This window comes from Tachypleus tridentatus, chromosome 2 (assembly GCF_004210375.1).
Source record: "Tachypleus tridentatus isolate NWPU-2018 chromosome 2, ASM421037v1, whole genome shotgun sequence".
Lineage (NCBI taxonomy): Eukaryota > Metazoa > Arthropoda > Merostomata > Xiphosura > Limulidae > Tachypleus > Tachypleus tridentatus.
This window is the reverse complement of record NC_134826.1, coordinates 106339083-106448879: the sequence shown is the minus strand read 5'-3', so window position 1 is coordinate 106448879 and position 109797 is coordinate 106339083. Positions and strand designations below refer to the sequence as shown.

At 31.5% G+C, this 109797-nt stretch overlaps 2 protein-coding genes and 1 long non-coding RNA gene across 7 annotated transcripts; all 3 read left to right on the top strand.

The window, feature by feature from the left end:
- The first annotated feature begins 705 nt into the window (after window positions 1–705).
- Window positions 706–107343, top strand: Spt6 (transcription elongation factor Spt6). 5 transcript variants are annotated; one of them, XM_076490082.1, is made up of 40 exons: window positions 821–861; window positions 3843–3871; window positions 6437–6571; window positions 7099–7221; window positions 7513–7586; window positions 15648–15782; window positions 20079–20154; window positions 20620–20701; window positions 23551–23653; window positions 24767–24853; window positions 29459–29545; window positions 32881–33096; window positions 36185–36274; window positions 36385–36527; window positions 36898–37133; window positions 40046–40175; window positions 46195–46345; window positions 49397–49492; window positions 50612–50719; window positions 53281–53424; window positions 59233–59363; window positions 60574–60691; window positions 67691–67767; window positions 68979–69114; window positions 70230–70367; window positions 71060–71227; window positions 74784–74911; window positions 75319–75484; window positions 80668–80857; window positions 81665–81813; window positions 81933–82073; window positions 82250–82356; window positions 85447–85535; window positions 95144–95259; window positions 96581–96703; window positions 102620–102853; window positions 103945–104146; window positions 104579–104727; window positions 105389–105561; window positions 105675–107343. In XM_076490082.1, the coding sequence occupies exons 3-40, from the start codon at window positions 6460–6462 to the stop codon at window positions 105862–105864; spliced, it is 5118 nt and encodes a 1705-aa protein (XP_076346197.1). In that variant the 5' UTR covers window positions 821–861; window positions 3843–3871; window positions 6437–6459; the 3' UTR covers window positions 105865–107343. The 5 variants fall into 5 exon arrangements, 4 of the variants coding, with proteins under 4 accessions (XP_076346194.1, XP_076346197.1, XP_076346196.1 ...); XM_076490079.1 differs by lacking the exon at window positions 3843–3871 and having other exon boundaries at window positions 707–861; XM_076490081.1 differs by lacking the exon at window positions 3843–3871 and having other exon boundaries at window positions 821–884.
- LOC143244783 (uncharacterized) lies at window positions 55356–59147 on the top strand. Its single transcript, XR_013025322.1, has 2 exons — window positions 55356–55688; window positions 55901–59147. It is a non-coding gene; the product is annotated as an uncharacterized LOC143244783 (long non-coding RNA).
- Window positions 71234–74776, top strand: LOC143244781 (uncharacterized). Its single transcript, XM_076490092.1, has 2 exons — window positions 71234–73629; window positions 73838–74776. The coding sequence occupies exons 1-2, from the start codon at window positions 73527–73529 to the stop codon at window positions 74065–74067; spliced, it is 333 nt and encodes a 110-aa protein (XP_076346207.1). The 5' UTR covers window positions 71234–73526; the 3' UTR covers window positions 74068–74776.
- Window positions 107344–109797: the final 2454 nt, after the last annotated feature.

Sequence of the window (109797 nt, the reverse complement as noted above, 5' to 3'; positions counted from 1 at the left end):
GTTAGTGAATATTCCTTTTGTGTACATCAGAGAAAGAAATGTTGAGTTGTATATATAAGTGACTCTGTTTATTCAAGTTGAACTTATAGAAAATCGTATAGAAATTTCGGAAAAATTACATAACTAATGAAAGAGCTAATCCATGATACAGTCTAGTAGTACACAAAGTTATAGAGTAGTTTATTTTGTGATATTATCTAACGATTTTTATTCACTAATGTGTTTAGGAATAGAATATATAATAGAAGTTATCTGAATGTGCAGTAATTCCTTAAGACAAATATGGAGACTTAAAGAACATAGAAAATTCTCTGAAATCTCGCTTCCGGGAGAGCATGGCTATCCGTTAAATTTTATTACATCATTCTAAATTTGGGATGAGTATTTCCGATAGCTTTGAAATTTGAGTTTAAAGTTTATTCAGAATATTATGTACATTAAAGTTTCAGTGCGTATTCTATTTTTAAATTGGAATATTTCACAGACGTTAAAAGTTATTTTGGCCATTTCGTTTACTTCATTTTAAACCAATAGCAAAGTATTATAGGTCTATATTATCTTAGGAATATATAATTTCTAAATTATTCACCATAAATTTTAAATACTACTTGTGAGATGTATTTCAGAATTTTAGCATAATAGTGAAGGTTTTGAATATCATTCGTTATTTAAGAGCACCTAAAACCGCGAGAAGTCAGAGTGAGAAATAACGTTTATTTTCCTTTCACCAAGCAAAGCCTTATAAAATTGTCTCACTATTTTTCAACAAATTTAACTCAGCCACCACGAAACGAAAGCTTACAATGACGTCACCCTTTGTGTTAGGGTTGTTGTTCTTTCTACGCAGTTTTTAAGAGTGTGGTATGTATATAAATTTGTTTTCGGTATGGAAGTTTCTCATATTAAGTTTTATTTTGTTTAATATTTCTGAGAAAAAATAGTGTTTTGTATTTTGTTAGCTTGCATTTGGTGTACTGTTTTAACAAATATTAATTTGTGTATTTTTACGATTAATGAGTTATTGTATTAGTGTTAACCGTAATATTATGTGTGACTTCAGCTTTTGTAATTTTTATTATTTAAATTGGCTTTTGTTTTTGTTTATGGAAGGAAATTAATTATTTCGTTCTACTAACAGTTTAAAGCAAGATATAACTCTAAAACTTTCTAATTCAAAGTTTTACCTCGCTAGTCAAGTAATAAGTTTTACAAATCACAATTATTATAGTATGGTATTACTTCCAGACATTAATTTAAGGAATTTAAGTACATCGCTTTGACTTTGTTGAATTGAAGTCAGAAGAACTTTTTATGACTGAAAGCAAAGTTTTCTAATATTAAAACCAGTTTTATTTTATTAATTTAAACAAGTTTTATTAATAAATATGTCTAATATTGTTATCTCAAAAATTTAAACTTGTATTTGTATACAAATATTTGTGTTGGTTAATTAAAAGTTTTATTGACTTGCACTGTATACTTTGACTGATCTAGAATAAATTATTTTAGTGGAGTAAATTTTTAAGAACTGGTTTTTATATATTCTTTTGCTTTCTTGAGTTTGATTCTATTTTTGTACTTGGACAAGAAAAGGTATGTAACTCGATAAAACTTTTCTTGTTTTCTTTTACTGTCTGTCTGTTTTCTTTATTCTCTTATAAACTGTAATAGTAAGTGTGACTGAATCATTTTCAAGGACATGTTCTATATGTTATTTTTGAGTTAAGTAGATATTTGGCAGGTTATTTAATTTTAATAAATGTAAGGTAATGCATACTTGAGTAAAGTAACATTATTATAATAAAATACTAGGTAGGTAAACTAATAATTTATAAGAATAAAGAGTTATTGACAGTAGGACATGTTAAGTGTCTACTTAGCATACAGAACATTGATATGTCTTCTTCAGGTATGAACTGTGCAAAGGAATATTATAGTCTTTGTGTTATAAATCATTCTCTGCCTACCTGTTATTAAGGTAATGCATATGTGTTATTGTGATTTAAATACTACTTTTTATGGAAATAATCTTAAGTATTGTGGAAAACAAGCAGGTTGATATTATGGTTAATCTGTTGTTGTTAGTAGTGTTAATGCAAATGGATTTTGGATTCAATTTGCAAAAATATTATAAGTGTAAAGAAGTTATAAGTTTATTGCATAGTGCATTGCTTAATCTTTATGTGGAGTTCTTTGTTCATTCTTGAGTTTTACCTTGAAAAGAACATTGAATTTTTGAAAATGGTTCAGAGGAGTGCTGTTGTTATGATACCTGGGGAAAAACAGATTGTCATATAAGGACAGGTTAGGATTTCTGATATTGTCTCTTTCTCTCACTCTCAGAAAAAATGAGGTAGGATTTGATTGAGGTGTTCAAGATTATTAAGGGAGTTGATAGTATTGATACATCACTTTTTTCTTAAGAAAAGATGCAAATGGTAGGATAAGGGGATAAGGATAAATTTGTCATCTTCGACTTTGACAGTTTTACTCTTGTGACAGCATGGGTGGCTTTCATGTGTGGTAAATGCAGTAAGTATAAAGAAGTTCAAGGGAATACTTGATAAATGTTTTAGTAATCATTGATGGAATTAATTTTTTAAGTGGGTGGAACAGCTTCATTGGGTTAACATGCATCTTGTTCATAAATACTATGCTAGATTAATCAAATGAGCTGAAACAGGTAGTTAGCATTTTTTCTGTTCAAAGATGAGTTTGTGATTCTGAGCAAAGTGATGATGAAACAGTCCAAAATTTATTTCTAGGGATACTTTATTCCATATTTTTTAAGTGATTAGAATAATTATGTGATCAGTCCCGTTGCAGACAAATTCAGAAAGTCATTTTCAAATATATTTTGTGTTGTGATAAAATATTTTAAGAACTTGCTGCATTTATGTTTCCTCTACTATCTTGGTGCTGTAACTCCCTTTTTACACCATCCTTTTTTGAGAATAATTAGGAGAAACTGGAATTCTGTTCCAAGTTGCTTCATTACTATACTGAAAGTTTTGCACATTAATGATGAATCAAACATGAACACGAAGGTTATAAACTGAAAATGGCATGCTGTACAGTTAGAGTATTGCTGGTTCCTCACATAAAAAAAAAGGTAGTATAGTAATACTTTAACTTCTTAAAGGGTTTCAACAAAAAATATGAAAGCAAGGAAGAAACATTATCCAGAACATACTAACAAGACAGTTGGAAGAAAATATAGCTTTACACTAGACAATATTTAAGGAGTTTTACTTAGTAACTTCCTACTTTATTAAATACTGGCACTCCTTTACTGGCTCCTCCACATTTACAATGTGGAATTCTAGCTTTGGATGAGAGGAGATGGTGCTGTTTCAGAAGTTAACACTTTCTTACACTAATATTGCATTTTTGATAGATACCTTTCTCTTCTTACCCACTTTCCACCCTTCCTTTCCACTGCTATGCCAGTATTTTTGGTTTGTACCTGCTAATACTCAAAAGTGAGGATTGTGTTAGAATAGCATAAGGAGCTAACTGCACTAGCACAGTTAGCACAGTATGGTAACTTTAAGTATAATAAATGGTGAAATGTAATGTAATCAGTTTATACTGGTTCTTTAGTATTAGTTTTGTACTTGGTATTACGAATTAAAAGTCCTGTTTAGTCTTTAAGTTTATGAATGCGAGACACCAAGCAGAAAGCTTATTTTACAACATTTACACACAATTCAGGAAGTTCTATTCTTTATAATTTTCTTATCCATCATTAATGAAATGTTGAAAATTAACTGAGTTGAAAAACATACATGTGAAAGAAGAATGTTAACCTCACTCTATCTGCCATATTCATTGCTGAAAAGTACTACCATCAAATACCAAGACTCATCAGGTTGGCTGGAATATGAGTAATAGCAGAGACACATTTTTATCTTTGTATTGGTAGTATGATAGCTATTATGAAGTGAACTAAATAAATAATAAAATCCAATTGGAAAAACTATGTATGTAGAGTGAAACTTTAAAATCAGCTTGGCAATAAGTATAACTAATTAGATATACATTTTCTAATCAACTTGACAGTCAGTGTAACTTATGAGAGATATTTTCTCTATGTATGTTTGTATGAAGATTAGAATGGATTGTTTCAGTAATTGGGTACCATTACTGTTGATGATACTTTTGGCAATAATTCCAGTAATATTGCACAAGGTTTGGCCGGCTCAGGAGATCTAGTTTAGTCCTTGAATACATATATATTATGCTGACAGTGCAAAACTGTCTATATAATTAAGGTATCATAATAAACAATAAGTCAAAATAAAATGTATACAAAGTAACATTACCAATACTGTTAGTAAAAGTTACAATAAATAGTATATTTTGTTTAAAGAGCACAGACACACAAGCTGCTGGCCAGAACTACTGTTGTTGAGCTGGGTAAACATATCATAAAATGTATTTATTTAATTTTGAGGCTTATTTATTTAATATAAAAATTGACTGCTACAGTCAGATATACTGTGCAGTTTTCATAATAAAATTTAGGCAGCATGAATTAAAATAAGGAACTTGTGTGAGGTGACTCAGTTTTCAAAGGTTTTGTCTTAAGCAGGTGTATTCCTGCTTACATACATGAGACCTCTCAGAATTCCAGTTTATTTTTACCAGTTTTATAGCCATATAAAATATAACCATAAAGCACAGATTAGCCTACACTTACAACACGAACAAACTTGCTTGAACTGGTTATTGACATGAATGATTATTAACCAGTAAATGCTCTTTTCCTAGTTTTATCAAATATGATTAGCAGGTTACAATGAAACAATCTTGTGAAAACACTTAAATTTTTAAATCTGGTTTCCATCATTTGTTAATAAGTGTAGAAAGTTGAACAAGAAGGCTAACTCTATCAGTCAGTATGGTTGAATATGTGAGCTGTAAATGTGTCAGTGTCAGTCTCTCAAAAATAATCAACTAATTGAAGTTAAGAGTTTCTTTTACTGCTTTTGATTATTGTCCAAGTAATAAAAAATATTATAATTTCTTGTTATTATTTTTGATTAATTGTAGGTTGTTGAGTTTTAACCATACCCATTCAGGTGCTGTGACCTTTTATGGTGTTAAAGGTTACATTTAAATTTTAATTAACCAACTTGATTATCATTGTTTATCTTTAAATTTGGTATGGCAATGTATATTATTTAAGAATTTGTGTTATCTAAGTTTAAATTTATAATTTTGAATTGAAGTATTGATAAGGTCTTCATACTGTGTCACATCATGTACGTGTTCCAAATTCTGTCGTGTAGGTGATATATGTACAGTGATATGGCTTTTGAAGTGTCTAAGCAAATGGACACAAACTACATATGGAGTATAAAATGGAAACCTCTTTCCTTAATTTGCTGAGATATCAATATATTTGTCAAACCCACACCATCTGTTTGTTTTCATAATAATTATGTAATTATCTCTGTACGTTGCTGATGAACCTATAATGAATAGAAAGATTGTACACTATTGTACAGGAATTTTATGATTGTTTATATTTGTGGGTTAATGAAAATAATTTTCAAGGAAAGCTTTATGGGTTTTGTGAAGTCATTGCTTTTAGAAGTAATGGGACATTTTTAACCAGCTTGTAGTGTAGTTAGAAAGCTGGATACATTTCAGTAGTTATGGGACAGTTTTATAGTGCCTCATATATTTTTTATTTTAAAATGCATATTTGAAAGTTACATGAATCATTTCTTTGAACAACCAACATCAAAATGGCTTCACTAATGTGTTTTTTATGCATTTTTTTATTTTTATACATTTTTAATAAGACTAACTTAAAATGTGATTTTAGATAATTGCCCTGCAAAATATGGTTAAGATGGGAGTGGAACTAGTGGATTTGACAAATTTATTGATATCTCAAGAAATCAAGAAGGTTAAGGATTAGATTTTATATTCTTGCTTTTAATTACTTATAATTTGTTTCTAATTGTTGTAACTCTCAACAGTGTTTTTTTAATACTAGAAATTTCTGAAAGGGAAATCAGTGGAGGTGTGATGAGAAGAGTAGAGGTGGCAAATATTTATTTTCATTTTCTTTTTAAAATTAAGAAATTAAAATTTAAATATGAGTAATAAACAGTTTGATGTTAAGTTTATTGATATACATTAATAATAAAGTTGTTTAAATAAAGTTTGAATGAAATTAAAAGTTTATTACATATATTTTGATCCCAACTATAAAGGAGGAGTTTAAAACTTGCTGGTTAGTTACACTATTGTTTTAAAGTTAATCGATAAATAAGCAAACCCACAAAGGTTGAAAAGCTCCTATTTTGGAAATTGCTTAGGTCTAAGTGGGGTCCTAGGAAGTTTCCATGTACACATTTTGACATAACGTATTTTTATCAAAACAATTGATGAAAAATGTTTATAAGTTCTCCTCTTGTAGATTAGCAAAGTTAAGAGGTCAAAATGGCAGATTTCTTAGATAGTGAAGCTGAAGAGTCAGAAGATGAAGAACTGGAATCAAACTTAAAGAAAAGATTAGTTGATGAGGATGATGAAGAGGAGGAGGAGGAGGATGGTAAGCTTAACCATATGCAATAGATGTAGCAGTTCTATGAAGGTAGTTTTATTGACTAATTAATTGTGCTTCATGGATAATAAATAACACCTTATTTAAGTTTGTTCCAGTACACAACTGCACAATTATGTAATACTGGCACAACTAATATTGATTGTTTTCATTGTACTTGAATGTTTAACCCCATTCTCTCATTAAGAGAGACTGTTCTTTCAAAATAGTGACATGTAGTTAATTTTTACTTGTATAATTCTTTTTTTGTTCAATTTAATGTAATATGTTTGTTTGATATTTTGTATTAAATTTTGTAGCAATCCCTTGTGTATTTTGGAAAACTAACAGTAGTTTGGTTTTGCATGTTTAGGTTTGTTCTCTGTAGTTAATTTAGGCCATTCTTTCCTTTTATTAAAATGGATATGAAATTTTCGTGTATTATGAAGATTATGGTTATAACTCATGAAGTGGAAGCTGGTTCTGTTAGAACTAGTTTTTCCTTTTTTAAACAATTTTGTGTAACTTTTTGTCAGATGAAGAAAAGCTTCGGGATGAAATGAAAGACCTCATAAATGATGAAGAGGAAGAGCAGATAGAAGATGAAGGTGAAGGAGATTCAGAGGATGATGGTATTAGGAAAAAGAAAAGAAGGCATGGTATGAAATTAACTTTTTAAAACCAGATCTTTCTTGTTAATAATTTATAGTTCTCATTTTTTTATTTTTCTGTGATATGGGTATCAGCTAGAGTTTATTAGAAGTCAAGCAGATACCAAAGTCAAATGTTTGTTGGTTTCTTGTAGTTTACAAAGCATTTGTATGATTGACACCACATGATAATAGGTTAATGTCATTGTAACTCATTCTGGAAGTTTTATGATAAAGACTTTTAGAATTACTTAAAGTAAAATGAAGCTTAACAAAATCAAGGAAATTTTGAAATTTTAGAGGATTATGATGACAACCTGGATGATGAAGATTATGAACTTCTGGAGACAAATTTGGGAGTTAAAATGCCAAGAGTAAGTTTTCTTTCAATAGGAATTCTATTTCTTTTCTCATTTTTTTAAATTCTAGGACATACACATGTAGAAACAAAAACATCTAGTTTTCTTTCTTGCCAAACTAGATCACTGTGAAAGTTCTGTAAACACTGTGTGCTTTTACATTTTGACATGGAATGATTTTATAGAATTTATTTGAACAATTAAAATTATATATTTTTAGAAACAGCTTGTATGGGTAGAGAAAGCACTAATAGAGTGAATAATGTTTTGACCTTCTTCGTTCATTGTCAGGCTCATAAAGAAAGAAAGAGGTAGCTGAAGGCAGTTGTGTAATTGAGTGTAGGAATGTAGAGGGTGTACTTAGATATTGGATATATTTATTAATATAGGTATAAAGGTGTTCCTTTGTATAGGTTTATTTTGGGCTTAAGTTGTTTTATAAGTAAGGCTTCTTTAATTTTGTATTTGTTTATGTTTGTTTCTCTCTTTAGTATTTGGGTGTTTTCCATGGTTATGTTATTTGATTTGCAGTGATCGAAAACGTGTGAAGGTGACTTTGTGTGTTCTGGCTTCCATTTTTCTACTTGTTTCTTCAATATAAAAGTCATGGAAATTATCACATTGTATTTTATAAATAATGTTGGAGTTGTGTTTGTCAGTGTTGTTTTTACATAGTATAGACCTTAGTTTTGTGCCTGCCTTTTGAATAAATTTGTTATTAACTGGAATATTATATTTTGTTGCTAGTTTTTGCCAAATGTTGGTTATTTTTCTGCTGCCCCTCAGTGTCGATTTCTCTACGTGGTTAAGGGACCTCCCAGGGAAGGTTCTGTTCTTTCAGTTTACCTCCTTTGGGATCTAAACATCCACCCATGTGTTTGCCATGCATGGAAACCTGTAAAGAGGAGCAGAGAATACTGGTGGTTGAGGGACCAACCCTAACACACCACTTTGGCCTTGAATTCCTGTAAACGGGCAGCCTTGGGGTGGCCCCACTTTGGTCAGTCAGCTGGTCAACTTGGGCTAGGGTCAACCAAGTACCAGTGTTGGATATTCTCAACCAGTGTTGTGGACATTATATCTGAGGCTGGTATTTGGGTAGAGTAGTGCTCACGAAACCCTGGCATTGCTGCAGTGTCCTTGTTTGACATTGTAGTGTGTCTCTTCTCAGGGTTCCATGGTGGGTGGGGTCAGTGGGCACCGAAATTTCCCTTTCTTTATTAAGGGTACTCCAATTAAAAATCTTGATAAAATAGTGAAAAACAGTCTATAGGTAAACGACCATGTCTTGAAGATTCTGAGCAGCAATCCTCACCATCCATACCACCTGTTGTACCTCATTTTCTTATATCGCACTCACTTTCAGACAAACCTTTAGAACAAATGTCTCCCTTTTTTATTCAGAAAGGACTAGAGGGACTTGCTGGCTCTCCAAAGTCAGTAAAAAAGCTTCGATCTGGTGACATTGGTGGAAACATTCACATCTCAACATAGTGAACTCCTCTTGCATTCAAAGGCAATTGGGATACACCTGTTGAGGTTACACCTCATGCTACTTTGAATTAATCTTGAGGAGTTGAGAGGGATTTGAAGAACATCCCAGAGTTGGAGATTCTTGCTGGTTTCTGCACCCAGAGAGTTTCTCCAGGGAGGCATATATCCTCTCGCAAAGATGGAATTATGATGTCCTCATTTTCACATTTACATCACCATGTCCACCTGCCACCATCAAGGCAGGTTATCTCAATTGCAGAGTACGACCATAAATTCCAAACCCTCTCCTATGTTTCCAGTGTCTGTGGTTCAATCAATTGAAGATGCCATGTTGTGGTTTCTTGACGTCTGCTCAATGAGGTGGCAAGAACCATGATGACAAGTGTGACAAGGACCCTTGTTGCATCAATTGCAATGGCTCTCATCCATCCTACTTTTGTTCTTGCCCTAAGTGGTTGGAAGAAAAAGAGGTGCAGCATTTGAAAACGATTCATAACATTACTTATCCTGAGGCTTGAAAATTGCTGTCCACCATCTCATCTTGGACATATGCTGCTGCACTTCATTCCATAGCTACTGTGGGAGTGCAGACAGATCTTTGTGCCTTCTAAATAATCATTCTTCAAACAAATGAAAAGTCTTTTGACCTCTGTAGTTAAAAAGTTTGATGAATCAACTTTAACACTTATCTCTGTCCCTTACATACATTCCAACAAATCCCAAGATCCACATCCTTTGGTTCCGGGTGCAGGCACTTCCTCGGATCCATCTTCCTCTCTCATCTCAAGATGCAAAACAATCATTTGTTCATGTTCTCAGTGTCTGGAATCCCCTTCCAACAGCAAAGACCTGTCCAATCGACCCATGGCATGATCTATGGACGTCGATAGACCTCTCTCAAATAAGGAAAGTAAGGAAAAAAAATGTGGTTGTAAACAGAAGGGTTCTCCACCCAATTCACCTACATGTAATTAAAAATGCCCACCTTGATACAGTGGAACTGTCGAGGTTTACATTCTAATATAGATGACATTGAAACACTGATTGCTTCCTACCATCCTGTATGTCTTTTTTTACAGGAAGCATTTATGAACCTGCTGATACAGTTATCTTTTGGCAGTTTTCTTTGTACAGAAATGACAGGCTGTGTGATGGACAAGTGCATGGAGGGGTGGCACTGTTGGTTGATCAGCATGTGCCCACTCTATCTTTGTCACTCAACACACCCTTGGATGCCGTGGCCATCTGTGTTTCCTTGGGTCATACCATCACTGTTTGTTCTCTCTATCTGTCACCTGGAGAGACGTACGATCAGTCAGACCTAGATGCTCTCATTGAACAGTTGACTCCCTTTTTCATCCTGGGGGACTTTAATGGACATCATCCCCTCTGGGGAAGTGCCGATATTGATAGGAGGGGTTGCTCCATAGAGCACATGCTCTCTGATCACAACCTTTCTTTTTTGAATACTGGTTCTTCAAGTTATTTCCATGCACCTATTCAGTTCTTAACTACTATTAATCTCTCAGTTTGCTCCCTTTCATTATTTTCCCATTTTTCGTGGAGGGTTGACAATAATCCACGAGGCAGTGATCATTTCCCTATAATCTTGAGAGAGACTGATTCATGTCCTGGTGGAAGCTGGATCAGGCAGACTGGTTCACTTTCACTTCTCTTGCAGAACTTGGTCCTGCCATTGTCTGTCAGCCATGAATAGATGACTGTGTGGTAGCAGTAGCTGACAGTATTATACAAGCAGCTGCTCAATTTATTCATTAACCCTCAACACATTTTCCACTATATCCTCGTCCATGGGGAACGGATCAATGTTCCATGCTGAAAATATCGTGCTCTTATTCATTTGAGACTCGACTATGGATCGCTGGTCTATGGGTCTGCTCGGACTTCAGCCATAAAGATGCTGGACCCCATTCATCATCAAGGACTTTGGCCCTGCACTGGGGCTTTCTGCACTTCCCCAGTTCAGAGCTTATACATAGAGTCTCGTGAACCTTTGCTCCTCTGCCATTTGCAACTGTCTTTACCATATGCTTCGAAACTTCATTCATAACAAAAGCATCCAACCTGAGGTTGTGTTTTCATTCCTCGGTGGACCATACTTTTTCAGAATAGACGATCCGCCATTGCTCCTTTTGGCCTCGTATCCAGGTGCAGTTGGATGAATTGGATCTGTCTTTAGATAACATTGCTGTATTCGCTGGTCAGCCTATTTCACCATGACTTCTTACAGTCCCCCTATGTGACCTATCTTTAAGTAATCTGAGAAAAGCAGACACTCCTGATTGGAAATACTGTGTTATTTGCTGAACATCTTTTGAATTGTCCTTCCACTCCTACTTATACAGATGGTTCTAAATCATGTAACTGTGTAAGCTCTGCCATGGTTTGTTGTGGTTCGGTGGTTGTGCACAGAATCCCCTCTACAGCTTTTGTGTTCAGCAAAAAATGTTGAAATTTGTGGGAATGAGCTTGCCGACTCTGCAGCAAAAGCTATCTGTTCTGGCACTATCACTGCTGTACCTGTTTCATACATGGACTATGGTCCTGTATTCAAGGCTCAGCTTCGTGCCAGTTGGCAGTTCACTTGGAATGAGCAATATGACAACAGGCTTTTCCAAATAAAACCCTATATTGAACTTTGGCTGTCTTCCTTCCGTAAGGATCAGAAAGAAGAAGTTGTTCTAACTAGACTATGCATTGGTCACAGTTTAAGTCATCGTTTTCTTTTATCTGGAATTAATGCACCATTGTGTAGTCTGTGTGATACTCAGGTCACAGTAAACCACATTTTACTTTCTTGCCGTCGTTATGACTCAATGACAGCACCATTTTCACCATGTTCTTTCCAAAGGTTTGTCCATAACGCTAGACAGTGTTATTGGTGGTGTCCACCTTGGAAATGTTGTTAGTTCTTCAAAGGCCATCAATCTTTTTAATGCTATTTGAGATTTTTTAGTTATACATTAGACCTTGTTTTAATGAGATTCCTTTTTAAGAATCACAGTTCATCTAGTTCGATTTGAAATTAGAAAATGACTATAAAGTCAGATAACTCAACCAGGACTGGGTAGGTCAACTTCAGGTGACTAACACTGCAGTTCGAACTACCTGTTAGTCATCCTGGCAAGTCATTGTTAAATTTCCATAACGTCAAATAACTTGGAATTAGGACTGGAAAGGCCAACTTCAGATGACAGATGGTGGCTTTTGAACTTACCTGTTAGTCTTCCTGGCAAGTTGAGATAATTACAGTTATGTGACAGAAAGTTCTCTACCACTTGTATTACTGTAGTTTTTCTCTCAGTGCTGTAGATTAGATGTAAACATAGATTTCATGCTTTTTTTTTTTACTTTGTTATATTTTATCTTAAATTCCTTTTATAAATTTCCTAATTTTACTTTAATTTTAACTTTTTACTTTTTTTACAAACTGTAGAAAACATGTACACACACCTAGACAAAAAGCAGAATCAACTAACAAAAGTAAATAAATCCCCGAATTAAAAAAAAAATCACGAAACCATATACTTCTGCATACCATATATTCTCAACATCAGCAGAAAAATAACCAACATTTCGCAAAATCTAGTAACAAAATATGACATTACAGTTAATACCAAATTTATTCAAAAACCAGGCACAAAACTAAAGTCTATATTGTGTAAAAACTAAACTGACAAACACCACACCACTATATTGGAGAAACAAGTAGAAAAATGGAAACCAGATTCAAAGAACACAAAAAAAAAACACCTTCACATGTTTTCAAACACTGCAAATCAAATAAACACAGCATAACTATAGAAAACACCCAAATACTAAATAAAGAAACAAACATAAACAAATGTAAAATTAAAGAAGCCTTACTTATACAACAACTCAAGCCCAAAATAGACCAATACAAAGGAACATCTTTATACCTCTATTAATAAATATAATCCAACATCTAAACATGCCCTCTACATTCCTACACTCAGTTACACAACCCTGTTCAAACATGTGGTCAGCTATCAGTTAGTTACCTCTTTCTTTCTTTGTGACCCTGACGATGACCGAAGAAGGTTGAAACGTTGTTTGCTTCTCTACATAAAAATGTATCTACCCAAACCAGCCGTTTTTACATATATATTTCTCTCATACATGCATGTTACATTTACCTATAAGCTACATAACAACATGAACATGATTGGTTGTCTTATGGGCAGCAGATTTCTACTTCAGTTGCTAGCAGTGTAATACATGGGAAAGAAATGTGAAAAGTTAGAAAGAGAAACTCTAGATAAGTATGTTTAAACTTTGTCAACAATGAAAAAGAAAAGAGTACTACAATGATGTTAATTCATGTTTTTCAACTTCTCATGGTATTTTGATTATTTGTCTACAGCCTGAAGAATTTAGTGTAATGTTAATAACAACAGTTTTATTGAAAAATAATTTTGGGATTGATTTGGGGTGTTATTCTAGAGATTTTTGGAATAAAATGTGAAAATTAACAGAGAGAGGTGTTTTAATATTAGCATGAAAATCATCTCTCAATCAAACTGACTCAGTAAAAATATCATGAATTTACAGGCAAATATTTGTAAAAATACTTTTTTTTTAATTGTGTGTGTGTGTGTGTACAAGATGTGTGTAATATTTGCTACAAGCTTGCCATATTTCATGAAAATACAAAAACTTCAAAAGTATTTAATGTATGTGTATCTTAATGAAATCATAGTGGTTGTGAGATTGTGTAAAATACTGAAGTCCATTGTGATAGGGCTAAGCTACTTAATGTATTTTAACAAAATTAGCATTATCGTGTACATTATAATTTGAAGTTTTATATTTAAGTTTTTATTTCCTGTATTTAAAAAAACACATCTAAAAATACTTGTGCTAAAAATATCTTAAATTTTGATTTATGTCACTTAAAACAATATCTTGTACATGTTTGTCTAGACATAAAACTGTATAAAGGCAGTTTACCCATCATTTGTTTTACATTCTTTCTCTTAGTTGGGAAAAAAATAAATAAATAATTATTCCCTGACCGTAACCGTGCTCACTTTTTATACTAGAAATACAGATTATAAGCCATCTACTACTTCTTTGAAGTACACGTTTCAAACTAATACAAAGAACTTTTTTTTAAAAAAAAACTATAGTCTATCACTAGTTATTTTAGCAACTTCAGCATTGTTGGAGATTCATCCTAACACTTGGTTTGTTTTTCTCACCTTGTACATATCCATTTAATAAACAGTCAAATTGTATTTAGGTTTTTCTTTGATATTTTGGTTAATTATACATTATTCATGTTCTAAAAATCTTGTTTGAAAGATCAATAATCCAAATTTCACTTCATTCTGCAAGAGCATAAAAATTATGCTGTTGATATTGTTATATTGCCTGCAGGCACTTGTTGAGATGAATAATAAATGGTAAAATACAGGCAAGAAAAATGAAACATCAAAAATAAGCTATAAATGAATATGTAAAGATATGAAATTACTCATCTAAGTCAGATAAAGTATATTAAGAATATTTGACAAGTTAAAAGGATGTACATTCTTTTTGTTTCGTAATTCATTGCACTCTTATGTTAATGGTAATATTTACAGTTAATAATATACTTGAGTAAATGAAAAAATCTAAACATATATCTTAAAAAATATTTATTCATTTCGTGCATTCTATAGGTTATGCAAATGAAAGTTAAACTTTAAGATAAAAGTATTTTTTACTTAACACGAACATTACCCTGCACTTTAACTATTCAGAACCTCAGTGCAAAATAAAATTACAGAAAATAAATTTTTAGTAGGAAAAAAAATATCATTTGTGAAACTACATATCTTTAAGAATGTTAGTGTCAAATTTAAAAGTTTTATCCACAAATTTTATTTTTAAAACAAAACATCATGAGAGGTGTATTATAATGTAGGGGCCTAGTAGCCTAAGGGTTAACATTACCTCACACGATTGAACCATTGAATAACACTGCAGTTTTAAACTCATCAAAAATTGGTATATTGATTACTGTATCAAATATAATTACATTTTATTTTATTTTGTCCATATATATTGAACTTCAATTATAAAAAGTGATTTGCAATGCTATCTTATAATTTATGTTCAGTGCTAACTTAAATCTCCAAAGATGGCCAATTTCCATGAGATGTATTATTAGGTTTATGGCCAAAAACACTGTTGAAGTGAAAGTACTCAACCAATAAAAGAATGCATTTTAATCTTTATAAGTAGGTAAGTAAGCAGAGTATGTCTATTTAACTGTGCTGATGGTCATGTTAATTTTTAATTTCATTCTGAGTATGAAGCTGATTGGAAGTTATTACCAATATGAATCTAGTAAATATTGTTGTAAGTTTTCAGTTTTATCATTTTTGTTCATGAAAATGGATTGTATTTTTACTCTTAATGTACTATTTAGTAGCATATTGTTTTATATTGCATACTGTATTATTATGCTTTCAGAAGTTACAACAGTGTAGATTATGGTTACACTTATAGTTTTTAATAAAGTTTTTGAACATCAATATTTTTTGTTCTTTGCAGAAGAAAAAATTCAAACGGCTCCGGAGAATTGAAGATGATGAGAGTGATGCTGAAGAGACTCAGGATTCAGCTAACAGAGAAGTAGTTGATGAAAGGGAAGCAATAGCAAATGAACTTTTTGAAGGTTCAGATGCAGTAAGTTCAGGATAAAGTTTTGTTTATTTATTTACATTTTTCTTTTTGTAACTTTTGAGGAAAAATGTTTAACTCTCCTCATGAAAGTGCTTATTCTCAAGAATGTTAGGTGTGTTTTGGGTGGATGAATGAAATGCAAAAATTCTCGGGAGTAAGTTGAATCTATGCATTGTGTATATGAAGTCCTAAATTATTGAAATAGCTTCTGTTTTTTTGGTGTTTATTTTTAACTATTTCATAATTTTTAGAAATATTCAAATCAGTATTTGTTTTGGGAGGGGGCTTAATTTTAGTTTGTTGTTAACTTAATTTTTTTTCCAGAGATTTTGCTTTTAATACTGCAATGAATGTGCTAGCATACCACATGTTTGAATACTAATTTCTCTTATGGGAGTAATAATAGGTACAAAATATAGTTCTATTGTAACAAAGCTTTGTAAGAGCAGTTGATATTTAATATGAAGTTATAAATTGCTAGTGTCTTAGGGAAAATGTTACTGTCATGTAAATTGAAAACTATTTATTTGAAAAACATTAAATTTTCTTTCTTTTTTTTATATTTGGTAACTTATTTGTGTTTATCAGTGAAAACCAAAAATTAAAAGCATTAATTAAATTGATTTAGATGATTAATTGAAAATTATAAAATGTTTAACTTCAGTGTTAAATTTTAGCATGAACTATATAAATCATTGTGTGCTGCAAATAAGCAAAACTTTCTTCAATATAAGCTGTATTGTTTGAATGTTGAGAAAGTAAATTATAGGCAATGACCAAAGTTTCCACAAAACTGTATCACCATGCAGTAATATTTATAAAGACTACAGGTCAGTTACATATTATTGGATATGGTAGCATGAATGCACATGCACAATGTCAATGCAAGTTGTGTAATATTAGCCATGTGCAACTGGAAGGTCAATATAATAAATGTGTATAACATTATGAGGCTTAAACTACTTAGACTAAACATTTGTATTTACTTGTCATAATTTTCTGTCATTATAGCACCAAAAAAACCTAATTTATATTTATTTTCTGATTTTTTAGTGATTGTTACAAGGTTAGTTAAATCACCAGACCCAACTCTTTTATATTATACTGAGCCTGTTGTGAAATAGTTAAAACACAAAAATGTTATGATAATTAAATATGAATAGTAGTAATTAAAAATCCTATGGTGATTTTTATTTAAGTGTGACTTATTCTCTAAAATTAATGTTTTTTTTCCACTTTCTGTCTAAAAAAAACTAACTCATATTTCATTAGTATAGTAAAATGTTTTATGTGTGCTTTAAATCCAACAATTTTGTCTGTGTCCTTTCAATTTCACAACATACAACAAATAATCTTAAAACAGTTTGGACTTCAAGTGAAATCCATCTTAATTGGCAGTTTTGTGTTTTGTAATTTTTTGTATAATTGAAGAAAAACAGTTTAAATCAGCAAATATCTTGTTTGACCTGATAAAACTTTAAGTATACAAACACTGCCTAGGCTCATTGGACCTGATTCGTAACCATTTGTATTCATTGCAGTTTATGTATTAGTAACTTCTAATGTACTTGGTGTATCTTCACAAAATGTGGTAGACTTAGTAAATGATATAAGGCTTTTACACATAAAATCAGAAATTTTAATAAATCATTTTTGTTAGTAATTGTTTGTGAAATTGTTGATTCTTTTTTTTAACTAGTAGGAGAGCAAAGTAATTTTCATTTTCAGATTAAAAATACTTTTCTTTGTCTCAAAAATCTCATATTTCACTTGTATGACCTGGAACCTCTTAAATGAACATACAATGTTTTTTTTTCAGTAAAATTTTTATTTTTTCTATTATTACATCTACTACTTGATTATTCAGCTTGTAGAAAACTTGTCAAATGTAATGAAAAGAAAAATTATAAAATCAAAAATAAAATGAGCAACTGCATTCTTTTGTTGTCCTTATTAATCAAGAGGTTTCAAAGTATGTACCCTGAGAGTTTCAGCTCTTACATATATCCCATAAATTTTCTGTTTTACTTTCAATATCTAAGGTTAACCTGCTGTAAATAAATCTCAAATCACCGACTGTCTGAGCTTGTCTTTGCACAGCATGTCGTAATATGTATGACACCCTAGAGAACAAGAACCCACGTGCAAAACAGAAAAGTGTCATTCATACATGCCCTTGCTAGAAGAATACAGTATTGGACTAAGTGGCTTATGTTTCCTACAACATTTACAAAAAAAATTTCCAAGGGTGATAAAACTGCAATTGTAATATGTGAAAACATTTTTTATTTAGTTCAAAGTTGGACAGATCAGATAAAATTGTAGGTTCTGAGCCTTGCCGATCTATTTATCTCACAGGTGTTTCAGTACTACTACTCATCTATTTGATGTCTGTCTAATTTTGCAGCATATGTGTATGGTGTTACTTGGGCACATGCTTAAATTTACTACCCTCTTGTTTTAAAGTTGTCAAGTGTTGAATGTGGTTTTAAGTTTTACCTCAGTTTAGACAATTAGAATAACACAAATGCAGTAGGCATAACTATGTATTGGCTTACAGAAGTATACTATTTTGGCTACCATACATTAGATACATGTATAAATATAATTATTTACTCATTAATGTTTAAGTTTCAGTTACATTACTTAAAACATAGAAAGTAAATGAGAAATACATTGAAAAACACTGATTTTGAGTACATACCCATGTTATGAAATTCTGCAGTCATACATATGTACTATCACTAAGTTTTGTCTAGACTTGTGGGTCGGGTGTGTTGAGAATAATTTTGGAAAAAAAACAACCCATCAAATTACAGTATTAATATACTGAAAATCCCTGTAATTTAGTTTCTTATAAGTAAAGTATGTATGGGTTTAAAAAAATTCCATTCCTAATTTAGAAAAATGACTTATTGATCACATGCCTACAGTTTAGGCAAAATTCTTTCTTTTGCCTCCACGTCACTTAAACAATTGCCAGAATTACATAGAGGGGAAGATTCTCTTTGTTGGTTATAACTTAAGCTACTTAGCAGTAGATGGTACTAGTTAAGAACTTTCAAATGACTGATTTGAAGGGTGGAGCCACTCTAGTAGATTTGCTAAGTATATTGATATTGCAGCAAATCATAAAGGTGGAAGGTTTATATTTTATATTTAGCTTGTCTGAATCTCAAATTTGAGTTTCTAATTTGTTAGATACTTCTACATGTTTTATGGTGGGCATAATAAAATAGAAACTGAGCAATAAGACAACTGGATGTGTTATGACACACAAAAGCCGATACTTAACATTTTTTCTTTACATTTCCTTTTCAATGAAAAAATTAAAACATCCATAATTTTAAATTTAAATTATAAACTATGTTTTGATGCCAATCTTATTGATGTAAGTAGTGAAATTGTTATTCAATAAAAATTTTGAAAGTAACATTTCAAACATGCACTTGAACCTCCAGGGGAAGCAGGGGTGAAAGAGTTAATGGCAAAATATTAATTTAAATAAAACCTGTCATGTTTTCTTGAGTAATTGGTTTTGTTTTATTTACTTTTTAATAATGAATATTCTAGTTTACACTACAAGCTTTATACTTTCACAATTTTAAAGTATGTTTTTCTGTGTTTTACATTTCTGATAATGGAAATTAAAAGATAAAACATCAGAAGAACATTCAGTGGCAAAACATTGGCTGAAATGTTTTTATAATCATCATCATACGGAGAACAATGGCTATTTGTTGCTGTAATTTCATTACTAAAATGTCTAAATTCCTCCAGTGTGCACTCCAAGCTCTGTGGTTTTTATTAGCAGGAGTAAATTAAATACTGTTTTAGTGCTTTTGAGACTATATGCAAAATACACATGTAGTTTTTCTTTTTTGTTATATGTTAAAAAATAGTTATACTGCTGTCTGTTTACCTTTGCATTTGTACAATTATAGCAATACAGCAGCGACACAGTTCAATGTAAGAAGATACTTAAGTATAAACTCGGTAAAAAATAAATAAAGGTCAGTGATAGGTGAAGTTTTTGATCTGGTGTATTGAAAAAAAGAAAAGATTGAGGGAACATTGGCAATGCCTTCCTCATATTCAAAACATAAATTCAAACAGCCATTTTTCTTTTGAGAGGGCTTGCTTTAGTGTACTGTAGCTAATACTTTTTCCCAGAATATTAATGATTTTGTGTTGTACCTTGTAAGGCTATTTCTTTTGAGTTTTGTAGCTAATATCTCTCTTTATTTTTGTAAAGAGGAAGAAAGTTTTATTATAGCTCTGGTTTTCTTTTTTTTATAGGAGGGAGAAGTCCCTGAACCCCAGGTAGAGGAAGATGATCAGTATAGAGACTTGTCTGGTTCAGAAGGAGAGTCAGGTAAAAAGCTGATCTAAAATGTTGTAAATAATTGTGTATAAAATTTTGCACAATGTATATTTCATTAAGTGTAGTATTTTTTAAAAATTATAATTCATCTTCACTATTGCAATAAATCCATTTTCTACAGTTGACAGAAGTTAAACACCAACAAATAGTGTTATTAGTATGTATGCTTTTCCAATGACCATTAATAATTAATTTAAGAATTGGTAAAAAAAAAAAAATTATTTTACCACACAGTGATTGATTGCTGATTTTATTTTTGAAATTGAAGTACAGTATTGTTTCATATTTAAAGGATGGTGCCAGTTACAATCTTAAAATGAAGAAATGGTTTCTGAAAAATATACTTATTAGCTGTATTGTCATGAAGAACAGTAAAAGAGGTTGTTTGTTTCATATAGTTGATGTATGGTGGTTATTATTTTTGTAAGACATTTGAAACCAGTGATTTCTTTTTAGATCCTGATGATTTTATTGTGGATGATGATGGTCAGCCTATCAGTAAAGGAAAGAGACGTCGCCACGTAAAATACACAGATGCGTAAGCATTATATTAAACTTCATGCTATATGTATTTTTGTGATATGAAGAAAGAAGAGCTAGCTAATTTGTTGATGTTACAGAGAACTGTAGAAATTTGTAACAGTTCAGTACCCTTCTCTTTCTTAACTTCTGTCCAGTTTTATCCACCACTGTATCATATTGTTTTCTCATTACATTTTTAACATTATTTTATTGGTTTCAAATACATAACTCTTATTACTTATGTTATGGGCACTTCTAATGGTAAGTGCACATTTGTGCATCAGATTTCAAAATTTACCATTGTAGCAATGTCGCCATTTTAGACATTTTTACCGTGGGTTTATCCCTGATGTGGGACAGTGTCATTGGTGATGGTGACGCTGTCCACCTCAGTTGTGTATTTAAATTTTTAAGAGCCATTGGTTTTTTTTTAATTCTATTTAAATATTTCTTCAGTGTTGAGCCACTATTTTTAATTTAATTTCTTGAGGTCTAGTACGACCAGGTGGTTAAGGCACTTGACTCATAATCTGTGGGCTTGAATCCTTATCACACCACACATGGTCATCCTTTCAGCTGTGGAGATGTGTTAAGGTGACAGTTCATCCCACTACTTTTTGGCAAGAGAGTAGCCCAAGAGCTGGTAGTAGGTGGTGGTGATTAGCTAGCTGCCTTTCCTCTAGTCTTACACTGCTAAATTAGGGATGGTTAGTATAGATAGCCTTCGTGTAGCTTTGCACAAAATCCAGAAAACAAAAAAGCTTAGATTTTCTTTACACTTTATAGTACTTTCACTGTTATGTTTTTTACCAGTTTGATGTAGATTGCCTAGTTGCTTCACTACATAAAATGCCAACTAACAACAACCTTTCATCCTTACCTGGTTAACATTATAGGAGTTACAAAGAATTAATGCACACCTGTTACTGTATTCAAGAATACAAAACTAGTCTTTATAAAGTGACCTGTTAAGGCTGTGTTTTAGTGGACTAGTATTTTGTAAAATGTGGTTACATTTCATATGCTCATATTACTATTTCCAAGAAATATTTAAAGCTGTTTTTCTTAAAACGTAGAAAAGAGTGAATAAAGAAGTTTAGCAAACGAGTATTTCTTCTGGTTATGAACTTTGTACTCACTTGCTGCTTGCCATAGGTTTCTAAGCCTTATCTAGTTTCACGTGTGGCGGATGTGAAACAAAATTCTTTTTATATATGCATTTTTAATAAACAAAAAATCATAAATTACTTTACAAATACAATAAATTCCACTAATTTATCAAACTTAGTAGCTAAACTGGATTTGAGCTGAAAAAAAAATGAGCTCACGAATCTTACAACTTGGAATGCAGGATAAAAAGAAAGTTTGTCACCCAGTTGCTTTGCAGATCTGAAGACACCACTAGGAGGACATTTTGAGCTTTTAATTGGTTATACACGTCTTGGGCAAAAATAGAGAAGATAAGAGGTTTTTATTTTACATTTTAACTTTGTTATCTGAATATCTAATTCATAAGAAACTATTGATTTTATATATGGACATTACAGATGTCTAATTTGAACCAGTGCTGCATGCAAAATACCAGGTGACACACCGAAATTTATATTTATGATTTCATTTTTAATATTTACTTTTAAATAAAGAATTTTAGTAATATATGATCTACAGTTTGATACCAAACTTGTTGAATACATTCATAATATTGTAGTTGAACAAAATTTTGAATGTGAATCAAAAAACACCATATCTTTATGGTTAAACAATGCATTTGTTGATCCTTTTAGATTTTTTTTGTTTTGCTCATCCAAAAAAAAGGTTTGCCTTTACTAAGAAATAATCAACCTTGGACACACAGTGATTCTTGTTTTCATATATTTTTTCTGTTTCCAGCTTTATTACTGCAGCCCCTTGTTACAACTCATTTATGTGATGTGGTCTGCACAAATGTTAGTGAAGATCAGCTTTGAAAATGGCTTATGAATATTAAAAAGAGATTTTCTAGTATATCTGCACAAAAATAAATTAAATAAAACTTTTAGCAGTAATTTGTAAATTAGTTATTTCTGAAAAGGTGTAAAATTTACAAAGCTTAGTAGTAATCCACAAATCTGGAAAATTTTTATAGTTTCTTATGATGTGCTTTTCATTCTTTTTTGTGTTTTTGATGAGAGAAGTTTTATTATTGGTTGAAAGTACTGTATCCTCTGGAGTAGAGAATCTGTGTTTCTAAGGCTGTTAGAAGTTCATAATCAAGCTCTTCTCATCAAAAGTATAGTTGGCAAAATTCATAAAAAGACATTAATATAACTAACAATGCTAGTGATATCATTTATTAGTAATCCGTCTTTATCAGTTTTCTGCATTATGAGTGCTTTACAAGTGACAGATTTTTCAGTTGGCAGAGTATCTGTAGTTGATAAATAAAGTGAAACTTTGTGATCAGTAATAAAAACAATTTTATTCTAAGACAGAAACAGTGTCTTGCAACAAAATGTGGTAAAAATTTAAAACTATACAAAATTCTTTAAGCAAAAACTATTCACGTGATATTTATCGAGTTTCATGCAATTTTGTTAAGTATGTTTACTGTGAGCTACCCCCACAGGTTTGGTGGTAAGTCTCAAATTTCATATTATGAATGGGTTTTGATACCTTTAATTGTCACAGCAAAGGTAACCCATTTTATAGCTTTCTGCTTGACTACAAACAAACAGACAATTCATTATGACAATGGAAAAGTAATGGTCCGGAGGAAGAATTAATGATAATTTTTACTTGTCTTAATGAATGTTGAAATATAAAATTTTAGGTTAGTTAAAATGCTATTTTATTTTTACTTATTGATATTTATTGTTGATATTTCAGGGCCCTCCAAGAAGCTCAAGACATCTTTGGTGGAGATTTTGATTTTGATGAGTTTGAGCAATATGGTGATGAATATGAAGAGGAAGAAATGGAAGAAGATGAAGTAAGAGATATTAGATAGATAGATTGTTACAAATATAATTTCTGTATCTGTACTATTATGGTTTTATAGTTTTTGTTTAGCTATGATATTGAAATTAAGGATGTACTGATACCAGTTTTTATCTTGTAACATATTACTCGGAACTTACTATGGCAGTAGAAAGACAGATATGACGAGTAATTAATTTAAGAATGAGGGATACAAGTTTGTTGTCTATAGCAATTACGTTTACTGGAATACATCAGGCTTATGTAACTGAAAAATATATTTTATCTTTATTGCCTAATGTGTCTGTGCCCATCTAGGAACATAGAAAAAATATATAGGAATATATGTAACTTTAATTAGATATTTGCTCTATGCTATCTTAAGCTCAAACAATAAATTTCTAAAAAAATAAATTATGCTTGATGTAATTTTTAAAGGCTTTAAAAATTCTTGATGTGATTCTTTGTTTTAGAATCTTAATAAAAAGATACAATGAGCTTTATTAAAACAATCTCTATATTGCAATTATATCATAACTTTACGTAATTAATGAAATAAAAAGAAGCTTCTTTTGTACAAACTACTTTGTCTGCTTTTCCAGATAAAACAGTAATTCGGTAGGTCATTCCTTTTGTACTAGAGAAGAAATGACATCTCAAAAATTTTGGCTTGTTTCTTTGTACTAAACTGAATTTTTTTAGCACTTTCTAAGTTCTGTTGGACGAACAAAAATATTTTATTGTTAAAAAAGGTTTTTTTCACCTGAAATAGCAATTCATGAGAAGGTGATGAAGTATTATCTCTATGGACTTATGCCAATAAATTGGTATATCATTAAACTAAACTTTTGATGATATACTGCCACAAAGTTTCTATTATTGTAATTGTTTTGTAATAATTATTTGTGTATACACAATATTGAATTCCTGATGTAGTAATGCCAATTCAGTTGTCTTTTTTACAGTTCTAAAAAACGTTTTTAAAATCAGTGACTAATGATATAAAAAAATAGTATTTTAATAATATTAGTTTGAAGAGGATATAAATCATATTCTAATATAAAAGAGCAGAATGACAAGTGTTTTAAAATGAGTATTTCTGATTGATTACTGTTTTTAAATTTAGTATGCAGAAGAAGATGAAGAAGGAGGAACAAAGCAAAGACCTAAGAAAAGTACTAAGAAAAGGCAAACTAAGAAGAGCATTTTTGATGTAATGAATTTTTATTCTGTTTGGAGAAGAAATATTATTTTGTCACTGATTTTATTGAATATATTTATTGTTATACTTTATTGTATAATTATCAAATGGTGATGTTCTTGTACAAATATAAGAGGTTTAGGAGTTACACTAATTGAAAGTACAATGCAAGAATAATTTATGAAAAACTTGTGATGACGAGAAAATCAACTTGTAGAGAAAAATATGTAAAAATAGCTGATATAGGTTGAGAATTTTTTTTTTAATTTAGAGGAGCGAACAACGTTTATACCTTTTTCAGTCATCGTCAGGTTCCTCTACATTAAAAAAAAAATTCTCTACCTATATCAGCCATTTTTACATGTGAGTTTATGAAAAATCTTTACAACGAATTAGCCATAGAAAAGGTAAAACTTCTGTTGAGGAAGATTAAAGGATTTTATGTACATTAAACCTCCATGGTGAGTGGGGTTAGTGGGCACTAAAATTTATTTTATGTATTATAGATTCTCCTATTTATGAAATAAAAACTGAAAAACAACAGGTAATTTGAATATGACTGTGTGAGGACAACTGTTGCATAGTCACCATCACAGTTGGATTCTGTATCTCAATTTCTCATTCTGCACTCCTTATTTGAGAAGTCCTTAGTGCAGGTGTTACTCTTTTTCATTCAGAAGAGGCTTGCTGGCTCCCCCAAGTCAGTAATGATATTTCACTCTGGAGACATTCATGGTGGAAACATCTACATCACAATACACTAAACACCTCAGTTGAAAGACCATTGGTGATATACTCTTCAAGGCTACTCCTCAAGAAGAGTTATTGTTGAAAAGGATTTGAAGAACATTCCCAAATTGGAGATCTTCACTGGTTTCTCAAGCCAAGGCGTTTCTGCAGCGCTTTATATCTACACTTATAAGTGTGGAATAATGTTGCCCACAAATGTTTTTTTGCTGATATTTACATTGCCATGTTCTGCCATTATCAAGGCAGGTTACTTGAACTGTAAGGTACAGCCATATATTCCAAACCCTCTTTGATGTTTTCAGTGTCAGTTGTCTGGCCATTCAAAAACTTCTTGTCATGGTTCTTTGATGGGTGCTCGTTGTGGTGGCAAAGACCACAGTACCTACGAATGCAAATACGGACCTCACTGTGTTAACTTTAACTATACACACCCCTCTTTACTTTTATTCTTGATCTAAGTGGGTGGAGAAGGAGGTCCAACATTTAAAAACAGTGAAAAATATTTCCTATCTAGAGGCTCAGATTTTACTGTCCCCCATTCCATCTTAGACATATGTTGCTATACTACATTTTACTGCCAAAGTGGGAGTGCAGACAGATATCTCCATACCACTGACAAAGTTGTTCACCAACCACATGAAGAGTCTTGTGCCATCCATGGTTAATAGAGTTGAGGATTCAATGTCTATGTATATTTCTGTCTCGACCATTCCTTCCAGTGATTTTACTTCCTTTGGCTCTATCTTTTTTGGCATTGAGATGCAGAAAGATTGTTTCTTCATGCCTTTAGTTGTGAAATCTTTGTCCACTGACAGGACCCTCCCCACTTGACCCAGGACAGGGTCCACAGAGGTCAAAAGACCTCCTTCTACTAAAGAAAAACAATGTGGTTGAGACAAGCCCATGCTCACCCTGTCTTTTCTGCTCAATACTTCCTTGGAGGTCATAACTATCAGTGTTTTCTTGGGTCATACCATCACCATTAGTTCTTTCTACCTGTCTCCTGGAGAGACCTGTGATCAATCAGACCTTGATGTTCTTATTGAACAATTGCCATCTCCCTTCTTAATCCTGGAGGACTTTAATGGACACAATCCCGTCTGGGATGGTGCTGATGTTAATGGGAGGGGTCGTTCCGCAGTGTGTGCCTTCAGATCACAACATTTCTTTCTTCAGTACTGGGTCTTATTTTCATGCATGTAGTCAGACTTTTATTGCTATTGATCTTTCTATCTGCTCCCTTTCACATTTCTTTCACTTTTTTTTTGGAAGGTTGACAGTGGCCTACAGGGCAGTGATCATCTTCCTACCATTTTGAGGAAGGCTGGCAGTAGTTGATGCCACCTAACTTGCATGCTTTTGTTGGCAGCTGGACCAGGCCAACTGACTTTCTTTTACTGCTTTCTCAGAGCTTGATCCTGCTGTTTTTTGTAAGGCACTGATAGATGACTGCATGGCAGCAGTGTCTGACTGTATTGTCCAGGCAGCTGTTCAATCTATTCCACCTTTTCCATGGTATTTTCATCCTTGTTAGAGTCTTGAGTGCCAAATGGCATAGAAGGCTCAAAAACAGGCTTGGGATACCTTTTATAGGTATGCCACACTTTAAAACTGCATTGATTTTCAGTGGGTTTGTGCCCCTGCTCACCAGGTAAGACATCAACTTCAGAAAAAATATTAAATTAAGTTCAGAAATAATATTTCTTTTACTGTCATTTCCAAAATCACATGGGATAAATTTCAGAAGGTTGGTTGACAGTATAATTTTGTTCCCCTTTCGATCTTGCTCTAGGATGCCCAGAGTTTTTCATCCCCCTTCTTTGTAGTCATCAAGTCTCAGGCAGAGCGATTGCCTCTTTCCTTTTAAGCTGATTGTCTCTGTGGCTGTAGTCATCCCTTTACATTAGTGGAAATCAAGTTTGCTCTTCATCAGTCTGGCAGTACATCGGTTGTACATGATGATATTTTTCTGCTTCTTTTGCTGATGTTCTGGTTGTTTTGAATTGGATCTGTCAGAAGAATGTTTTTTCTGATGCTTGGTACTTGGGTATTGTCCTCCCTTTATCAAAGTCTGGGAAGGATCCCAAGGTTCCTTCTAACTGTTGTCCAGTTGCTTTGATGAACTGTCTCTGTAAGGTCTTGAAGAGAATGGTCAGTGCTTGTCTTGTGTTCTCAAGATGCCTTGTATGGGTATTAGAATTTTAATTGAAGCACAGAACAATGTTTTGACCTTCATATGTCATCTTCAGATTAACCTGAAGAGAACTTGAAGTTGAAACATTCTTCTGTACTTTATTTTCATTAAAAATTCTAATACCCATACCAGCCTTCTTGAGAATACATTTTTACTTCAAATGGATTTCTCATTATCATGCAATGCTTGTCTTGTTTGGTTCCGTGAATGAAACAACCTCTCCCATTCAGTGTGGGTTCTGAAAACAGATCTTCACCAGGGTCCACCTGATTTCACTTGAAATGTTGACCATAGAAGCCTTGTTTTGGAGACAACATCTTGATTCTGTATTCTTTGACCTGAGAAGGCTTATGATGCTATGTGAAGGTATGGAATTTTGCAAGACCTCCACTCATATTTATTGTGTGACCATTTACCCACTTTTGTGCAGAACATTTTAATGGAATGGCAATTCCAAGTATGTGTGGACTTGATACTTTCCTGTTCTTTTCCACAGGAACTTGGAATTTCTCAGGTCTATCTGTCTTGAATGTCACACTTCATTGTGAAGACTAATGCTATCACTGTACTTCTTCCTACCATTGCAAATAGGTTCTATGTTAATGATTTCCACATTTCACGTCAGTATTTGAGCATGAAGTTTATTGAGCAGTAGCTTCAGACTGCTCTCAATCATTTGTTGAAATGAACCATGACAAAGGTTTTACATTCTTTTTTTTCCTATAAAACTGCTTGCATAACTTTTGCTACCAGTGGGGTATTTACCCTGAACCTGAGCTCCATCTTGTTGATGTTGTTCTTTCCATGGTCCCTGTGGCATAGTTCTTGGTACTTATCTTTGTCTGTAAACTGATTTTTATTCTACATATCAAGTGTACAAGGGCATTGTACATCCTTTGTGCCCTTTTTTCCTCCTCTTGGAAAGCAGCTTGATGTTCTGTGCTAAAGATTTATTACGCTCTTATTTGATACAAACTGGACTAAGGGTCTCTGGTCTGTGGTTCTGCTAGGACCTCAGCCTAGAAGATGGGTGGATCCTGTTCACCATCCGAGATTTTGGCTCTGTCTGTCCCACATATGGACTACAGTCCTGTATTCAAGGCTCAGCTTTGCACCAGTTATGAGTTGACTTGAACATGTCACAATAGCCCACATTTTACTGCTGACCCATCATTACAAATCTGAATAACTGAACCATTATAGTCATGCTTTTCCACTGGTTTACTCCTGAAGCTAGTAAGTGGCATTGGCAGTAGTGATACTACCCAACTTAATTGTGTTTTCCATTGATTTTTTTTTAATTCTATAAAAGTTTTTATCTGTATTTAAGCCATTGTTTTATTTTATTGTGATTAATTTTTATGTTTTACAAGAATATTAGTTTAATTTTTTTTTTATACTGATTGTTTGGTGTAGATAGCTGCTGTGCACTAATAAATGTTAAACAACCAAAAACGCAGAGTGCAGGTAGCTCTCGTAGCTTTGTGTGAAATTCAAAATGAACTACAGACATTTAACATTGTTATATTTTATGTAACATATATTAGTCACCACAAATATTAGACATTTTTGTTCCCCTTTTGTAGTAACTATATTGAAACTATTTTTATAACACTCATTTCTTGTGTATCTTTTACAAGGAAATTTCTGAATGATTGTTTATCTTGTTTTAGGTGTTTGAGCCAAGTGAACTGGAGCATGGACATTTCACAGATCTTGACAATGAAATCAGAACAACTGATATTCCTGAAAGATTTCAGGTACCTTGCAACATCTCTAAGTAAAATAAAAATTTTAAAACTCAGTTCATAATTTTTTATTGTACTTTATCACTTTTTTATCAAAGAATCATGACATTTTATCCAGGCCTGTGCAGTCAACATCATTTGGCAGGGCATTGACTATATATGGGCTTGAATACGTGTTAATAATGGATTTGTAAGCATATTTGCATCTAGATTTCTAGGCAACAAGTAAGATCAAAGTATAGTGTGAGAAGTAAAGGTGATGCTGTTTGGTTTATGTTCAAATATGAGGACATATCTTGTATATACACAAGCAGTCTTAGTGTGTGGAGTATTTTTCTATTTGCTGCATTCCCCAAGATGTTGAAAATTTTGGCAGTATTTCTAATGTCACAGTCTTGCAAATAATGGTAAGGAATGGCTGACTGATTATATAAAGTATAATTTCTGTGAGCCCACAAGTGATAGATGATGTGAGTGCAATGCATTTTAGAGTTTCTGTCTTCAAATTTGAAATAATTATATTTACAACATGTTAGTTTTAACTTAATTTGTGGGTAAACTTTATTATTCAAAATTGTTTTAATCTGTTTTTCTTCATTTCTATAACATTTTTGCCAGTAAAAGATAGAACTCCAGTAATACAGGGTGTTTGGAAAGTCATTGTGCACTTATATATTTATTAACAGACAAAACTGCACAGTGACTTTCCAAACTCCCTGTAGTTTATTGAATTTTAACATGTTTAATAATTTTAGAAATGTACAAAGCTTTTTAATAGTTATTGTGATAAAACATTCATAATTTGTATGTCTTTGTGGAATCTAGAAAAGGAGGTAACTATATTATAGACACAATGAATTCAGTTATAAATTAAATTATTTTTCTATTGAAAAGGTAAGAAACTGTCTAAATGAAAACAGTGGCCAATAAATGGTAGTTTATGATAACACTTAGTCTCAAAACTTTTTCCTAACTTAAATATTGTGATTTCTAAAACAGTATAAAGTGTCTACAGCTTGTTTACCAATTATAAATTTAATATTGTTATGGTGACTATTCAAATAACTTTGAAATTAAAGAACATCAAATTTATTTTTAAAACTTGAGTGTACCTTCAACATATTTTCTGAGGTATAAAGGTTTGAACTGTCATATGACAATTTTTCTAACCATCTTTCCAGGATGAAAACACTCCCCAGTAACACAGCAATTTGTTTGTGGACTCACACTGCTAAAAACAAGATTTTTATACTCATGGTGGGCAAAGCACAGATAGCCTATTGTGTAGCTTTGTGCTTAATTCCAAATAAATAAACATGATAAAAACAAATTAGCAAAACATGGTACAACATTTTGAACCCATAGATGCTCTGTCAAGTTGTTCATTATGACAATTATTAAAACAAAAAATAAATTATTTGGTAACAAATTCTAATAAATCAATAAAACAGGTTTTGTTAAACCTATAGTAACATCAGAATTTTGAAAAATCAGATAACTATTTTGTACTTCCCTTAACAGTAAATCTGTGTAATAAGATTCAATGACTGGCTGCACGCACTTCTAAATGGCACCAAACAAACTGTTTCAGTTCTGAGGTTTGCCCAAAGGAAAAACTTTTCACTTGACTTCTCTGGTATTTCCTTTTTACGGGGATTCTCCAAAACCAGGCCCTAAATTTGTCATTGATTTATATTAAGCAAGTAGGTCTACTAAGTGCATTTCATAACATATAGAAATTAATTTTGTATTATATCAACAGTGATCATGAAACTGAAAAAGTGCAAAATAGTGGTTTAAAATTGTATCGCATAACTCCTGCTGTTCATACTGACTTCTAGGTAATACCAATTTAAATGAGTTCTCAAGTTTGTATAAAGGGAAAATATTTCACTTCACCTCTTGGGTAACCCAGGGTTTTTCCCCCAGAAAAAATTGCTGTTTTCACAAACTTTAAATGATGCAAAAAAATCATATCACCCCTGAGGTTTGCAAAAAATAAAACATTTCACCCAACCTCTTTGGGAATCAAGGTATTTCACAAAAACTTTTACAGGAATTTTCCAAATTTGGAGTGATTTACGTTAGAGCACGTAAACACGTAGGCTTATTAATTACCGTTCGTAACTTGGTTAAAGAAGTTAAATTTGCAATATATAGCAGCAATGATCATTAAATGAAAAAGTGCAAAATTTGCATTACAAGTGTTCTGTAAGTTTCTGTTTTTTCTGTTTTTAAAATGACTAAATTATTTTGTGAACTAAGATATTTTATAGCCAAAAAGTCTTTTGATAAATGCTTGAAATTTTAGGTTAAAAACTATAATATTCTGAAAAACCTACACCTGAAATTCCAGTGACTATATTATCAAATGAAAACATTTTATGTGCTTATCAGATTCTATGTAAGTTCTAATTTTAGAAACTTATTTTGTAAGAACCTACAGTATTTAGTCAATCTTAAGTTGCAGTTAGCCAATTTTTTAATCTAAACATTCAGGAACTAATGTATAATGTACAGATTCATTTAAGTGATTAACATGTAGTCTAGTTTTCTATAGTTTGAAATAAAGTCTATCAATAGTCCCAAATTTTTCAACACATTTTCACTGTATCTCTCCCAAATAATATGAACTAATGAAAAATTTGTAGAAATAGTCTTGAGATGAATATTATAATTATTGAAATTATGTACATAATTTCTCCATGAAACTAGATTTGTTTTTAGTTCTTGCAAGTTTTTGCAGCTGTGTTTTTAATGGGTAGGGTGATATGAAATCAATAAGTTGATTACTTCTTTTTAAGCCTTTTTTTTAATAATAGCAAATAACTCCTATGATGGCATCTTTTTGATGTCAACTGAAACGTGAAAGTATTGTGCATGTGAAGGTTGAGTGGGAAATCCAGATAAAGTTGATTTATTATATTGAGCAAAATTTATGAATTTTTTATTAGGGAAAGAAATTACGTTTAATTCACTTTATGTCGTTACAACCTACTAGTTTTACTGGGTTTTATGTCTATTACTGTTATCTTTGCTGGTTTCATTGGATTATTTTGTCATAATTTCCGGTTGCACTGGAATGTTGTTAAAAGGTGTTAATGAACTGCATCTTTCTGGAAAGTTTTGAATAAAATGCTAAGCAGCTAGAAACTTAAAAAAAGAGCACAAAATTTCCTAGGAAGACCCAGCCCATCAATGCCTTTCAAATTTATCATACTTTCATGTCTTTAAACCTATTGTTGCCAACTTAATTGTGATCTCAAAGGGTTGGATTGATGTTATGTTACCATAAAACTTAATTGTATCAGAGAAACATTCAAATGTTTTAACTTCTTTATTTTCAGCTTCGTTCAGTTCCTGTGACACAAGCAGAAGATGCAGAAATTGAAGAAGAAGCAAAGTGGATCTACAAAATGGCTTTTAACACAGCTGCCATTTCTATTCAGGAAACTGCCGATCAAGGAGATGGAGGGCATCAACCAATGGCTGGAAGGAAAGGCCCAACAGCTGTGTACAAGATCAGGGATGCCCTTAAGTTCATGAGAAACCAGCAGTTTGAGGCTAGTTTTACAAAAAATGGGTCTAATGTTTTGTGTCTCAATCTTATATTTACTATGATCCAGAAATTTGAAGATATTTTCATAAGAACATTGTGTGTGAAATAAATTTTGAACAGATCCTTGAAGTTTTGGAAACCCATTAGTTTGATGTCAATTTTATATTATTATTCTAATGTTTTCTGTTTGAGATAAATTTACAGGAAATCATTTTCTTTATTTTTTGAGTATGCTGCAGGAATAATGTAGAATTGGTAAAAACCAAAGAATTTGAGAATGTTTTTTTTTTTTAGAACTTAGGTACAACATTATATACAGGTAGGAAAGTTGAGGTAAACTGAACAATTTGGAGTGGGTTTGTAGACAACTAGTACAGTAGTTACAGGTCTGTAACAAAATGCAGAATAGTCAACATTTAATACTTTCTATTTATCACAAGAATCCTAAATTTACAAATTAACAAAAATGTGAGGTCTTTTAAGTCAAGTCCAGTAGAACTTCAATATTACGGGTATCCTTCTGACTTCATCGAAATGCCCTGTATTTATAACAAGTGCTCTTAATATAAAAGAATGAGCTATGCAAAATTGGATTTCCTATTGGCTGTATTAAATTTCTGACTTTTAAGGCCTACTATTTTGAGAATGGATTAATTCTGCCCTTTTTTCTGCATTATTGGTCGCATAGTTTTAAAGTACATGCTTCAGAACTTACACTGCTGAATATTTCAGTTATTTTCTGTGTTTTAATTTGTCAATGACTGAAGTGGAAATTGCTGAAAATAAAGCAGAATTTTACCTCTTCTATCATACGAATATTTATGTGATGCAGTGATACAACACTTTCAATAGAACAAAGCATGCACACAGAAATAAATGAACTTAACATTTACTCCAAGAACATGATGTAAAATTAATCAACTTCTGTATTCTGCAGTGTTTATAACAGGAATTCCCCAAGAGTTATAAGATTGCATTATGAATCTGTGAAAATGTTTTTTACGGTATATAGTTTGGAGCCAATCCATTAAATAGTGTTTGAATATTAGGCATTTTACTAAGGTAATCCAAGGATCACAGGTTCGAATCCCTGCCACATTAGATGTGATCACCCTTTCTTGCGTGTGGGTATTATAAGGTGATGATCAGTCCCACGATTCATTGGTAAAAGAGTAGCTCAAGAGTTGGTTGTGGGTAGTGATGACTAGTTGCATTCCCTCTAATCTTACACTGCTAAATTAGGAATGGCTAGTGCAGATAGCCCTCATGTAGCTTTGCACAAAAACCAAACAAACTTTGTATTTTAATATAAAGCAATATTTGTTTATTCTAACTGTTTCTATGTTTGTTACAGTAAACATCTATTTATAGTTAAATTTTACTGGTTTCATGCTCTTTGAACTATAACTACTGTCTACACTATGGTAAGCTGTAAATTGCTTTGAGAACGTGCTATTCATGTTATGCTATGGATTATGTTACCCATGAGCTACTACAACTAGTATAAGTAGCTTGCATGCATGCTTTGTTAAATATATTTATCTTACTTAATCTAATCTTAACCATTCTAAAATTATCTTTATTTTTATGTTTCAGTTGCTTTTATAATTATACATAAAAATAAACATGAAAAACAAGAAATAAAGTACTTATTTTTTTTTCTTGCTTTCAGTTGTGAAAGAGAGTTAGCACTAATTTTTTTATTCTACTCACAGTATTGCAATTAATAATTTTTACTTAATTGAATAATGCTCCAAACAGTATAAACAACTTACAGAAAAGTAAACAAATTCCCTTACCTCTCAAAAAGTTTGTGGTTTTCAAACTCTGCAACGACAGTTTTCACAAATGTATCCAAGCTAGCTGTTAATTTTCTCATGAGGACACTGTTTGTACTTTGAGTGAAACTGACATTTAACTGTTCAGAACATAATGTTATACAATACACAATTTGAGAAATGAATACCTTTAGTTTCTGTTGGTTATAGGTAATATATAATTAAATGTAAGAGTTAACTATTAACGAATTATGAAAGAAAGGGTGTGACAGTTGGATGTGGCAGAAAGGGTCTCATTCTGTATTAGATAACTGTAACCAAATAAGTAGTGAAGATTAATAAAAGTATTAATGATTTTATAGAGGGTAATTTGCATTTAATTTCATGCCTTTTGTAGGGATTGATGACGTATTAACAGAATGTGTCACTTGTGTCACACTAGAGAATTTCAGAGTTTTTTAAAATATTGCCTTGTAGAATTAGGAACTTAAATCTTGTATACTATTAAAATATGGATTATTAGGTAAGAGTTCATGCCCTTCAATTTGGAATAACATAAACAGAAAGAAGTAATAAAATTTTGAATGTAAGACACTGAAACTTTGTTTCATGCAGTAAAAAATACCAGAGTGGATAAGGTTAATCAGCAGTTTAGAGGTGCCCATGATTACAAATAATTTAAAAGAGAAAGAGACTGCAAAGGTCTGTCCTTATTGTCACAGTGCCTATTAATCTAGGATCTACTGTACTGCCTTTTTATATACTTAAAATTGCAGTTTGGTGTGATTAATTAACTTTCTATTATACAACATTCTCAAGAAAGTAAGTATTAGTATGATTGTTTGTTTTTTGATTTATTATAATGATAAATGACATTTTGATAATGAATATTTGTATTGGATATGAAGATAGAACAATTTTTAAAGATGTTTGTAAAATGCTCTCTTTATGAAAATTATTGTTATTTTTTACTACATGTAACTAAAGAGATATTGCAAATTTCAGTTTAGTAACTGTTTTTTCCCTTGGTCCAAGTCTGATCATTAGAAATACTAAATTGTTATATAAAAAACAGAATTAAGTATGGCTGTCACCAGTCTGTTAAAGATATTTAATATTTAATAACTGAATCTATAGCAACAAAGAGTCTACATGAAATTTTTAATGAATTTATTTAAGAAGTGTAATAAAAGAAGCAGATTTGGTATTAAAAGTAAGATTATATTAAGCAACTAGATCTTTTGTTTATTCATTGTATGAGTGCCTTTTGTAGCCTTCTGTAGATACCTTACAATGTTGTTTGTTTGTATGCAGGTGCCTTTCATAGCCTTCTACAAGAAGGAGTATGTAGAACCAGATCTGAACATAAATGATTTGTGGACAGTATACAAATGGGATGAGAAAGTGAGTTATGTTTTTTTATATTCATATGAAAGCCTTGATTTTTGTGAAAATTTGTTTTATGGTTGTCTTGAGACTGGTGTAACTGTACTTCAGAAATAACCTTATTACAGTGGTGTCAGTTGAAAACACGCAAGAACAACTTGAAACGTCTCTTCCACAAAATGCAACAATACCAGTGTGATGAAGTGATGAAAGACCCAGAGAAACCACTAGCTGAGAGTCTTAGGCCTCTTGATGATTCAGATTTTGATAGGTGTGCATTCTATCTGATTTTATGATTAGTAATACTAGATAGTTAACTGAGAGTTATTAATAATTACCTGAAACATGAGTGATATTGAAGAAAATAACTATCCATACAATTATATGTTTGACATGAAATGATTTATGAAGATTTAAGTAAGTCTTAAAATAATAATGGTTAAAAATGCTTTTGATACAAATAATTTAACAAAGCACAATCTTCTTTCTTGTTGCATTTCTGATATGGCTACAGTTTACTGATATTTGAAACTTATTGGTAGCAGTGTGTATTATATGTTTTATTTTATTTTGGTTACAATACAGTGCCAAGGTTTAATTTTTGGTGTATATCAAAGTGACAACACAATCTAATTTTCTAGATTGGAGGAAGTTCAGACGACTGAAGAACTGAGAGATATGCATCTAAATTTTATGTTGTATTATAACCAAGATGTACCTGCCATGCAAGAAGCATTTCGTAAACAGAAGCAAAAAGTAGCAGGTGATGAGAAAGAAGAGGAAGCACAGAAGGATGAAGATGATGTAGGTGATGATGCTACAGTGAAGCATGCAAGAAGGAAGGATGCTTATGCTGTTTGCAGACAAGCTGGATTAGGTAAATTTGCATGATAATAGTGTTAACTATTCATTTAGAAAACTAGATTCAAAAGAAAAGAATTTCCATTTTTCTTTAACTGTTTTGTTGTTAAAGTTTAAATGAATATTGACATACCATACAGGAAGATTTTTCTTTTATGAATTGTTTATAAAGAACCAAATTATATGTTACTTATTCCATATCAGTTGAAGTCAGTGTTGTTTACCTTCCAATTATATTCTGGGAAATTATTCAAAACATTTGTCAGTAACAGTAACCAAATTTAAGACTTGGTTGTATACAATTTAGTTTAACTTATTGGGAATGTGGAAAATATTTTTAAACCTAATTATATATAGATTTGTAACAATCACGCACAAAATAAAATACAAAAATTAACTATTTAAAAGTGAAAAAAAATATTCATTACTCTCAATATTGTCCTAAACTACCAAAATTAGTCACATCTCTATAAATACTAATTGAACTTATTTCCTATAACACCATCATAAACATTACTGAAAAACCACTCAAGTACCACCAAAAACTGATTTGTTACCTGTTATATCACCATAAATAGTACCAAAATTGTTTCATTACTTGTAACACCACCCTAAACAATACCAAAACCAATCTTCTGCTTGTAGCACCATCATAAGTACCACAAAATTTCTGCAAATGTTTAAAAATTTTAGATATTTGAATGTCGTTTCTGAGATTGGAAGCATGGAGAATTCTGAAAGGCTTTGAAAAAGTTTTCAAATTTAAATGATGAGCTGACTCAAATTTTAATGGAGTTAAAAGATAAGTAAACAGATTGAAAACTTTATCATCTTAAGGAAATGTTTTATCATTGATCATATACATGCTATCATCTGACATGCATTACTAGTCTGAAAGGATAATCACACTATTTAAATGTAATTTAATCTGGTAAAAACTGTTTTTAAAGTACTTTAATATTGGAAGTGTGGTTATAAGATAGAATTATTAATTTGTTAAGAGGTTACAATTTTGAATAATATATTTTATAGGGCTTCTAGACACTTAGATTACATCTAATGCCATTCTTGCAAATCAGAAGCTAACATGACTAACATTACAGTTTAAAATGTATAATATTAGTATCTAGACTTAATATGGTATCTAAGTTTAGATTTAATCTCTAGATCTAGATTTATAAAATTTACGATGATTTGAAGTGGGTGTAAAGCAGTTAACGGAAAATTTAAAGAAACTCTGGCACATTTCTACTAATTTTTCAAAGATTTGAAAAAGCTGACAACTTCACATTTGATACTGGGTGCTTGGTCCTTCCAGTAAAGGTTTGCAAATACCGACAGCTAGTGAACAGTGTTGTGGAAGAATGCAAGTTCTTGCTATCTCATCTTAAAACATGTGGGTCTGCAGAAAAACTTGCCTGAAGTAAATGCATATGACAATATTTTTAAAGCTGTTAATTGTCCTCTTTTCATCCCACAGCACAGTTTTCTCTCAGTTGCTAGAGAAATTAAACCTTTTCTCTGTGAATTTCAGGATCATAAACAGTTTTTGCCTTTTATGGCTGCAGATTTCTCTAGTCTTGTCAGTCTTGGCATGGAAAGATTTGTCATTTAAAGATGACTAGGAAATGTAACTGGACCACAACATGTTGAAAGCCTGGATTTGAGACAGAAATATTTTAAAGGAGCATAAGAAAATTGATACTGGTTTTGTTAAAAAAAAAAAAAAAAAAGTCCATAATGATTTAAAAATGGCCTCTAACATTAGTTGTAAAAACTTAATGAGTTTTAGACTGAAATTTAGGCAATTCCTCAGGGCTGTTTTTAAAATTATTCAGAAAGCCTTTTAACTTGAAGCTTGTTAAGGAACATGAGTTACTTGAATCCTGATGTGATGTTGTTAAATACATCATTAAGTACTACTGAATTTTATTTTTCTAAAAAGATATGACAAATGCAGGCAGGGTGGAAGAAAGGGACTGTGACACTGTTCTCAGGCAGTACAGCTATTTATGATGTGTACAATTGCTTATTTGAAGAGTTCATGTGTTTCAGAAAGGACAGGACAGAGTGGAGAGTCTGCAAACCCTCACTTTGTCATGAGCATTCCAGTGTCAATTTTTTTATGTAAATAGAGAATCTGTTAAAGAAAACCAACAAAGTATGTCAGTTTATGCTTGGAGAGTTATAATTCACCAAATTAGACATGCTGGATACACCCCATTATACCCTTGGAAATACAGGACAAGGGAATAGGATGTACTTAAAGTTCAGAAAACAGAAGCCACAGGAAGGTAACAAGAGAAATGTTCGAGAAACTGAATTTGAACTGAAAAGCCTCCCATTGGTACTGTGATAAGTCTTAAGGATTTATAATGCTAAAATTAGGTGTTGGACTTGGCCAGATAGCCTGATGTGGCTTTGCTTTTAGTAAGCACACATTCAAACTGAAAGATTTCAAATGTAACATCTGTCATCAAGCAACTCCTTTTATCATCTGATAAGCTTTGAGCTACTTGAAGGAAACAGCCTTCCCACAGTGCCCAAATCCCTGAGGAAGACTCATGAAAGAAGGAAGAATCTTTAAAGGCTCTTACAGTGAAAATTGAACAGATACTATAAAAACAAAAAGTACCACAGAGAACTTTAACATTTTTATTTTAATTCTCTTCCATTGCTAGATAAATGATAAAAATATTTCACTGTATAAAACATTAATATTCATGTAATATTTATATTTGAAAACATGTATGTTCAGTTGAAGTTTCTTGTGTAAACAACACAATTAATTTTGAAATTTTGAATATGATCATTGAAAAGTCATGAAATTTCATACTTCCACAAGTATAGGAATCCTGGTGCTAAAACTGATTTATTTTCTTGTAAATTGTTTGTGTATTGCTACATATAACTTGATGATTTGGACAGATGGATTGGCTAAGAAATTTGGGCTGACACCAGAACAATTCGGAGAGAACTTAAGAGATAATTATCAACGTCATGAAGTGGATCAGTACCCCATATCACCTCTTGAAGTAGCAGGAGAATATGTCTGCAGGTTAGTGGATATAGGTGAATTGTGAGTTAACTTTCAGGAACTTTTATTAATAAATTTATTAATTTTCTATTATGTTATAATATTTAATTTTGTTGGAATTACAGTAGTAAAGAATGTTTTGCACTGCTTGTTTAATATGCTAGATGGTGATACATAATACGGTTTAGTGCTTATAGATAGATTAGTGTACCAGATAACCTTCTTTTATTATAGCTATAAATTATTTTATATTTAATTTGTGCACTCAACTTCTGGTAGGAAATATTCTGTAGTTGTAAAACAGAATGATTTAATGCTATAATTGTTGTAACAGTTTTTGTTATGATGGTTAATATATTGTAATACCTGATTAGTTTATTTTACTCATTTACTAATTACTAGCATACAATACACTTTTGTAGAATTGTCTGCCTTTTCATTAATAAATGGAGTGCCAAAATGAGCTTACAAACTATTTCTGGACTTTTAGTCTTTACATTAATTGGTAGGGTATCTAACCATTTCATTAGTCATTTCTGCTTGTACACCAATTGATGATGAGTGTCTAGTGTGGTTTAGAGAGAATTTTGTCAGTCTTGTTAGTGTTTACACCAACTGATGAAGTGTTAGTTTAGTTTACAAGCTGCTTTGTAAACTTTCTCTTTATACTCTAAAAGAAACTGTTATCTTTTTTTTTTTTAACTAACCCTGACTTATGGAATGTCTTGCTGAGTTTACAACTCGTTTCTATCAGACTTGTCTATATTTACACCAACTGCTAAGAGTTTTTAGCTTAGTTGTAAAGTATTTCATATGTTTTATTTATCTTTACATTAGGTGGTATACATTATATTTGTTTCCAAACCACATTGTTATACTTCTGTGTCTGTATACTGACTGCTGGTGTGTCTAGTTTATTTTGATTTCACATGTTTTGTGTGAAAAGTATGTCATGAAAAGCATTATAGGTACTGAGAAAGTCTTGTCTTGGATATGGAAATGTGTAATAGACAATAATGAATACAACAAGAATTTTATATGGGGGAGGGCAAGGCAATAAAAAATACAGGAGTTCATTCAAATTTAGTATTGAGCATGCATTTTGAATGTCAGTTTTTGCTAACACTTTAGAATTTCATGATGATCAGTGTTGGTTGGTGTACTGTGTACTGGTAGTTATCTATGAATAATCAAGCTTTCACATGATTTTAGACAATAAGTCTGCACTAACAAAGCACACTGCACATTAAGATGCAGAAGTCCACATTGGTAAGTTTTGAAAATTTATGAAGAGCAAGTGGGTAATCCATTCTGAAAGTTTTGCATGTTTTTGCAAAGCTCAGTAAATGTTTTTTACTATAAACTTTTACTAAATAAAATCTGTCTTCCCTTAATGTACGATTTAACACTAGTATAGTGTGCAGTAACTACATCTTCTGTTTGTTCAAGTTGCACAACTCATTGTCTGTCATGGGAAAATATGATACGTCAAAATGACGTCAGCATATCTGTCTCAGGAAAATTCTGACTTAAGTTGTGAACAAAAGCTTCAATAAAAGCACTGCTCACTTTGCAAAAGATGCTCTAATTTGCTGGACTGGTTTAGTTTAATACTAGTGTTTGTAAATGTTTCTTGTTTGATGAATTCTTGTTCCCATGCTGCTGAAAATAATTTCTATCAAGTTTCTTTAAGCTGGAAATGGCACCAGTAACTTGAGGTTAAATGTTTGAAAAATTAATGCCATCTTTCTGAAAATATTGCACTAGTCTGTTTGTGATAGGCAAGATGTTCAAAAATTTTTTTATGGCCACAAAGAAAGGTTTTCACTTGTCTGAGAAAACCGTTGGCAGTTTTGATTATTATAAACATCCTGTCACCCAGAGCCAAAACTGCCAGATTAACATTAATGCTTTATGTCACTTGGATTAGTCACAACACAATTCATGGAAGTATTGTTAATATCCATATAAGAATCAAGCCCATCAGATTTTTAAGATTCAGAAGCTAATAAGTTTGGTTAGTGTGCAGTGCATTCTAAATGTATAACATACTCTGAACAAGCTTTTCAGGATTACATCATCACATTATATTGCCAAGCTAGCAGTTATCCTCAGTGCTCACAAAGCACTGTATAAGCTTGCTTTAGATGATCTCTTTATTTTTTCTTATTTCCATGAAAAACTGTTTAACATGTTCATTTTTATGTGATGAAAGAATATACTTAGTTTTTTGTGAATTTAGATTTAGTTTCATTGTTCAAAGTGGGCTTTCCCAAACCTTTTAGAATTTTGACCACTTGATGAATTTATAAGAAGCATAAAATAGAAGAAGTAATGAAATTGAAATTTGTTTTTTAAAATTTGTATTTGTCATTATTATTCCAACTTGTGCACTGTGGAACATTTAAGAAAAGAAACTGATATCTTTTGCTCATTGTTGCTACTTGTGCAGTTGCTGATAAGCATAGGGCAGTTAGTTGCAGTAACCTGACAGCTTCTCCTAAGATAACTTTCCCTTGCAGCCATATCTTATTATATTAATATAACTGACTAAGTTAGGAAAAAACAACACATTTCTTGTATTTAATAGAAGAATGAATTATCTAAAACTGTTATACGTAGGAGAAAATACCATAGGTTTTATGTTATTTTATTTGTTTTAATAAAACAAAAATATTGAATTATGTAAAGTTATATGAGTACACCAGAACTGTAAGTTATGATCTATTCCTCTCAAAAAGTCCAAATTGCAGTTTTGAAAATCTTCTGCAATGTGTGTTGTGGTAGTTGATTCTTTAGGTAATTTGTTCTGTAAAATATACGAAACATTATTCTTCCTATTTTAGTCAGTTATATTAATATAAGAAGATTTGGCTGCAGGGGGCAGTTGTCCTACAATCATTACTTCCATAAGCCAACATTATCCAAGTCTTTTACATATGCAAAATCTTATTTTTTTATTGAAAAAATTTAAATTAAAAGATTTTTTCATTAATATATTGAGTATTTGTTTACAGTAGTCCACATGCAAATTAATTTTCATGTTAACATTAAAAGTACTTTTCCTCATTTCAAAAATTTCAAATATCCTTTGTGTAATACTTGAAACCTCCTTAAATACTCTTCTAAACATTTTTCTCAATTACACTTTATATTTCATCTATTATTTTCCTTACCTTAACTCACAACAGGATTGGTCAATTTGTTTGACCTTGTAACAGTAACAACAACAACAAAAAAAAAAAAAAATCTAAATTACCTTTCTTTCTTTCTAGGTTAGCATTCAAATTGTAATATGAAACTACATTACTTAATTCTAAGTAGCTTTAAGCTCATAACAGTATCCATCTCTATAATTAAGTTTTGTACTTTTTGTGCATTTGAATCATTTCTATTATCAGTGTCTCAAGTTGTAAAACACTCAGGGCATGTGTCGCTCTCATTGAGCTCACTTAACAGTATCCACTTATTTATAATTAAAATCTGTGCTTTTTATTATGCTTTGAACCATTTCTGTTATCAGTGCCTTAAGTTGTAAAACACTTGGCATGTGCAGTTCTCATTAAGCTGTTGAATTACAGTTACGACAGTAAGTGTTCGTACCCCTGCATCCTGAGTAGTTTTTTGCTCATAACTTAAAAAGTATCATGATTAGGCTAATAGACATGTGATATATTGTAAATATTACACTAACACACATCTACATAAATTTTTATGTAAGTTAAATGACAAATAAACTGTTTATAAACAAATAATGAAAAATAGGAGGAGCAGAAAGTGTTTGTACATTTCAGAATGTGTGAAATAACTGATATTCCCGTAAAATTTTGTTTAGTTTGGCGAATAAACTACATTATACCATTCCAGAACTAGACATTGGGTTCATAATTTTGGAATTTAGCCAGCAAAAAATGTACTTCTGGCAATTTAGCGCAGTGTCCGTTATTATCTGCTTGGTCATCATGGGGAACAGGAAACAACTGTCCAGTGATTTAAAACCGAAATATTATAAAATACAAGTCTCGTGTGTCTCTTTCTGGTATTGCAACACAACTTAATGTGCCTAAATCTACTGTTCAAAACATAATTGCCAAGTGTAAGTTCACAGGATCAACTGCTAACCTTTCTCGTTCCAGACGCCCCACCTAAATTCTTGAGAGAACTAAGAGGAAGGTTCTCAGAGAAGTTAGTAGGAACCCTCGTTTAACACATAATGACATACAGAAACTGGGGTTGAAGTAAGCACCTCTACAGTTACAAACATGTTATGCTCTTATTTAAAGCCTGTTCATTCAGAAGCACGATTGAGGTATGCAAGAAAGCATGTAGATAAAGCCTTTACCTATTGGAAGAGTATTCTTTGGTCATACAAGACTAAAATAGAGTTTTTCAGCCACAATGATGTTTGCTGTATTTTCCATAAGAAGGGGGAACGAAATCTTCCTAAGAACACCATTCATACAGTTAAACATGGAGGTGACTCGATCATGCTATTGGGTTCCTTCAGCTCTACTGGTATAGGCAGCCTTCACCGGGTCAACGAAATCATGAAAAAAAGAAGAGTACGTTGATGTATTAGGCACTTATATCAAGAATAATGCTTGGAACTTGCGGCTTGGGCGTCGTTGGATCTTCCAGCACGACAATGACCCTAAGCACACATCGAAATATGTGCAATCCTGGTTGCAAAGGAACCATATAAGCATTCTAGAGTGGCCATCGCAGTCACCCGATCTCAACCCAATTGAAAACGTTTGGCATGACTTGAAGACCAGGGTTCATCAGTGTCATCCGAAAAACATGCACGAGTTGTAGGCCTTCTGTAAAGAAGAATGGAAGAAAATACCAGTCGAGTACTGTCAAACGATCATGGAGGGCTATGAGGAGGGATTGTGCTAAGTAATTCACCTGAAAGGCAACACAACTGACTATTAAAGTAGATGCACTATCACTTTCTGCCCCTTCTATGTTTGGTTATTTGTTTATAAACAGTTTATTTGTCATTCAATTTACATAAAAATTTATGTAGATGTGTGTTAGTATAATATTTATAATATACTGTACTTTCATTATCCTAATCATGATACTTTTTAAGTTATGAGGAGAAAACTACTCACGACACAGGTACGAACACTTTCTCTCGTAACTGTACATTACCTAGTGCTGCTTGCTTACGTGCCTAATGAAACATTATTATTTATTTTACCCAATCTAATGTTAATGGAACTAAAGAAATTCCTATTTTTACATATGAATTACTTTTATAGTAATAATTAAACAATATACATGAAAAACAAGAAATAAGTTATTTTCTCGGTTTTTCTTGGTGTTGTTGATGATTTTATGCTTTCATACTTCACACTATTCATAGTATTGCAATTCATAATTTTTATTTAATTAAATATTGCTCTAAACAACATAGACTAATAACATACAAAAAGCAGATAAACTCCCTTACCTCTCGAAGACTTTCTGGCTTTCTAACTGACAATAGTAGATACAAATTCATCCAAGCTAGTTTTTAATTTTCTCATGAGAACGATGTTTGTACTCTGAGTGAAATTGACATTTAGTGTTCCTGAACATAATGTGATTGGATAAATGAAAACATTTAGTTTCTATTGGTTATAGATAGTATATAATGAAATGCAAGAGTGAACTATTAACAAATTACAAAAAAAAGATGTGATGGGAGGGCTCTAATTTTCTATTGGATAGTTCTGTAACCAAACAGAGTTGAAGATTATAATAAATGTGATTTATCTAAGCAATGATGATTTTATAGACAATAATTTACATTTAATTTCATACTTTTTTTGAGGGGTGGTGGATAAAATAGAGATGAATATGCTAAGAGAAAAAGTATCACACTAGGAGAAATACAGGATTTAGAAAAATATTTCCTTATAGAATTAAGAACTTAAAACTTTATATACTTTTGAAATATGGCTTATTATCTAAGTATTTATGCCATATTAATTGGTAATTTTCTCAGAAGTATCTGCTGTTTTTGCATTGTGATGATGTAATTTTATTCCAGACGATTTCCAACTGCTGAAGAAGCACTGAAAGCAGCAAAGTTCATGGTGGCAATGCAGATTTCGAGAGATCCTCTTGTTAGAAAGTGTACAAGACAAATGTTTTTCGAACGAGCCAAAATTTGTGTGAAGCCAATTAAAAAGGGTGTCAAGGTATGTTATCTATAATTGTTTATGAAGTTTATTTATGTGATGTCAGATTTAGTAGATGTTTTTTAACTTTTAATATTGGAAATGGAGTCTTTATATTTATTTCAGTCATGTGTTATAATTGTGATGTGAGCAGAATTGATGTTGGGAAAAGGGATGTTCTTGTGTTTTCATTTGGTAATTCTGTACTTTTAAGAAAGGAATATAAGCTGAATTATTTTGGATTAAAGTTGTTTTGTGTAAAAGATTGTTCTCTCTACAGTGATTGATATTCAGATTACAGATTGTTCTTTTGATACTGGTCATCAGATTACAGCTTGACTTATTAGTTATGATCTTCAGATTATAAATTTACCTGTTAATTATGATCTTGTGAGTTTGAACTGAAATATTAGATAGAAATTGGGTTTCCAGTTGTAATCTGTATTTTATTTATCAAGTATGGTTTGTAGATTTTAAATTGAAATTAAGTTATGATCTTATTATAAATTTACATTTTTGGTTGTGATATTCATATTAAAAATTGACTTTTTAATTTTCTGATTATATATTGGCCTGTTGGTTATGCATCATTTATAAATTCTGTAAGTTGTCTTATCAACTGTTATTTTCTTTCTTTAGGTTTTGGCCTAGTCTTGTTTTATTTTGGTATTTAACTCAAATGATAAATTGCCAAAATGTTGCAAATTAAAATTAATTTTGATTTGCATTAAGTCTATGACTTATATAGGATTTCTAAAAGTAATAGTTTTGTACTTTGTGCTTTTTGTTTCCCTTTTATTTATGCTGACAGTAATACCACAGACCTAGATTAACAGCTGTTTTTAGAAAGGTACATTCAAAATGTAATTAAACTACTTTGTTACTGTGTTATATAGATAAACTTAATATAAGCATAGGAATAAATCAAGTATTAGTGTCATATAAACTTTATTAATTTTATAAGAAACTATATAAAAAAAATCCCTCACTTTAGTATGAGAATTGACAATTGCTTTCTAGGTATTTCTTTAATTTATTTACCACCCCCCCAAGAAGTATGAAATTTGATATAAATTACTTATGCTCCACCTGAGTGATAGCAATAATATAATTAAGTCTTCAAATCTATTTGGTTTCAGAGCCATAAAACAGAAAATAAGACCCCTGTTGCCATGCTTACCTTGCATCCTATTTTGACAAATTATTAACAGTTCTCTCTGACATTTAAGACTTTATTATTTATAACCAATATAAACCCAAAATTTTAACCTGTCAAATGACATATGACATTGTTTTGCCTACAGAAAAATAAAATATTTGTTTTGCTTCCATTTAAAACATTATTCTCATGGGAAACACATCAAGATTAGTTGAATTTTACAGAGTTTGTTACATGGCTAGAAAGCCAGAAAAAATAGTGATGGTTATTGGAATTTGTTTATTTTTTATATGTTGTTATTCTGTGTTCTTAGGAGCATAATTTAAGTAAATAAAAAAATGATTTAATGTAGTAGTTGTACCATTAGTAGTTGCAACAGTTGACAGAAAAAAAATCCACAAAGTATTTTATTTATTGTAAAATAACTACAATTTAAAAATGAGAAATTTATTATTGTTAGATAAGGTTAGTTTAGGTAATATAAAGAAAAAATAAAAATTTTCATGAGTTATAGTGAGTATCCCATGTCTTACATAATTCCATAGGGTAATGTGAGTTATAAGTGATTTGTAACTTGTGTGGCAAGGATATGACTTAGACAAGGTTCAAAAGGCAATAAAATATAAGTAGAAACACGTACACTGTTACAGGATTTCAGCTATTTAGAATAAACAAATGTAGCTTGATGTTATAAGTTTGTTGTAATTCCAGAAAGAATAAACAGTGTAATTTAGATTTGTTTCATAATATATATGGTTGTTAGAAGATCATTTAAATTGGCCAACTTTGTGTAGAGTTAAGGTGTAGAAAATAAGACAAAGCTAGAGTTTTATTGAAGAAAGACTTTGAAATTTATTTTAGAGGCTTTAGAGATTATTCAAATAAAATTTGACAAGTACTTTTCACTTGGAGCAGTTAGCAGTTTGGCTCCATGTATTCATAGAGAAATGTTTAATGAAAATACTTCCTTAAAGAAAATTTTTTTTGTCTAAACAAGACTAAGCTTACTGAAAGCTTGCAAAATCTTGTGAAGATAAAATAATGTATTAGAAGTTATGGTGTCAAAACCATAAAAAATTAATTTGACCGAGCCTGTAAAGACAGAGCTTGAAAGCTAGCCACTTGGTTTTGACTGGTGGAAGAAACTACATGTCTAGTTGTTGCATATTTAAAAACTGATTATGAGAAAACATAGTAACAAATCTAAACTGATGAGTTACATTAATATGGATTACACAGAATTAAAGTAAATTCAGAACATTGATCTATTGCATTTGTGGTTTATTATTACAGTAGATTTATATTTTATATCCCTCACAGTGTTTGTGTGTTTATAGATTTTGTTTCTCCAAGTGGTATTACATGTGGTTTAGTTTTAATAGTACTTGTAATTTGATTTCTTATGTTAATACTTGTGATGTTGTTTTGTTTCAGTATATTGTGTTGATAAGTTGTGTTAGTATTTTCTATAGGTTAGTTTTGCATATAAGAGCAATTTATGCTTTAATCTTGCATGTCACTACTAGCTCTTATTTAGTTTTCATGCATATCAGTATTATAAAAGTTAATTTCAGTTGTCAGTATTATTGACTAGTTTTGTTGGTGTGTATTAACTGTTTTAGTTTAATATATCAGAATTATTTGTGTATTAGTTTCTTATGTCAGTATTATGTATGGGTCAGTGTAATTTGTTAGTTTCATTTGTCATTATTACCGTAGTACTACACATTGAGGTTCATATGTTACTGTTAACTCTAGCTTAGTTTTGTATGTCAGTACAAGCATGTGTTAGTTTTATTTGTCACTAGAATCTTTTGAATAGTTTACCAGTGTGATATGTTGGTTATTATCATATGCAAGATTCACATTGATTATAATGTTCAGTATTATAAAGTTATTATTTTATCTTCCAGGAAATTGATGAAAACCACCCTTGTTACAGCTTCAAGTACCTCAAGAATAAACCAGTCAAAGATTTGGAAGCTGATCAGTTTCTTCATATTGTCATTGTGTGTATTTTCATTACAATATATTTTCATATCCTTGTCATTAGGGCACTTGACACTTGCAATCTGTGGGTTATGGGAGTGAAACCCAGTGCCAGACATTTTACTCATTCTCTGCTTGGGCATTGTAATGTGACAGTCAGTTCCATCATTTGTCTGTAAAGAGTAGTTCAACAGTTGGTTGTGGGTGATGCCAGTCAGTAACTTTCTTTGTTTGACATTTCAAATGTTAATGAAAATACTTCCTTAAAGAAATTTTTTTGTCTAAACAAGACTAAGCTTACTGAAAGCTTGCAAAATCTTGTGAAGATAAAATAATGTATTAGAAGTTATGGTGTCAAAACCATAAAAAATTAATTTGACCGAGCCTGTAAAGACAGGCATGAGTAGCATTGACATTTAAATTTATCTTAGTTTATCATGAAACTTTGTTTAGCAATTTTGAGCATTGTTATTTTTTGGCTTTGTTAATAGTAATTTTAAAAAAAACAAGATAGTAATTAAAATAATTTAAAATTGAACACTGTTTTTGTGTTTCTGAGTAATGTGTAATCATCATATTGTACATAATACAAATTGTATTTAACTGCTTTTATTTTTCCCTCATATTTGTCTGAAATATGCCCTTTACTCTCAAACACAATTTTCAGTTGTACTTGTTAGATCTAAAAAATCCTCACTTCAGTATTTTATGCCACTATATCATAAAGCTTACTGGAACAAAATTATTTACATGAAAATTCATACATTGTTTTTTACCCAAAGACAAGATGGTTAATCACAAACTCTTAAGAAATGTAGAGTTTTAAAGTTGTATTTAGAATTTGCCAAAATAAATCTTAATTCTGTTTGAAGAAGTTTGAATTACTCCAGATTATTAACAAGTCAATGTTAAAATAGGTAAACAACTTGGTCAAGTTACATGTCACATTATGCATGAGCTATATATATAAAAAAATAAAATAAAAAAAAATCAACAGTTAGTGTTTAATGTGCAGTAATGGACAAGTTATTGGGTTTCAGGAATTCTTAATAATAATAATGTTTTATAGAGCTTACTGTAGGATATAAGGTAGTGGTGATTTAAACACATTTTCTTTCAATCATTAATGGTTTTTGCAGGCTGAATTGGAAAACCTCCTTACTATGAAGATAATCATGGACAAGGAAGGAGGGGGTGGTAGTGCACCACAAACTTACCTTGATGAAATCAAACAGCTTTACTATCGGGTGAGAATTTGTTTTTTGTTGATGTTGGAAGAAAAGTGATTGTACTTTGAAATTTGCTCTATTAATAAGTTTGTCAAGCTAGGAAGGAAGATGTTACATATTTAGATATTTTATGTACTACTTGTATTGATTATTTCCTAACAATCTTGCCATGGGCATCTTTTATTGTGTATTTCATGAGGTTCTTGGTGAGTTATGTTCAAAAGATTACCCTTTGGATGCTATAATCTGATTTATTTGACTTTTATAGTCATTTGGTGTGATAATTCACATATTCCTGAATTTCCTAGGTAATTTTGACATTGAAAAAGTAAAAGTACTAAAGGACAAATTCTACATTTCATATGTTAGTGGATAATTGACACTTTAATTTTATTTGCGTACTGAAAGGATAAAACTACTTTTTGTTCCTGTGAAACCAATTAGTATAGTATAAAATTATAACTAATAATCCATATGTTAATAGTATACAAATTTGAAGTTCTGAATTTTGTAAGATAATATTTTAAAAAGTCCTGAATATCCTATAACTTACTTACCAGTCCTCCAAAAATTACAAAATTTAGGTTAAATTATCATTAAGACAAATCACAATTTTCATAGCCTCTAATCTTTATTGGTTACAGAGCCATTAAACAGAAAATCAGATCCCTCTTGCCACATCAACCTGTCAGATCCTCTTATTCAAGATTTGCCAGTAGTTCTGCCTTATAGTTAATGCTATATAATTGCTAGAAAGCCAGAGTTTTAATCTTTCAAATGATGTATCACACTGTATTTTGTACAGAAAACTGTTTTGTTGCCAGTTCTAGCTTCATTTCCATTGGAAACACTTAACTAGCATGGATGGAATGTGTATTGGCACTTGTAAAATAGTTAGAAAGCCATAAACATTTTGATGGTTATAGGACATTGTCTGCTTTTTGCATGTTAGTATTCTGTTTTCTTTGGTATATTATTTAATGAAACGAAAACTGCTTAGTGTATGATTACTGGTAATATAAAACTGGGCTTAAGTGTCATTGACAGTCAGGTAAGTATATTTTTTCTTGGTTTTCACATGTATTTACTTATTTATTATTGTAAAATCACTAATATAGGTAACTTGTTTGTTTAGTTAAGGTTAAATAATTTAAATAATTAAATAATAAATAAAAACAAATTCACCAAGCACACATGTGAGCTGAGGGATTCCTCAAGTGATTCACAACTCATAATGAAGCATATAGTAGGTAGACATGTTTCAAAGGCAATAAAACAAAAGTTAAGTATAAATAAATCTATGCTGTTACGACTTCGAAGCTACTTTGGATAATCAAATGTAGATTTATTTTACAACATGAAATCATTCTAGAAAGAAAAGGTTAATATAGATTTATTTTGGTAGTTATAAGATTGGTCAAATTGCCCAATTGTATACATAAATAAGGTAGAGAAAATAATACATAAAATATAAAGTTTTGGTAAAATAATTGAAAGGTATGTTGGAGGTTTTATAGAAAACACAAAATTTGAAATTTTTAAGATGAAGTATTTTAATCTCAACATGTAAATCATTTTGCATGTGGACTAGTCAAGAACAAGAGTAGGTTCTTGGAGAAATCTGTAGTAAAAATACTTTGCCAAAAATTCTGATTTTTTTGTATTTGAAAGATTTGTAGTGTTTACTGAGAGATTGTCAAATTTTGTAAATATACACTTATTGTATTAAAAGTTTGTACAAAGTGGCCATGGGGTTGTTCTGTTTGACTGAATCTATATTAAAAGGGTTAATTTTGGCACTGTTTTAATTTTCTTGGGTTTTGTGTAAATGTAAATGTGAATATTTGTACTTTAACTAAAAACCACGTATATGCTGATGTAAAAAGTGGATCAACAGTTACGAAGTTTGTAGACCTATTGCCATACATTTTGACAGCAGCTCCCCCATTTTCAATGGCTTTGTATGTCTCTCTGTCTGTAGAATTACAGTTGAGTCTTCTAAGCACTCATTTCTGTTGTATTTTTGAATATTTTCTGTTCACTAATTAAATTTATATAATGGTAGTTAATACATCCTTCAAAATATATAGTTACTGAAATGGATATTGTTTTTTTAAGCTCATAAAAGTACAAGAAGTTGCTCTGATCTGCAAGTATTTTCAGAGAGGTTTCATCATTAACTTCTGGAGAAAAAAAATTTTTTTTTGAGACATTACTGTGCTTTTATAGTTTTATTTTTGTGATCCACATTGGTAACTTCAAAATATTGTCTCTGTAGTGAAACACAGCAATTTCCCTTCCCCACATATTTCGTGTAATTGATCCACTGTGATATTTAATCTCAAAATATTCCTTGTAAGTTATCCACACTATGTTTCACCTCTAAATAGTCCTTTTGTAGTGATCCATGGTGATGCCTCGCCTCATAATAGTCCTTTCTGTAGTGTACCATAGTGACTTCTCACCTCAAAATAATTTTTGAACACAGGGCACATGAAAGTACTGATTGACTACAGTATGACTTAAGTCTTGTTTCTTATGTGTAACACTTGTTTATAGGTGATAATTATTTTGTGTAGGATGAATTTAGCAGAAATGTACAAGAGTGGAATGAGCAGAGAAGTCAGGCTCTAGAACTAGCACTCAACAAGTTTCTTTACCCTAGTTTTGAAAAAGAACTTAGAGCAAGACTAGTACAAGAAGCAAAGGATGGAATTGTGAAGGTAAATTATCAGTAATTTGAAATTTTAAACTTATAGTGCAAGCTCAACTATTTGAAGAAGAATAGATTATCTTAAAATGTAGTAGCCCAATGGTAAGCCTTACAACTTACATTGCTAAAATTTGGGTTTTGATATTCACGGTGGGAGAGCACAGGTAATCCATTGTATAGCTTTGTGCTTAATAACAAAGAAACAAATATTAAAATATAAAGCATTTTGTTTTGTTGTAGTGATTCTGTCGCACGTTTAAGTAGCATTATCTAAGCTTCTTAACCGTATGAGAATGATACCATTTTCAAACTCCTTTTTGTGCATGCTACAGAGTTGCATTGAAATTTAATTACACCACTTTACTATCAGGGTATTTTAATGAAATTGTCATCAAGTATGTTGTACTTCAGAGTTATATATTATCTTGGTTTTTATGCTTTTATTTCAAAAGACATTGAAAGCAATAATGAAATTGCTCAGATTTGTGTTGTTATGCATGAACATAAACATTGTCAAAATTTGGCTAAGTATGACTGAAAACATAAGATGATAGTCAAGTACATGCAAGTCTATACTAGAAATTAGCTTACTTGTCTTTTTACTGCATATCATTCAAATTACTTTGCTGAATTCAATTGAAACAAGAAATATTGCCAATCCCTGACAGGTGACACACTTATCTTTTATAGTTTACCATTGAGCTGCAGAAGTTGTGTAATCTCAACATGTTTATCATTATTAGAAAGAGCTCACATTAAGCTATTATCCATTAGGAACTTATTCTAAATTTGGCATCAAGTTGTTGTCATTAGGTAGATATGACTGTTTGTACCATTATTGGCTGCTTTTTTCACAACAACACTTCAGTTGTTTCATATGTAAATGTGTTATAGGTAGAGACAGTTGAACTGAATTTGGTTTTACTCTTATATTTGAGTTAATTATGCTTGTGTTATAAAATTCATTTTTGAAAGGTTTAATAATTTTTATAAAATAGCCAAGCACATAAAGATTTTGTCCAATGCTAAGGTTTCTCTACTAATCTTACTGTTTTTACACCTATGGATATCAACTGATGTGTGTTGACATAAATAGTTCATGGTAAAGAGAAAAAGAAATAAATATTAAAATTTAAAATAAACTATAAATGAAAAGACGATTATGCAAAATTACACATATGACCCAAAGAAAATATTTTAAGATTATTCAACAGAGTTAAAAAAAAGTATCTACATATTTTAACTTCTTAATCCTGTTACCACAGAAATCCTTTTCTCCACATGGCACAAAGTTTTAATGTCCTACATTGAAAATCATATTGATCTACTATTTCTTTACATTATACCAATTGATGTAGCATGAAATTGTAGCCAATAATCCATAGTTTAATAGTATACAAGTTCTTAATTTTGTAAGGCAGTATTTTTAAAAGATCCTGAACTTTTCCTTGTGTGACATGACACTTTTTTTTTTCTAGGCATCTCTTTCTATTTATTTTATCAACTAACTCCTCATTAAGTACAAAATTCAGTGTAAAGTGGTCAGTATAAAAATCTTCATTGCTCAGACAAACCATAATTTTTATAGTTTTCAATTTTGTTTCCTCACAGAATGATGAAATAGAAAATACACCTGTTTTGCTACACCAACATGTCACATTTTGTCTTTCAGGGTTTCTTAATAGCATCTGTTTTAAATCTTATTCTATATTGTCTATAACACTATGTAACAAAATTTTACTTTTTCTTTTTCCTGGGCAAAAATTGTTATTTCCCTATTGCTTATGCCTAAAGTAAATGGAAAAGACCTATTTTTCTCTTCAAACTTTGCTTTTGTGACCTGGGTAATGAAATTTTCAAATTTACCCATTTTGTAGAACATTCCAGGTAGATTCAGTACTTGTAACTGATAGAGAATTTTCTTGAACTTACAAAAACTTACAAGAAATTTCAAGAACCTTTTAGAATTATCTAGAACTTTCCATAGTAATACATATATACTGGGCTCACCACTTCAGTTTAGTTCTAGCTGCCCAAGTGAACACAGACCTATCTGATTTTATCAAAGATGGCATCAAGAAGCTGCAAGCATTCTTCAGATGCATTCTGCTATGTAGGTGGCCAATTTATCAAGACGAGCAAAAAGGTACTCTGTGACAGCATCTGCTAAAATGTGTGACGCCTACAACACATATTTCGACATGACTGTTGGGGATCAAGACAAACCCTGGGCACCTCATTTTACCTGCGAGCACTGCAAAAGAACTCTAGAAGGTAAGACGGACAATTTTTGCTTGCTTGAAGAGTAAGATTTTATATTATACAAATTTTAGACCTTTTTAAATATCTTTTATTAATTTTTAATATTTCCAATAGTGTAGAAAAAATATTACATATAAAATATTTTGCATGAACCTCTTGCACATTAGTTTTAAATGAAATAAATTTATTTTTCATAATAACAATTTTATTTTGCTCTTTTGCAGGATGGTACAGAGGGAGGGAAAGAGAACCATCAAGTTTACTATTCCAAGAATTTGGTGTGAAGCCACTGACCGCTCAAGTAATTGCTACTTCTGCATAATGGACCCTACAAAATGTCGGGCTGGCAATAATGCATTTGCTATCATGTATCTGGACCTTCCATCGCCCCAGTGCCACACTGCCCTGAGCTCCCTGTACCCACTCTGCCAGAAAGAAAGCGGCCATCCTCGGAAGAGAGCAGCAAATCAGAAGAGAAGGTAGACATTGAAGATCCAGATCACAATTTCAGAGGTGCAGCTGGTGAGAGAAACCCATACTACCCCAACCAAAGAGACTTCAATGACTTGACCAGAGATTTTGGTCTAACAAAGCGAAATGCTGAGACTATATTTGGGAGCTGATACATGAATTGATTTACATTACAGTCGCAAATTCTCAAAAACTACTCACTTCTAAATATTTTTGTATAACTTTAGTGTAAATACATGTACATCTTGATTCATATATTGTTTTATTCAGACCTTATATAAATGAAAATGTGCAAATTTGCCTTTTTTACATAGAAAATAGGTTAATTTCTAAATTTCATTATCCAGGTCACAAAAGCAAAGTTTGAAGGGAATAATGGCCATTTTCTGTAATTTTACAGCATAAGCAATTAAGAAATAACATACTATCCAGGAACAAAATTTGTGTTACATTGTGTAATCAACAGAAAGCCAAGGTTTTCATACATCACATTACATATGTGGTTTCTGAATATATAATTATCAATTCCAATGATCCACTTATCATTCCCAAGCAAAAAACTACAACTAGATTGGATGATTTTATGATAGTTCTTGTTGCATATTTAGAAAGCCAGAACAACTTTGATAGTTAAGAAAAATTGACTACCTTTCAAATGCAGCTGCTGCTGTTGTCATTGAATGTTCTTTGGCACATTATTTAATTAAATAAAAATTTAGTGCATTAATACCATTAGTATAAAAAAAAAGTAGTTTAGTGTCATGAGTAACTGACAATAATAAAAGAGAAGATTCACGTTAGTTTATTTTGCATTTTTCATGTTTATTTTTTATTGGTATAAAAGTAAATGAAATGTCAAAGTAAGTTAATTAAGAAAAGATTAAAATAAATAATACAGTAAAGCTGTTTTGAGCTGCATATGTGAGCAGCATGTAGGTAATGTAATTAAATAGCATAATGTAAGCTACACATGCTCCGAGTGATTTACAATTTGCTGCGGCATTGATAGTAGTTAGACGTGGTTCATGTGGCAATAAGATAATAAAATTTAATTATAAGTGTATGCTTTTACATGCTTAATGTTACGTATGATAAACTAATGTAGTTTCATGTTACACTTTGAAAGCATTCAAGAAAGATAAAAGGGTAAATAATTTTTTTATGGTGGTTATGAGGTTGGTAAAATTGACCAACTTTGTATGGAGTTAGGGTAGAGAAAATTGCAGATAAAATACAAAGTTTTATGGAAAACAAACATTTGAAGTGTATTTAGGATGTTTTAAAAATCGTACAAATGAAACCTAAGATATTTGAGATGATGAAAAGTATTTTTAATCTTGACATGAAAATCACTTTGCACATAGGCTATTCAAAACAAATACTCAATATATTAATGGACACAGCTTTTTTTAGTTTATTTAAAATACTTGATAAAATGTTTTTTTTATGTGAAAGAAACAACAAACTGTAAAATCTTACACTGTTGCATACCATATATTCCCAATAATAGTGTAAAAAATAACTAACATTTGGAAAAATCTGGCAACAAAATATAAGATTACACTAAATTTATTGAAAAACTAGGTATAAAACTAAAATTAATAATATGTAAAAACTACTGTGGCAAACATAGCACCAGTACTATTTATAAAATGCAATGCAACAAATACCACAACTTCTATATCAGAGAAACAAGCAGAAAAATAGAAATCAGATTTAAAGAACACAAGAAAACACCTTTGCACATTTTTGAACACTGCAAGCCAAATATGTACAACATAACCCTAGAAAACACTAACATGCTAAGTAGGGGAGACAAATACAAACTCAAAATGAAAGAAGCCTTATTTATACAAGATCTCAAGTCAAAATTGAACTAATACAAAGGAACACCTTCATATGTATATTAATTAATAACCTAAAGTATAATTGCTATGTGTGCCCACCCATGCCAGTTGCAAGCTCTCTTTGTTAACCTGAAGATGACCTAAGAAGGTTGAAATGCTTTCTGTACTTTATTTTGATTGAAGTTTTAAAACTCATACTCCCTCTGACATCTGAGAGCAAAAAAAGATTGGATATTGGTATTTTATTTCTTATTTAATTTCACATATAATTACAGAAGTAAATAAAACTTAAAAATAAGGATATTTGTAGCTTAGTTAAGATTAGAGGAAGTAAAATAATATTTTGCAAGGCATGCATTGGAGCTGTGTGTAGTAGATCACTAATAATGTAATTCGATATCATAATTTGAGCTGCATGTGTCCTGGGTGATTTACAACTGATAATGGTGAGGACAGCAGTCAGTCTCAGTTCTAAGGGCAGTGAAATTGAATTATAAATAGACATATGCTGTTATGAGTTTAAAGCTGCTTTAGGATAAATGAATGTGGTTTCATATTATAGTATGAAGTCATTCTAGAAAGAAAAAAGGGTAATTTTTTTGAGGTTGGTCAAATTAACCAATCCTGGTTTTAGATAGGGTAGAGAAAATAATGGATAAAGTATAAAGTTTTATTGAAAGAAAGTTTGAAATGTATTTTGAGAAGAGGAAAAGTATTTTATTTTTAACATTAAAATCATTCTGCAGACAGACTATTCAAAAACCAATTCTCAATATATTAATAACAAGTTTATTTCAGTTTAATAAAAATACTTCATTAAAAATTGATTTTTTTGTATGTGAAAGACTTGTAATGGTAAGTAAGTAACTGCCAGGTTTTGTGAAAATTTACATCATATTGAATGTTAAAAGTATTAAGTCTATAAATACCTTAAACAAGTACAAATATCTCATGTGGTTGGTCAATCTGACCAAGCTCATGTTAAAAGAGTTAACATGTAACCCTTGGGTATTTATAGTAATAACTGGTAACACTTTTAACAAGTTATATTTACTAAATATGAATAAAAAATTTCAATCAATACTTAAAACTAATGTTAATGGAATAAACAATCGTAGTATAAAACTCAGTAATATTTTAAAATAAACATAAAGGGGAAAAAAGTAAACTGTTTAAATGAGCAATCCACATAATGTTAAAAAAAAGTGAGGAATATAATTAGTGTTTAATCTGAATAGGCATGCTGCAAGAAGCTGTATAACTGGCTGAAAGTTGCTCCTTATCAGGTAGACCAACAGATCGAAGAAGATGAAGATTTTGATACTCGTGATGGAGTCAGAGTAATGGGTATTGCATATGTCCCTGATCGGTGAGAGTTCAGTTACCAACAGTTTTTTTGTTGTTGTTGTTTTCACAGATATTGTATTGTATATTTGTAGATGAGCTTAACAAAGTTTGATAGAATGAACCAGTTGATTACAAACATGAGTACATTATGTATCCAGATTTTGTATTAGGGTGCATTGATTACAAACATGAGTACATTATGTATCCAGATTTTGTATTAGGGTGCATTGATTACAAACATGAGTACATTATGTATCCAGATTTTGTATTAGGGTGCATTGATTACAAACATGAGTACATTATGTATCCAGATTTTGTATTAGGGTGCATGAGTACATTATGTATCCAGATTTTGTATTAGGGTGCATTGATTACAAACATGAGTACATTATGTATCCACATTTTGTATTAGGGTGCATTGATTACAAACATGAGTACATTATGTATCCACATTTTGTATTAGGGTGCATTGATTACAAACATGAGTACATTATGTATCCACATTTTGTATTAGGGTGCATTGATTACAAACATGAGTACATTATGTATCCACATTTTGTATTAGGGTGCATTGATTACAAACATGAGTACATTATGTATCCACATTTTGTATTAGGGTGCATTGATTACAAACATGAGTACATTATGTATCCAGATTTTGTATTAGGGTGTATTTGCTTTATTAATGTTGTTAAAGTTTATTTCAGTTTGTATTTTTCTTTCTTTACAAAGATTCATTATTTAAAAACAATCTTGTTGGTTGATGTTTGATAATTTGGTTTATATTAGTGTTTCATTATATGTAGAAGTTAGTGTTGATATCATAAGAACTAAATGTTTCATATTTTTTAATTAAAAGAATTATGAACTTCTTATCAATTTTTTCTCTTAGGAAGGGGAGTTATTGAGAATGTTACTTTGTATTTATCTGTTTCAGTTAATAAGCTGTAATGTTGCATAATATCTTTTTTTTAATTCTGTGTATTTAACTCATTTGCTTTGTAATTCATGTTTAAAACTTTGCTTGACAATATTAAGTTTATTTATACAAGTTTCCTTTTATTGATAAAATATTACTTTTCCAGTTTTTAGATTGTCAAGGTTTTATCAGTTTTTTCTTCTGAGTTATGAATGTTAGCATGATTAAAAATATGCACTTAAACCACACTTTTGTATTGATGTTGATATTAAAACACACTTTAGACTAGCTGACTAAAGTGTTTTTCTTGCAGAGAAATACCTGCATTTTGTGCCTTAATAGATGGAGATGGTGAGGTAACGGACTATCTTAGGCTTCCTCACATTTTGTACCGAAAGAACTCTTGGAGAGATAGTGAGCGTGCCAGGAAGGTAATGTTACACTTTATCAGTTATTTAGAATAAAAGAAATGGAACTAATGTTTGAGATGCACTGATATTTTACAGTCTTTCTGCAGTGAACCAATCTACTGGAAATGTAAAAAATTTCTTTATGTACTACTGATTTTCTTGAACACTGGATATTTGTATATTAGGTCACAGTGCAGTGCCTGTAGACGATTACAGAAGTTATTTTAAAATCTTTAGTTTTGTGTTTTGAATGTGTTTTTCATAATTTGAAAAAAGATAAATTAAAAATTTAACTGGTTAGTATATAAAAAGCACGATACAAGTTTTTTTTTTCCTCCTGTTCAAAATAGTAAAAGGCAGTCTGATTAATCCAGATGTAGAAAAATGTGTGATTCTGTTTCAGTTATTCTAATAGTTAAACTTTCAAGAAAGTTCAATTTAAAATATTTTAAAAAGTTATATCCATATTTACTTTATTTTTAATGAATTAATAAGTATATTTCACAAAGAGAAATGAAAATAAATGCTTAAAATACCATTTCTGTATTGCTTTGAAGATTGTTTTTTTTTGGGTTTTTTTTAAGAATGTTTCTCTTCATCCAGAAGTATAGGCTTATGTTTCTTGAGGAATTATCATACCTTGAAATTATAATTATTAGTGTTTTTGTTTTGCATATGAATTTCTTTCTCTGTTAATGGATGTATTGATACAGCTCTGTGATGTCCATAGCATGTAGCCTGAGGAATTACTGATGAATCTCAGTTTTTGAAGGAAAAAAAACGTGTACCAAAGGTCTTAAAATGATTGGATATGAGAGATTCTAATTTATCAAGTTCAGTATAGAGTAAATGAATTTATTTTAACAGTAATTTGTGATTTATCAAAATACTAGTTATCCAGAGCTCTTTTTTTTTTAGGAGTAAGGAAAGGCTTCTAATACAGAATTTATAACACTTAGAAACAAATATTAGATAATTATTTGTATAGTTCACAAAATTTGTAATTTCATTCCTATTAATGTTTGTGTTAAATTTTTATACTATATCTGTTTCAAAGATACAAAAGTATTATTTATGAAAAACCATGAAGGATGTTTTAATTAGTATGGTAAATAACAACATACTGTTTGAATAACATAAATGTTATTAAGTATGTCTTATTCAAACAACAGAAATAGAAACTTGTTTATTGAAAAAAAATTTACTAGACATAAATAGATCTCAACCAAGAATGTTGTTAACAAAAATCATGGTAGTGTCTGACAAAGATAACAGTATTGCAGTTTTGATTACCGATAGACCTTTGCCAGAGATACATTTTGTGTTTTTTTTGCCAGAAATGGTGACTGCTTCAGTCTGGCAAAGTGAACTATCAAATAAAATTTATCAAATGAGTAGTAGACAAATTGAAACTGATAAAATATATAAAATGGAACTTTCTGGTCAAACAACTTAAAGTTTAATTGAGACAAAAGGAATATTCAAAATCTTTTTAATGGTGAAAATTTTGTAACCTAAAAAATTATAAAGTAATGAATCGAGAAGTAAATATTATTTAAAAGATCTGCAGTAAGTGTCATGCAATTTTGTCTAGTATTTCTTCTGTGAGTATGAACGAACTTGGCGTATTTGGGACATCCTTTTTGTTTGCAAAGGGTTTATAATTTGTTATTTGTAAATTGATAAAGCTGGCTCAGTATGCAGCATTTTATTTTGATGCATAGAATTATAGACCTTGTCCAAATGCATGAGCTTTCTAAAATATCTTTTAATTTGTTTTACTTGAACTCTTGGTGCATTACACCTGGCCTGTAACCACTGAAGTAACTATAAGAGTATTCATATTATAACTTTTGATAATATACATGCATCTTCATGAAACTTCACAGAATACACTATGTAACAAAATTTATACTTTTTCTTGTTCGTGGGAAGAAAGTGTTATTTCCCAATTGCTTATGCCTAAAGTAAATGGAAAAGATCTATTTTTCTCTTCAAACTTTGCTTTTGTGATCTGGAAGCATACAACGAAAACATGATGGGAGACTGTATTTAGAGGCTGATACATGAAAGTGATTTACATTACAGTTGCAAATCTTGAAAAACTACTCACTTTTAAACATTTTTGTTCATTTTTGTGTAACTTTAGGATAAACACATGTACATTTTGATTCATATGCTGTTTTGTTCAGACCTTATGTAAATTAAAATGAGCAAATTTGTCCATCTTTACATAGAAAATAGGTTAATTTCTATACTTCATTATCCAGGTCACAAAAGCAAAGTTTGAAGGGAATAATGGCCATTTTCTGTACTTTTACAATATAAGCAATTAGAAAATAACACATACTATCCAGGAACAAATTTGTGTTACATAGTGTTATCAGTAAATGTTGCAAGGTTTTTTTGTACCCATAATATCAGGAATGTTGATTCTGCAGTGTGCAAAGTAATTTTACTTTTTAGATTAAAAATACTTTTCTTTATCTGAAAATTGTTATTTATTTTGCATAATCTGTATAACTTTCTAAATATCTATCACTGTTTTTTTTTGTTGTTTTTTTAAACATTACACTTTATCTACCTTAACTTATGTGGGGGTTAATTTGGCTGACATGGTACTACCATAAAATAAAAAAAAGAAAAAAGAAAATAACTCTTAAGTTACCCCTTTTTCATTCGAGATTGACTGGAAATTGTAAATAGTATACATCTGTTTCTATATATTATTTTTTGGTTTTATTGACCTTTGACCCATGTCACTAATAATACCACTATGCAAGTTATAACTCGCAGGGGCCCCATGAACAACTAATGTTACTGTATTGAATAGCATAAAACTGGTCAACACAAAGGACAGATGTCTTAATGCAGTATTTATAAAATACAATCACATTTTGGTCACCATAGACACACGCACGCACGCGCATGTGTTAATGATAAAGAACTCGTATGTTTTGGGTAATAAAAAAAATCCAATTAATAATATGTAAGAAATTGTGAATAAGTAAATAATATTCAAACATTTGATTTTACCATTCTGTACACCACAATTCCATTAAGTTTTATTTTTTGTCATAAATTCATTAATAGAACAGTTCAGAAAAAAAGTACCTCCAGAAACATAAAAGATGTATTAAGTTTCTGCATTTACACTAATTATATTTTTCAATAACCAGTTTTAAACAATAAGAGTTTCAGTGGGAGCTATCTGTTCTAGTTGTACTGCAAATATATATCTTTATTTTTATAAGAACAAGTTTATTGGAAATTACATTAACCTAGATATTTTTGCTTTAACTTGAATATAAATGATGTATATAGTAAAGATAAGCCTGAAATAAATAGTGTTCAATATCTAATGTAAATGCATGTTATTTAGATTTAAAAATTAAAATAATTGATAATGATATCAATCTAAATATTTTTCATAAATGAAAATATTTTGCTTTTCCAATATATGGTTTACCCTCTTTTAATAGAGGTGTACCCACACTCTTCTCTTGTAAGCATTATAACTTTATTGTTAATTTTGAAATATTGATATAAAAATTAATAATTTATGGATGTAATAAACAAACTTAAAATTAACATATTCTGTGATAAATATAACAGTGTATTAAATAAACAAAGTAAAAATTAAAGAAATTTTACTAAAAGTTTGATAACTATTTTTAATTGTTAATAAGTTCGTTTAAATAACTTGGCAAAACTTTATTGTATATAAAGGCTTGTTTAAAGTCTGTAAATTAGTAGTTACAGTAGACTTAATGGGTGATGGTTGAGGGTTATACTAGTTAATTTAAATAACTGGTTGGGATTCTTTATATTAGTACAATTCATCTAGTGAGCTACTAATTAGTGCCTCAGTACCATAATGGGGACTGGAATGGTAACTTCAGTAGGTACATTTTTTTAACTTCCTTACTCTGAAGTGGTATACATTATTATTATATATTTATTTTTTCTTTATTTTTTATTTCTATTATTTTTATTCTTTACTCTGCTGAGCAGTCACCTTTTCACAACTGTCTGCAGGCAGTAAAGTGTGATATAGATGTGAGATGTTGTAGGTTTGAGCACCCACATCTTGCTCTCCTGATTTCAGTTTCTGTTATTTTTATTATTTTGTTATTTAATTATTCTTCATGGGAGACTGATAGACTAGTTAAGACTGATAGATGGTGTATTCCCACTGCAGTGTAGGTCCTGCTTCTATAGTTGCTTTCAAAACTGAAGGTATATTTTATTTCCCACAGTATAGCCTGTACTGTGGGATCCTTTCACTTGGTGCAGCATTTTATTTTTGTTTGGGCTTGTTTCTGTTTATAACAAACTACCATTAGTCATAGGTTTGGATTTACTATTCTTTGATGGATTGTTTAGGCAGAACATTAATGATGAAACTTTGTAGAATGGACGGCAACTGCCTGCTACGGAGACACTAGTATAGAGGATGACGTTTCGAAAGTCTTCCACTTTTCATCTTCAAGTCACTGTGTGTGAAGGTGTTGTCAGTCATTTATAGTGGATTGTGGAGAGCATGATATGATTGGTTGGATTATCACTGTTTCTGATTGGAGGAGAGAATGGCAGCCTCAGGATGCTTGTCTCTAATCCAGAATCTGTTTAGTGAAGGTTTATTAATGTTAATATAAAATGATTATTTGATTTTTCTTGTGTTCCAGAATTTGTCTGTGTCAATAATTCTAGTTTTCTGCCAGTTTATTCTGTGTCCAGTTGATGTGGCATGCTCTGCAGTGGCTGAATTTTGTGTTTTCATGAGTCTTGTACCATCTTTATGTTCTTTTCTTCTCGTATCTCCAATGTATGTATCGTTGCAGGAACACAAAATTTCATAGATGTTTTTGTGATTCTCTTTGGTAGGTCGCTGTTTGTTTTTTTACCAGAATGGACCTTAAGGTACTGTAGGATTTCCACCAGACTTCTATTGTGAATTTTTTGGCTATGCATTTGAGTTTTTCAGTGCAATGATGGCAGTCATAGTTACTTTCTGATGTTTTCTTTCTGTCATGGTCGTCTTCAAGAAGTTTTTGATGAAGAAGGAGGTGTAACCGTTCTGTTTAAAACTCCCTACGACCTTTTGGCATTCTGCTTCAATGGGTATGTTATCACACGTTTTCTGCTCTCTTGTTTAGGCATTGGATCATACCATGTTTTATGGAGATTGGATGATAGGACTGGAAATGTAGTTATCTGTTCATGTGGATGGATTTTTTGTGTACAGTTGTTATTTGTCTTGTTTGTTTGCTGATGAGTATGTCAAGGAACAGTATACTGTTTTGTTCCTCTATTTCCATAGTGAAGTGGATTCTTTTCTCTACAGAATTGAGATACTCTAAGAAGACTGGTAAGTTTTCACGAAAGTGGGGCCAAATAACGAAGATATTGTTGACATAACATCTGTAAAAACTTGGTTTTATAGGTGTGGATGAAAGGGCTCTTTCTTCAAAGTCTTCTATGAAAATGTCTGCTAGGATTGGAGAGAGTGGTGATCCCATGGCTAGATAGACCATCTGTTTGTTTGTATAATTCCTCGTTGTATTGGAAATAGGTTGTTAGTTTCATTATGGCATCTATTTTCATATCTGTTCGGTGTGGTAGAAAGTTGTCATACAGCAGTCATTTTCTAGTGATATGAAGAGTTTCTGAGGTTGGTAAATTGGTCTGTGAAGTCAAAATTTACCATAATTTCCTGAGATTTGATGTGTAGCTTTCTGAGTTGTCCTATGAAATCTGTTGAGTTTTGTATGTGATGTTCAGTGTTTCCTCATAGTGGAGATAAGATAGGTACTTTTCAGAGAACTATAAATGTTTGATATGGTTGTTTTCGGTTCATACTTCAGTTGATAAGGGAGTCTCACTGCATGAGATGTACCTGTGTGACTGATTGCACGTGAAGTCAGTGCACGCATGATTAATTCTTGGTATGCTGGCTGGTTACTTGCACATGTCATGACATTTTAGTTACATTCAAAATTTAATTAAACTACTTAATTATCATTATTCAAAAAATTTGATATTAAACCATAGATAATAAATGAAATATTAATGGTATGCAATTTTTAAGTTTTTAATTGTGTAAGAAATATTTAAAAACATTCTTAAAATCCCCTTCATGTAAGAATTTGGATATTTGTTTTTGAACAGTCTCCAGTTCTGAAATTTTTTTGTCCTAGAAAACTGCAGTGTAATGTAAAATATTCTCTTTTTTGTTGGCATTGACACTCTTAAGCTATATTTATACATTTTTTCAGTATTGTGGGGCTAAAGAGCAATCAATAAAAATTCATATTCTACTTTCTATAATGATCTCTGATATGTTCTTATTTATGATTTGCTAATAGATATTTCTTAAGCTGACTCTTATTAAATTTATAACCAATAAAAAGCCTAAATTTAAACTGCTTTATTGCCATGGCTGCCATATGATGTGGGATTATAGAAAATTGACAATTTGGTTTTATGTGAAAAAATATTTTCTCACAAGAATGCACTAGGAAGAATAGTTGAATTTTATAACTGCTCATGTCACATGATTAGAAATGATTAAGTGCTGGCACCAGTAACCTGATACTGCTGGTACTGTTGCAAACCCTGCAGTAAATAAAAAATGTAGAAGGTAGTTATTTTAATATTTTTTTTAATCAATATTGGTAATTTGAGGTTTTGATTTGTAAGAAACTATACATTGTATTGTGGGCATTATAACATAACATACAAAAATCAGTATTTAGTTGTTTTTGTTAAATGTTTACTTTTAAACAAAAAATTAAATGTTTGATACTACAGTTTGATGCCAGATGTATTGACATATGTTCGTAAAGTAATGCTTTAAACCTGTGTTGAATGTAAGTCTACAGATGTGATTACTTGTTCTTTTATCCTGGTCTATATGGAAGGGGTTAACTGAACACATCAGTTTTCACTTAATATCTAATTTACAAAAGTTAGTGCTCTTCTTGATTTAGGTGTAAGTAAGCATTTTTTCTTTCTCAGGAAGCTGATATGAAAGCTTTGAGAAAATTTATTCTGGCCAAAAAACCCCATGTAATAGGTGTGGCAGGAGAATCCAGGTACTGTACTGCATTCTTAAATATTAGGGTGAAAATGTAGTTTTTAATCTCTTGTAACATATGCAGGATTGTTCAGTGACTCTGAAGTTTGCATATTTATCTGAACCTTTTTAGTTTACAGTTGTTTTTTTTTGTACTTCATGTAATAGTTGATTTCCAGTTGCTAAAAATATGATAATGCATCTTTTGATTTGAAAGTTATCTTCATAAAATCACTCAGTTTGATTTCTTTCCTCCATCTATTCCCAGAGTACATGAGAACTGTAGTACTCTGGTTATTCCAGGAGGTAAAAAAAAATGTTTATTGTAACATACTTGTCTTTTTTTTTTTACAGGAAATGTTACAAAAAACACACACAGAATGATAATACTTCTGAAAAGTTATGCAAACCAGAATTTAAAAAAAAAGATACAGTATTATGGAGAAGTTGGTCCATTAATTGTTTGTGAAAAAAAAAAAAACTTTATTGTTTTCATATAAATGTGACTTTTTCACATAGTCAAATGTATCAGTTCCACTATGTTAACCTGTTGACTGCCAAGTATTTCAGCTTCTACAATACAACTCTAATTGCTTCTCTATTTTGTAACTTTTTTGTGATGCCATCTTGGATTGAAAGTGAAACAATTTGTAAGTGGGTCAAATGCATGTATGATGCTGACATCTAGCGTTGAAGTTGGGTATTATTGAGAATGAATTAACTCGTCCGTGGCACTGTGTTACTGATTGGCTTGGACGAGTTATCTTGTCTACGGCACTGAACAGGTTAAGGTATTCAATTTTAATTGAGACTGAAGTACAGCTATTGTTTTTACCTTGATAATGAAATGATGCAAAAGTGCTTCATATGAAACTTGATATGCATGACTTTGATTCTGCTGTTGTACTGAACTATGTTTTTTCTCACCCTGGTAATGAAGTGATTGCAATGCTTTTTCTCATTATACTAGTTATGCATACTTTCCTGTTAATGATTTGTTTTTAACTGATGATTCTTTCATTTAAGGTAAATTGTTATGTGTCAGCTGTGTAACTTGCTGATCTGTATTAGTGATGCTTTCTTAGTAAGTTTGTTTGATGATTTGATTAGTAAGTAAATCTGTCAGAAGTCTTAACTACTTGAAAAATGTGCAATTTTTTGTATGTCATTGCATTCTACTAGAATTTCATTTCAGCTAATTAATTTTATTGAATATTGTAAACTTTCCAGAGAGGCTTTAAATGTGATAGCAGATGTGAAATCAGTCATCTGTGACTTGGTGGAGATGGAGCAATTCCCAACCATCAGTGTAGAACTAATAGACAATGAATTGCCAACTGTGTATATGAATTCTAAAAAATCGGAGGTTGGTTTCACAAAGTAAATAAGAATTTTTACAGCTTGTATTATCACACATATTTAGAAATGCTTCAGCTGTTTTGTTATGTTAAACTTCTCTGATGTACAAACTGTTGGTGTGTGAATTGTTAAGGTATGTTTTATTTAACTTTGTATTTCCAGATTGTTTCTGTTCGAGCTCCCAATTTCTAGGAGTTCGGATCTTATTTTAACTATTTCTTAGAAATTTTGTTTGAAGTATTTTGTGAAAGCATTTTTGTACCCTTTACTATTATGTTTTGAAAACTCTAAATAAAAGGCTTTGGAACAAATTCCTTGGAACAAGGATAAAGTACTGCTGTTTTAAATGGTACGTATGGCAGCATGTTGTGAGGATTATATGGCATAACATTCATCTTGACCAATTCTTTGTGTACAGCTGAGAAAGAAATCAAATATCTTTCACATACTTCATTTTGATATTTGTCATTGAGTCATTTCTTTTCTTATTTTTCTGTTTCTCTAATTTCCCAGGAACTTTTTTTTTGTGTATGTTCCTGATAGGTGATCACTAAGTATCTGTTTATATCTTTGTTCAGAAAAATTAAATATTGCACAAATTCCTGGAAGGCTTTGATGTCAGTAGCATATGAAAACACTAACGTTCTTACATGTGAAGAGGAGAGTTGCTGGATAGATTACTTCAGCTTTGTTTTTACTTGATTCATGTTGTACTATAATATAACATTAGTAGTGACGTTAGTGAACACTGGCTACTTTTTGTGTATAATACCATCTTAAAGATGTTCTCAAATATCTCGTCTGAAATTTTAACTTCTCTAGACAATACAAACTAATCTTTTTTGTGATGATTTTTTAGTTGTGGGACTTTGTTTAATGTGTGCTTGATTCTCTGCATCAGAATAAATACTGTAACTCTCTGTCATTGATGCACCTCCAAATAAGAGAAACTCAATTTCTGGTTCTGGACGTTGTGTATATGTATCTGAAAAAATTAAGTTCCTTTGTTTCTGTGTTGTTCATAGTAATCTGAACAGAAGTACTTATGCTGCTGTAACAAAAAGTTTTTTCATTTTGCATCCATATTTTGAACTTGTTCATAACATATTTATAAATTTCCAGGCTGATTTTCGAGACTATCCTGCCCTTCTACGGCAAGCAGTTTCTATTGCTCGTAAAATACAAGATCCTCTTATAGAGTTCTCTCAGCTGTGTACTCCTGATGAAGAAATTCTTTGTCTGAAGTACCACCCCCTTCAGGTGAGAAATGGAATAATATATTTTGTCTAAAAAGTGAAAAACAGGGTAACAAATATTGTCTGAAGCATTGCCCTCTTCAGATCAGAGACAGAGTAATGTATCTTGTCTAGAATTTCACCCTTTGCAGGTATAAAAACCAAGGAAATTTGTATTGTCTGAAATTGCTTCCCATTCAGATGACACATGAGTTTATGTAAATTCTATGAATTACTTTCCTCTTTAAGAGCCCCCCCGCTAGTACAGCGGTATGTCTCCGGATTTACAACGCTAAAATCAGGGGTTCGATTCCCCTCGGTGGGCTGAGCAGATAGCCCGATGTGGCTTTGCTATAAGAAAAAACAAATCCTCTTTAAGTGAGAGATGGGGCACAGACTGAATTACCTTGCACTGCCAGAAGCAAGCTGTCTATTAATATGAACATTCTGCATTGTATGAATAAGACACATCATGAGTGAAAAAAATTGTATTTAATATATTTTACCATTGAAGTAATATTTTTTCGGCATTATAATGCATAACTATAAGGGGATCATTTTGACCAAATGCTATACATACAAAGAGCTTGAACTTTTTAGTGTGGCTTATACTATAGTTAAAACATTGAATATCATGACTAAAGAATGAAACAAAGTTGTTCAGTGTTTATCATCAGTTTTTTTGCCAATCTTTGTTTTGTATTTGGTAATTTGTAGGATCAAATATCTAAAGAGGAGCTGTTAAATTCCCTTTACCTGGAGTTTGTGAACAGAACAAATGAAGTAGGTGTTGATGTGAACAGAGCCATCTCTCATCCTCACACTTCCCAGCTGGTCCAGTTTGTTTGTGGTTTAGGTCCTCGAAAAGCATCACATTTAATAAGGGTATGTTTTATTTTTATTTTTTTCATTATTTTAGGGTGCTACATTGATCTGATAGGAAAAATATAAATATTTTAGGATGCTATAATGAGCTGTAATGAAAAACATCATTATTGTAATTAGTTTAGTGTGGTACATTTAATCTTAATGAGAAACAATATTATTTTAGGCTACTACTTTGATTCTGCAATGAAAAACATTATTTTAATAATGCCACATTGAACAAATGAAAACATCAAAACTTTAATCCTTTTGCCCTAGGTATATGCATAACAAAGTTTTAATGTCTTATATTGAAAATTTTATTAAACTATTTTTTGTTTGTGATACCAGTTATTATGGCATCAACACTTAGATAATTATCCATATTATAACACTATGCAAGATTTAATTTCTTAATGCTATGAGAAAATATTTTAAATCCTGAACTTCCACTAGTGTTACATGGTAACATATTTTCTCTTAGTATATTTTATCCAGCACCTTTCAAAATGTAGAAAATTAAACTTAAATTGTTTCCTATAATATCATTATTGCACATACAAATAATAATTTTTATAGCCTTCAATTGTATTTGGTTACAGATCTATAAATAGAAAATAACACTTTCAGGGTTTGTTAGTAGTTCCCTTTGCATTTAATTATATATTAACCTATATTTATAATCAGTAGAACATCAAGGTTTTTATGTATCAAACAAAGAATTGTATAATGTTGTGTTCTGAACAGACAAGTATCAGTTTCACTTTGAGTACAAGCTTTATTTCCATGGAAAGCTAAACAACTAGTGTGGACGAATTTGTAATAGCTTTTGTTGTATAATTATAAAACCAGAAGTATTTTGAGTTAGGGGAAATTGTGTTTTTTGCATGTTACAAGTCTGCTCTTTGGTGCATTATTAAATTAATTAAAATTACTTAATGCACTATTGTAATTAGTATAAAGGTATGTAGACATAAGCATGACCAACAACTGACATCAAGAAAGATTGGGTAAGTAATTTCATGTTTTTTATGTTTATTTTTTAATTATTATTATTATGAAAGTAATTATATAAAAATAGGAATCTCTTTAAGTTAAGATTAGATTAGATAAATAATAATATAATTCAGATGTTTCATGAGGGCTGCACTCAAGCAGCATGTAGGTAATATAATTCTATAGCATAATGTGAACTGTATATGCCATGAGTGATTTACAACTTATTATGGCATGGATAATAGCAACAGTTCAAAAGGCAATAAGAGAATAAAATATGATCAAGTTAATTATACTGTTATGGGTTTAAAGCTACTTCAAGATAAACCAATATAGTTTCAAGGTACAATTTCAAATTATTATAGAAAAAAAAGAAGTAAAAATTAAGATTTTTTTTTATTTTTTGTAGTAGTTATGAGGTTGTTTAAATGGAACAATTCTATTTTAAGATAGGGTACATGAAATAACAGATTATGAGTTTTACTTACAAAAAGGTTTGAAATGTATTTAAGAGGTTTTAGGGATTACTCAAAGGAAATTTGAGATTTTTGAGTTGAGGAAAAGTATTTTGATATTTATATGAAAATTACTTTGCACACAGACTATTCAAAACAAATACTAAATGTTAATGCAGCTCATTTTACGTTATCAAATTACGCTACTCACAAACTGTTACAACTAATACAAACAACTCATGTACATGCCTAGTGAAACATTTTTATTTCATTATTTGTTTTTCTTAATCTAATCTTAACTAACCTATAAAAATAGCTTATTTTTATATTTTACTGACTTTTATAATTACACAAAGAATAAACAAAATACTTATAATCCTCTTTTTTTCAGAGAGTTAACCCTAATTTTTTTATACTATTCATAGTATTGCAACTAATAATTTTTATTTTATTAAATAACACTATGTAACAAAATTTTTTTTACTATCACTCTTCCTGGGCAGAAAGTGTTATTTCCCAGTTGCTTATGCCTAAAGTAAATGGAAAAGATCTATTTTTCTTTTCAAATTTACCCATTTTCCAGAACATTCCAGGTAGATTCAATGCTTGTAGCTGATAGAGAATGTTGTAGAACTTACAAGAAATTTCAAGAACTTTTTAGAATTATCTAGAACTTTCCATAGTAATATATATATACTGGGCTCACCACTTCAGTTTAGTTCTAGCTGCCTAAGTGAACACACAGACCTATCTGATTTTATCAGAGATGGCATCAAGAAGCTGCAAGCATTCTCCAGATGCATTCTGCTATGTAGGTGGCCAATTTATCAAGACGAGCCTAAAAGTACTCTGTGACAGCATCTGCTAAAATGTGTGAAGCCTACAAGGCATATTTTGGCATGACTGTTGGGGATCAAGACAAACCCTGGGCACCTCATTTTATCTGCGAGCACTGCAAAAAAACTCTAGAAGGTAAGACGGACAATTTTTGCTTGCTTGAATAGTAAGATTTTATATTATACAAATTTTAGACCTTTTTAAATATATTTTATTTTTAATATTTTCAATAGTATAGAAAAAATATTACATATAAAATATTTTGCATGAAACTCTTGCACATTAGTTGTGGTTGAAATAAATTTATTCTTCATAATAACAATTTTATTTTGCTCTTTTGCAGGATGGTACAGAAAGGGGGGAGAGAGAGCCATGAAGTTTGCTATTCCAAGAATTTGGTGTGAACCCACTGACTACTCAAGCAATTTTTCCTTCTGCATGATGGACCCTTCCAAACATCAGTCTGGCAAGAATGCATTTGCTATCATGTACCTGGGCCTTCCATCACCCAAGTGCCACACTGCCCTGATATCCTTGTACCCACTCCACCAGAGAGAAAGCAGCCATCCTTAAAAGAGGAGGTAGACTTTGAAGATCCAGATTACAATTTCAGAGGTTCAGCTGGTGAGAGAAACCCATACTACCTGACCAAAGAAGCCTCAATGACTTGATCAGAGATTTTGGTCTTACAAAGTCAAATGCCGAGACTATATTTGGGGGCTGATACGTGAAAGTGATTTTCATTACAGTTGCAAGTCTTGAAAAACTACTCATTTCTAAACATTTTTGTTCATTTTTGTACACCTTTAGCATAAATACATGTAAATCTTGATCCATATGTTGTTTTATTAAAACCTTTTGTAAATGAAAATGTGAAAGTTTGCCCATTCTCACATAGGAAATAGGTTCATTTCTAAATTTCATTATCCAGGTCACAAAAACAAAGTTTAAAAAAAATAATGGCCATTTTCTGTACTTTTACAACATAAGCAATTAAGAAATAACACGTTATGCAGGAAAAAAATTTGTGTTACATAGTGTAACGCTCCAAACAATATAAACTAACTGCTGTTATTTTTGATGTCCATAATATTGTACTTAACACAAGCTGTTGTCATATGATTAGTGTTGGGAAATAAGGTCACAGTATTATTACTAAATAATAATTCATCAGTACTGAAAATGTTAAGAACTTCTATGTTTTATTTATTACATCACAAATATTTCATTGTTTGAGAAATTATGCTGGTAAGAAAGAGTTAATTATACAAAGTCTTTCTGTTTTACAGACTCTTAAACAAACGCATCAGAAGTTAGAGAACAGAACACACCTTGTTACAGTATGTCATATGGGCCCTAAAGTTTTCTACAACTGTGCTGGATTTGTGAAAATTGACACTGTTGCAGTTGGAGAAAGGTAAGTTGATTTGAGTATTCCTTTACACACTAATCTTTATTGACTTTCAATGTTATTTTCTCCTTGGTTAACCATTGTGGTTTAAGATTACAAATTGTTTGTATTAAACTGTACAGAATATTTATGACTGTTGGTGAGGTATCTACTTATCTACAACATGAACATTAGTGGCCTAACTTGTTTAGTCTTAATGTGGTGAAATGAAGCAAAACAAATGGCTATGTGGGTTTAATAAACATAAATTAAGGTTATGCTTTGTTATTGTGACTTGTTTATATTTTGTAAAACTGTCTTGTAGGCATTAGGTATGGAACATGATTTTGTGTGTGTGTGTGCATATAAACTTCTGTGTTATTAAGTTTTGAGATGATAGCTCATCAGATTCACTACATTTCATCTGGACATAGTGCTGAGGCATATGTTGAAGTACTTGATGCTTCCCGAGTGCATCCTGAAGCGTATGAGTGGGCTCGAAAGATGGCTGTTGATGCTTTGGAATATGATGACATGTCGGAAGAAATTGACCCTGCTGGTGCCTTGGAGGAAATTCTGGAAAACCCAGAAAAACTTAGAGTAAGTAACTGTGAAGGTTTTGAGCTAATAAAAAAAGGTTTAAATAACTTGAAAGAGTACTTGATTTTTGTTGACTCATAAAAAAGAGAAGGAGAATGATGATTTCTGCACTCACACAAACACATTTTTTAAAATCCATTTCTTGTCATAATGTTAAGTTGGTGTCATAAAATATCAGCATAGTAAGTCAGTTTTTTACATAATATTTGAACACTGAAAAACATAACCCTGACCAGTAGTGGATAATACAAGATGAATTGGTTATTTAAGTAGTAAAGCAAAAAACTGTTACATTTTGAGTATTGCTTAGATATACATTTTAAATCACTATGAATATCTCAGTTAATACGGGTATCTTTGAACTTAGTAACTGCATCGTCATCCAGTTTGGCAAGCTTTTTGTAAGCATAAAAGTATTACTCACACAAAAAAAAAGATTTTTTAATAAAGATTTTTATGTGAACTTCTGAAGTCTTTATTGTGTCAATGTGAGTGACATTTAACAAAATTGATTTTTATGCTAAGAATGAAAATAGTTTTTATCTTAAGGTGTTTGTATTTCATCTGCATAACCTCTTGAACCAACTAAATGGATACTTTTTTTTTGGGGGGAAGGGGGGCTAAAGTTTTATATTTTCTCTCTATTTTCTCTATCCTAACAGAGCATACTTTTTTCTTAAGGTCTGTAGAGAAATAATCAATAATAGTGGAAAAACAAAATCAATGGTTCCATTTTTTTTCTTCTGCACTGACTGTAGTATTGATCAAAAACTTGCAAATTACTTGCCACGAGGGCTTTAAATATTAATTTTTTTGCATCTGTTTCTTTTTACAGTTTTATTATTGTTCTTTGTGTTTAAAGAAGCAATAATCCTTCAGAAAGTAATAAGTCATAGCAGGAGCTATTATCTGTTTCAGGCAAACCTAATAGAAACAGCAAATGAAGTTGAGCTTCTGGAGCTTGTGAAATTTCAGTTTTATTTTACTGAAGTGCTGTTTAACTGAGTTGAAATGTTTATAGTATTTTACATTTTTGTTACTTTCATTAAAAATGTCTAATAATGAATAATGAAAGATATATTTTAAAAAAACAAGGATATCTATTACTTTTCTTGCACTGCACATTGTTCTGCTCTGATTCTCATGAATTGGATGTCTAAAAAATAATTCCTGTAGGTTTTTAATATGCATTTTAGAACATAAAAAACCAATGTTACTAGAGTAGATTTTCCAAAGCTACTGTAATTTATCAGGCTCTCTAATGTAAGATATGAATAAAATTTAAAAATTACATTAGCTGTAGGGAGAAAAGTTATGATGACCACCCACCAAGAAATTCCTATCAACTGGTAAAACTGAAAAAAATAGTTGCATGCAGAGGAAAATCTAACTTTTCTGTTGTTTAAATATATATTCTTTGAGTATATAAAGTTCATTAATAAACAAAGCCAGAAAGAGAGGGTTTTCTATGCTGTTTGACAAATTTATTCATATCTCAGTACATCAAGAAGATATGTGCAACTGTTAGGTTCTTCTTATGTATAGCTTTTTTGTGTTTCTAAGTGATTTAAAGCTACAGCAATCTATTGTTAAAGTTAAATTCTGAAGTGAAGAAATCATAGCACAGGTTTCACATGACAGGGAAAATTGGGATTGAGAACTGTTTCATTTTGAAATTAAAAGATCATATTTAAATAATATAAAATTTTAAACTGTTTTAATACCATGTGTTTATATGTTAGTGTGATCTTAATTTGCAGGTAAAATTGTAAATTAAAATGTTTTAAAGCTTTTGCCTCTTTATTTTGTTCCAATATGCAGAAAACATGAAATGTCAAACTGCATCTATTTTACACCAGATTTAGAGGCTGTTTAGTGAGGTTTAAGTTTTAGACTGCAGTGTCCTGATATTTCATGTACGATAAAATATAAAATAGGTATGTATTATAAATAGTTTATTTAAAATGTGTTATTATTTTTATGTAATTATAGGATTTAGGTGTGATTAGTCACTTTTGCTATGTTATAGTATCCTTCTTACTGTTAGGAAAGTGTCTTCTATGATTCTGCACAACTTGAAGGGGGAATTGTTTTTGTTATTACTTTTGTTGTGATAGCATTATACTCCACAATAAGGAATACACTTCTTGTCTTTTACCATGTTGATGTGTCTGTAGTCCTCTTTAAGCTCCTGTGACTCGGAGTCATAAACCAGATCAAAATTTGAAGCATCTGAAGAAGTCTGTTGTGTTCTTTCTGATGAAATCTTCAATTGTGCTTTGGAGGTTCATCCATGCCTTTCTTCTGCTTTAATGACTTTATCTTTTCTCATTTTGATTCAGTAGGTACAGCTGAATCAAAGCATGCCAAGCCAGTGAGTTTCTTTTTGAGATACCATAGATGCCCAGGAAAGTTTTGACAGACAAATTTTGAAATAGCATAATTCATCTTTTTATACCTAACAAGACAATGTAGGACATTAAAAAACAGTGGGGAGAAAAAATTGAATTAAAAGCAGAGGACCATGCCTTGCCACATGTGTTTCTGTGGTTTCTGTGACTTCATCATTGACTAATGGACTGTTTCATCTACTGCCAAAAATGCTTGCATCAAATGAAAATAGCAAAATCTGAACCAGAAGAAAACCCCATACAGTCTTTGAAAACACGTGCTAGGAAAGTTTAAGATTTGATGCCAGCATGCTAAATACAGAAGATTCTTGTTTAATCTTTGTTGTAACAATGCACATGCTCCATTTCTGTGAATAGTGTTGCTTGCTGTTTTATCAAAGGAAAATGTATTTTCACAAGTACTAGAAATGAACTTTAAAAAAAAAAAAGTCTAGGAGCTATGTTATTTCTTCAGCCAGGATCACTGGTAGAAAATCCACTTGTTCTTTCCCTGCAAATTCATTATGATGCTTACTATTCAAGTGAAATATAAGTGATACCATTGACTGAAAGGGTTTCTGAAAGATTTTGACAAGTTCTTCACAGAAATGATGTCAAGAACTCTTAGATTGAGGAATGACTGATTGTTAATTCATGCATGTCATTACTAAGGCTATGAGCTGTTATAGTTAGAAACCTTTGCTTTTCTGTCACTTAACTTGTTTCTGTCCATAGCTACTTCTGAATTAGGAGCAATCAGTTTCATACCACCTTTTCAGGTTTAGAAAATAATGATTCTTTAATTGCTCCTCTTTCTTCATCACTGTTATTGGTTCATTATCCACCAATTCCATCATCACTACAGTAAGGTGATTCCAGCAACCAACAGTTTTATTTAAGGTCTGCTGTTCTTACTTTACATGATGTTTTCTGCCCATACTTGCCTCAATTCTTTTCTAAACCCTTATTCTTCTTTATATATAAAAACCATGGTCTCCTTGGCCCTTTTTAAGTTCAGTTTCTTTTGAACTTAGCATCCAGAGCCTAGTTTTACTTCTTGTTGCACTATACATTTGCAGTATGCTGATACAGTGTAGGTTAAAATAATACAGAATAATTTGTGTAACTCTTCTACTGAGGTTGGGACACACGTTTCTCATTTTCATTCATAATTACTGTGTGTAATGTATGAATGTGAAAGGAGTTGGGAAGTGTTTATTGGCATTCCACCTAATGTTGATGTATGGTTTGTCTTGATGCTTTCCACTCATTCCTTCAGTAACCAACAAGATGCCTAAGTGAAGTGTACAAAAACTGTATGTCACATCACAAGAGTGTTGAGTAGTAACCCTAATTACTTTGTAAATATGCTCGATGCATTCGATTCAGATAGCTTATAAGATAGTGAAAGTGAGTGGTGCTCAAATGCATGATGACAAAGATGCAGTGATATGAGAGGATATCAGCTCTCCATCTAGTGTTGATAGTTCAGATGATGAACCTAAACCCAGCAGAGGAAGACATAAACAGTGTGAAACATTTATTCCAGTCACAGTGTGAGGAGAATTGAGAATTACACATCCCAGCCACAGTGGATAGGTTGTATGCTTATATATCTTGACAAAAATTATAGTACCTATTGTCATGTCATAAAGGATATTTCGTAAGTAAAAAGTGGAATGTTTTTAAACATTATGAATTATATGTAATACTCTTGAATATCTCAAAATGTGATGAAATATTCCACAACCTAGAACCTTCCCAAATAATTTAGAATATTCAGAATGTGTAGATATAATGCAAGATATGAAAGTTTCAGCTACCTTAGTAATCTCTCAATGCTATTCAGTATGGATAAAAGTTGATGTGAATGTTTATATATTCAAAAACATTGAGTGGGTAAGAGTGTTTGAATCTTGAATCAAAACTTTTAAAATGAGGACCATGATAATCCAAGTACACTGGTAATCAAGTTATTTATTTAAAATTAAAAGTTAAACATAATACAATAAAGAGCATGACATGCTACTCTCATACATTTAAGGTTAAAAAAAATTGCAGAATTATAGCATTCAGACATCCTGCACAGATGTCAGAAGTTTTAGGAGGGTACAAGTATTTTAATTTGTTATGTAGGTATCCAGAATGAGTTATTTTTAAAGTACTGCTGGTAAATTTACTTTGTAATTTGTTAAATATGTAACTGTTGTTTTAATAGTATTCATGTCTGTAGCATTATACTGTTAAAAAGACTTCAAGAATGTAATATGTTTGAACAGAAATGAAATATGAAAAATAACTTTCAAATTCTTTTTGTGTTACTCTGTCACTTTTTATCTAGAGTTATGCAGTAGCTTAGCAGTAAGTCTAAAAGCTAAAAACCAGGTTTCAATACCCATAGTGGACACAGCACAAATAGCCAATTGTGTACCTAGTTAAAATAGTTTTTAAATCTTCATGACTTCTGTGGTAAAGTTTTTGTAAAATTGTCTTGTATTTTGAGCAAGAGGTATTATTTCTTTATGTTGCATTTGAATTGGATTAGAAGCAATTAATTATTCATATCTTTGAAATTTAATAGTATCATTTTTACCTTACGATCTAAACACTTTTGAAACATGGACCTTTTGAAAGTATTCCAGTATAAGGGTTTTATCATTTTGTAACAAGACTTGTAGAACTTACTTGTTTTTTGACGTCCTGAATTTTTACCTTATTTTTAGTAAAAATAAATGAATTTCTAATCTTTAAGTGTAGTAATTGGCATTTCCAGACTTCTTACTTTCTGATTAGGATCTTGATCTAGATGCATTTGCTGAAGAACTGGAGCGACAAGGTCTAGGAAACAAAAGTATTACTTTGTATGACATACGTGCTGAACTGAATCATAGATACAAAGATCTCCGAACCCCATATCGACCACCAAATGCAGAAGAGACATTCAACATGCTTACTAAGGAGACTCCTCAGACTTTCTATATAGGTAACTTGGAGGTTTCTGACATTATTTTTAAAGATATGAAAATCTCAAATTTTATTCAAACTCCAATATTGAATGAAAGTTGTAGTAAACTGGGATTAAGGATATTCATTGTATCTGTAAATTAGTTTGACTAATTTTATGTAACTTTCAATATTTATTCATTTTGTTTCTGAGTCTCACATGCAAACAATTGTATTTTTAGTGAAGTATTTTTAATGAACTAAAAAAAAAATTGTCTAAATATATAGAGTATTATTTTTAACTAATCCAAGTGCAAAGTGATTTTCATGTTGAGATTAAAAATATTTTTTTCATTTCTAAGATCTCAAATTTCAGTTGCATAATCTGTAAAACCTCCTAAATACATTTCAAATGTTTCAATAAAACTTTATTTAATCTGTTATTTTTTCCTATCCTAACTCTCTTCAAGATTGGTCAATTTAATTGACTTCATAACCACAAAAAGGAAATCAAAATTATCCTTTTTTATTTTTAGAATTACTATGTATTGTAACATGAAACTAAATTTATTTATCCTAAGTATCTTTAAAATTTTAAAAGTATACATTTGTTTATACTTAAATTTTATTGTTTTAATGCTCTTTGAACTGTCTTACTGTCAATATACATTGATGTGGTACCTTGACAGAACATAACATATAAATGTTTTTACATGTTAAATGCTTTAGAAATGACATTCTCTGTGTTTATTTAGTTGACTCAAAGGCAGGCATAAGAATGGGTTTAAAAATGGAAGTTTGAACTTTGTGTGAGCAATGTTTTTGTTAGCCTATTTTGTTTCTTTAGGTAAACTGGTGTTAGCCCAAGTACAAGGAATTGCTAGGAAAAAACCTCGTGGAGAACAGCTTGATCAAGCCAATCCTATTCGAAATGATGATTCTGGACTTTGGCAGTGCCCTTTCTGTAGAAAAGATGATTTTCCTGAATTAAGTGAGGTGAGTTTTGAAGACAGCCTACGAATTATTTCTTATCCATTTGAAAAAAAAAAAAAAAAGTATTTATCATCGTACAGGTTTTGAAACAGTGGTGTTAAAAAGAATTAAATCTTTTTTAGGTATGGAACCATTTTGATGCAGGAAGTTGTCCAGGTCAGGCCATGGGAGTCAGGTGTCATCTGGATAATGGAGTTTCAGGATTTATCCCAACAAAAATGATTAGTGATAAACAGGTTACAAATCCAGAGGATAGAGTAAAGGCATGTTGCAAGCATTTGTAACTTGGTGAAATATTTAGTCAGTATGTTTTATCCTGTATATATTTATTACAAATGCTAGTACTTGCAGCCACACTGTTTATAGATTTACAGAAAGAAAAAAATGTTTTAAAATGAGGTTTGAAACAAAATAACACTGCTTTGAATTGTTTGTATAGATCAACATGATTGTCAACTGTCGTGTCACAAGAATTGACATTGAAAGGTTTACTGTAGACCTGACTTGTCGATCTTCTGATTTGATGGACAAAAATAATGAGTGGCGGTAAGTGAACTGTTAAACTTTTAGTACTTCTTTTTAATATGTTTGTTTTCACTGCAGCATACTTTTCAGTGTCTCTTCCATCTGAAGCTTTCGTTAATCCATCTAGAATAAGAGTATGATAATTTCCTAAGACCAACACAGATATTCACTGCTGCTATATTCAGCTACTTGGCTGGTATGGAATAAAGTATTCTGTCAATCTGTTTTAGGTGGTTTAACAATAATTAAACAACAATTTAATTTTCCATAAGGGATTGATGGATTACATTAACCTTTTTATCATGAGAGTATCCACATTATTACTTTTAATATAGCATGTCAATGGTAAGCTTTCAGTAAATATTTAAAAAGAAAAAACACACACAAAAAAGATTTTATAATTGTTTTTACTAAAGATATATTCATGAATATGTGGGGGTCAGAGAGTTGCCTGCTTTGAGTGCAAAGTGATTTTCATGCTGAGATTGAAAATATATTTATCTGAAAATTTTTAGGTTTTGTTTTTTTTAGTAAATCTTGTATTTAAATTATTTTTTTTCTACCTTAACAGTATACTTATTTGGGTGATTTGACCAACCTTGTAACTACCATAAAAATTCCAAATTACTGTTTTTTTTTGGTTTTTTCATTTCTCAAATGATTGCAGGTTGTAATAGAAAATTGTGACTGTACATCCTAAATAGCTTAAAGTTTGTTACAGCAAACGTCTGTGTATGCTTAATTTTGTTTTATTGACATTGGAACTGTATTTAACTAACAAACCCCCTTCATACACCTGGCAAATGTGCAGCTTGTGTTATCAAATTCAATCATGTTGACATATGAACTACTTATGTACATACATCATGGAGGATTTTTCTCAATATTTTATATTTCATTATCTTACCTAATCTAACACTTACTAAGGTTTTTTAATTTTTACTCTTTAGTTACTTTCATAACATTAATAAATATACATGAAAACAAGAAACATAGAACTTAGATTTACCTATTGTTTGTTTCACATGACATATTTTAATAAGCTTAAAGATTTACCAGTCTGTGTGCAAAGTGATTTTCATGTTAAGATTAGAATACTTCATTTCAAAAATCTCAAATTTCCTTTGTGTAATCCCTAAAACCTTCTAAAAACATTTCAAGTGTTTTTTTTGCCAGTAAAACTTTATATTTTCTCTACCCAATTTCAAAACTAGATTGATCAATTTAATCAACCTCGTAACCACCAACAAAAAATTGAAATAATTATAAATTACCCTTTGCTTTATTCTAGAATAACTACAGATTGTAATGTGAAATTACATTTGTTTATCTTAAGAAGCTTTAAGCTTATGACAGAATAGATCTATTTATAATTAATTGTTATTGTGTCATTGTCGCTTGCACTGTCTAACTACTGTCCATGCAACTATAAGCTGTAAATCATTTTGGGTGCATGCAGCTCATTTTACATTATTGAATTACATTATCTGAGTGCTGCTCATGTTAATGCCTCACAAAACATTTTTATCATATTTTTTATTTAATCTTCCCTTATGTAAGAAGATCTCTATTTTTACATTTAAGTTTCTTTTATAGTAATTAATGAATAAATAAACAAGAAATAAAGTGCTTATTCAACCTTCTTTTTCTTTATGTTGATGACAGTTAACACTACTTTTTTCGTAATAATGGTAGTAATGCACTAAATAATTTGTATTTAATTAAATAATGGATCAAAGAACTAGATTAGTAATATGCAAAAAAGTGAGCAATTTCCTCTCACTTCCAAAATTTTCTGGCTTTCTTGCTATGCAACAAGAATCTTTACAAATTCATCCAGAGTGGTTGTTTGGTTTCTCATGTCTACATTGCTTACGCTTTTAGTGAAATTGACTATTTTTCGATCAGAACACTAAGTTATGCATGTCATTTGATGGGTGAAAACCTATGCTGACAGGTTATGTATAATTAAACATGAGAGAACTATTAACAAATTCTGAAGGAAAGGATGCGACAGGTAAGTGGGTCTGATTTTTCTATTGGATAGCCCTGTAGCCAAACAGTGTTGAACACCATAATAAATGTGATTTATCTGAGCAATGATGAGTAATTTACATTTAATTTTATACTTTTTTTGAGAGGTGGTGGATAAAACAAGAATTATGACATACTAAGAGAAAATGTCACACTAGGAGAAATTCAGGATTTTAAAAAAATATTTTCTTGTCGTGCATAATAAAGGATATCCAGGATTAAAGGGTTAATTAAATTTTAAATGTAATTCTAAATTGTTGTAACATGTACACTTTAATCTACTCATAATGAGAGGGTTAAAGCTTGTTGGCCACATTTCCAGATGGAGATTACTTATTACTATATTGCTTGGGTGCATGGATGGCTTAAGGCTATGATATTTGTATTTATAATATTTTACCTTTTCATGAGACAAGACACTTTTTGTGGCTAGAGTAGACTTTTGAACTTCTCTTTCTGAATGATCTTAAGTGTCCCTAGTTTATCAGCTTAACTCTATTTTCCAATATCATTAACCACAAAGGATATATTTGTCTTAGAAATTGTAAAAGCCTAACTGAACACATCTTTATGATTTAAGCAAATGAATATTTTGCATCAGAACAAACTGTTTTGTACTATTCTCAAAACTTGTAAAGTTTCAGTTACACTGTACTATCTGTGAGATACCAAACTGTCATATGACTTGCTAATTTCAATATTCAAGGTTATTTTAATATAATGTGCTCAATACTCTACATATTAGGAATTAGTTTCTTTTTTGTTGATGTTTTGTTTCTTGAAACAAGTGAATAGTTCACAGATGAGTTTATTTAGTTTGTTTGTTTTTTTGTTAGTATAATTTAACATCTTATTTCATACTTAGTTTTGAGAATTTTTTTTGTCTTTCTGGCATTCAACTTTGATTAAGAATTCTTAGACTGACCTGTAAAATTAAATGAATTTCAGTATTAATTTGTATTTTATGTGATTCTAAAAAAATAAATTATTCAGTGGCTTCAAAATTGCTTGTATATAAATTTATAAGAAAAATGTATCAACTGTTTTAAGAGTGTTTATGATGCTTTTTGTTTATAGACCACACAAAGACAAGTATTATGACTTTGATGCAGAGGAAAAAGACAGAAAAATGCAGGAAGATCAGAAAAAGAAGCATAACAGGCAAAGTAAGATTAGTGTAAATCGTACAAGTTATTAATAGACGTAGCTACATTGTCATAAGCATACATAGTTAGATTAGCAAAGATATTAAATATAATTATTGATAGAATTAAAACTATAACTACATTATTTGTCATGGGGATGATGAAACCAGATGAAATTTTAAATGTTATTGTTCATAGTTGTAGGCATGATAAAACAAGAGGTCATTAATATAATTTTTAATATAACTATATTAGTTGTCTAAAATATGATAAGAAAGGCACATATTAAATATTTCCATATGAGACTGATAAATTACACTACCTTGTTACTCCAAAATAAGAGTTTTTACACACTATTCTTTAACATGTTTTCTGATTTTTCACAGAATTTGAAATACTTTCAGTAAAAAGTTACAAAAAACCACGTTTTAAATTGAGTGTGTTTAATAAGGATTTCTCTGTGAATGTATGTGGAATGTTAATTGCTTCAAGTAAAAAGTAATATTCATGTAAAGATTAAACATACCATTTTCATCTGAAAATTTTCTGGGCGACATAAATATCAAAATTTTTCTTTTTTCATTTAAGATTTATATTTTACCTATTATTTTCTCTGCTCTTTACTTTGTATGGACCTTGTGAATTCGACTGATCTTGTAACCATCAAAAAAAAAAAAAAAAAAAGAAAATCTCAGTAAACATTTTTTTTGTTAACAGAATGATTGCAAATTGTAACAGGAAACAAGAGGTTTTGGGTAGGGAATTCTGAAGTCCTAAGAGAGGGGACTCTTTGTTAAATGCTTTTTTTTTATTTTATACTAACGCAAACCATTAACTTAATAGCAGTTATATCAACATTTACAAACTTCTGAAACTTTTTTTTCCAAAGATCTAGTTGCATGCTTTCAACAAATAATTTCAGGCATAAGACTTCAGAAAGTTCAAGATAGAATTGTAAGTTTATTGTTCTACATCTTCACACAGAAATCCTCTGTCTTTGCTACAAATCAAACAGTATATGCCTTCAGCAGAGACACCCTAAATTTATATTTTTATACTTTTATGAATTTATTCATGTTTAACCATTAAATAATGAGAATGTTGTAGGTAGCAGCATGAATTCATGATGGCTATTGTTTAAGGGTTAACAGTGGTAAGTAGGTTATGTTTCACTCTTGTGAAATTTCTTTACAAAAAAGGAAAGTAGTGGAAGAAATTGTTGAAACTTTTAATTTGAAAAGAACTAGTTTCAGAAAAAATATTTAAATTTGATTATTTATACTAAAAATGTTTTTATTTAATGTAGTTATTTGTCCTAGGACTGAATAGTTTCTCTGCAAGGTGATATTCATTTTAAAAGTACAATTTTATATCCGATAGTTTTCACGTTACATTGGCATTATCTCTAGAACCTTCTAAACGTATATCAAAAGTTTTTTTTTTTGTTTTTTTGCAGGTGAATGTTTGTGTTCTATTTTCTCTACCATATTTCTATTTCTGTCTGTTATCATCAATCTATGGTGCAATGAAATTAATTGCAGAGTATGGCCATACATTTCAAACCCTCTCTGATGTTTTGAGCATCAGTGGTTCAGTCACTCAAAGACATTGTGGTTCCTTGACATGTGCTCGTTGAGGTGGCAAGAAGCATGATGGCTATGAGTATGAAACAGACCCTCATTGCATCACTTGCAATGGCTCTCACCTATCCTACTTTTGTTCTTACCCTAAATGGTTGGTAGAAAAAAAGGTGCAGCATTTTAAAGTGATTCATAACATTACTTATCCTGAGGCTTGAAAGTTGCTGTCCACCACTTCATCTCAGACCTATGCTGTTGCACTTTGTTCCACTACTACAGTGGGAGTACAGACAGATCTCTCTGTGCCTCTAGAAGAATCATTCTCCATGGTTAAAAAAAGTTGATGAATCAACTTTAACACCCATATCTGTCCATTACATACATTCCAACAAATCCCAAGATCCACTTCCTTTGGTTCTGGGTACAGGCATTTCCTTGGATACATCTTTTCCCATCCCAAGATGCAAAATTATCATTTGTTCACATTCTCAGTCACTGGAATCGTCTTACCACAGCAAAAACCTGCCCAGTCGATCTAGGGCAGGATTCATAGAGGTCAAAACATGTCCGTTGAGTAAAGACAGTAAACAAAAAAGATGTGGTCATAAACAGAAGGGTTCTCCACTCAATTCGCTTACACATAAGTAAAAATGGCCACCTTCATACAGTGGAACAGTTGAGGTTTACGTTCTAATCTGGATGACATCAAAACTGATTGTTTCCTACTGTCCTATATGTCTCTCATTACAGGAAACATTTCTGAAACCTGCTGATACTGTCACCTTTCAGCAGTTTTCTTTGCACAGAAATGACAGGCTGTGTGATGGATGAGTGCATGGAAGGGTGGTGCTGTTGATTGATGAGCATGTAACCACTCTGTCTTTGCCACTCGACACACTCTTGGAGGCCTCAGCCATGCGTGTTTCCTTGGGTCATACAATTAGTGTTTGTTCTCTCTACCTTTTGCCTGGAAAGACCTATGATCAGTCAGACCTTGATGCTCTAATTGAAGACTTTATGTCTCCATTTTTCATCTTGGGAGACTTTAATGGACATCATCTCCACTGGGGAAGTGCTGATGTTGATAGGAGGGGTTGCTTCATAGAGTACATGCTCTCTGATCACAACCTTTCTCTTTTTAATACTGGTTCTTGTACTTATTTTCATGTACCAAGTTAGTCCTTTACTGCTGTTGACCTCTCATCTGGCTCCCCTTCATTATCCTCCCATTTTTCTTGGAAGGTTGACAATAATCCGTGTGGCATTGATCATTTTCCTATACTCTTGAGAGAGATTGGCTGTGGTCGATGCCACATGCCCCGGGGGAAACTGAATCAAGCAAATTGGCCCTTTTTCACTGCTCTTGCAGAACTTGATCCTGCAATTGTCTGTAAGCCATCAGTGGACGACTGTGTGGCAGTAGTAGCTGACTGTATTATACAAGCAGCTGCTTAGTGTATTCCTAAAACTTCGACATGTTTTCCCATGATATCCTCGTCCATGGTGGAACCCTGCCTGCCACATGGCACAGAAGGCTCAAAACCGGGTCTCGGATACTTTTCACAGTTATCCCACACTCTTGCATCGCATTGCTTTCCAGTAGGCCTGTGCACATGCTTGGTGGGTCAGAAGGATTCTTGGATTAAGTTCACAACCAGCATATCTTCTACCACCAGTTCCAAAGTCATGTGGGATAAGATTCAAAAGGTCAGTGGGCAATATAATTCCATCCCCCTCTTGATCTTGCTCTCTGATGGCCAGGAAGTAGCTAATACCTGGAACATTGCTGATACTCTAGGTGAATGCTTTTGCTGAGTATCTAGTACTTCTGCTTCTTCCTCCAATTTCTTAGCCATCAAGAGCAAAAACCTCTGTCCTTTTGAACTGATTGTCTGGTAGTACATCAGTTGAACCTGATGATGTACGCTATGAAATGCTGCTTCATCTATCTCCTGCTTCACTTACTGTTATTCTGCTTGTTTTTAACTGGATCTGGCAGGAGAATTTTTTCCTGATGCCTGGTACCAGGCTATTGTCCTACCTTTTTCCAAGTTTGGGAAGGATCCCAAGATTGAACATGAGGTATATTAAGCAGCAGCTACAGACAGCCCTCAATCATTTACCGAAGTTGATCACAGCAAACGGCTTTAACTTCTCTCTAAAACCGTTTGCATGCACTTTTGCTACAGACGGGGTATTCACCCTAATCCTGAACTCCGTATTGGCAAAGTTGTGCTGTCTGTGATCTTTGAGACAAAGTTCTTGTGGCTTATCTTTGACCGTAAGCTGACCTTTATACCACACACAAAGTAGCTACAGGTCAAATGTACAAGATCACTGAACATCATCCATGTCCTCTCTTCCAGCACATGGGGAGCGGATCGACATGCTATGCTAAAGATATATCGTGCTCTTATTCGATAGAAATTCGACTATGGATCACTGGTCTGTGGCTTTGCCAGGACTTCGGCTTTAAAGATGCTGGACCCCATTCATTATTAAGGAATTCGGTTCTGCACTGGGGCTTTCTGCACTTCTCCAGTTCAGAGCTTATACATAGAGTCTCATGAATTTTCTTTGCACCTCTGCCATTTGCAACTGTCTTTACTATGTGCTTCAAAACACTGTTCCTTACTAAAGCATCCCACCTGGGGTTGTGTATTTCTTTCTCGATGGACCATACTTTTTCAGGACAAACAATCTGCCATTGTTCCTTTTGGCCTTCGTATCCAGGTGCAGTTGGATGAATTGGGTCTGTGCTTGGATAACATTGCTGTATCCACAGGTCAGCCAATCCCACACTGGCTTATTGCAGTCCCTAAATGTGACCTCTCTTTAAGTCATCTGAGAAAAGCAGACACTCCTGATAGGAAATACTGTCTGTTATTTGCTGAACATCTTTTGAACCATCCTTCCACTTCTATTTATACAGATGGTTCAAAATCAGGTAACTGTGTGGGCTCTGCCATGATTTGTTGTGGTGCAGTGTTTGTGTGCAGAGGCCCCTCTACAGCTTCTGTGTTCACTGCTGAACTGTATGCCATTTATCTTGCCCTGGATCACATAGAAGCTAAGCAGTATACAAACTGTACTATTTATACTGACTTGCTTAGTTCTCTACTGGCCCTGGAATCTCTTCACATTAGTAAACACCCTGTCCTCGCCGATATTCAAAATCGACTGGCCCGTTTCTCTTTGACATCTACCTCTATCCAGTTTTCCTGGATACCAGGCCACATTGGTATTTGTGGGAACGAGCTCACCGACACTGCAGCTAAATCTATCTCCTCTGGCACTATTACCGCTGTGCCTGTTCCGTACATGGACTATGGTCCTGTATTCAAGGCTCGGCTCTGTGCTGGTTGGCAGTCGACTTGGAATGAGCAACATGACAAGCTTTTCCATATAAAACCCTATATTGGATTTTTGATGTCTTGCTTCCCTAAGAATTGGAAAGAGAAAGTTGTTCTAAACTGACTGTGCATTGTTCACAGTTTTTAACTCATCATTTTCTTTTATCTGGAACTGGTGCACCAGTGTGTAGTCTGTCTGATACTCAGGTCACAGTACACCACATTTTACTTTCTTGCCTTCATTATGACTCTCACAAACGGAGCCATTTTAACCATATTCTGTCCCAAGGTTTGTCCATAACGTTAGACAGTGCTATTGGTGATGGTGACACTGTCCACCTTGGAAATGTTTTTAGTTTTTTAAAATTCATCAATCTTTTTAATGCCATTTAAGTTTTTTAATTTATACATTAGACCTTTTTAATGTGATTTCCTTTTAAGAATCAAAGTCCATCTAGTTTGATTTGAAATTAGAAAATGACTGTAAAGTCAAATAACTCAACCAGGACTGTAAAGCCAACTTCAGGTGACTAACGCTGCTGTTTGAACTACCTGTCAGTCATCCTGGCAAGTTATTATTAAAATTTTGCTACAAGTCTTTTGAAACTTTTATTACTTTTTGAAAATGGCCGTAACATCAAATGACTCGGAACCAGGACTGGAAAGGCAAACTTCAGTTGACAGACAGTGGTTATTGTACTTACCTGTTAGTCTTCCTGGCAAGTTATGATAATTACAGTTATGCTACAGAAAGTCCTCTACAACTTGTATTACTGTAGTTTTTCTCTTAACGCTGTAGACTAGCTGTAAACATTGGTTTTCTGCTTTTTAACTTTGTTTTATTTTACCTTAATTTCCTTTTATAACTTTCCTAATTTTAATTTAATTTTAACTTTTTACTGGATATTTGGCACAGATAGCCTAGTTGCTTTGTGCCATAAAACTCCAAATTAACCAACCAACCAACTAAAATTAATATTTTTTAACTGTGAGATATTAAATGATGAGAAAACAAGCTTTAATTATTATTGTGGAGGCTTCTTTTACCTAAAAGGATATAAGTTAGGTACTATAAACTTTATACTGTAACAACATGATGATAACTACTGTCATAAGGTTAATGCTCTGCTGCTCAAAAATTTGTATTTACTTCATGACTGTAAACAAGTTTTAATTGCTGTGTTGCACAACAAACTCATAACTAACACAAGAACAAAACTAAAGCTAGATGATGGTATTGTCTTAAGAAATAAACCTGAGAATACAAACTTTTCTTTTCAGAAATTAATACAGCTCTTACAGTGAATTTTTTAATCATTATTTTAAAAATGTTCTTAATTTATTAATTTATGTTAACAGTACTGACAATCGCATTCTACAGTTAGATCGCCTTGTTCATGCAGATATTACTTAAGATTAACTGCAATGAAATCATGAGCATAGTTTATCTAACTTTACTGCTGTAATAAAACTTACATTTAGCTCACTGTTGGAAATTCTTGCTTTTCTTTCTTAGCTGCCAGTGGCCAACTATCTTTCTGTGTTTTAAACACATCATTCAGGCTACACGAAGGTTGAGCCAGGTGCACTTTTACTCAAATTTCCAGTGTGGTCTTAATGTAACTTCATTTGTCAGAAAAAACTGGTTTTACATAAAAATAACTGAAAAGAAAATAGTTAAGCCAAAAAATAACATTTTCTTGTGGGAGGAATAATTTACCATACTTCTAAAAGTGAGTTGGACATGTTCTTTCTGTAAATTACACCTATGCTGGAAACTACATTTGCTTTTCCTAAACAGATAAGCTTCATAATAGTTTACATCTGTTTCTACTTAATCCTTTGACTACTGCTAACTTTTTAAACCCCTTTCTGTGCATATCATGAGGTTTTACTGAATTACATTCAAAATTTAACTAACTTTACTATCAATGCATTTTAATGAAATTAACATTATTGTGGACATTATGATTAATTTTGTATTATTTCAATTTAAATCCTATTTTTCAAAAGAAACTTCTTAAAAATGTTTAAAACTTTATTTTCGTTGTTGCAGGATGCATGAGTGGTTAAAAAACTTAAATTTCAGTTTCTGTTACTTGAATAATACTCCATCTGCAGTGTACTTGTATGTATAGACTCAAAACACACTAAGCCACCTTCTATGCTAGAAATGCAAATTTTGAACCACCCTTGACTTATTTGAAGTATATGTTCATAACCAATATAAAAAAGTTGATTTTAAACTTTAAAACTGGTGTGCATTATTTGTTAATAAGTGTGCCAGTCTACTCTTTAATATTCTTGGAAGTTCATCCTCACAATAATTTAGTTGTTTTTTTTTAAACTCATTTGAAAGTTTTAACAAGTTTTAAAATATAATCCTAATTTTGTCTTGCTGCAATTCTTACAGTACTGAGTAAAAACAGAAACTTTTGCCAGGGGTTAAAGTACCTCTGCTGATGAAACCATTATATTGCCTGTGGGCACTTGTTGATGTTGGGCAAGATGAATAATATGTGGTCAAAGATAGGAAAGGAAAAATAAAACATGAAAAATAAATTATAAGTGAAAAGTTAAAGATGTCATGTTATGCATGTAACCCACAGAAGATATTATAAAATTATTTCCCAGAGTATACCCACGTTTGTGCTCACAGGTACAACATGAAAACTACCTTTCACTTGAACTATTCAGAACCTGATTACAAATAACTACAATAAATAATGAATTTGTAGTAGAAATAGTAAATAGAAATTCAATATTAAATGGTTCATTGATCAAAGACTATCATTGAGTTTGTTGGCTCACATTTAAAATATTCATATTATATATTATTTAATATTTTAATTTAAAAGTAAATATTTAAAAAATATCTAAATGTTGATATTTTGACATGGTATGTTAAATGAAGCACTGTTTGTGATGGCTAAATACAGTCTATTATTTTGTACAACCTAGGAACTCAAATTACAAATATTTAAAGCTGTAATATAAAATAAAAACCACCTGCCTTTTCTGTGTGCCAAGAAATCAGTAATGTAGTGAATCAAACACGATGACCCCACTCACCTCCTTCGATTTTTGGGCACAGTCCCTTATATACACTTAATTCTATATATAATGTGAATGATCAATCGATAGCTCAAAATGTCCAACAAGTGTTGTTTTTTTCAGCCATTGTCAAATATATTGGCAGCATCTTTCTTTTGAGACAAACCTTCATGCTGATTAATTGTCATTAGTCTGTTTCAAATTTCTTTGAGACTCAAATAGTTCAGCTACTAAACTAGATAAATTATAATGAAATTTTTTGATATCTCTGAAGTAATTTGTAATTTTTGTTGTTGTTGTTATTCAAATGTATATGTAAAACCTAAAAAGAATTATTTCATTTCATATCCTCCACATGCAAAACTTTTTAATGCTTAACAACCTATGACAAGCAGCAACCGAGTACAAAGATTATAACTGGAAGAGATAATTGTTTGCTTTAGTGCTTTATTTATTGTTTTATGTTTTAAGAAGAATTAGTTTAAAAACTTATTTGTAAATACAGGGTGTTTGGAAAGTCACTGTGCACTTGTATATTTATTAACAGACATGTTTCAGTATAGAATACAGGAGGTAAATATGAATGACAATTATAAACAATGTTGAAAGTTTTGTATTATTGGATTTGATAGCATAAGTGCTTGCATACCATATCATTGTAACTTCAACCAAGTTACCCAACAGTAGCTGAAAGGTCAATATAATAAAAGTAATAAATATATATATGTACATGTGTATAATGTTATGACATTTAAGCTGTTTAGATTAAAAACTTGTGTTTTTGAGGTATAATCTGTAGTCATTTTAGAAAGAAAAAAGCATAATTTATATTTATTTCCTAATGATGTATGGTGGTTACAAGATCGTTCAGATCTATAGAACACATATAAATTCAAATTCATTTGTGAAAATAACAGATAAAATATAAAGATTTTTTTAAAAAACATTTAATAATCATCGGCAGTTTTATAAAGATTTCACATGTGAAATTTGAAAAGTTTTTATACATAAGTATTTTTAATCCTAAAATGAAAATTACTCTGCATGTTGGATAGTCAACATTGTGAAATAAAGTATTTTACAAGAAAATATTTATACTTGATTGAAAAACCTTATACAGGGTGTTTGGAAAGTCACTGTGCAGTTTTGTCTGTTAATAAATATACAAGTGCATAATGACTTTCCAAACACCCTGTATTTATATATAAAAGCCTTGTAACACTTACAAATACCCTACAAAATTTTTTTGACATATGCATACATTATCTGAAATTATAGTATAATTACTTTCCTGGATACCTTTGCAGTTATGAGCTGAGTGGATACTATCCATCTCATTATGGAAGGGTTAATTGAACCTACCCATAGTGAGAGGGTTAAACATAAATGTTGATAAATAAAAGTAATTATATTAGTTGTTGTAGGCATGATTGGATGAGTAGATATACATTATTGTTAATAAAACTGTTAGTTGTTGTAGACGTAATGAGATAAAAGATCTTTAATGTAACATTTGATAGATTTATGTACATTAGTTGTCATAGGAATGATAAGATGAGCAGACATTTTAGTTTATACCTTGGATAATGTATACTACTGGGCTATCTTTGCCAGTTACCATGCTCTTGGTTATATTTTATAGCATACATCAAGCGTGTGATAGTTCACCCGTCCTTCCATAACATCAGCTACAAGGAAGCTGAAAGTCTCTTGGCACAGATGGAACAAGGAGAGGTTATTATCAGGCCTAGCAGTAAAGTAAGTTATTTAGTTTTCTGTTTCTAGATTGAACTTGCACCCAGCATGGCCAGATGGTTAGGACACTTAATTCACAGAGTGAGGGTTGTCAGTGCTATTCCACATCCCACCAAACATATTTGCCCTTTTCAGCTGTCCCACTATTTATTGGTAAAAGAGTAGCTCAAGAGTTGGTGGTGGTGGGTAGTAATGACTAGTTACCTTTTCTCTGGTCTGAAAGAGTGAAACTGCTAAATTAGGAACAGCTAATGCATGTAACCCTCAATTCGCTTTGTGTAATATATATATAAGGTCTAAGAGAAGCTATATTTTTTAGTTATTAACAGGGCGTATTGGAGTATTTATTATTTTTACACTACTGCTATTTATGTAAATGCTATGTATATATGAAAAGAAAATGAAGTAATACAGTATTTAATGAAGTGTAGAAGTGGTTTGATGGGATAATAAAATAAGCTTTACTACAGATGATGACAAAATCTTAAAAACATTTTACGCTTGTTATTTATGGTAAAGTTTCTTTTATTACCCCATGGAACGATCTTTAACTTTATTTTCTAAAAGTGGTTTTCTTGTCATAAAATTTGAATACAGTAGTTACCTTTATTTTTAAATAAATATTTTTTATATGATCTTGTACACCCTTGCTTCATTGGAAGTTTATCACCAGATATCTTATGCACACTGTTTTTAATGGAAATTTCATAAAAATAAAAAAATTTATGCAGCCTCTTTACACTAGAAGTTTTGTGTCCATAAAAATCTTATATTTTTACGTTTTATAAGATATATATAAGTTTTATATCAGTAAAGATCTTTAGCTCTCTTCTCATTGAAAGTTTTGTTAATAAGATCTTGCAAGTGGAAGTGAAGAAGAGTTATTAATAATATATTGTCCACTTTATACATGTCTGCCAAATACAGTGTTGATGAGGACTTTTGTCCACAACCAATGCTTTTCTCAATGGAGATTTTATGTTAGAGATCTTGGCTTTTTCACTTTATCGGCAGTTTTATACCATAGAAAATCTATGTATCTTTTGCTTGTCAGAAGTTTTATGCTAAAAAAACATTTATACTTGAAAAAGAGTCTTAGAATGAAAAAAGGAAGTTAACTGGCAAAGGAAGGAACTTATAGATGGTGGCTCTTCCTTCATTAACATACTCTTGGAGAAAGAAAGCGAGCATTTTAACTATAATAATAAAATACTGTAATGGTCTTGTATTGAATCTGGAATATTCAATTTCTTTTATTGTACAATTAAGATTCTTAGTGAGTTGATTGTATAATTTAATTATTTTCGTATTTCTGATGTGTTAGGGAGCTGACCACCTAACTGTGACCTGGAAAGTTACTGATGGCATTAACCAACACATAGATGTTATGGAGGAAGGCAAAGAGAATGCATTTAGTTTAGGTCAAGCTCTCAGAATAAATGGAGAAGTGAGTATAGCTTGTTTTTTATATTGGAGTGTTTGGAGAAGCAGAAAGTTAAATAAGGATATTCATATATATCTATAGTTCTAGCTGAAGCAAAAGAAATTTTGTGAATAGGATGTTTTATACCACTATTCCTGTTGTACTTTATTGATACAGGTTTGTTTGTTGACTCACATTCAAAATTTTATTGAACTGCTATCATATTAATATATGTCAGTAAGTTTGGTATCAAATTTTACATTCAGATTTTAATATTATACATTAATTGTTTTTTAACTTAAAAGTAAATAATAAAAACTAAATACCAATTTTTTTTTGTGTTTTTATGTGGAATGTTAAATGCAGCATTGATCCAGGTTACCTGTTTGTGGTGTCCAAATACAGTCTGTAGTTTCTTATGAATTAGGAATTCAAATTACCCATATATGACAAGCTATAATATAGAATAAGAATCTCCTGTCTTGTCTTTTTGCTGAGATATCACTATATTTACTGACCTAAACACTGTGGCCATGACCACCTCTTTCTGTTTTTTGAAACACTTTCTTATAAAAAACCTACTTCTGTCTATGACGTGTGAATAACCAACCAAAATCCCAGAATACCCCCTAGTGGCTTTTTTATTAAATACTCCCTTTTGAGAACTTTCTTTTTATGCTGGACTTCAAGCTGATAAGGTGAGTATTTAGTATGCTTGAAATTTCATACTTTTTAAAGACCAACCAAAATGCAACCTACTTGACTGTAGCTTGATAAAGTATAATGGAATTCTATGATACCTATATAGTAATTTATGATTTTTTTTAGCTATTTTAGAGTTTATGTATAAAAACAAAATAATTTTGTTTCACATTCTTCTTGTGCAAAATGTGATAAGGCTTAGAAACCTATGGCAAGCAGCAAATGCATACAAAGTTCATAACTAGAAGAGATAATTGTTTGCTATATTTCTTTATTTATTTTTCTATGTTTTAAGAAAAGTTTAAGAACTTGTTTGTAAACTGTAATAATGTACGAGGTCTGTTAAAAAAAAAATATGCGGACTGTTTGAATTGCGCGGCTCCAGTTGGTTCCAGGGGATTCCGCTTGGTGTCGCTAGGTTCGCACAGATCAGCTGATTACGACGCCATTTCCCGAATGCAGATATCTTTATTTGTGTATTAGCTACACGGTTTTAAGTGAAGTGCGATTTTTTCGTTTGGCGGATTTCAGAATGAATGACCTGAAGGAGCAACGACTTGCTGTGAAATTTTGTGTTAAACTTGGAAAATCTGCGACTGAAACTTTTGCTATGCTTAACACGGCTTACGGTGATGTTGCTATGAATCGTACGGCATGTTTCAAGTGGCATGAATGTTTTAAGGATGGTCGACAGTCCATTGAAGATGATGAGCGTCCTGGACGTCCTTCCACGTCAACTGACGACTCACACGTAGACAAAATCAACACCCTGGTGCGGGCAAATCGATGTCTGACTGTCAGGGAGCTTGCTGAAGAGTGTGGGATATCAGTTGGATCTTGCTACGAGATTTTGACAGAAAAATTGAAGATGCACCACGTTGCTGCGAAACTTGTGTCTCAGAATTCGTGAGTTTTTTGGCCAAACACTCGATCACTGTTCTTCCCCACCCACCCCTACTCACCTGACCTTGCTCCTTGCAATTTTTTCTTGTTCCCCAAACTCAAAAGACCCTTGAAAGGAAGAAGATTTGAGACGATTCCCGAGATTAAGGCAAATGCGACGAAGGAGCTGGAGGACATTACAAAAGAAGCATACTAGGACTGTTTCAACAAGTGGAAACACTGTTGGGATAAGTGTGTGCGTTGGGGAGGAGAGTACTTTGAAGGGGTCCCAGACCTGTAACTTCTAAATAAAGTACATTTTGTTTTATGACGTCAGTCCGCGTATTTTTTGAACAGCCCTCGTATGTACATACTGTATTATAACTGAAATGTGACTGTATTTTACAAAATACTAGTCTACTTAAACCCAGCCAAGATAAGTCACTGTGTGTAGGTGAGTTTTATATTCTTGGATATTGTACTATGAGTGTACATGTACTGCATCATTGTACTTTCTACCAAGTTAACCAGCAATGGCTGAAAGGTCAGTGTGATAAATATCTGTATAGATATATAATGGTTCGATATTTGAGCTATTTACAATAAGTATTTGTTTTTTATGTTATAATTTGTAGACATTCTAGAACATAAAAGCTAAATTTATATTTATTTTCTAATTTTTTTATAGTGATTACAAGATCAGTCAAATTAACCAAACACGTACAGAGATTCAATGGTGAAAATAACCGATATAAATTATAAAGTTTTCTTTGCAACTGTTTGATAATTGTCTGAAGGTTATAACACTGTCATATGTGAAATCAAAATACTTTGCATGTTGGGATAATCAACATTTCAAAAGAGAAATGTATGAGAAAAACACTACTTAAGAAATCTTAAACTATTTTTTGATATTTTGTATACAAAACCCTTGTAATGCTTACTGTATTAAAAGTTATAGTTTGAAAACTATAAAAAACACAAAATGGTTACAAGATTGGTCCTTGTGTTCAAATCTGTGGTGAAAGAGTTGAGGCTTTCAGTTCAGTGAGGATTCATGTAGAGAAAGTAATAAAGTGAGCTTAGCTTGGTGATATATTGTTAGAATGAAAGATTTTTGCAAACAGCTTCCATCATAATTACAGTTCTAATTTTATTTATTTAATATACCCTTTAAAAAAAGAAACTCGAAAGGGATATTTTTGTTATTTTAAAGAGAAATATATGTAATAACGTTACAAGCTCAAAGTATGTGATGTTACATGTGTTAAGGCACTGATTGTCAGACCAAAATGACAATAAAAGTTGTGCACTTTGAAAACGGAGGAAAACATCGGATTTTTCACCAAAACGCATTCGTGTCCAATAAATTTGTTTGAGAGATCTGCATGTTCTGCAAGTGGAACATGTGCAAAATCCCCTATAAAAGTGACAGGTTCTCGGTTTCCATAGCTCAGTGTTAAGCCACCGACACGCAATACAGTTACGCCAAGACTGACTGAAGCACAACGCAACAACGCCATTGGTCGCTTGGAAGCAGGCGAATCTCGATCAGATGTTGCCAGAGCTGTGAATGTGTACCCAAGCACCATCACAAGGCTATGGAATCGTCACCAACAACATGGATCAACTCGTGACCGTCCACGATCTGACAGACCTCGTGTGACCACGCCCGCACAAGATCGCTACATCAGATTACGTCACCTTCGGGATAGGACCACCACTGCAACGTCTACTGCCTCAACCATACCAGGGCTGCGTAGGATTTACAATCAGACCATACGCAACCATCAACGAGATTCTTAGGCCCCATGTGCAACCCATCATGGTGAACGTCTACTACATTTTTCAACATGACAACGCCCGTCCTCACACAGCCTGACTCACCACTGTTTTCTTGAGACACCACAACATCAACGTTCTTCCCTGGCCCTCCAGATCACCAGATTTAAACCCCATCGAACATCTTTGGGACGAGTTGGACCGACGTCTGATTTGGCGACAACCTCAACTGCAGACTCTACCTCAGCTTGCAGCAGCTTTGCAGGCTGAGTGGACAGCCATTCCACAGGATGTGATTCGTCATCTCATCGCTTCCATGGGCAGGAGATGCCAAGCAGTTATTGATGCTCACGGGGGGGCATACTCGTTATTGACGTTGAGTGACGTTAAACTTCAACTAGTGAGCGTGGACTTCGCCTTTGCAGACTTTGGATGTTCAGCAGTGAATGTGAAAAGTTTCACACGTCATACAGAACTACCCGAGATGAACTTGTTAACAATTTGTCTCAAATTTTGCCTTTTGCGTTTCTTTTTTTGAAGAGTATATTTCATTTGAATCAATATGTTATAACAGTATAATAGAAAAATTCTTTTTTTTTAACATGATAAAGAAAAATGTTGGCATGCAATGTTTGTCAAATAAAAACAGATTACATTTACAATTTTAAGATGTAAAAACTTTACAGGAAAGTTTTACAGTAATGTAGGAAGATGAATAAAAGGTGAGAATTTTTACTTTAATTGTATAAAAAACAATTTTCCATGTGGGATTGGTCTATGTGACCAATCTTGTAACCACAAAGTAATGATCAGTTTTCTTACTATAACTTTAATTGTGTTTTATGTTTTCATACTATAACTTTTAATACAGTAAGCATTACAAGGGTTTTGTATGCACAATATCAAAATATATTTTATGATTTCTTAAGTTTTGTTTTTTTTGTACATATCTCTTTTGAAATGTTGACTGTCCAACATGTAAAGTATTTTCATCGTAATATCAAATACATCTTTAAAAATTTTAGTAAGCATTAATTAAATATTTTTACTAAAATTTGGCCATTAATATATAGTTACCATTGACTGGGATGAGTCAAAAGTAATTTAATATTCATATTAAACATGTTTCATGTGAAAATTTAAATTTCTTTTGCATAATTTCTAAAAACTCCTTAATAAATATCAGACTTTTTTAAAAACTTTATTTGATGTTATTTTCTCTACAATAGCAATTATATTTGGGGTTGGTTGATTGGTCAAACCTTATAAGCACTAAAACTTAGGAAATACTTCTGAATTACCCTTTTTTGTTCAAGAATGACTTCAGATTGTAAAAGAAAACCACAGTTGTTTATTTTAAATAACTTAAAGCTTGTGACAGTGTACATCTACATATACTTTATTCTATTTTCCATTATTGTTGTAAATGACATAGCAACCATGCAACTCGTGTTACTGTATTGAATTATATAAAACAAGCTGCTTGGAAGCATATTTCTTAAAGAATCTTTTTTCATTATCTTATATTTATCTAACCTAATAAGTTTCTATTATTTATCATTCAGTTATAGTAGTAATAATACATATGAAAACAATAAACATAATACTGTTTTTGCTGTTGGTTGTTAATTAAATGAAATTTAAGCCTGCTTTTTATACTGATGGTACTATTGCACTGAATTTTTTGTAACTAATGTTGTGCAACTAATAACACTTCCAAACAAACAATGTCCTTTAACTGTAACTATCATAATTGAATTGCCATACTAACTATAGCATAAAAGCCTTTAAATAATTCCTTAAACTTGTCAATCTGTACATTGCAAGAGAAACTTTCTGAACTGAAAATAAAGTACTGAAAACAACATGGTAATACATCATTTCATAGATTATAACATCACCTTTCTGTTGGTTATAAATGATGCAGTATACCTCTATATATCATTAGAAAGAACTAGTAGCAATATGTAAAATAGAAGATGTACTGGTGAGCATGGCAGGTGAATGTAATTTTCTAGTATGACTTTGTAAACATATAAAAGTGAAAGCTATAAGAATGACTTTGCATTACTAATATCAATATTATAATGAGCAATTTACATTAATTACCATATTTAAGTGAGGAGTGATAAATAAATTAGAGAAGGGATAAGACTTCGAGAGCAAATGCTACAATTCTCACATTAGGTGAGATTGAGGATTTAAAAAAAATATTTCTTGTTTATATAAAATGTCATTGAGAACCTAACTGTTATTAAAACTCGTTTTGATTACTATATTTTGATGCCACACTTACTTGTTTACGTTAATGATAAAATAGTTTATATTTTGAATTTAACTCTTTAAACTTTCATACACACTTTAACCTACTTTTAGCAAGAGGACTGGTAATATATTTTACTTGCATAATCTACTCAAGCTTTACAAAGTAATTTTGAAATTTAAAGCTATTTCATCTATTTTTTTATTTTGCACACAAAAAAAACAAGAACAATCCCTATCACAGGTGCTTTGAATCAATGCATCTGGGCTTTTTAGAGTTAAAGAACTTGCATATTCATGTCTCATTTCCAGGAATTTGAAGATCTAGATGAAATAATTGCCCGTCACATTCAACCAATGGCCAGCTTTGCTCGAGACCTAATCAACTTCAGGTATTACAGAGAAGCTGATGGTGGTAAACGTGAAATGATGGAGAAGCTGCTTGCTGAAGAGAAGAAGAAAAATCCTTCAAAGATCCACTACCTAATTTCTGCTTCCAAAGCTTATCCTGGAAAATTCCTTCTGTCTTACCTCCCTAGAGTTAAGGTAGTGTAAATATACCTGACCAGTACTGTGAATAAATAAACAACAATATATTGAGTGTTACGGACTGCTGAGCAAAAGTAATGTACTTAAAGCAATACTGTGGGTAAATGCTGTCGAGTAAGAGTATCAAACCATTAATCTAATCTTAGATTTTTTGTTATTCAGTTTTTTATCACTTTTCTTTATAGAAATTTATTTTTTCAGGATCTCTAAGTGTTAAAATTCTTAATTTTAGGGAAGTTTTAAGATGTCTTATTCTTGCAGTTACATAAGAAATATAGACAGTGTAACAGTCTAAAATAATTTGTTTAAATAAAAAAGGAAAACCTTCTGTTATAATTGTTTTTATTTAATAGCAAATAATCTGTAGTTAAGTTAGACATTTTTGCTCTAATTTCCAATAACTGATGCAGTTGATTCATGATGGTAAAACTGAAGTCTAATAATGAAGATGGTTGATAAAACACTAAACTGTTTATTTACAAGGTTCGAATGATGGGGAAACCAAACTCTTAGACTGTTATATCATGTATAATTGGCCAAACATAATGCCACTTAAAAACTAGAGTCTGTGAGTATTTAGGAGTGTCTAACAGAGCCAACCATCCACTAAAGTCAAGACATCTGTAAATTCATTCACATACTGAAACCATGAGTCACAGTAGTTCATTTAATGATTTCTGTATCATTACAACAGGATCTTCAGACCTTGAACTCTGTAATAAGGATATTTACTCATAGTAGCTAAACATTTTTCATTAATTAATAAATGAACTAATGATTATGATATTATATTTCAGGTAATATTCATTTTTTTTTATTGTGATTTTCATATTTTGTTGAAGATGGAACTTAGTGTTTTCCAGAATGTTTGAACCTTGTCAGTAAAATGTTTTGTTTCATCAGCCATCTTCATTACTCACCTAATGCAGTTACTTAAAGAAGTTAACACTTTTGTGTCTTGTTAATAGTAGTAAACTTAGATATAAAAAATTACCTTGAAGGAAACAAATTTGTTGTTTTTTTTTTTCTGGCTAAGTAAATGAATACATAGTTTCTGATTTACTTTTTCAACTCTGCTCTGTGTGTAGGCTCGTCATGAATATGTTACTGTAAATCCTGATGGCTTTCGCTATCGGCAACAGGTCTTCCACTCTGTAAACTCTCTATTCAAATGGTTCAAAGAGCACTTTAGAGACCCTATCCCTGGCACTCCAGGAACTATGTTGTCTGCTCGCACACCTATGGGCCACTCATCCTACATAGGGGCCACCCCAAGCATTAATCTTGCAAGTGAGTAGCAGTGTTTTGGTAATTACACTATGTCCCTTTAAGTTTAGTCTTAATTAATAATGATCAAAAACATTTGTGTAAGTTAAAAATATGTACTTCACTATATAATTTGTGCCAGTTGATGGCCTAACATATACTGTGAGGATCTGTGATTCGTGTTCCATTGCTATAAGTTCATCCTCTACATTATTAGCCTTATATACATTGCAAAATGATTGTTTAAACTGTAACTTTGATTACAGTAGTCAAACAATTGGCAGTTGGTGTAGTTCACTAGCTGCTTTCACTCTTATCAGCTTGGTTGTGGAAAAATATGTGAAATTGATTGAGTTCTTGTGTAATGTTTGACTTTTTTCAACTATTGACAGGTGAGTAACAAGAATGAATTTTGTCTCTTAATGGAATTAAAAGGATTTACTTGTTTTCATGTAGATGTGGATCCACAAGCTATTCAACGAGCTGCTGCCAACTTGCCCAACTCCCTATTTAACACCCTGTCACAGGTTGCTGGACAAACCCCATCATTTCCCTCTGGAACTTCAAACTATGGGGCTAGTTTTAGTGGTGGTTATGGCTATCAGGTAGAGTAATCATTAAGCTTTGTTGATTTAGAAGATTGTGTATAACAAGCCTTCTTTAGAATCCTCTGGTGTGCATGTTACATAACAAAAGATTCTCTTCTGCAACTACAAGTTTTTGCTTCAAACAATTTCTTTACAGTACTAATTGCTGGTTGACTTTTAGATGATTTTTTTACTTTTTAATCATAAGCACAAAGTAAACAGATTATAAATGTGATTTATCATTTGCAGTTCTGTTATGTATATTGAAACAACATTTCTGATTTTAAATGTTCTTAAAGTATCAAGACATGACAGTCTATCTAGGTCTCTGTATGCCACTGTTGAAAAGTACCAACACATGATAGTCTATCTAGGTCCTTGAAAACTATCAAGAAATGGCAGTCTAACCAGTTTTCTGCTTGTCATTGTTGTAAATTATCAAAGCACTACAGTCTCTCTTAAGTTTCTGTTTTCCATTGTTGTAAAGTATCAAAGTGCTAAAGTTTGTTTAGGTTTCTGTTTGTCAATCTCGTAAAGTATCAAAACGCTACAGTTTGTCTAGATTTTTGTTTATCATTTCCAAACTATTCTTTGGGGAAATTTTAATGTGTTAATTCTTCTGCTGTTATTTTAATCCACTTTTTTCACAATCTGAAATGTTTTTTGTTCTGTGTTATAGCCATACACTCCCTCACAGCCTATAGCTACCCCCATGATGACACCTTCGTATCATGGTATTACCACACCAGCTCATTCTATTCCTGCCACAACTCCTCGATACCCTCAAACACCTCAGTCAAACTGGACACCTCATCATCCAGGTCAGACCCCATCACACAGAGCAACTCCCAAGTAAGTGTATTCTAAACCATTAAATCTATGTATCCTTTTGACTTTACGTGTACTGACATTTTATTTACAAGTTGTTCAAAGAAAAATTAAAGTGTTTGTTTTTATTTTTCTAGAGCCAACCTTTCTGCTGCAGACTGGAAAAAAATGGCAGAACAATGGGCCAGAAAAAGGCAAGAACAAGATCACAAGGGATCCAGAGCACTGACCCCCAGAACTCCTGGAGCAGGTCCATATGGATCTGGAAGTCCTGTGGTGGAGTCCACACCGGCAGGTGATGCTACACCACTCATTGACGAACACTGACCATGAATGTTTGTTGGTTATTTCATTTCGTTTGTATAAAGCTCAAACTGTATTGTAACTCATTAAGTTTTGAATCCAGTATAGATTTTATAGATAATATCGTTAATCTGTTTTTGAATGTGTGTAAATCTTCATTACACCTGTAATAATCTGTTTGAATGAACTGTTATTTTATGTAACCTCTTACAAAGAAGAAATGCGTTTTGTCATGTTAACAATGAAGAAATCTTTATTTCAGGGTTTGTTGAATGTTTATGCCTCAAATTAATCAAGTTTCCAATATTTTGTGTACCATAGATAAAAATTAATATTTTTGAAAATCTAAAAGACAAAAGTAATGCACAGCTTGCAAGGAATTTCAGTACTTTGTCAGGATTTTTAGAGTTAGATATTTGTATGCTGAAGATGAGATTCTTGGTGGTGTTTGTGTGTGAAAAAAATCATCTTCTTATGAATTTTACAAAAACGTAATCGATCAGGACTTTGATACTTTTGTAATAGCTTTTCTGGTTGCATTTGTTGTTCCTACTAATATTAGCGTAATGATATTTTTGTGTATGTAATGTTGTGAATAAGATGTGATTGCAAGTCATTTTGAAATAGAGTTAAGAGACCATTATATTGAGATGTGATGTAGCTACCCTGAGTTAATGCTTCAGTTCAGTAGTATGCTTATACAAAATAACTTTTAATCATCTTTTTTGTTGCTGTTTACAAGATACTTCTGTTAACTTGTAATAATGTGGTTTACAAATGCTCAGTTTTTGAATGGTGCAAGCTTAAAATTATTTATCACAAACTGTACCTTAGAGAATTAGGCTGTGTGGTCATGAAGTGTAAGAATAAATGGAGTGTGCTATGTCCCAGTGATTTGGAGAATAGCTCTCTTTGTATATATTTTTAGTTTGTACCAGTTTTGAAAAATAAATGTGCAAGTGTATTTGTATTTCACTTTTTCAGTGTGGTAGACAATGATAGTTTTATGTATTGGATTCATTTATTAACTCAAGATTGTACTTTTGTGCAATTAAACATCTTTTAATATCTGTTCAAGATCATGTAAAGGGTTTGCATGATTGAAGCAGAATGTATTTAATGAAGTGTAGGTAAATATAACTGTATAACTTAAAATGTTAACTGAAATAAATATTAAACTAATACTTCCTAAATTTTGGTTAGTGAATCCAAATAAAGGTAATTTATATGCATTTGTATTTTAAAATGAGTTATTGAACTTGTGTGATGTGTACTTGCTGTTTTCTGGTTAGACCAAAGTTATACAGTTTAAAATAAAGACTAAGAAGAAATATTTGTAAATTTCTGTTAAAGCAGCAGAGTTATCTGTAGTATGATGCAAATTAATGCAGATTTGTTCATCATGAATATAGGAAGCAGATCAGATTTGAAATACACATTCCTATTATTTGCCATCTGGAAATTGTAGTGTTTATTTGAGAAAGTAATAAAATTTATGAAAAATAATAATTTTTAGGGTGTTTTCACAAAATCTCATGCGTCATTCATTTTGTAAATAGACTTCTGAAGATATTTGAGTAAAGGTAATATTTTTCTTTTTATATGGAAAATTTCTTATTACATGCTGGGTAGTTATTTATGATGTTATTTTGCATCATGTGTATTGAAGGTGCTTGACACCATCATTGACAGTAACATTTTAATATTTACTGAAGGTGGGTGATAACGGTGAATTGGAGAGATTATTACGAAGTTAAAATTACATATGAGATTAGATATTCTGAATTATCAACAACAGTGGTATATTTAAAAGAAAAAAATTAAAATTAGAAGGTTTAAATGACTTTAAGCTTGATCAAGTTAATTCTTTAAGAAGTTAGTAACTGTCACCATCAGCTTACAAATGGTACAGTGATGGGTGATGAAAGCTAGAACAAATGACACAGAAAAATGAAAAACCAGTCTTTATTTTTGTAGTAATATTGTGGAAATTGAAATATCACTTTTGCTTGTTTTCTTTTAACATTTTAAATCTGTTTTTAATTTGCAATCTACCTGAACTGTTTAAAAGAAAGCAAAAAAACCTAGTTTACATATAATACACATGATGTTCCTGAATTATAGCAGTAAATGGCACACAGGTAAGCTGCTTCACATATAAAAAGAACAAGTGGTTGGACACATGGTATTCTTAAATTACCAAATTAATGGCTTGTTGGTAATTGTTCCACACATAACACAAGGTTCAATATGCAGTATTCCTAGTTTAAAGGGGTGGGGTGATATGTAGGATAAAACTACAGGATGTTTGGAAAGTCACTGTGAAGTTTTGTAATCATATTTTATTCAGTCTATTTCAAGCCAGCAACTGATAGCGGTGTTTAGAAATAAAATAAGAAGGATCCAGTTCTGTATTGATGCCAACGGGGGTCACTTTCAACATTGTTTATAATTGTCATTCATATTTACCTCTTGTATTCTATATTGAAACATGTGTGTTAATAAATATGTATAGTGAACAGTAACTTTCTGAACACCCTGTATATATAACAAGAGGTTTAGTACAAAGTATTCTTGATTTATAAGATTAATGGGCATGCAGTAAAATTACTCTCACAACAAAGGGTTGAACAAATTGCAACCATGTTTTTAGAATATAATGACATGCAGCTAAATTACCTCCAGTAGTTTGGAGGATTTAGCTAAATGAAAAGTTAGGTTGGAGCAGAAGAGAAGAAGCAAGTTTGATGAATATCAAGTACTCTTTTTTTTTTATTATTGTGGTTTTGTTCAACTTGTATAATTTTCACACTTGGGGAAAACTGATGTAGAAGAACAATGTAGATTACTGAATGCACAGTGGTATTCCTAGATTATAGGAAGAGTGATGTGTAGGATAAAACTATACATAACAGGAGGTTTAATACAAAATATTCTTGGTTTATAGGATTAATCAGGTGCAGTTAAGTTACATTTTCAAAACAAGAAGTTGAACATGTCATAACTATATCTTATAAAATAATAGTATGCAGGTAAACAACCCTGCAAAACAATTGCTTGGATACATGGTAATCATAATTTATAAGGATAATGGTATGGAGTTAAATTATCCCATGTGGCAAGAGAGTGGAGGATTTGGCCGGTTAGAAAGTTATGTGAGAATAAGTGCAGAAGAGAAGAAGCAAGTTTGATGAATACAACTAAGTGCTTTTTTTTTTCTTGTTTATGTAAATTTTTTTCACATGTATTCCAGTTGCAAAAATAAACCAAAACTTGCAAATGAAGTATGGAAACACATGATTGACATATGTAGTTAATAAGATATTCTGTGTTTCATAATACCAAATGTTTCTTCCTATCCACTCTGTGGTACATTCAAGTCAAACTGATTTTACTAAAGAGCAATAGGATAGGTTAGCCAAATAACAGAAAATTCAGTAGGAGCATTTATTATGGAATAATATTGGATATCTAAATAACAGCTGTGAGAATAAAATAAACTGGTCAGCAAACAATAAAGCATAAACAAACAGTTCTTTTTCAAAAATAAATATATATACACACACTTCTTTTTTTTTTTTTTTATCCCCTGGAGACCAAGACTACAGAGACTGTAGCCTATTAGATCCCTCTCCCCTTCCTTGGTGCATTTTTGTGTTCTGTTCAATAAATTAATTGTGATGTTCAGAAGAAAAAGAGAAAATAATCATTAATATGCTCAAATGAATTGTATGGTTTCTTGTGCTTTTGGATCAGATATACATTAGCTAAATTTTATAAACGTCATAAATAGATTTTCTTTAACAATGAAAACTGTGTGGTTGATAATTTTCATAACTTCTACATTATGTCTTATTAAATTGATTCAAGTTGTAAGGTTGAATAGCTGTAAACATCGTCACTTTGCTTAAAAAGGAATTTTTGACAACGCGCTAAGCTGAACTAAGGGATAAAGAT

What these genes read in the sequence shown, in the direction of transcription:
- Spt6 (XM_076490079.1), top strand. Translation starts at nt 6,460, where the DNA reads ATGGCAGATTTCTTAGATAGTGAAGCTGAAGAGTCAGAAGATGAAGAA. An exon ending in TGGTTCAGAAGGAGAGTCAG is followed by an intron (nt 20,155 to 20,619) that starts GTAAAAAGCTGA and finishes ATTTCTTTTTAG; the next exon opens with ATCCTGATGATTTTATTGTG. An exon ending in GATGATTCAGATTTTGATAG is followed by an intron (nt 36,528 to 36,897) that starts GTGTGCATTCTA and finishes CTAATTTTCTAG; the next exon opens with ATTGGAGGAAGTTCAGACGA.
- LOC143244781 (XM_076490092.1), top strand. Translation starts at nt 73,527, where the DNA reads ATGTGTGAAGCCTACAAGGCATATTTTGGCATGACTGTTGGGGATCAA. An exon ending in CTGCAAAAAAACTCTAGAAG is followed by an intron (nt 73,630 to 73,837) that starts GTAAGACGGACA and finishes GCTCTTTTGCAG; the next exon opens with GATGGTACAGAAAGGGGGGA.